Genomic DNA, 144,179 nt, shown 5'->3' on the forward strand with positions numbered 1-144,179 from the left:
TGCTTGCCCTACCTACCTCTATTATCCCTACCTACTTGTGTTGTCCCGTCTTCTGTAAATCTGGACCCGTTTACAATATGGGGCCACTTTGTTTTTTTTCTAGGGCCATTTTAAGTTCCCAGTCCCCTTCTGCTCTTATTTAACATACTGACTTCATATTTACCTCCATCTCCTCCAGTCTTTGCATTGTCCTCTCCTCTATTGATGCCCTAGAGAGCCTATTTTTTGTCCTGGCCCTGTGTAAACAAGTAATAAAGGGGTTGTCACATTAGGGACTGTTGGGTGCCTAACAGCTGAAACCCTTGCAATCACCAGGGAAACCACAATAATCTACAGTTTGCTACTGGGCTCCAAGACCAATATGGGGATTCTGATTTCCCCTCTGCAGGCATAGTAACATATATTAGGGAATTCCATATAATTGATAAGCACACACAAATGTTTAATTAAGTTAATTTACATGAATGTTTAATTAAGTAAAATATTTATATCCCGTGAACCAGTAACATTATTGTATTGACCAAATTCATAATGCGAAATTTCCTATCAACTCCAAAATGGTAAATGACTGAATCAATGAAGCCTACTTAAATGCATTGTGGATCACTTAATTTTTTATGCCAAAGCACATTGTGAACCATCATAAGGCACTCTTAATTACAGTGTAAGTGCAATCCATTCACTCAATTGAAGAAATCGATGACACTGATATGTTAAGAGAGCTAAATGTAATTGACTGACAATTTAACTTTTGGGGGCTGTTGAATTTCTTTTAGCTAATGTTTTATGCAAACTCAGCAAAGAGTACAAATGTGTTGTTCTTTATCATTCTGTACCCAGGACTGGCAGCTAACACAGTCTATCCATTCTAAATGACTTAGAGTTCATGCTGTGTGCAAAGGGTTACATACAGTCAGGTCCATAAATATTGGGACATGACACAATTCTAACATTTTTGGCTCTATACACCACCACAATGGATTTAAAATGAAACGAACAAGATGTGCTTTAACTGCAGACTGTCAGCTTAATTTGAGGGTATTTACATCCAAATCAGGTGAACGGTGTAGGAATTACAACAGTTTGCATATGTGCCTCCCACTTGTTAATAAGACAATTGGCTTCTCAGCTGTTCCATGGCCAGGTGTGTGTTATTCCCTCATTATCCCAATTACAATGAGCAGATAAAAGGTCCAGAGTTCATTTCAAGTGTGCTATTTGCATTTTGAATCTGTTGCTGTCAACTCTCAAGATGAGATCCAAAGAGCTGTCACTATCAGTGAAGCAAGCCATCATTAGGCTGAGAAAACACAACAAACCCATCAGAGAGATAGCAAAAACATTAGGCGTGGCCAAACAACTGTTTGGAACATTCTTAAAAAGAAGGAATGCACCGGTGAGCTCAGCAACACCAAAAGCCCCGGAAGACCACGGAAAACAACTGTGGTGGACCGAAGAATTCTTTCCCTGGTGAAGAAAACACCCTTCACAACAGTAGGCCAGATCAAGAACACTCTCCAGGAGGTAGGTGTATGTGTGTCAAAGTCAACAATCAAGAGAAGACTTCACCAGAGTGAATACAGAGGGTTCACCACAAGATGTAAACCATTGGTGAGCCTCAAAAACAGAAAGGCCAGATTAGAGTTTGCCAAACGACGTCTAAAAAAGCCTTCACAGTTCTGGAACAACATCCTATGGACATATGAGACCAAGAGCAACTTGTACCAGAGTAATAGGATAAGAAGAGTATGGAGAATGAAATTAACTGTTCATGATCCTAAGCATGCCACCTCATCAGTGAAGCATGGTGGTGGTAGTGTCATGACGTGGACATGTATGGCTGCCAATGGAACGGGTTCTCTTGTATTTATTGATGATGTGACTGCTGACAAAAGCAGCAGGAGGAATTCTGAAGTGTTTCGGGCAATATTATCTGCTCATATTCAGCCAAATGCTTCAGAACTCATTGGACGGTGCTTCACAGTGCAGATGGACTATGACCCAAAGCATACTGCAAAAGCAACCAAAGAGTTTTTTAAGGGAAAGAAGTGGAATGTTCTGCAATGGCCAAGTCAATCACCTGACCTGAATCCGATTGAGCATGCATTTCACTTGCTGAAGACAAAACTGAAGGGAAAATGCCCCAAGAACAAGCAGGAACTGAAGACAGTTGCAGTAGAGGCCTGGCAGAGCATCACCAGGGATGAAACCCAGCGTCTGGTGATGTCTATGCATTCCAGACTTCAGGCTGTCATTGACTGCAAAGGATTTGCAACCAAGTATTAACAAGTGAAAGTTTGATTTATGATTATTATTCTGTCCCATTACTTTTGGTCCCTTAAAAAGTGGGAGGCACATATGCAAACTGTTGTAATTCCTGCACCGTTCTCCTGATTTGGATGTAAATACCCTCAAATTAAAGCTGACAGTCTGCAGTTAAAGCACATCCTGTTAATTTCATTTCAAATCCATTGTGGTGGTGTATAGAGCCAAAAATGTTACAATTGTGTCGATGTCCCAATATTTATGGACCTGACTATATATACACATGAGGGTATATATGAGAATGTCTGCAATAGGTGGATGCAGGCGCGAAGTATAGAGATAAGGCTAGGTTCACTTCACTGTTTCGTTTTCCGTTCTTCTGATCTGTCAGAATACAAAATTATTTATTTTGAGCATCCATTTTAGTCATTTCCATCTGAAATTAATTATTTTTGGTGGAAGAAAAAGTCCTCCACGCAGGACCTTTAAACACCTTAAGCACCAGCCTATTTGGAACCAGCCTATCTTACACCAGTTTATTTTGGACCTCAATTGAGTAGAGGGTCGCATCTTTGCTGCAGCACTGTAAACAAATACAGGTGGTGAAGCTCTTTAGCTGACTGCAAGGTAGGGGGATTCAGAACCTATATCAGGTTGGAGACAGTGGAAGCAGAAAGAGCTGTGGCTGTATTACAATCCAGCCAGGCTGCTCTGAGAAAGGCCCAAGGCTTTTGGACAGGGCCTCTATTCCTGCTTTCCACTCTATGTGTGCGGTGTGGATAAGGGTCCAAGCAGAGTTGTAGGCCTATTGGAGGATCCCTTGGTGGGCCAGCATAATGTTCGGTAGAGAAGAGCAAATAGATTTGTACAAATCAAATTTGTTCAGAAATCTGCCTGCATTGACCAAGGGTCTGGCCCCATTGCTCAAGACCCCCAGGCGTGAGATTGACAGAGCCCGCCAAGATGTCTGCTCTGTCTTTTAAGCAGCGGGGCCATCACCTCGTTGTTCAAGTAGGCTGATTTATTAACTCAATTGATTTGTGCAAAATGATTCGCTCATATCTAATGCTGATTGCAACAAATCTAAATTAATTAAAAAATAATGTATAATATAAGAATGTAAAAGGCAAAACAAGATATGCTGCAAATGGATACAGAGCTGGATTAAGGATGATGAACCCCTTGGCAAAAATCTTGGGAGGGGGCACAGACCCCAGTTTTCACATACTGGAGAGGTTTCCACTAATATCTATGGGAATTGCAGATGCAGTGACTCCCTTAGGCTAATTTCAGGTGAGCGTGTCCACTACAGAAAACACACACTATGTGGGAGTGTGATTTCCCGCTATAGACACTGTTTTTTTCCCAGGACCACACATCATTATAATAATTTATAATGCTGTATGTCTCTGACCAACTTTGCATCTACAGAATTGTACTGATATAATGCTGTCAGAACAATTCTGTAGATACAGGGTCAGAGACACAAATTATTATAAATCATTATATCAAAAATTTTTATTTTAAAGGTATTTCAAGGATATATACTGTGGAGTTACATCACTCCAAATGAATAAATGTAAACATTTCTTTACATATTTGAAAAATAATATACATATATCCATATAAAAAATAAAAAAATAAAATAAAGTCGTAGATACAGGAACAGATAAAATATGACAAACATGGAAAGGGTAGGGAGGGGAAGAGGGAGGGGGGAATAATGTTGTGCGGTCCTGTGAAATGAGCACTGTCCATAATGGGAAATCACGCTCCACAGTTTTCCACAGTGGACACACTCATCTGAAATTAGCTTTAGACTTCAATAGAGCCAAGTTTTTCACCTCTTCTTGGCTAGATAGGATTGCCGTTCTCTGTTTTCCTAGGAACTGAGGATCCCAAATGATTTCCATCCTCAGAATATTGTAGCGTGGTTATAAATACTTAGTTATAGGTGCAGCATCTTGCTCCAAGTGTCGTGTACGTATGCGTGTGGTACTAACAGGCCATATTCATAGCCACCACTATATACAGTACAGACCAAAAGGTTGGACACACCTTCTCATTCAAAAAGTTTTCTTTATTTTCATGACTATGAAGGCATCAAAACTATGAATTAACACATGTTGAATTATATACATAACAAACAAGTGTGAAACAACTGAAAATATGTCATATTCTAGGTTCTTCAAAGTAGTCACCTTTTGCTTTGATTACTGCTTTGCACACTCTTGGCATTCTCTTGATGAGCTTCAAGAGGTAGTCCCCTGAAATGGTCTTCCAACAGTCTTGAAGGAGTTCCCAGAGATGCTTAGCACTTGTTGGCCCTTTTGCCTTCACTCTGCGGTCCAGCTCACCCCAAACCATCTCGATTGGGTTCAGGTCCGGTGACTGTGGAGGCCAGGTCATCTGGCGCAGCACCCCATCACTCTCCTTCATGGTCAAATAGCCCTTACTTTCAAAGTTTTCCCAATTTTTCGGCTGACTGACTGACCTTCATTTTTTAAAGTAATGATGGCCACTCGTTTTTCTTTACTTAGCTGCTTTTTTCTTGCCATAATACAAATTCTAACAGTCTATTCAGTAGGACTATCAGCTGTGTATCCACCTGACTTCTCCTCAATGCAACTGATGGTCCCAACCCCATTTATAAGGCAAGAAATCCCACTTATTAAACCTGACAGGGCACACCTGTGAAGTGAAAACCATTTCAGGGGACTACTTCTTGAAGCTCATCAAGAGAATGCCAAGAGTGTGCAAAGCAGTAATCAAAGCAAAAGGTGGCTACTTTGAAGAACCTAGAATATGACATATTTTCAGTTGTTTCACACTTGTTTGCTATGTATATAATTCCACATGTGTTAATTCATAGTTTTGATGCCTTCAGTGTGAATCTACAATTTTCATAGTCATGAAAATAAAGAAAACTCTTTGAATGAGAAGGTGTGTCCAAACTTTTGGTCCATTGTGGACCTCATGTATGTGTCTGGAGACTGCTGTGTCCCTCTTATTGGCTATGTCTCCAAGGTGTTCACCTATACGTCTTCATAATTCCCTTTTGGTTTTTCCTATATACATACATTTTACATTCGCATGTTAGCTTATAAATCACGCCACGACTGCGGCAAGTGATAAAATCACGGATTTCAAACGAACGTTGTAGGTTCGTACTCTCAAATCACAGATTGAGGTAGCAAAAACATTTTCACAAGATCCTGAATTCATCAATAAGGAAGCACAGTTACAGACATCTATAGAAAAATTCCAATATTTTTTACGGGAACGTAAACATAGACAGTTCAATAAGGATCTCCAAGAATTTAAAGACAAAAAGGCATACCTAGTTTTGAAAGATAAATCACCGATTTATCCAATACTGAGACTGACCAATCAGACAGTGAACGGGAATATACAGGCCCAAATCCAACCAGGAATAGAAATCCCTCTAGAAAAGATCGAGGAAGAGGTAGAGGTGGACGTGGCAGAGGACAACCGAATACACCACAGAGTACTTTTTTAGAACAGGGAGTGGATTACCATCTCAGGAATCGCAGAGTGGATTACCATCTCAGGAATCGCACCAACTCTCGAGACCGGACGGCCCAAAAGTGATTATTCTATCTAGTAGGGCTTTTTCTGCCGTTGAAATGATGGTTCTAAGCAAAGGCCTCTCCTTTGTCCCTATGCACAATTTTGATTTGTTCACATGAACAAAAGATCTGCAGCTGTTTGACCGCAAATTGCGTTGGCTTAAGTTATACAAAAATAACGACAGACGCAAGTGTAGGGAACTTGGAATCCCTACTGATCTATTGCCAGATGTCCAACTTCTGCATAGCTTGGCGGAGGGTACTACTAAAGTAGATGGTGAAGGCCCTTTCACCTCATTAAAAAACAAAAGAAGATGCCCCCTATGATAGACGTTTCTTGCTTAGATGTGTTTCTACAGCTAGTTCTAGATGACCTGACTGCATTATCTCCACCCTAGGCAGAGGCGCATAAAGGAGTTCAACATATGGCTTGGTAAATGGTGTCAAGAGCAAGGATTTGGCTTTGTTTCTCATGATAGCTCTACTTGGAATAGAAAGGAACTGTACAAAAAAGATGGTTTGAATCTTTCTCTCAAAGGAACAAATGTACTTAGTGAACAACTCCAAGAATTTGCGGAAGAGTATTTAAACTAGAAAGGGGGGGCAAAAGAGTGAAAATAAAAGAGTCCAATTGCCCCCCGAAACAATGCCAGTACAGGTCAGAAGCACAAAGGTTAAGAAATGATAAGCTCAGAGTCCTGTCTACAAATGCTCGCAGTTTAGGTAAAAAAATCAATGAACTTGGGTCAATAATGGCATCTGAGAATGTAGATTTAGTGGCTGTTACAGAGACATTGTTTAATGAAAGAAATGACTGGGACATAACCATACCAGGGTACTCTTTATACAGAAGAGACAGAGAAGGCAAGAAAGGAGGAGGAGTGGCCCTGTATGTGAAAGATAGCATTAAATCTAACCTAATACAAGTTGGTGAGGCCAACATAGAGTCAGTTTGGGTTACGTTGCAGTTTGCTAACCATGCAGTAACTTGTGTAAGTGTGATATTTAGACCACCTGGTCAAGTTAAAGAACTAGATGATCTACTAGTTGAAGAAATAGCTAAAATGACAATGAAAGGAGAAGTTATCATTATGGGAGATTTCAATCTTCCAGATATAAACTGGAAAACCAAAATAGCAAGTTCTACCAGGAGTACAGATATTCTAAATTCCCTACTGGGGTTATCTCTACAACAAGTGGTTGAGGAGCCAACCCGGAGGGAGGCCATTTTGGATTTGGTATTCACAAATGGGGATTTGGTATATGATGTCATTGTAGGCGAAACCTTGGGATCTAGTGATCACCAGTCAGTGTGGTTTAATATAAGAACTGTGAAAGAGTCCCACCACACAAAAACAAAAGTTTTAGATTTTAGAAAAACAGACTTTTCAAAAATGAAATTAGTCATAAATGAGTCCTTATCAGACTGGAACGGATTACATGGAGTCCAGGAGAAATGGGACTACTTAAAAGGTGCATTATTGAAGGCAACAGAAAATTGCATTAGACTTGTCAGTAAAAGCAAAAAAAAGGATAAGACCACTGTGGTACTCAGCAGAAGTGGCCCAAATCATTAAAAATAAAAAGCTAGCATTTTGTAATTATAAAAAAAACCAGAGCAATGAAGATAAGGAAATCTACAAGATTAGGCAGAAAGAGGCCAAGCAAGTTATAAGAACTTCTAAAGCGCAGGCAGAAGAAAAACTAGCTCAGTCTATGAAAAAAGGGGATAAGACATTCTTCAGATATATAAATGAAAAAAGGAAATTAAAACAAGGAATAACTAAATTAAAAACAAAGGACGGAAGGTATGTAGAAGAGAATAAAGGGCTAGCCGACTGCCTTAATGAATACTTCTGTTCAGTTTTTACAAAAGAAAAAGAAGGAGAAGGACCTCCACTAGAAAGGATGACTAATAAACATAGAAACATAGAAACATAGAATGTGTCGGCAGATAAGAACCATTTGGCCCATCTAGTCTGCCCAATATACTGAATACTATGGATAGCCCCCGGCCCTATCTTATATGAAGGATGGCCTTATGCCTATCCCATGCATGCTTAAACCCCTTCACTGTATTTGCAGCTACCACTTCTGCAGGAAGGCTATTCCATGCATCCACTACTCTCTCAGTAAAGTAATACTTCCTTATATTACTTTTAAACCTTTGCCCCTCTAATTTAAAACTGTGTCCTCTTGTGGTAGTTTTTCTTCTTTTAAATATGCTCTCTTCCTTTACCGAGTTGATTCCCTTTATGTATTTAAAAGTTTCTATCATATCCCCTTTGTCTCTTCTTTCTTCCAAGCTATACATATTAAGGTCCTTTAACCTTTCCTGGTAAGTTTTATCCTGCAATCCATGTACTAGTTTAGTAGCTCTTCTCTGAACTCTCTCTAGAGTTTGATGCATGTGTCTTTACAGAGGAAGATGTTCTAAGTTTGCTGTCTAAAGTGAAGACAAATAAGTCACAGGGGCCTGATGAGATACACCCAAAATTATTAAAAGAGCTTAGTGGTGAGCTGGCAAAACCGTTAACAGATTTATTTAACCAATCATTAGTAACAGGAGTCGTCCCGGAAGATTGGAAATTGGCAAATGTCGTGCCCATTCACAAGAAAGGTAGTAGGGAGGAATCGAGCAACTATAGACCAGTGAGTCTGACATCAATAGCAGGCAAATTAATGGAAACCCTATTAAAGGATAGGATTGTGGAACATCTAAAATTCCATGGATTGCAAGATGAAAAACAACATGGGTTTACTTCAGGGAGATCATGTCAAACAAATCTTATAGATTTTTTTGACTGGGTGACTAAAATAATAGACGGTGGAGGTGCAGTAGACATCGCATATCTAGATTTTAGTAAGGCTTTTGACACTGTCCCACATAGAAGACTTATCAATAAACTGCAGTCATTGAGCATGGACTCCCATATTGTTGAGTGGATTAGGCAGTGGCTGAGTGACAGACAGCAGAGGGTTGTAGTCAATGGAGAACATTCAAAACAAGGTCATGTTACCAGTGGGGTTCCACAGGGATCTGTACTGGGACCAATTTTGTTTATTATCTTCATAAGTGATATTGCAAAAGGCCTCGATGGTAAGGTTTGTCTTTTTGCTGATGACACAAAGATATGTAACAGGGTTGATGTTCCTGGAGGGAAACGCCAAATGGAAAAGGATTTAGGAAAACTAGAAGAATGGTCAGAACTCTGGCAACTGAAATTTAATGTGGATAAGTGCAAGATAATGCACCTGGGGCGTAAAAACCCAAGGGCAGAATATAGAATATTTGACACAGTCCTGAGCTCAGTATCTGAGGAAAGGGATTTAGGAGTAATTATTTCAGAAGACTTAAAGGTGGGAAGACAATGTAATAGGGCAGCACGAAATGCCAGCAGAATGCTTGGATGTATAGGAAGAGGTATAAGCAGTAGAAAGAGTGAAGTGCTTATGCCGCTGTACAGAACACTGGTGAGACCTCACTTGGAGTATTGTGCGCAGTACTGGAGGCCATATCTCCAGAAGGATATAGATACTCTAGAGAGAGTTCAGAGAAGAGCTACTAAACTAGTACATGGATTGCAGGATAAAACTTACCAGGAAAGGTTAAAGGACCTTAATATGTATAGCTTGGAAGAAAGAAGAGACAGAGGGGATATGATAGAAACTTTTAAATACATAAAGGGAATCAACTCGGTAAAGGAGGAGAGCATATTTAAAAGAAGAAAAACTACCACAAGAGGACACAGTTTTAAATTAGAGGAGCATAGGTTTAAAAGTAATATAAGGAAGTATTACTTTACTGAGAGAGTAGTGGATGCATGGAATAGCCTTCCTGCAGACGTGGTAGCTGCAAATACAGTGAAGGAGTTTAAGCGTGCATGGGATAGGCATAAGGCTATCCTTCATATAAGATAGGGCCAGGGACTATTAATAGGATTCAGATATATTGGGCAGACTAGATGGGCCAAATGGTTCTTATCTGCCGACACATTCTATGTTTCTATGTTTCTATCAAACTCCAAACTGTACAAAGGAGGAACGGGAAGCCATCAAGTCATTAAGGGACGACCCTACAATTATCATTAAGCCCTCAGACAAGCGGGGTAAGTAGTGTCTAAGAATCGATCGGATTATCAGACTATGTGCAATCAGATCCTTAAGGACAGAGGCAATTATGCTATCTTGACCTCTAATCCCACCGATTCATATCTGGCTGATTTAAGAAATATCCTTGTAGACGCAAAGAGCAAACGACTGATTTCTGATGATGAATATGAGTTCTTATACCCCAGGTTCCTGTCACAGAACCATGAACCAGACGTACAACAAGAGATAAGTGAAAATAAGAAGGCTTTATTGAAAATAAAGCAAAAGTCCAAACGGATGGTGAAACCGAGCAGAGTCTTTGCGAAGCCAGAGGTCAGGAACCAGAAGGGTAGTCAGACAAAGCCAGGATCAGGAACCAGCAGGGTAGTCAGACGAAGCCAGGATCAGGAACCAGCAGGGTAGTCAGACGAAGCCAGAATCAGGAACCAGCAGGGTAGTCAGACGAAGCCAGGATCAGGAACCAGAAGCAGCAGCAGTCTAGAAGCATGTGAACACAAGAGGACCAAGCAAGGAACTGAAGCCACAGACCTCCTATATATATGAGCTAGGCATCCAGCTCCTCCCAGGGGAAGGAGGAGCCGCAGGGTGGAAGGCTACAAGAAACCCAGAACCCAAGATGGCCGCCAGCACATGTCAAACGAAGGAGAGCAGCAAGCAGGTAAGACCATGACAGTACCTCCCCCTCAAGGGCCCCTCCTCCGCGGAGCACAAAACGGTTTCTGAGGGAAGCGTGCGTGGAAGGCTCGGAGCAAGGCAGGAGCATGGACATCTGCGGAGGGAACCCAGGAACGCTCCTCTGGACCATAACCACGCCAATGGACCAAAAACTGCAACCGACCGCGGACCAGGCGTGAGTCCAGGATATTGCTCACCTCATATTCCTCACGATTGCCCACTTGGACCGGACGAGGCCGAGGAACCGAGGAAGTGAAACGATTACACACCAGTGGCTTCAACAGGGAGACATGAAACACGTTGGAGATCCGCATGCCAGGAGGAAGCGCAAGGGCATAGGCTACCGGGTTTACCCTGCGAAGCACTCGGAAGGGACCAACAAAGCGAGGCGCCAGCTTGGGAGTGGGCACTCGAAGGTTGAGGTTGCGGGTGGACAACCATACACGGTCTCCGACCTGGTAGGAAGGAGCAGGCGCTCGTCTGCGATCAGCCTGGAGTCTCTGGCGCTGCGCAGAGACCTCAAGGGACTTCTGGATCTGTACCCAAGAAGCACGTAGGACGGAAAGGTGATCCTCCACAGCCGGAATATCCTGGGGAGAGAATACCTCCGGTAACACGGCAGGTTGGAACCCATAATTGGCCATGAAGGGAGACGTCCCAGAGGAAGAGTTCACCGCCGTGTTCCTGGCAAACTCAGCCCAAGGCAGGAGGTCAACCCAATTGTCTTGGTGATCGGAGACATAGCAACGAAGGAATTGCTCCAAGGCCTGATTGGATCGTTCTGCGGCCCCATTGGACTGAGGGTGGTAGGCCGAGGAGAAGGAGAGATGAATCCCCAACTGGGAGCAAAAGGCGCGCCAGAACCTGGACACAAACTGACTCCCCCGATCCGACACAATCTCCTTAGGCAAACCGTGCAACCGGAAGACCTCCCTGGCAAAAATCGTGGCCAACTCTTGTGCAGAGGGTAACTTCTTGAGAGGAACACAGTGGCACATTTTGGAAAACCGATCAACAATCATGAGAATGACCGTATGGCCTCGGGATGCAGGGAGGTCCACAATGAAATCCATCCCCAGGTGTGACCATGGGCGCTCCCCGGTGGCTATGGGTTGCAGAAGGCCCAACGGAAGGTGCCGAGGGGACTTACTCTGGGCACAAACGGAGCATGCCGCTACATATGCGGCGATGTCGGAACGTAGGGAAGGCCACCAGAACAGACGTGAAACAGCCCAGGACAGCTGATTCTTTCCAGGATGCCCCGCGGTCTTGGAGTTATGGTAGGTTCGCAACAACCGAGTGCGCAACTCCTCAGGCACAAAACATCTGCCGTTGGGTCTCCCAGAGGGAGCACCAGATTGAGCCGCCAAAATCTGCTCACCCAGGGGAGAGGTCAGGCTGGTGCGAATGGCGGCCAGGATCTGATCCGGAGGTATGACCGAAGTCGGAATCGACTCCTCCCTGGACAGCTCGGAGTACTGCCGTGATAAGGCATCCGCCCTGATGTTCTTGGAACCGGGTAGGTAGGAGACCACGTAATTAAAACGTGACAAGAACAGAGCCCATCTGGCCTGACGTGGTGTCAATCTCTTGGCCTCAGAAAGGTAGGTCAGATTCTTGTGGTCCGTCAGGATGAGAACCGGAACCACCGAACCCTCGAGCAAGTGCCTCCATTCTTTAAGGGCCTGCACGATGGCCAATAACTCCCTGTCACCAATCTGATAGTTGCACTCCGCGGAAGACAGTTTCCGGGAGTAAAACCCACAAGGAAGCAGAGGACCCTCTGGTGTTCTACGCTGAGACAGAAGGGCGCCTACTCCCGTCTCAGGCGCGTCCACCTCGAGGACAAAGGGCAACCCAGGGTTGGGATGCGACAGAATCGGAGCCGACACAAAGGCGGACTTTAGGGCCTCAAAAGCTCGGATGGCCTCGAGCGGCCAGACCTGGGAATTACTGCCCTTCCTGGTCAGATCCGTGAGAGGCTTGGCCAGCATGGAAAAGTCCCTGATGAACTTCCGATAATAATTGGCGAAGCCCAAAAAGCGCTGCAGGGAACGAAGACCACTGGGCTGGGGCCACTGTAAGACAGCCGAAACCTTCTCAGGATCCATGGAGAACCCCTCAGCGGAAATGATGTAACCTAAGAAGGTTACCTGGGATCGGTGAAATTCCCATTTCTCAAGCTTACCGAACAGCTTGTTCTCTCGTAACCGTTGCAACACTCGTCTGACATCCAGAATGTGGGCCTCCATGGATTCAGAATATACCAAGATGTCATCCAAATAGACTACCACACACTGCTGCAACAGGTCACGGAAAACATCGTTGATGAATTCCTGAAAGACTGCGGGCGCATTGCACAACCCAAAGGGCATAACCAAGGATTCGTAATGACCGGTCCTGGTGTTAAACGCGGTCTTCCACTCATCGCCCGCCTTGATCCTTACCAGGTTATATGCCGCCCTCAGGTCGAGTTTGGTAAAGACCGTGGCCCCTTTAAGGCGATCGAACAGCTCGGAAATCAAGGGTATCGGGTAAGCGTTCTTGATCGTGATGCGATTGAGACCCCTGTAATCGATGCAAGGCCTCAACTCACCGCCCTTCTTTTTCACAAAGAAAAATCCAGCCCCTGCCGGGGACGAAGACTTGCGAATGTGTCCGCGTGAAAGCGCCTCCCTCACGTACTCCTCCATGGCCTCATTCTCCGCTACCGACAGTGGATAGACTTTGCCACGAGGAGGAACGGCACCAGATTGTAACTCTATGGCACAATCGTATGGGCGGTGCGGAGGTAGGGCAACCGCGCACACCTTATCGAATACATCCCGGTACTCCTCGTATTCAGGAGGCAACAGAGAGTCCGAGGAAGTACACAGCAACTTGACAGACCCATGGATGCAACTAGCCCCACACTGCGGTGACCACGAGAGGATCTCGACCGATCTCCAATCGAAAGTCGGATTATGCTTCTGGAGCCAGGGGTACCCCAAGACCACCGAGTAGTGTGGAGACGAAATAACCTGGAGGCAGACCGACTCTCTGTGAACGGCACCAATGGCTATCCCCACTGGAAGGGTCTCATGAGTCACGTGTGGCGGCAGAAGGGGTCTGCCGTCTATCGCCTCAAGAGCCAGTGGGGAACCTCGAGCCTGCAGAGGAATGGAATTGGCGGCAGCGAACACACTATCAATGAACAAACCACCAGCACCAGAGTCCACCAACGCCTGGGTCGTCACCGAGCCCCCGACCCAGGAGAGGACAACAGTGATCAGTGGTTTGTCAACACGGGAAACCGGGGACGAGGAGACTCCACCCAAGATCTGCCCCCGACAGGATCTCAGGGTACGAGCGTTTCCCGGACGGTTCGGACATGCCAACCGAAAATGCCCACCGAGACCACAGTACATGCATCGGCCCTCGCGTCTCCGGAGTGCCCTCTCCCCCTCGGACAGGCGAGCAAACCCCAGCTGCATGGGTTCACCCCCAGACAAGTCATCCCCAGGAGGCGTGGGAGGAGAGGGAGGCACGGGTGGGACAGCAAACGTAGGCACCAATCTGTTAGAAGACCTCCGCAGGTTCTCCTTAAAGGAAGGTCTCTCCCTGAGTCTGGTGTCAATCAAAATCAGGAAAGAAATAAGAGACTCGAGCTCAACTGGTAGGTCCTTAGCTGCAACCTCATCCTTCAAGGCATCCGAGAGACCATGAGAGAAAGCAGCGACCAGAGCCTCATTATTCCAGCCCACCTCTGCTGCCAGGGTACGAAACTCAATGGCGTATTCAGCTACGGATCGTGAACCCTGTCTGATGGACATAAGGAGCTTCGCAGCAGAGGCAGCACGAGCCGGCACATCGAATACCTTCCGAAGAGAAGCAACAAAACCGGAAAACTCGGCAACCACCGGATTGTTGTTCTCCCATAAAGGGCTGGCCCAGGCCAAGGCCTTGTCCGAGAGCAGCGAGATCAAGAAGCCCACCTTTGATCTCTCAGTAGGAAAGGCATGTGGCAGCAACTCGAAATAAATGCCCACCTGGTTAAGGAAACCTCGGCACTGAGTTGGCTCTCCCCCAAAGCGCTGTGGAAGAGGGGCAGAACCGGTCATACCCCGAAACACCGCAGACGCAACAACAGGTGTCGGGGTAGACTCTGGCGCAACAACCGGAGCGGCAGTAGGAGCGAGCCCAGGAGCGACAACCGACCCATCGGCAACGGGAGCGAAATGAGCCGTGCGTTCAAGCAGGGTTTGCAACGCCACAGCGAACCGACCCAACAGGTGATCCTGCTGATCAAGTCTGGCAACCAGCGTGGGTAGCGAGGATGGCCCTGTACCGTCAGAATTCATGGCTTGGTCCTAATGTCACAGAACCATGAACCAGACGTACAACAAGAGATAAGTGAAAATAAGAAGGCTTTATTGAAAATAAAGCTCTAAAGCAAAAGTCCAAACGGATGGTGAAACCGAGCAGAGTCTTTGCGAAGCCAGAGGTCAGGAACCAGAAGGGTAGTCAGACAAAGCCAGGATCAGGAACCAGCAGGGTAGTCAGACGAAGCCAGGATCAGGAACCAGCAGGGTAGTCAGACGAAGCCAGAATCAGGAACCAGCAGGGTAGTCAGACGAAGCCAGGATCAGGAACCAGAAGCAGCAGCAGTCTAGAAGCATGTGAACACAGGAGGACCAAGCAAGGAACTGAAGCCACAGACCTCCTATATATATGAGCTAGGCATCCAGCTCCTCCCAGGGGAAGGAGGAGCCGCAGGGTGGAAGGCTACAAGAAACCCAGAACCCAAGATGGCCGCCAGCACATGTCAAACGAAGGAGAGCAGCAAGCAGGTAAGACCATGACAGTTCCCTACCACAGCAACATTCTACAGTTTGCCCAAGATACATAAAGGGACAAAACCGTTAAAGGGCAGACCTATAGTATCTGGAATTGGGAGTGTAGGTCAGAATTTAGGGGTATATATTGACAAAATCCTCATGCTTTTGTCACCTTACTCCCATTATACACAAGGGATACAACAGAGCTCCTTAAAAAGCTTGATGGTATCACTAGACGTAAATTCTTGGTTAGCCAGTATTGATGTAGAGGCTCTATACTCATAGATTCCCCATGAAGCGGGCCTTGTGGCAGTTCAACATTTCCTAAGCATGAGGGGCCAGCAGTATATCCAGCACAATAACTTTGTCCTTAAACTATTGCGGTTTCTGCTCACTCACAACTTTTTTCTATTTGATGGGAAGATTTACCACCAGCTCAGGGGCACAGCAATGGGCTGTTCTTGTGCGCCAATTTGCTCCTGGGCTGGTGGGAATCTACCATTGTATTTAATGATGTGGTGTCGTCGGGTACCGGGGACATTTTATTATGGGCCCGGTACATTGATGACATCTTTATCATTTGGAATAATTCCAAGGCTGCTTTTACAAAGATTGTGGACAGATTAAATTGCAACCCAATAGGTTTGAGGTTTACCCATGAGATTGAGCAGAGATCACTACAATTTTTGGACATCTGTATCTCTAGGGGTGAGTCCGACGAACTTAACACCACAATATACAGAAAACCCACATCCACAAACTCAGTACTCCATTGGGCCAGTGGACACCCTACATCACTGAAGAGGGGTATCCCTGGCGGACAATACCTATGTCTACGTCGTAACTGCTCTGACTACAATGAGTTCGTCAGGCAGGCTAAGGACCTCAGACAGAGGTTTCTCTCAAGAGGCTATCCGGACAAAGTGTTACGACAGGGCTATCAAAAAGCACTCGCAACACCCCGTGCCAATCTCCTGTCCCCCAAGGAGAAAGCAATTGGGGATCAGAAGATTCGCCTTATTGCAACGTTTGATAGGATGTCTAACAAGGTCAGGGAGGTCCTAAACAAACATTGGTCCATTCTTCTTATGGACCCGGACATTCGAGACACTGTACATGAGTATCCACAGATCACTTTTAGAAGAGGACAGAGCCTGAGGGACACTCTGGTCCACAGCCACCTCTCTGCAGCACCGGTGACTGGCACCTAGTTAGATCGCAGGCCACTGGGTTGCTTTAGGTGTGGCGGCTGTGTGGCCTGCAGTACGCTCAGACCTTGCAAGATATTTGAGAGTACGAACCTACAACGTTCGTTTGAAATCCATGATTTTATCACTTGCCGCACTCGTGGCGTGATTTATAAGCTAACATGCGAATGTAAAATGGAGTATATAGGAAAAACCAAAAGGGAATTATGAAGATGTGTAGGTGAATACCTTGGAGACATAGCCAATAAGAGGGACACAGCAGTCTCCAGACACATACATGAGGTCCACAATGGAAATCCGAAATGCCTAAGTGCTACCGGGATAGAGCTGGTTAGACAACCATTAAGAGAAGGTGACTGGGACCGTGGGACTAGATTAGGGCCACACAGGGCCAGTTCACAGGGAGAGGTTCCTGACGGGGTCGCCCTTTTAAGGACGAGTGCCCTGTGGTTAGGCTGCTACCCCTAATTAGCTATTAGGGCAAGCCTCAGACTATACCATAGGGTCAAATTAGGGTTGTTCTGACCCCGCCGCCTTCAGCAGCTGAGCGTCCGGTTTGGAGCCATTCACATCAGGACGCACCTTGCACCTTGGACGTTGACCACAGAGCGGTAGGAGTACGGTTTTCATTTCAGGTGCCACAAGCACTTCCCCCTTTTTTCATCATTTGTTCGGGTGCCGCCGTGCACATTGACCTGTAATACCGCCGCTCTTTTGATTTTATCAAATTTACATTTTGGGCCTATCTTTTAATTTCATTAGTAGAAGAATAGATGTGCCCTTCCCATCACTGCATGCTGGTCAAGGGAGCTTCAGGACTGAGTGTACAATAACAACTACTACACATCGGGCCACTCACACACACATGCGCTCCTGCTTCCCGATGGCTGCATAGGATCATTAAACAGATTATAAATATTTTCCCATCCTATAATCCCTATAATCTAGCCCTGAAAGAATAATTGAATCTATTTATCTGAATGAGGGTATGAACTGTTTCATCGATCAGTTTGTAGTAAATGACATGCTTACCATCTTTAATTATTAATTTTAAAACAACTGAGAAATATTCGGTAGATTTCCATGAATCGGTAATAACTATATAAGATATACAGTTTTCTCCTTTAAATAACACTGTTTATTTTAATGTCTTGTGCGTTTAAATGTACAAAAGATATTTAACATCATTTGGTCAATTAACACTACAGTCACATATATCCTCTATGTAGCTGTTTTTGACTCTCTTGAAGTAATGAATATAAGTCCGAAAAAAGTGATTCCATATTGGTAGACTCTGCACATTTCTGCACAGTCTTATGTAGTTCAGCTTGAAGAGGAAAGGGACGAATAGACCCCATCATAGTCTGAGTGAACCAGTGCCGAAATATCTTGTCACAGATGACCTAGAAGAAGGGAAATATATTATTCAACTATTTCAAACAAATGTAATCATTCATTTTCTAAGCTTTTCCTTCAGAACTTTCCAAATCCCATCTCACATGCACTCGATTGCTGAGATCACAAAACAGAGCAACCTTTGTTGTTTGTACTCTACCGGTTTGAATAAAATAGCGCCAGCCACATTATGTTGCCTATTACACAACACATATGAATTAACGGCCTCTGAAAATCCTTAAAGTTGTTATCCAAAGTTTAAAACATGACCCCCAATGCCCGGGTCCCTCATATAGATTATACTTACCCCGCTCCCTGGCACTCGCGTCACTCCTGATCTCCGCAAGTCCGCCTCTGCGTCACCCACAATGCTAGGGAGGCTCGTCCGGGTCGCGGCCCGCTATTGGCTGCTCCCCCATAGCCGGATGTTTTGATCCATACAACGGGGAGATGCAGCGGTGGCCGTGCGGGGATCAGGAGAGATGCTGTGCCAGGGAGCGGGGTAAGTATATTCTATATAAGGAGCCTGGCCATTGGGGAGCATGTTTTATAGTTTGTATAACCCCTTTAATAGCAAGCTCAACCAGTAGAGGATCCACGCCGTACATATACGGCACAGATGTCCGTGACTTAAGGACCAGCGCAGTACATGTACGGCACTGTGATCGGGCGGGTGCAGAGCTGCGCCCGCCCGATCCACGGCAGGAGTCCGGCAGTCACTAATAGCCAGACCCCTGCTGCATGCGCCGGCATCAGTAAAATCACCGATGCCAGCAAATTAACCCTTGATGTGCCGGGGTCAGCGCTGACTGCGGCACAGGCGATGTCCTCACAGGAATCGGTGCTGCCATTGGGTCCCCATGCTGCTGTGACGGGGACCTGATGGCATGGAAGGCAGCGCGATGCTTTCCTTAGGCATCGGGGCTGCCTTCCGGGGGAGAGCCTGTGGAATCCAGCACCCTGGATCTCACAGGCAGGAAGCTATATGAGTAATACACACTGTATTACACATACAGTCAATGCATTCCAATACAGAAGTATTGGAATGCATTGTAAAGGGAATCAGACCCCCAAAAGTGGGACAAAAAATGAAAGTAAAAAAATACATTTTCCCCCACCAAAAAATTACGTGTCAAGTACGTTTCCCCAAATAAAGTTAAAAAAAAATTGTAAAAAATAGGGAAAAAAAGAAAAGTAGACATATTAGGTATCGCCGCGTCCGTATGGACCGGCTCTATGAACATATCACATGACCTAACCCCTCAGATGAACACTGTAAAAAAACTAAAATAAAAACTGTGGTAAATAAACAATTTTTTTGTCACATTACATCACTAAAAGTACAACACCAAGCGATCAAAAAGGCGTATGCCCGCCAAAATAGTACCAATCTTACCGTCACCTCATCCTGCAAAAAATGAGCCCCTACCTAAGACAATCGCCCAAAAAATAAAAAAACTATGGCTCAGAATATGGAGACACTAAAACATATATATATATATATATATATATTTTTTTTTTTAATGCTGTTATTGTGTAAAACTTAAGTAAATAAAAAAAGTATACATATTAGGTATTGCCGCATCCGTAAAAACCTGCTCTATAAAAATATCACATGCCCTAATCCCTCAGATGAACACCGTAAAAAAAAAAAAAAATTGTGTAAAAAAAGCCATTTTTTGTCATCTTACATCACAAAAAGTGCAATACCAAGCGATCAAAAAGTCATACGCACCCCAAAATAGTGCCAATCAAACCATCATCTCATCCCGCAAAAATCATACCCTACCTAAGACGATCACCTAAAAACTGAAAAAACTATGGCTCTCAGACTATAGAGACACTAAAACATGATTTTTTTTGTTTCAAAAATGAAATCATTGTGTAAAACTTACATACATAAAAAAGTAGACATATTATGTATCGCCTCGTCTGTAATAACCTGCTCTATAAAAAATATCACATGACTTAATCCCTCAGGTGAATACCATTAAAAAAAGGTGTAAAAAAAGCAATTTTTTGTCATCTTACATCATAAAAATTGTAATAGCAAGCGATCGATAAGTCATATGCACCCTATAAAAAAAACAATCAAACCGTCATCTCATCCCGAAAAAAATGAGCCCTTACATAAGATAGTCGCCCAAAAAATAAATAAAACTGCAGCTTTCAGAATGTGGAGACACAAAAAAAATATATTTTTTCAAAAATGCTTTGTTATGTAAAACTGAAACAAACAACCAAAAAAAGTTATATAGTTATATAGTTATATTTGGTATTGTCGCATCCGTAACAACCTGCTCTATAAAAATACCTCATGACCTAACCTGTCAGATGAATGTTGTAAATAACAAAAAATAAAAACTGTGCCAAAACAGCTATTTCTTGTTACCTTGCGTCACAAAAAGTGTAATATAGAGCAACCAAAAATCATATGTACCCTAATATAGTACCAATAAACTGCCACCTTATCCCGTAGTTTCCAAAATGGGGTAACTTTTTGGGAGTTTCTACTCTAGGGGTGCATCAGGGGGCTTCATATGGGACATGGTGTCAAAAAAACTGTCCAGCAAAATCTGCCTTCCAAAAACCATATGGCGTTCCTTTCCTTCTGCGCAATACCGTGTGCCCGTACAGCAGTTTACGACCACATAGGGGGTGTTTATCTAAACTACAGAATCAGGGCCATAAATATAGAGTTTTATTTGGCTGTTAACCCTTGCTTTGTTAGTGGAAAAAATGGATTAAAATGGAAAATCTGCCAAAAAAGTGAAATTCTGAAATTTCATCTCTATTTTCCATGAATTCTTGTGGAACACTTAGGCCTCTTTCACACGGGCGTTGCGGGAAAAGGTGCGGGTGCGTTGTGGGAACATGCACGATTTTTCCGCGAGAGTGCAAAACATTGTAATGCGTTTTGCACGCGCGTGAGAAAAATCGGCATGTTTGGTACCCAAACCCGAACTTCTTCACAGAAGTTCGGGCTTGGGATCGGTGTTCTGTAGATTGTATTATTTTCCCTTATAAGATGGTTATAAGGGAAAATAATAGTATTCTGAATACAGAATGCATAGTAAAATAGGGCTGAAGGGGTTAAAAAAATAAATAAAATTTAACTCACCTTAATCCACTTGTTCGCGCAGCCCGGCATATCTTCTGTCTTCATCTTAGCTGTGTGCAGGAAAAGGACCTGTGGTGATGTCACTCCGGTCATCACATGGTCCGTCACATGATCTTTTACCATGGTGATGGATCATGTGATGATTGGAGTGACATCACCACAGGTCCTTTTCCTGCACACAGCTAAGATGAAGACAGAAGAGATGCCGGGCTGCGCGAATAAAAGTGGTTTAAGGTGAGTTAAAAAAAAAATTTTTTAACCCGTTCAGCCCCATTTTACTATGCATTCTGTATTCAGAATGCTATTATTTTCCCTTATAACCATGTTATAAGAGAAAATAATAATGATCGGGTCTCTGTCCCGATCGTCTCCTAGCAACCGTGCGTGAAAATCGCACCGCATCCGCACTTGCTTGTGGATGCTTGCGAATTTCACGCAGCACCATTCACTTCTATGGGGCCTGCGTTGCGTGAAAAACGCCCAAAATAGAGCTTGCTGCGATTTTCACGCAACGCACAAGTGATGTGTGAAAATCACCACTCATGTGAACAGCCCCATAGAAATGAATGGGTCCTGATTCAGTGTGGGTGCAATGCGTTCAACTCACGCATTGCACCCGCGAGGAAAACTCGCCCAAGGGGCCTTAAAGGGTTAACAAAGTTTGTAAAATCAGTTTTGTATACCTTGTATACCACCAACTAACCCCTACAATATTAACTCCTTCACTGCTTCCATATCCAGCCCACTACCACACATTAACCCCTACAATATCCGGCATTGCATTAACCCCTGCAATATTAATGCATTGCCCTGATCATTAACCACCAACGCATTTGCCACCAATACCTTGGGTTAACCTTTTTACCAACCTTGGGTAAACCCTTTTCACCAACCCTGCATTAACGCTTGCAGGACCACTCCTGCAACCCCTGATTGCATTTAACCCCTTGTTTTCCGTAGGGACAGTGTGTAGCCAGGTGGGTGGGAGCTGCTAAATAACGTGTTTGGGGTGTAATTGTGTAAGATATTGTATTGTGTTTAGTATAGTTAGGTGTATTGTAGTATTGTTTCATAGTACAGCGTATAGTCATTTATTGTAGTAGTCGCCGCCGTAGTAGTAATTCGCATGTAGTTCAGTTCAAAGTAAGGGCAACAAGGAAGTTAGTTAGTATTTATAGTATAAATAGGCAGTGTCATTAATAGACGACTCACGCCTATTTATGAATATTAATTATAATTATTAGCGCAAAATATTAATAATTAATATTTCCTTTTACAGTAGGCTAAAATTCTTTGAGAACTTGGCAACGGAACATAATCTTCCTAGGGATTCCTTCTTTCAGTATCTTCAGAGTCAGTCCCCCATAAAAGCATATTATGGTTCTCTGTCAAGGTTTGTATTCCCATTACCAATAATCTCAATAAAATACATTTACCGTATTTTTCGCCGTATAAGACGCACTTTTTCCCCCCCAAAAGTGGGGGGAAAATAGCAGTGTGTCTTATACGGCAAATGCTGCTGATTTTGCTGAGTTTTCAATGATATACCCGCCGCGATGCCGTGCGGCGGGTGTATCAGCTGTGAGGGAGGCGGGACTGGGGGCCAGCATCTGCTTTTTTAATGACAGCGGGGCCCGTGCAGTGACTGTATTCTACTACACGGGCCCCACTCACTGTATAATCCTATGTCTAATAGTTAATTGTAATTGTATGTAATCGCATAAGGAGCGCTGTGTATTACCGGTACTTACAACTACAAGCGCTCGCCGCTAGGTAGGTAGCAGAGAGGAGGGAGGAGGCAGGCCGGGAGGACGGGCGCTGGCAGCGTGAGTCATACGTCATGCGCCTGCGCCGCCCACTTTATAAATGAAGCAGGCGGCGTATGACTCACGCTGCCAGCGTCCGTCCTTCCGGCCTGCCTCTTCCCTCCTCTCTGCTACCTACCGAGCGGCGAGCGCTTGTAGTTGTAAGTACCGGTAATACACAGCGCTCCTTATGTGATTACATACAATTACAATTAACTATTAGACATAGGATTATACTGTCATTATAAAAGCAGATGCCGGCCCCCAGCGTGTATTGAGGGTCATTCACTACAGGGACACTTATGGAGGGGATCTGTGGATGACACATAGCATAAGATGCTATATATGTGTCATCCACAGATCCTCCCCATAACTGTGTCATACACAGATCCCCATAACAGTGCCATCCAGAGAGCCCAATAAGAGCTAACCACAGATCCCCCATAAGTGTCACCCACAGATCCCCCATAAGTGTCACCCACAGATCCCCCATAAGTGTCACCCACAGATCCCCCATATGTGTCACCCACAGATCCCCCATAACAGTGCGTCACCCACAGATCCCCCATAAGTGTCACCCACAGATCCCCCATAAGTGTCACCCACAGATCCCCCATAAGTGTCACCCACAGATCCCCCATAACAGTGCGTCACCCACAGATCCCCCATAACAGTGCCATCCACAGACCACAATTAGTTCAAAACCCACCAAAAGCACACCTTTTGGTTCAAAATTATTTTTTTCTTATTTTCCTCCTCAAAAACCTAGGTGCGTCTTATGGGCCAGTGCGTCTTATAGGGCGAAAAATACGGTACATTTGTTGGTGTAACGTGAAAAAAATGTGGAAAAGTTCAAGTGGTATGAATATTTTTTGAAGGCACTGTACGTGTAGATGGATGGTCAATTGACTCTTCACAGCAGCTGGGAGCTTAATAGCTAGGAATTGGAGGAAGGAGGCTACCTTCACACCGCAGGGTTATTTTTTTATAGTTTAGATAATAACTATTATTTACTTGAATTATTTATTTCATGTAAAGAATTTGAGGGGGAAATGTAGTTTGTGGATGGGCGTTTGCTCTATGGGCACTAATATACACCACTAGTTTCATTACAAGGCAAAATGAAAGGATGGAAAATAATAACTGATATCCCATGTTTTCTTTTTTTTCTTCTTCCTTTGGGCTCTCTCTTACTAAGAATATGTAGATTATCCACTAAATTTAGTTGTCTTTGTGATTATAATGAAGTGGCGGTCCCTCTAGTCAGATCCTGAACTAGTTAATAAAGCTAATTGTCTTTATGGGTAGTTGAAGTCCCCCATAATAACAACATCATGACTATTTTCCGCCTCATCTATCTCCCTTAGTAAGTTTATAACAAACTCCTATCAGTATTTTATTATTGTTTTGTCTCCATGTATTTATTACTACCCACAGTGACTCCACATGTTCATTACCCACTTGTTTAACTCCTTAATCTCCTGCTGCCTTTCTGGTGTGGCTCATGGTACAGGTAGTGTTTCTGAAAATACTACATTTGAGGTCCTTGCCCTGAGCTTGTGACCTAAGTCCCTGAAATTATTTTTAAGGACCCCATACCTACCTCTAACTTTGTCATTGGTGCTAATGTGGACCATGACCCAGACCCTCCTAGTAATCTATCAACCTAGTTTTCGATATGTTGAACTTGAGTGCCAGGGAGACAACATACAGTTTGACGATCCCATTCTTTGTGACAGATCTCCCTATCTCTACTCCTAATTATTGAGTCTCCCACTACCAGCACCTGTTTGGCCTGGCCTGCACTCCTGGTCCTCTTCTTACTAGAGCTGATATTCCCCTGACTGGCAGAGGAAGTGTCTTGCTGCAGCAATACTATCCCTGAACTGACATCCCCTTATCAGCCAACTTTTTGGGGTGTGTCATTAGAGGGCTAGCCTCCCTGGCACTATTCCCTCTACCCATCTTGCAACTGTTACCCAATTAGCTACCTCACCCGGTGACCGAACCTGAGAAATTCAACAGAATGTTGTCAACATATCTGGTCCACAGTGTAATAATGTGTGTCCAGATAGAATTAGCCTCAGTAAAGACCACTGTGTCCACCCACCCGCCCAGGATAAAATTTGCATATGTGGGTGGGGCCAGGGTTGCACCACAAATGAGGCGAGCGAGGTGAGGTGATCGTCTCAGGCAGCACCAGGTAGGGGAAAGAGGGGGGCAGCAGAAGGGCCATTGGCAATGAGAGCTTCCATTGTGGAAACACTCATCTCTACATATTTAACTGCATACCTGTACTCAGGACAGCTATACAGTTGAATGCTGCGACGGTGCATGGGAGCAATGTCTCCCTGTCCCATTGTTTCCTCTAATAGGCTTTAGTCCTAGCTCCTGTAACCTAACATAGGCCAGTGTCAACATTATCGCGCTGCCTAAGCCGGGCTGCATAGAGCTCAGGGCACAGACTAGAAGAGGTATGTGTCTTTCACTGTATCCAATAATTATTGAAGGGGAACTATCGGCATGGTAATAGTGTTTTAATTGGGATTATCTGTTTCTGCAGTATAGTATTGGGAAGCACAGTGGGCATAGTATTAGAGGTGGCAGGATGGGGTGGGGAGGAGGATGGAAAAGTAGTTGTCAAACTCTGCAGAGACAATAGATGGCTCAAATAAATCATCATAGTGGTCTGGTCTGAATGGAGAAGATAAAGAAAGAGAACATCTACATCAGAGAAGACATCACTGTATGTAAGAGGTTGGTGGCGCTGTATCACCCTGTATGTTTTGTAGCTCTACAGGGAGTGCAGAATTATTAGGCAAATTAGTATTTTGACCACATCATCCTCTTTATGCATGTTGTCTTACTCCAAGCTGTATAGGCTCGAAAGCCTACTACCAATTAAGCATATTAGGTGATGTGCATCTCTGTAATGAGAAGGGGTGTGGTCTAATGACATCAACACCCTATATCAGGTGTGCATAATTATTAGGCAACTTCCTTTCCTTTGGCAAAATGGGTCAAAAGAAGGACTTGACAGGCTCAGAAAAGTCAAAAATAGTGAGATATCTTGCAGAGGGATGCAGCACTCTTAAAATTGCAAAGCTTCTGAAGCGTGATCATCGAACAATCAAGCGTTTTATTCAAAATAGTCAACAGGGTCGCAAGAAGCGTGTCCATGAACTGAGAAAAGTCAAGCGTGCAGCTGCCAAGATGCCACTTGCCACCAGTTTGGCCATATTTCAGAGCTGCAACATCACTGGAGTGCCCAAAAGCACAAGGTGTGCAATACTCAGAGACATGGCCAAGGTAAGAAAGGCTGAAAGACGACCACCACTGAACAAGACACACAAGCTGAAATGTCAAGACTGGGCCAAGAAATATCTCAAGACTGATTTTTCTAAGGTTTTATGGACTGATAAAATGAGAGTGAGTCTTGATGGGCCAGATGGATGGGCCCGTGGCTGGATTGGTAAAGGGCAGAGAGCTACAGTCCGACTCAGACACCAGCAAGGTGGAGGTGGAGTACTGGTTTGGGCTGGTATCATCAAAGATGAGCTTGTGGGGCCTTTTCGGGTTGAGGATGGAGTCAAGCTCCTACTGCCAGTCCTACTGCCAGTTTCTGGAAGACACCTTCTTCAAGCAGTGGTACAGGAAGAAGTCTGCATCCTTCAAGAAAAACATGATTTTCATGCAGGACAATGCTCCATCACACGCGTCCAAGTACTCCACATCGTGGCTGGCAAGAAAGGGTATAAAAGAAGAAAATCTAATGACATGGCCTCCTTGTTCACCTGATTTGAACCCCATTGAGAACCTGTGGTCCATCATCAAATGTGAGATTTACAAGGAGGGAAAACAGTACACCTCTCTGAACAGTGTCTGGGAGGCTGTGGTTGCTGCTGCACGCAATGTTGATGGTGAACAGATCAAAACACACAGAATCCATGGATGGCAGGCTTTTGAGTGTCCTTGCAAAGAAAGGTGGCTATATTGGTCACTGATTTGTTTTTGTTTTGTTTTTGAATGTCAGAAATGTATATTTGTGAATGTTGAGATGTTATATTGGTTTCACTGGTAAAAATAAATAATTGAAATGGGTATATATTTGTTTTTTGTTAAGTTGCCTAATAATTATGCACAGTAATAGTCACCTGCACACACAGATATCCCCCTAAAATAGCTAAAACTAAAAACAAACTAAAAACTACTTCCAAAAATATTCAGCTTTGATATTAATGAGTTTTTTGGGTTCATTGAGAACATGGTTGTTGTTCAATAATAAAATTAATCCTCAAAAATACAGCTTGCCTAATAATTCTGCACTCCCTGTATATGTAATCTTTTCCAAGTATGTCTTTAAACTGGCATTGTGTGGGGGAGCGCCAGTTCAGTTTTCACCTCAGGCAGCAGAAAGGCTAGGTGCACCCCTGGGTGGGGCATCTATTTTGTTTTTAGGCAGGGCATTATAGTATAGAGACAGATACTAGCGAAAGTTTTCTCTTCTTATAGATAGGCTCCATTCACCTTCTATTATTTATTTCCCACAATAGAGGGATTTCATTAGCATTTATAATAGGTTACATTTTATGGTGGTGGTTCTGTTACTGAATTAATTTCTCACTGCCAATCCTATAAGTCTCACAGACAGTTGAGTTGCTGGATCTGTGATTTACAATGTTGTTTTTTTTAGCCTATGCCAAGTTCATCAGAGTGTATTCCCTAATAATGCCAAAGTATTAATAAAGCTCCCCTAATGAGCTACCTTCTGTAATCACAAATACAATCCTGGATCCAAAAGATATCATCAGTGTTACGGATCATGAAAAAAAAAATATATACTGTAATCTTTATTAGCTCAAGAGACACACTGAATTATACAAGTTGATGTTAAACCATGTTAAAAATATAAGAAAAGGTTAAACAACTAACAGATTTTAATTTTGAGAAATGCCAAGTTGAAGTGATCATTGATATTATGCTGGTAAAGTGAAACAATGCAGGCCATAGTGCCAAAAGCCTTATATGTCCTGACCTCTGAGCCAAATACCAGTGATATGGCTCTTAACCCAGCGTCAGCTGCCAGTCTTGTAGCTCTGACCCTGTTGCCAAGTTTCAGTGATGCTATGAGATCCCTGCTTGCACTGGTCCACCATAGTCTCCACAGCTGACAACAGCTGAGGAGCCATATACAGGGAGCCTGAAAGCAATATGCATTTCCTAAGCTATTGGCTGCTTTTTGCTATGTTAAAGCTTGAGTGTCTGACATGCATGTATAATGTGACTGTATCATAAGGAAGAGATACTATATGGTTGTGTTAACTACGGAAAGAATTTACAGAAGAGTTCATTTTTTTCATGTTCATGCTGTCTTATACTAATCACTTAAATGAAGCATGTCACATCAAATATGCTGCCTGATCTTTAGACACAATGTGATAGAGCATGAAGTTTATAAAGTTTTATAAGGAACGATTCAGTATAACTTGGAATTTTTTAATTTAAAGGGATTCTGTCACCTCGTTTTAGCTTATAGAGCTGCGGACATGCACGGCTAGATCGGGGCCGGTGCAAGGATTTTTGTCAACACAAGCGAATCTACATTTTGGCGCCCCCCCCCCCATCATTTCACATTTCTGCCCCTCATGATTCATGTCCATTTCTTGCCCCCCCATCATTTCACATTTCTGCCCCTCATGATTCATGTCCATTTCTTGTCCACCCCCCCCCCCATCATTTCACATTTTTGCCCCTCATGATTCATGTCCATTTCTTGCCCCCCTCATCATTTCACATTTCTGCACCTCGTGATTCATGTCCATTTCTTGCCCCTCCCATCATTTCACATTTCTGCCCCTCATGATTCATGTCCATTTCTTGCCTCCCCCATCCTTCACATTTCTGCCCCTCATGATTCATGTCCATTTCTTGCCTCCCCCCATCATTTACATTTCTGCCCCTCATGATTCATGTCTATTTCTTGCCCCCCCCCATCATTTCACATTTCTGCCCCTCATGATTCATGTCCATTTCTTGCCTCCCCCTATCATTCACATTTTGCCCCTCATGATTCATGTCCATTTCTTGCCTCCCCCCATCATTTACATTTCTGCCCCTCATGATTCATGTCCATTTCTTGCCTCCCCCCATCATTCACATTTCTGCCCCTCAGTGCCATCCTCTCCCCCTGTGCCCTAATGTGCCAGTATCAAGTGCCTCTCTCCTCCTCCCTCCATGTGCCAGTATCATGGCGCCAATAGCCCCCCCTCTCCCTGGCAGTAAAGTAACAGTCCGGTATTTAAAAAAAAAAACAAAACACTTTTATACTTACCTCCATGTCAGCGATGCGATGCAGGCGTCTTCCTGCCTGTGTTCCCACCAGCCTCTAGTGTTGAAGATTTGGTGCTCGTGTTCTTATTTAGCCTGTCTTTCAGAAAAGTTTCTCCTGGGATTCAAACTCACGACCTTTCACATCAGAGGCAAGGCATTTACCCACACAGCTATGAGAGCTGTATAGCCACCAGTTACTTAAAAAAAATATATATATAAGACTTCTACTGTAGATAACTTTGATACCTAGTGTACATCCATACACATGGCAGCTGCCCCAGTACACTGTGTATGGATGTAGCAGAGCTAGGTGTGTTGGGGCAGCTTTCATGTGTACTAACCTTCTTGGAGCCCAGCCAAGCCCCCCTGTGAAGGAGCCCAGCACCGCCTGCGTCCTCCGAATCTCCTCCTTGCTCACAGTTAGATCTCTGTAATCTCGCATGGTGTTCCTTCTCTGTGCTGGCATCAGCCTCAGGGAAGGAACTGCGCATCGCGAGATTACGACGATCTAACTGTGAGCAAGGAGGAGATTCGGAGGACGCAGGCGGTGCTGGGCTCCAAGAAGGTTAGTACAGCCCCTTGGGCTCCTTACCAGGCTCATTTACATATCTATAAAATCATTTTTTAAACACAATAAAAGGACACAGCGCTATGGGACAGGTATATTGCGGACATGCTAGCTGTGATCTAGCTGTGAATGTCGCATCTCTATAGGCTAAAACGAGGTGATAGAATCACTTTAAATGCTTGCTTCACTCTAGGCTTGAAGTAGTTATTCCAGAACCCCGAACATTTTGAACAAGGGCAAGAATGATCTAAAATATAGATGAGCAAATCGATTTGTATTATCAGCAGGACTTCCTGCAGGTGAAAAATTTCCCACCTGCCGCTAGATTGACACGGCCAAACATTTAGACCGAATCTGACAATTTCCTTCCTGTGCCGCTGCTCCAATTAGCAGACCGAGGATAGAGGCTCGGCTTTGGCTTGGCAGCAGCAACTGTGCAGGTTCCACTGGTAGCAGCGCCTACAGGTAAAGAACTGCTAATGAGATAATTTGATTTGTTATAATCCATTTGCTCATTTCTAATTTAAAATATTAAAAACAAAAAAAATCAAGTTTACGCAGCTGCTGAAACCCCCTCCCCCCCTATTTCCACCCCACCACTGCATCTCAGGTGGTCCCAGTGGTCTTTGTTTCCGCTGCTGCAGGGATGACAACAACGACTACTCCATGTGATCACTGCAACCAATCACTGGTCTCACCAGGGATAATTGCCATGTCATAGTTACAATGCCAGTCTGAATACGGCAATGATGTGAAGAACTACCTCACATGATCGCTGATGTGACTGGCGGCAGTGATCACATGGAGTAATCGGTGAGGTTATCATAGCACCAGAAACTGAGAACCTGGGACTTCCTACCAGACTGGTGGTACTGAAACAGAAGGGGATTCAGGGGGTAAGTAAGGCTTAGTTTTTATAAAAAATTTTGAGGGTCTTGGAAAAACTCTGTAAAGGATTAAAAAAAAATTATATGGCGATGCTAGGGAGGCTCGTCGCCGTCGTAGCTTTCTATTGGCTGCTTCCCCCCGTCGCCGGATGTTTTGATACATGCGACAGGGAGATGCAGCGGCGGCAGTGCGGGGATGAAGAGCGACACAGGTGCCGGGAAGCAGGGTAAGTATAATCTATATTAGGGGCCTGGGCATTGGGAAGGAGGTCATTATAGGGGTTGGATAACCCTTTTAAAACTACATGTTTAAGTACCTTCCTTTCCCACCCTAATTGGATGTGCAGATCAAAGATATGCCCTGTATAAAAACAGCGATTAACCTTCAGCTGTTAATAAACTACAAGAAAGTACCAACTGTCTGCAAATCAAAATGTTACATTTTGTCCGTGCTGTTTACATAAGTGGCAATAACAGCTACAAAAGTAGGCTTAAAAAGTCAAGATTATTGGATTTTGCTTTAAAAAAAACAAAAAAATTTTTTTGTAGACTTGTCTTTTTTTCCCTTTTTTCAGTGCACTTCTGGGGTTGCAGTTGCTTGATGAGAGGTCCTCCAGATCATGTGAGTAAAAAGGAAGAATAAGCTGAAAATGACACTGGAGAGCAGCCTTTTTTGCATTGCTATAGTTAAAATAATGGAGAATATTACTCCAGATATTTATATTTTTCTAATTTATGGGATACCTCCTTTAACAGAGAATATATCTTTTTTATTACACAAATTCAAATTCTTTTAGGTCATAAATCGTCCATAGAGAAGAGCAGCTACAAAAACAGCCTATGTCTCTGGAGGACCCAGCACATCTGTATGATAGCATGTAGTGCCTCAGTTTGCCTTGTGATGGAGCCGCAGGGGTATGGGGTACTTGCTGCTAAGTTACATTGCTGGAGGCTCCAGCAGTGGCATACACTGTGATCAGCTTATTTTTCAACTGTTTCTATGTATGGTTACCTTGATAAATACAGAACATTCTACTTCTGCGACTTTCTGCAGGACATGCCCTGGGAAAACCCATGATTATGAGATTTTTCCATGCAATGTTTTTGCTATGAACTTCCCAATGTGTTACCTTTGTATATATTCTTCAGCCACATATAATTAAGTGGATTGCTGTTGTTGCTTTACGTATCCATTTTCAAATTATAGCCTGTAGTGTAGCAATGGTTGAGGAAGCTTTATTTTCAGCTAAATATAAAGTGCCTTGTATGAAATATCACCGCAGGCAGCTAATGGTGGCTAATAGCTGAGCCATTTCTATACATCTGGGCTGATTTCCAAATAGTTTCAGAAAAACTGATTTTAATATGATATTAACCAGAGCCTGGAGGCCAAAAGTACAGCGAATGTGTGCTTAGGAAGTCTTAACATAATCCATAAACAGCATGGATTGAATAGAAGTGATGAGTGGGCAGCGTATCGACCTGATGCTCTGTTTCTCTACAAGAGGGCAAGATGCAGTAATATAAAGCTTTGTGATAAAGTAGTATGCAGTATATGCCATATGTGTGTGGTCATTATATACTGTATATACAGTTGAAACCAGAAGTTTACATACACTATATAAAAAGACACATGCATGTTTTTCTCAATATCTGACATGAAATCAGAATAAACCTTTCCTGTTTTTGGTCATTTTGAATTACCATAATTATTATTATTTGCCAAATGCCAGAATAATGAGAGAGATAATGTTTTAAGGCATTTTATTACTTTCTGCAATGTCAAAAGTTTACATACCGTACAGACCAAAAGTTTGGACACACCTTCTCATTCAAAGAGTTTTCTTTATTTTCATGACTATGAAGGCATCAAAACTATGAATTAATACATGTGGAATTATATACATAACAAACAAGTGTGAAACAACTGAAAATATGTCATATTCTAGGTTCTTCAAAGTAGCCACCTTTTGCTTTGATTACTGCTTTGCACACTCTTGATGAGCTTCAAGAGGTAGTCCCCTGAAATGGTCTTCCAACAGTCTTGAAGGAGTTCCCAGAGATGCTTAGCACTTGTTGGCCCTTTTGCCTTCACTCTGCGGTCCAGCTCACCCCAAACCATCTCGATTGGGTTCAGGTCCAGTGACTGTGGAGGCCAGGTCATCTGGCGCAGCACCCCATCACTCTCCTTCATGGTCAAATACCCCTTACTTTCAAAGTTTTCCCAATTTTTTGGCTGACTGACTGACCTTCATTTCTTAAAGTAATGATGGCCACTCGTTTTTCTTTACTTAGCTGATTTTTTCTTGCCATAATACAAATTCTAACAGTCTATTCAGTAGGACTATCAGATGTGTATCCACCTGACTTCTCCTCAACGCAACTGATGGTCCCAACCCTATTATTTATAAGTTAAGAAATCCCACTTATTAAACCTGACAGGGCACACCTGTGAAGTGAAAACCATTTCAGGGGACTACCTCTTGAAGCTCATCAAGAGAATGCCAAGAGTGTGCAAAGCAGTAATCAAAGCAAAAGGTGGCTACTTTGAAGAACCTAGAAAATGACATAGTTTCAGTTGTTTCACACTTGTTTGTTATGTATATAATTCCACATGTGTGGATGCCATAGTTTTGATGCCTTCAGTGTGAATCTACAATTTTCATAGTCATGAAAATAAAGAAAACTCTTTGAATGAGAAGGTGTGTCCAAACTTTTGGTCTGTACTGTACATTTCATTACTATTTGGTACCATTGCCCTTAAACTGTATGACTTGGGTCAAACGTTTTGTATATCCTACCACAGGCTTCTCACAATAGTTGGTCGGAATTTCGGCCCATTCCTCCTGACAAAACTGGTGTAACTGAGCCATGTTTGTTGGTCTCCCTGCTCGCACCTGCCTTTTCAGCTTTGCCCATACATTTTTAATAGGATTGAGATCAGGGCTTTGTGATGGCCACTCCAAAACATTGACTTTGTTATCCTTAAGCCACTTTGTAACCAGTTTGGCAGTATGCTTCGGGTCATTGTCCATTTGGAAGATCCAAGCTTTAACTTCCTGGCTAATATCTTGAGATGTTGCTTCTGTATTTCCACATAATCTTCTTTCCTCATGATGCCATCTATTTTGTGAAGTGCACTAGTCCCTCCTGCAGCAAAACAACCCCACAACATGATGCTGCCACCCTCGTGGTTCACAGTTGGGTTGGTGTTCTTAAGCTTCCAAGCTTCTCCCTTTTTCCTCCAAACAAAACGATGGTCATTATGGCCAAAAAGTTCAATTTTAGTTTTGTCAGACCACAGGACATGTCTCCAAAAATGTAGGTCTTTGTTCCTGTGTGCATTTGCAAACATAAATCTGTCTGTTTTTTGTTTCTTTTGGAGTAATGGCTTCTTCCTGGCAGAGTGGCCTGTCAGCCCATGTTGATACAATACTCGTTTCACTGTGGATATTGATACAATCTTACCAGCTTCCGCCATCATCTTCACAAGGTCTTTTGCTTTTGTTCTTGGGTTGATATGCACATGTCGAACTAAAGCACGTTCATCTCTGGGACACAGAACCCGTCTCCTTCCTGAGCGGTATGATGGCTGGACATTCCCATCTTGTTTGTACTTGCATATAATTGTTTATTCAGATAAACGAGACACCTTCAGGTATCTTGAAATTGCACCCAAGGTTGAGCCAGACTTGTGCAAGTCCACAATTCTCTTCCTGATATCTTGGCTGATTTCTTTAGACTTTCCCATGATGCTACACAAAGAAGCAATGTGTTTCAGGTGTGCATTTAAATACATTCACAGGTGTGTCTCTAATTAACTGGGATGTTGCCAACAAACCTAACAGAAGCTTCCAAACACATGACATCATCATATGGGCAGTCCAGAAATGTTTAAAGGCATAGTAATCTTAGTGTATGTAAACTTTTGACATTGCAGAAAGTAATAAAAATGCCTTAAAACCTTCTCTCTCTCATTATTCTGGCATTTGGCAAATAATAATAATTATGGTAATCCTAATTGACCAAAAACAGGAAAAGTTTATTCTGATTTCATGTCAGATATTGAGAAAAACATGCATATGTGTCTTTTTATATAGTGTATGTAAACTTCTGGTTTCAACTGTGTGTATATATATATATATATATATCCCAAAAAACGAGGCGGCAGTTCAGAATAGCGTGAAAGGGTGAAGACCCCAAACTTTAATCCCCCAGTAACATTTCGGCCTACTCAATGAGGCCTTTGTCAAGCTATACAACAGTGTAATCACAGGGTATATATACCCAAAAACAGGTGCAATCAAATCACATGATACAAATTAGTAAAACCACATGATGCAAAAAGTGCTCAATCACGTGACATCACAATCAATTACAATAAATACATTTGGTCACAAAAATACATAAAAAACATCAATAGTTGAATAAAGTAGTTGAGTAAGGTGTAAAACAAAAGTGCTGTAAGTATACATTAATCCTCTCATATCCCAATTATGGATTCAAAGGCCTGTATAAAAATGTAAATGTGCAAAAGAGCTTGGTCCAAGTAATGAAAGGGTTAAAAGCCATAATCTATAACAAAAATGATACAGCCGTATCCCATTAATATATTAAAATAGCATCGCATACCATTGGTGGTTCAGTGTAGCCGCGAGTATCTGCCGTCTCCATCCGCACTGTGCGCATGCGCCGAGCCCGACAGTCAGTCCCGTTCTCCCCAGCTCCGGCTGCGTAACCACGTTCACACGCTCACCCGATCTGCGGCGTAGTGACGTGGAACGCAACGCTCATATCGCAAGGAGAGGAGGGAGCGGACCATGTGACTCAGCGGCATCCAACCAGCAACAGAGGGGACGTCCAGTGCCATAGTGACACAGAATGTATATATACACACTCCAAATCAGACATCAGTGGGAGCATCTAGATGATCGCATATAGCGAACATGAATCCAATCATATCAAACATATCCATGAACTTCAGGAAAGCATGGGGGCACGTCTTGTGTTATTAGGGGCAACCATCATGGTGTCCCTGCTTAACACATGGACCAGACTGTTGACCTCCAGGCCACCAGTGGGCAATTAGAGGTCCAATACCGTGTCCCCCATAATCCCCACATTCAAATCAACTCCTACAGGTGGCAGAGGTGGGATTAACCCTTCCCTCTATACTACAGTGTATCATGGTGTCACTTAAGAGGGGAGCAATCAAGCTCCATCCACTCTTATTATATTTATGAAGACTGTCAAAGTATATACTATGATCAGCCCCACGGACATTCGATCACCACCACTGTAGACATCAAAACGTCATCTGCTCATCCAAAATTATCATCATACGAAGTACAGCACACTCCCAGATGTGACCACTGATGTCCACAATTTCTTCTTATGGTAAATAAGGCCATATTCGCGGAAACAAGGAACCACTTCCGGCTTCGCTAGCTAAAAGAAGACAAAGGGCCTTTAGTATACCCAAGAGTTCTATAAAAGATAGAAGAAGAAAAAAATCAGGTCAGCATGTCAAAGGTTAACACTGTTGCATATTTCCAATAACAGGCTGAACAAATCAGATCCCCCACACTCTCGGAGTCGACTGCACCTCCTAACTACGTAAATCCCATCTACATTCCGTATTCAAGCCATCTGGCTTAAGTGTGCGCAACCGGTGGATCCATACTATTTTGCGCTGTTTTAATAATAACTCTCTATTACCTCCTCTTTTAAGAAGGGGAATATGATCGATAATCCTAAATTTGAGATCCTTCTCCCTGTGCCCAACATCCGCAAAATGCTTGGACACAGGGAGATCCTTCCTTTTCTGTTGTATCGCGTACCTGTGTTAGTTAAACCTGGTCTTTACATCCAAAGTGGTCTCTCCAACATAGAGGAGACCACACGGACACAGCAGTAGATATATAACAAATGCACTGTTGCATGTCAAAAAGTGGTGGATCTCGAACTGGGTCTTCAACGTGGGATGTATAAATTTGTCTCCTTTCAACATATAGCTGCAATTGACGCAGCTTAAACATGGATAACATCCATTTCTTTTAGGACCTATATATGTCTGAATAAATGTTTTATCACCAGCCACATCCGCTCTAACCAATTAATTACCCCTGCTATTTGGTAACTACCTTCTGTATATGTGGAAATGAACGGTACCCTATCAGGGATATGTTTGTTAATTACCTCAGAGTGGTTAGACCCCAAAGTGTCCAGATGTCTCTGGACCAACTTTTTGGGGTAACCTCTACGGGTAAATTTATCAGACATCTCTGACAATCTAAGATCACATACTTCTGGATCCCTTACAATTCGCTGAACATGGAGGAATTGGCTAGGTGGCAACGATTTGATCATGGAGCGCAGGTGACAACTCTCATATCTTAATAGTTTGTTGCAATCAGTTAGTTTAGTAAAAAGATCAGTCATTAACTTATTCTCCTGAATCTTTACCATGGTGTCCAGAAATTGAACCTGCTCGGTGGAGTAAGTAAGGGTAAACTGAATCTCAGGGTCCATCCCATTGAGAAAATGGTGAAACTCAGCCAACTCTTCCTCAGTGCCATTCCAAATGACAAACACATCATCTATGTATCTGCACACAATCAGACTGTGCTGCTGCGGTATTTGCAAGTATATATATATATATATATATATATATACACAGTACAGACCAAAAGTTTGGACACACCTTCTCATTCAAAGAGTTTTCTTTATTTTCATGACTATGAAAATTGTAGATTCACATTGAAGGCATCAAAACTATGAATTAACACATGTGGAATTATATACATAACAAACAAGTGTGAAACAACTGAAAATATGTCATATTCTAGGTTCTTCAAAGTAGCCACCTTTTGTTTGATTACTGCTTAGCACACTCTTGGCATTCTCTTGATGAGCTTCAAGAGGTAGTCCCCTAAAATGGTTTTCACTTCACAGGTGTGCCCTGTCAGGTTTAATAAGTGGGATTTCTTGCCTTAAAAATGGGGTTGGGACCATCAGTTGCATTGAGGAGAAGTCAGGTGGATACACAGCTGATAGTCCTACTGAATAGACTGTTAGAATTGGTATTATGGCAAGAAAAAAAGCAGCTAAGTAAAGAAAAACGAGTGGCCATCATTACTTTAAGAAATGAAGGTTAGTCAGTCAGCCGAAAAATTGGGAAAACTTTGAAAGTAAGGGGTATTTGACCATGAAGGAGAGTGATGGGGTGCTGCGCCAGATGACCTGGCCTCCACAGTCACCGGACCTGAACCCAATCGAGATGGTTTGGTGTGAGCTGGACCGCAGAGTGAAGGCAAAAGGGCCAACAAGTGCTAAGCATCTCTGGGAACTCCTTCAAGACTGTTGGAAGACCATTTCAGGGGACTACCTCTTGAAGCTCATCAAGAGAATGCCAAGAGTGTGCAAAGCAGTAATCAAAGCAAAAGGTGGCTACTTTGAAGAACCTAGAATATGACATATTTTCAGTTGTTTCACACTTGTTTGTTATGTATATAATTCCACATGTGTTTATTCATAGTTTTGATGCCTTCATAGTCATGAAAATAAAGAAAACTCTTTGAATGAGAAGGTGTGTCCAAACTTTTGGTCTGTACTGTATATATATATATATATATATACACTCACCTAAAGAATTATTAGGAACACCATACGAATACGGTGTTGGACCCCCTTTTGCCTTCAGAACTGCCTTAATTCTACGTGGCATTGATTCAACAAGGTGCTGATAGCATTCTTTAGAAATGTTGGCCCATATTGATAGGATAGCATCTTGCAGTTGATGGAGATTTGAGGGATGCACATCCAGGGCACGAAGCTCCCGTTCCACCACATCCCAAAGATGCTCTATTGGGTTGAGATCTGGTGACTGTGGGGGCCATTTTAGTACAGTGAACTCATTGTCATGTTCAAGAAACCAATTTGAAATGATTCGAGCTTTGTGACATGGTGCATTATCCTGCTGGAAATAGCCATCAGAGGATGGGTACATGGTGGTCATGAAGGGATGGACATGGTCAGAAACAATGCTCAGGTAGCCCGTGGCATTTAAACGATGCCCAATTGGCACTAAAGGGCCTAAAGTGTGCCCAGAAAACATCCCCCACACCATTACACCATCACCACCAGCCTGCACATTGGTAACAAGGCATGATGGATACATGCTCTCATTCTGTTTACGCCAAATTTGGACTCTACCATTTGAATGTCTCAACAGAAATCGAGACTCATCAGACCAGGCAACATTTTTCCTTTCTTCAACAGGCCAATTTTGGTGAGCTCGTGCAAATTGTAGCCTCTCTTTCCTATTTGTAGTGGAGATGAGTGGTACCCGGTGGGGTCTTCTGCTGTTGTAGCCCATCCGCCTCAAGGTTGTGCGTGTTGTGGCTTCACAAATGCTTTGCTGCATACCTCGGTTGTAATGAGTGGTTATTTCAGTCAACGTTGCTCTTCTATCAGCTTGAATCAGTCGGCCCATTCTCCTCTGACCTCTAGCATCCACAAGGCATTTTTGCCCACAGGACTGCCGCATACTGGATGTTTTTCCCTTTTCACACCATTCTTTGTAAACCCTAGAAATGGTTGTGCGTGAAAATCCCAGTAACTGAGCAGATTGTGAAATACTCAGACCGGCCCGTCTGGCACCAACAACCATGCCAAGCTCAAAATTGCTTAAATCACCTTTCTTTCCCATTCTGACATTCAGTTTGGAGTTCAGGAGATTGTCTTGACCAGGACCACCCCCCTAAATTCATTGAAGCAACTGCCATGTGATTGGTTGACTAGATAATCGCATTAATGAGAAATAGAACAGGTGTTCCTAATAATTCTTTAGGTGAGTGTATATATATATATATATTGTAGAAAGGCGCAAAGGTCCCTCATTGACGGAAGGTATGTGTCACAGAGATTCCTGGCCTCGGTGATGTAAGAGCCGGTAATTTCATGTCAGTGGCAGCTAGTGCTAGCTGACATGGTTTTGCTATTTAGTATGGCTGTAAAGCCGATCCGGGCCAGCTCTTACTGGGAGCAGCCAAAGTGCAGGGTGGGTGGCTGCTTCCCACGTTCCAGGCCGGGTCTTGGTTTGGGCTATAAAACACAAGCAGCACTGTCAGGTGGTGGGAATTTACTCCTCTCTGACAGTGAAGCTCTGTCATTCTCTGTGTTGGGACCTGGGAGTTTGGCCCTGGGTAAAGGCCTGCTACCTTGTTGGCGTGAGAGCAGGTGGTTTCTGCTATGTCCAAGGACTTCTGCATTTCTGCATGGTGTGAACAAACACCAGACTCAAGGTCACTGTTTTCCTTGAAACTGACTTTTTGTTTTGCTTATCCTTATGTGTGAATAAACACCGAACTGTTTAAAGGGGTTATCCGAGTTATGGGAAAAAAAATAAAACCTAACAAAATTAATCAGGATATACATATACATTAGTCAAGCTTGATTTTTTGAAAAAAGAACGATTCTTACACCTTTTCCAGGTTCTGTTATTGCTGTGTTTACATGCAGCAGTAACAACAATGACTCATCTCTCCCTCATGAATATTTGTGGGAGGGGTTGATCTGTTATATTTGTGGGAGGGGTTGAGCTATTAGCCGCAGTTAGAAAGTTGGAGGTAGCCGCGGCACAAGTGAGGATCGCGCATGCGCGATCAACTCACAGCCGCACGGACTGTAATGCAGAGAGGTGGGGGCGTGGCCAAGGCTGATGACGTTCCGTTGACATGGCTTAGTCACTCCGACAAGCAGAGAGCTCCATGTCAACGGAACGTCACAGCTGATGACGTGGGCGGTCACATGACTGTTTAGTGTAGCAGAGAAACGGCACAAGATAGGTACAGTATGTGATTTAGGAAAACTAAGGTATAGGAGAAATAAAGCCATAAAGATAAGGTTAAGTTAACTCGGATAACCCCTTTAAGTTAAAGACGTTGTCGTTGCCTCTTTACTGCGTCCGCAAGCCTGTCTACCAGAGCAAATTCCCACAACATATATATATATATATACAGTGTATATACGTGTCAAAAGTATGAATTTGTGTTTTTATTGTAAAACTTAGGCCTAAATACTTTTTGTGGTCTGACTTTTAAGGATACAATAAAAACTAAAGATGTAAAGAAAACCATACTGTTAGAAAGTATTATTGCTCTAGTAACACAATGGCCACCAGTGCTCTCACTAACAAAGGTGAATGAATTTTATATATATAGTACTGTGATTCCCAGAACTTGAAGGCTATTTTAAATGACACATGGAGAGCTGCAAAGAGTCTACCGTGATGATATAAAGGATAGATTTATAATAGCTTTTAACCATGGGTACATTGATTGAAAAGATAATTCAGGTGTTAGTGTGGCTTCACATCACATTTTATGTCTCTGTTTGACATACACATCAGGAAAAAAAAAAGGTACAAAAACGCAGCACACCACGTTCTTGTATCCTGCACAGTCTGGTAAAAAAAAGTATACTTTTTTTTTTTTTTTTATAGTAAAAAAAATGTATACTTTTTTTTTTACAGTGGAACTCTATGGGGAACGGATGCCACTGTATGGCATCAGTCTGAGGCATGCTTTTAACGTACACGTTTTTTGTATACATTAAACGGAAAGGGAAAAACGTAATGTGAACCCACCCTATTGGACAGGAATTTTTAGCCAAATCTGTATCCAACCCTTTTCAAGATTGTAACGGTCAAGACAGCGTTAGTAAATGACAGTGACAGCAATATACAGTATATGGGTAAATACATGGTAGCCAATGACAAAAAAACGCCTGTATAAAAACACACTGCACTACTGGAATTTTCTTTGTTAAAGAACAGTGAGAAATGCCATATGAAGTGTCTTTTGAACTGTAAAATTGAGAATTGTCATTTTGATTGATTTGAGTAAAACGAATCCCAAAAGCTTTGGATTTGATGTTTTTGGGAAATTTGTAACAAATTTGATTAGTTTAGAATCCATTTCTTCATCTGTACCTTATTATTTGTACTTAAAGGGTTTTTTTATGGGTCAGGGCCGATTCTTGATTATAAGCTGCTCTTTATTTATAGACTACATATGAGTGGAGCATAGGAGCATTTCCTTGCTCCGATGCTCCCTTGTCACGCTGCATCGCACAGAGCTAGGATCTGATTGTTTTGTGCTGGTGACGTACCGGGCATAGTTGGCAGCATTGGAGAACACCCCTCTGTGACGGTAAGATCACCAGGCTCACTGCTAGGTAGAAGTCTCTGCTTAGCATAGTGATGAGAAGCCCAGTATGTAACAGGCACAAAACAAACAGATCCTTGCTCTGTGCAATGCAGCGTGACAAGGGGGAGCATCAGAGCAAGGAAATGCTCCTATGCTCCACTTAATGTAGTCTATAAATAAAGAGCAGCTTATAACCATAAATTGGTCCTGAACCCGGAAAACCCCTTTAAGGATGGTAAATGCACAACTATCAGGGGTGTAGTTAAACAGGTGTCAATTATTCTGGGTTTACCCAATACAGTGGTATGCTGCATGTAAACCTAACTAAAACAACTCTGCTAGCATTAGTTTTTAGTGGGATTGTGATTTTTCTAAAAACATAAAGGGGTCTTAATAAGCAGACCTCTACATCCAGCACCAGTCTAAATGTAAGACAGCTTCCTTGCTGACTTACATATAGACCATTTTCTACGCCTAAAACAGGCTAGAAAATGATGAATGAGATGGGCCTGCTGGCGGGGAAAAGTCACAGATTGCGGCAATCTGTGCCAGAAATACAGCTAATATAGGCGTATTTCTGGATTATAAATGTTCCCAGAACTGTTTTACTATTGAAAAAGGCAAGCGGCACATTACATGAAATAACATGCTGTTTGTTTATTCCCATTAATGGAAGCCCAGCATTATTAATCCTTGCCTGCGGACACCTTTCATGTTTTGCAGATGAACTGAGAGTAGAGTAAGAGTACAGCCACATGTGCAGGTTTTATATGTAGTTTTTGAATCAAACTCAAGTGAGTGTGCATCATAAAAGGAGAATAAGTATTAAGGAAAGATACTACTTCTCTTTTTTTTTTTATCCACTCCTGGTTTTGGCTTCAAAAACTTTATAAAAAGTCCTGCACATAGCCACACCCTATGGGTGTTGCAGCTTTGGCAATAATATGATATAGGTGGTTCTTTTTATTCTCAGAACTATGGCTCTGTATGTGATTGATCCTACCTTGGGACATAAATATACACACAGGACATATACTTCCTACTGGCCATCATGTAACATCTGGCCATGGTGATTTTTGCTAAAAAACTAAACAAAAACACACCAACAAAAAATGAAAAAAGATGTAGTATTAAATCACACTTTTGGCAGTAAGAGACCAGATAAACTATTCACCACTCCTTAAACTAACTCCTGTCTCCTCTGATGACCCTCATCTAAAATGAAGTGAGATAGGAGGAGATGGCCCCATTTTTTTTTATCATAAAGGTTTGTTTCCAGAACTAAGATTTAGCTTTCCTTTGAGAAACAAGAGTTATTTTCTCTTTTTAAAGCTTCACATTTCAGCCAAATGACAACTTCAATGAAAACGACCCTTAAATCTGTAGTGAATCATTATTGGGAAGATGTGCAAGGTCAAGTAATACAAAAGACATCTGTACTTTACTTGTGAACCACTTACTTGTAGATTACTGTTCTCTCTTTGTGCTCCACACATGAAAGTCTTTAAATCACAAGTTGAAAAACAGTCAAAGAAATTGCAGTCTTTATCAGATGTACATTTCTGCTCCAGTATGTTCCGCATTTTGGGTTCAAAAAATACCATATCCATATCAATGGCCACCACCTGCAACCAATAACATAAATGAAAGACTTAGTCATTTTTATTCTTCATGACAACCTTTACATGTCACATTCCTTGGTCTACGATATGAAAGAATCATTGATTTTGAACTTTACTAGGTGAGGTGAATAGTAGGTCTGTTTTTTACATTTCATGTGCACTGAGAAAGAAGGTATAATATAACCATTTATACAACAGAGAATATGATGTCCATTGAATGTCTGTCAGCCATGAACAGGATCAAATTCTGCTGAGTGCTTTTTGCTGGAAACTGTAGATTAAAGAACCTTCCACTTTCTAAATTACCCTTGAGAGAGACCTATTGGACAATACAACTATCAATATAGATGACTCTATATCAGAATCTGTATTACTGTATATTGCAAGTCTTACTTTTCTCAAAAGAGATGTCACTTGGTATCTAATGGTCACGGCACCATTCTCTGTTGAGCTTTTGGCATGCAAAACCGTTGAACCGGTTTCATGAGTAATCATTGAAACCCAGTTCCTTCTAGAGTAAAACATATTTAGGACGTCTACGGAAAACTTCTCGAAAAATTGTTTACTAGAGCGATGGTCCTCCCAAAGTAGCTTGCCAGCATGCACAGTATATTAGCACATCATGAAATGTAAAGTCTTCACAAAGAGGTTTCACTGCATGATAAATTTCTCCCTCCAGACCCTTTTTTACAAAGGCAACATAGTGTAATGTTTGGTCCAGCCCTGGCCATTAGAAGCTTGAGTTCTTATTTGGAACTGTTTTGCTTGTGACCATATTGCAATTAGTATAGTGTAGAGTATTCTGTATGTAAACCGATGTTACGTGCAGCTTAGGGTCATAAACTGGGCCAAGCTTCGCTTTCCAAGATGAGCAGCTGAAATTCCAGAATGATGACAACATCTCAAGTGAGAAGATTTTACTGATTATACAAGCTAACTTTCAGCTTTATCTACTGTGTATGTGTACACAATGATTCCAATATTTTTATGTGTCACTGACTTAACCTATATGTAACTTTTTCCATTCTTTCTTGTGCATATTTACGTATAAATAGTTTATTGGAGTAGTTTATAATGTAGCAGACAAGTGCCTGACTTATAAAGGACATGCAATGTTTTGTACCCCAAAAATACAGTTGGGACGCTAATGACACCTTGACCTGACATACAATGTTTAAGGGGATTTCTAAGACTGAAATGTCGCGAACTGGTTTTAATGTGAAATTCCTTCGATTTTGTGCTGGGGCTCTGCTAGAAAGTGTTCGGTCCTATACCAAACTTTTGAATAGGGCCCACCTCACTGAAGCCTTTGCTCACTCCTAGAGTAGACATTTCTGCAGGGTCCGCACATAAACCTAGAATAGGCTATATGCAGGAGCTGTCAGCTGTGACTGGTTCTTAAAGCTGCCGTACACATTCAATAGCTGTCGGCTGAACGATCATTCTCCAAATCTATCTCTCCCGACTCCCCATACACATATACATTTGGTTCAGCCAAAAATGTCTATGTATTCAACGGGAAGAGAGGCAAAAGCCACAGCCAGACATCTCCCTCGCAAAACAAAAAAAGGATTGCTTGAAAATATTAACTTCAATGCATTCTCGGTGGGTTCGGCTGACAATACATGTTGCCTGCTCCCACCCCATATTTCTGCCTGACATCCTGTGCATGTGTCCCGCCTGATCCTCTTAGCTCATCCCTAGCAGTCGCACACAAAGTCCTGATACATGATAGCTTCAGGACCTTGTAGGCATGGCTCTGAAGTGGCTTCGGAGCCTGTGGACACACTGGATTATGGGCCTGGTTGCTACTGCTGCAGCCCCTCTAGTTAGATCACTGAGTTTGTGATATTTTTTATTATTTCCCTGGTGTATTTTGTATCTAAGCACCCAGGTGCGGTGTGTTCCACAACAGCTTCATTTATCTCTTCAGCTGCAATCCCCAGGCAGGTGATCAGGTAAATTGAGAATTCTGTACAACCATAAGAAAAACTGTGAAGCCCTCAAATACCTCCTAGGCCAACTATTTATTGCTTTATATACCATAAAGGTTATTATTTATGGATTCTTATGGGTGACTGGCCATATTAAAGATATTTTCAAAGGTATAACATTAATGGTCAATCATTAGGATAGGCCTTCAATGTGTGATCTAACCCCTGAAACCCAGACAAATCAGGAGAACATAGGGGCCCTTGGTAATTGCTAGAGTGCCTCTGCCTCCTCTTTTATAGAATGGTTGGAGCACACAAGTGCATCTTTGAGAACAGAGTGGTAATACAGGGGTGCCACTGGCACTGAATGCTACCCCATGAGCAACATACCAGGAAGTATATTCAGGAGACCTGATTGCTTACTATGGGCACTAAGCACCTCTCCTCCTTGTATTCACCCAAACCAGTAGGTACAGATGTAGCAAGCATTATTTTGACACCAGCTGCACCAGGATGTTCACTTTAACAGGAATTGTTGTATTACTGTAATGTGTTTTTGTTGAGTTAAAGGGGTTGTTCATTCCTTGGAAAGATCCTTCAGCGTCGCCGGACCTGGAAAGGAATCATTCCTGGTAAGTATCATTCCCTCAGCAGGTCCAGCCACAGATCTGGTCACTCTGGGGGATTTGCCCTTGAGGCCCTCACGAGTGAACAACCCCTTTAAGCCAGTCAAAATAATGGTGGCTACAGCTGTATATACTTATTAAACAAATGGCACATTAGGAGTGACCACTGAATAACCAAATATAGTCAAAGGACCACTGGACCAGGGATTAGAATAGATGGCTGGCCCTATGTGTAAGCAGTATATAAAGTAAGCTATTGCAGCCTAGATCTTTTAATATCTTAAAGCCACTGATCTTTAAAGACTTATAAAACGCTGCAGTCAGATTTTCATTTTGGCTGTAGGATGTTTTATGATCTGTCATAGGAAGATGATAAAGTATTGATCACAGGGCTGATAGCTAGGAGCCCCAGCAATTCAGAGAACAGGGTCCTTCTGCTATCCATATTGATATTACGGTACTTCACATTATTTTATACAGCACTGACACAATTTCAAAACTGAGAATTTGAATAGACACTGAAGATAGATGCTGCACTATTCTAGGCTAACACCATTTTTCACGGACCAGAATAATGTTTCCATTAGGCAATTAGAATTGGTTTCTTTCTGTTTGCTATGGAGTTGCTTTGATTATACTCAAAGTGAGACAAATGCAGGACGCGAAGCCAAGGACGATCTGGAATGTGTAACAAGCAATACGTTAATTATGTTAATTGAAGCAAGGCTTCAATAATCCAGCTTTCTCTCCATCAAATAGAATCTTTTAAGCTCAATCCTTACTGGGACCATTACGAAGAAATATTCTGAAAGCTGTTTAACACATAAACGAGCTTTAACTAGCATTAGCAGTCCTCTTCATTTTCCTCAGCATGATTTGAAGTGTTACCAAAGTATCATGCGGGAAATTCATATGAATCTTTCTTTTTTTCCCAGTCAGTCTATTATGGCTAAGGAGTGAAACTAAACTCGTGCAAGTTCTGTCAATAAAAAACTGATATGGTTTCCTCAGTTTTGCTTCAGTTCTATTCAGTGGCCCAGGTTTAGAATCATTCTAAAAAAGTGGCAACTGGGTTTCTAGAATTTTTTCTGACTGGTTTGTAAAAGGGGGTTGGACTTAATGGGAAGGAGCGTGGCTTCACTAGGAATGGAGTATGGCCTACGATGCACCATTTTGTTCGAAAATTGCGTCACAATTGTAATGGAAAATTCTAACTCAAAGTTAGCCAAGGAATAGTTGGTGTAGAGTAAAGCCTATATTACACTGCACAATGTTCGGGCATTGAGAATGTCGATGGATGATATCACATCCATTAGCACTCATTTGTGCTGATTACACAGGTCAACACAAACTGAATGTGGGAGGAATGATTACTACCACAATTAATTATCGGCAGCACCTCCCTGTGTAATCAGAGAGATATGCTGCTGATAATCGGGCATCTTTCATCCCAATGAAAAATGTCTATCAGCCGACAAACGAGAGTTGACTGATTTGCTGCTCGATTATATAGACCAATCATTAGGAACAAGCATTCATATGAATTTTTGTTCCCAATAATTGGCTCGAAAATCATGCGTTCTAATAGGGCTCTTAGACAAAAGTGTCTAGTCATGCCCCACATTTGTCACACAGCCTAAGCCACTGTGATAAATTTGTTGCAAGTCCAGACAGCCTGTCTAAAGGGTATATTAGACACCCCGATCACACAGACGATTGTCGGGAGGGAAGAGTTCCCTTCCGGCAATCGCCTGCTCGCAGAAATCTCCTCAGCAACACGGGGAGGAGAGATCGCTAGGCCATCGCTCCTCCCCATTCTGTACAATAGTTTGCCGGCGGCATATCGTGATTAGACAGCATGTTATGCCGCCATCAAATCCTGATCTTTCAGCATGCTGAAAGATCTGGACTGCCGGATGAACAAGGGTTAATATTGGCGGCAATATTAGACTGGCAGATGATCGCTAACTAGCAATCATCAGGCAGAAAATCTGCCCGTCTAATATAACCTTAAGTTTATACCATCTACAAGATTAGTAAATCTGCCCCAGTGTTTTCTGTGATTCTGTTCTTGTGTTTTCCACACGGCTTTCATTCTTTCGTCACATGTGTGGAAAAAAAACTGAAGAATAACCCACTGCATCTCCTAGCAACCTCAGTGAAAAGCTCAGTCCTTCAGGAGGTTCAGTTTTATTTCACCGACCTGCGTGAAAAACACAAAGCAACGTATGTCTTACATTTGGTTGCATTTTTCACCCAAAAACATGAATTTCTATTAAAAATGCATCAGCCCTTGTACTCTGTGGGCCAGATTTATCATTCCTCTGACAGCTCACTCCACTTTCACATATGGCTAAAGTCAGTTTTAGCCAAGTCAGATTTATGATCGGCCCTTTAAGACTGTAATAAATGTGGTTTGACGGTAGTAGTTTATCCGTCAGTAAGCAGCTTTACAAAAGTCGCACACCTTTACGAAAAAGTCGCACGTCTTTACGAAAAAGTCGCATGTTCTATTAAAAAGTCTCATAAGCATGGTCCTCACTGGAGTGAAATTGCGATTTTTTTTGCGACTTTTTTGCGACTTTTTAAATAGTCCCAATGGTAAATCTGTCTAGAGATTCATTTACATAAGAAAACACGCCCACTTTCAGAAAACTGGCGAGCATAGTGCAGAGCAGAAAAAAGTCACAAATTTTTGCGCAGTTTTAGTGATTGCGCAAAAATTTGCAACTTTTTCACTTCATTATTCTGACTTGAGCTAATGATAAATCTGGCCCTGTGTGTCTTGTATTCAAGTTATTGCTACCAAGTCATTGCCATCTTTTAGTTTTGTAAAGTAATTAATAAAATGTCTAGTTATTTAAAATTGTGCCCAGTTGTCAATTTAGTTATATCATTAGGGAGGAATACCAGGAATAGCACAATGTAGAACTGTAAGGAAAGATTCTTCACTTTTGCAATGTCATGGGGAATAAAACTATTTACTAAACAGCCATGTCAAGATGGCAACAGGTCCTTTTTAAAGGGAACCTGTCACCATGAAAATGCTATCAATCTGCCGACATCATGTTATAGAGCTGGGCTATATATAGTTTTGAGGGGAAAAAATTCAGGATAAGTTGTAACATAACAATTGAAATCCTTGCTCTTTCTATGCTTAGGAGTCCATGGGTGGTCTCACTCATTAACTGTTAGCCTTCCCTGTATAAGACTGCATACAGAGATAGCTGTCAATCACTGAATTAAGACCACCCACTGGACTCCTAAGCATAGAAAGAGTAAAGATTTCAATCGATAAGTTACAACTTATGCTGAATCTTTTCCCACACAATTATACATCAATCTGCTCAGCTCATCCAGCTCTATAACATCTGTAGGCTGCCTGGAGAGCAAACTGCATGTTTCATGTAAAAAGTTATGCCATGATTGACGTAAAAATGAAAATCAGACATCATATGTTACATGACCATCTCTTTCTAACAAAACTAGGGCCACACCTGTACCTCACATGGATCCAGAGATTTCTCCATTCATTGCTCCAGTTGCTCTGCTAGATTTATTTCAGCCTGGCAGCTCACGGGCGTGTCCTTTCTACAATAGCTCTCTCCCTGTAACTGCCACGGCTTCCACCAGAACATATGGCTGATAGCAGCAGAAGATTACTGTGCACATGCGACCACCTCAGTTGGACGAGTAATGAGCAAAAGAATAAACAGCAAGTGGCGCTATACGGATAGATTTCATTGAATAACTCAGTGGCTATACTAAAACATTAATTGCATGCAACTAATCTGAACTCTTTTATGTCTTTTTTAACAGTACATTTTATAGATGCTGAAATGACACATGGCAACGGTCTTGGAAACATTTAGATAATAATTAGATTATGTTATTTGACATAACAGATATTTTCAAAAAGATAAGAAAATCATCTGGAATCAAATTCATACTGGGCCCGATACCCACTCCGTAATTATACTTGTACTATATAGGCTGCAGTAGTTCTCAGTAGTGGCACTCAGGGCTGACTCCAAGTATATTTGGTCAGATGACTGGGACAATTTGGAGACCATACCTTTCATAACATTGAAAAGTGTGGGGCACTTTAATCTAGATTGCTGTGGGATTTGCATTTGCTTTGTTATACCTGATGCTGACTCTGACCCAGGTGGCATCTACAGTATGTCGGCTCCTGGTGAAATTGAAAATGCAATGTGTAAACTGGATATCACAGAACACCATGAAGCTGCTTTATTGCCCACAAGAGCTGCATTAATAGCTGAATGATATCCATGTTATACCTAATACTTGGACCGCAACATCATTGTATATACAGTATTTGGCATGACTGTTGGAAGCAGAGAATACACTCAATAATTTTTTTTTATTAAAAACAAGTCTCGGCGTTCAGGTTAGAATGGATTCCGTTACCACGGACCATAACAGAATTCCGTCATAATAGAAGTCTATGGCCAGCAAATCGCAAGTTCGCTCAACTTGTCACCTCTCCTGACTTGTCTTTTTTAGTAAATACTTTAGTATTCTGAAATAAAAATTCTGGATCACATTTTATTAGAATTTTGTGTTGTGCCTTTCCACTGTTATTCTGACTAGAAATATTTGAATTTAACTGGGGGTGTTACAGCTGTGGGTGTTTCCATAAACTCTGACACCATCCAATCATTTAGGCTGTCTGGGGACAAGCCCCTGACAAGGGGAATGGTAGTACCCAGTTCTTAATTTATTCAAAAATATTCAACAGGAAAAACAGAAGCAATGCAGAGTGCTATGAACAGATGCCCCAGAATTGTTGTTTCATGGGGAACCCAAGTATTCACAAAAACAGACATGTCAGGAGAGTTGTCAGGTCCTCCGTAAAGAATGAAATCTTTAATCGAAGGAACTAATCCTGAGTTACAGCCCGTATTACAGTCCAGAGCTGCTTTCACAAATCTGAAGGTTGGAAAATGTCAACAAGATTGTAATAGACACATTCCTAACAGCTAAGCTGCCCATATTGCAGAATGCTAGTTCTATGTAGGCAGTGAGCCTGCAAAGAATGCTGGGAGATTTCTGCTATAAAACCGGAACTGTGAATGCAGCTCTGAACTATATTATGGGCTGTAATTCAGAATGAGCGCAAGATAAGCAAGAGCATGTTCACACCACTACTAGTCATTTCTGCTGTTCTGCCAGATTCAGCACAAAATGGAGCCAAACCGGCCCCACTGACTATAATGTGAGTAATTTGGTTCCCTTCTTGAGTATGCTTTTTTTTTGTGGAAAAAAGGTCCTGCATGCAGGACTTTTTTGCAGGCTCTTTTTGGCAGAATCTGCCAAGACGGCCACAAACGGAGCGTGCAATACAGGTGTGAACATGCCCTAATGCAATATATTTACAAAGTCAACAACATTTCATGTAGCTAATATATATGTATACATTTTAAAAAATGTGGTTAAAGTTGAGTATACATTTTACCACGTACACAGTTTATTGCAGTTTGTTTCTTGCACATTTCAACTAATTTATTGTTTCTCAGGAATTCCAGAGAAATGTAGTACAGCCAGGAGTGGACTGGAAACTTAACCCCTTAGGGACACAGCCTTATTTCACCTTAAGGACCAGGCCATTTTTTGCAAATCTGACCAGTGTCACTTTAAGTGGTGATAACTTTAAAACGCTTTGACTTATCCAGGCCATTCTGAGATAGTTTTTTCGTCACATATTGTACTTCATGACACTGGTAAAATGAAGTAAAAAAAATTTTTTTTTGCATAAAAAAATACCTAATTTACCAAAAATTTGGAAAAATTTGCAAATTTCAAAGTTTCAGTTTCTCTACTTCTGTAATACATAGTAATACACCTAAAAATTGTGATGACTTTACATTCCCCATATGTCTACATTATGTTTGAATTATTTTGGGAATGATATTTTATTTTTTGGGGATGTTACAAGGCTTAGAAGTTTAGAAGCAAATCTTGAAATTTTTCTGAAATTTACAAAAACCCAAATTTTTAGGGACCACTACAGTTCTGAAGTCACTTTGCGAGGCTTACATAATAGAAACCACCCAAAAATGACCCCATTCTATAAACTACACCCCTCAAGGTATTTAAAACTGATTTACAAACTTCGTTTAGGGCTCTTTCACACCTGCGTTATTGTCTTCCGGCATAGAGTTCCGTCGTCGGGGCTCTATGCCGGAAGAATCCTGATCAGGATTATCCTAATGCATTCTGAATGGAGAGAAATCCGTTCAGGATGCATCAGGATGTCTTCAGTTCCGGAACGGAACGTTTTTTGGCCGGAGAAAATACCGCAGCATGCTGCGCTTTTTGCTCCGGCCAAAAATCCGGAACACTTGCCGCAAGGCCGGATCCGGAATTAATGCCCATTGGAAGGCATTGATCCGGATCCGGCCTAAAGCTAAACGTCGTTTCGGCGCATTGCCGGAGCCGACATTTAGCTTTTTCTGAATGGTTACCATGGCTGCCAGGACGCTAAAGTCCTGGCAGCCATGGTAAGTGTAGCGGGGAGCGGGGGAGCAGTGTACTTACCGTCCGTGCGGCTCCCCGGGCGCTCCAGAGTGACGTCAGGGCGCCCCAAGCGCATGGATCATGTGATCGCATTGGACACGTCATCCATGCGCATGGGGCGCTCTGACGTCACTCTGGAGCGCCCCGGGAGCCGCACGGACTGTAAGTATACCGCTCCCCCGCTCCCCGCTCCTACTATGGCAACCAGGACTTTAATAGCGTCCTGGGTGCCATAGTAACACTGAAAGCATTTGGAAGACGGTTCCGTCTTCAAATGCTTTCAGTACACTTGCGTTTTTCCGGATCCGGCGGGCACCTCCGGCAACGGAAGTGCATGCCGGGTCCCAACAACGCAAGTGTGAAAGAGGCCTAACTCTTTAGGTGTTGCACAAGAGTTATTGGCAAATGGGGATGAAATTTGAGAATTTCATTTTTTTGCCTAATTTTCCATTTTAACCCATTTTTTCCCACTAACAAAGCAAGGGTTAACAGCCAAACAAGACTGTATCTTTATTGCCCTGACTCTGCCGTTTACAGAAACACCCCATATGTGGCCGTAAACTACTGTACGGCCACACAGCGGGGCGTAGAGTGAAAGGTGCACCGTTTGGTTTTTGGAAGGCAGGTTTTGCTGGACTGGTTTTTTGACACCATGTCCCATTTGAATCCCCCCTTATGCACCCCTAGAGTAGAAACTCCATAAAAGTGACCCTATCTAAGAAACTACACCCCTCAAGGTATTCAAAACTGATTTTACAAACTTTGTTAACCCTTTAGGTGTTGCACAAGATTTAATGGAAAATAGAGATACAATTTCAAAATTTCACTTTTTGGGCAGATTTTCCATTTTAATATTTTTTTTCCAGTTACAAAGCAAGGGTTAACAGCCAAACAAAACTCATTATTTATGGCCCTGATTCTGTAGTTTACAGAAACACCCCATATGTGGTCGTAAACTGCTGTACGGGCACACGGCAGGGCGCAGAAGGAAAGGAATGCCATACGGTTTTTGGAAGGCAGATTTTGCTGGACTGGTTTTTTTGATACCATGTCCCATTTGAACCCCCCCTGATGCACCCCTAGAGTAGAAACTCAAAAAAAGTGACCCCATTTTAGAAACTACGGGATAGGGTGGCAGTTTTGTTGGTACTAGTTTAGGGTACATATGATTTTTGGTTGCTCTATATTACACTTTTTTTGCAGCAAGGTAACAAGAAATAGCTTTTTTGGCACCGTTTTATTTTTTTTGTTATTTACAACATTCATCTGATAGGTTAGATCATGTGGTAATTTTATAGAGCAGGTTGTCACGGACGCAGCGATACCTAATATGTATAAAAATTTTTTTATTTATGTAAGTTTTACACAATGATTTCATTTTTAAAACAAAAAAAAGTTTTAGTGTCTCCAAAGTCTAAGAGCCATAGTTTTTTAAGTTTTTGGGCGATTATCTTAAGTAGGGTCTCATTTTTTTGCGGGATGAGATGAAGGTTTGATTGGCACTATTTTGGGGTGCATATGACTTTTTGATCGCTTGCTATTACACTTTTTGTGACGTAAGATGACAAAAAATGGCTTTTTTTACACCGTTTTTATTTATATTTTTTTACGGTGGTCATCTGAGGGGTTAGGTCATGTGATATTTTTATAGAGCCGGTCGATACGGACGCGGCGATACCTAATATGTATACTTTTTTTTATTTATGTAAGTTTTACAAAATGATTTCATTTTTGAAACAAAAAAAATCATATTTTTTTCAATTTTTGGGCGATTATCTGGTAGGATATGATTTTTGCGGGATGAGATGACGGTTTTATTGTTACAATTTTGTCGTACATGCAACTTTTTTGATTACTTTTATTACCTTTTTTGGGAAGTAAGGTGGGCAAAATTTCAATTTCATCATATTTTTTTTTCTTTTATGGCGTTCACCGTTCGGGTAAAGTAACATGACCGTTTTATAGATCAGGTCGTTACGGACGCGGCGATACCAAACATGTGTAGGGAATTTTATTTTTTTCATTTTTAATCAGTGATAAATGTATTTTTTGATTTTTACTTTTTTTTCACTTTTTTTCACTTTTTTTCACTTTTTTTTTGACCCAGACCCACTTGGCTCTTGAAGATCCAGTGGGTCTGATGTCTGTATAATACAGTACAGTACACTATATAGTGTTTTGTACTGTATTTTACTTACACTTTGTCTGAACAGATCTATGCCTTTAGCACAGATCTGTTCAGCACCATGGACAGCAGGATGCCTGAGAAGGCATCCTGTTGCCATTGGAACCTTCCCCGTCTGCTCAGTAGTGGCCAGAACTGCGCAGACGGGGAAGGGTAAGGAGGGGGGCTGTCTGGGGGCTCTAGGGGCTCTCTCCCTCTCCATCGGGGGGCACAGCAGCCCCCGATGGGAGAGGGAGGGAGCTCCCTGAGCTGTTAACCTTTTCCATACAGCGGTCCGTATGGACCGCGGTATGGAAAGGGTTAAACGGCTGACATCGCATCACAGATGTCAGCCGTTTATACCAGAGTGTCAGCAATGTGCTGACACTCTGGTATAACCACTGGCCACCAACGATTATTCAAGAGGAGGCGGGCGGGGGACCGCCTGCCGCACCGCCTGCCTACCGCACCACCCACACCGCCTTCAACCCCCCCCTGCACCGCCCGCCGCCATAAAATCATTCAGGGGTGCAGGGGGGTGAAACATATATATTTTAGGAATACTAAAGTTTCTGATCCCCGCGGTAAAGCACAGCAAACCGCAGGTCTGAATTGACCTGCGGTTTGTTGCGATCGCCGACATGGGGGGGTCACGAGACCCCCCCGCGCATTTAGCCGAGGTGCCTGCTCAATGATTTGAGCAGGCACCGGCTTCCGATCACCGCCCGCTGCATGGCGGTGATCAGAAATACACAGGGCGTACACGTACGCCCTGTGTCCTTAAGTACCAGGTCATAAGGGCGTACCTGTATGCCCTATGTCCTGAAGAGGGGCCTTTGAAAAAAAAATAAAAGTGTTTTGGACCCATGTTGTAGGCGGGTCCAAAATGACAGAAGGTGGAGCAACAGAAGGAGGCAGGGCCAGCAATACTGTAGTGTAGAACAAAACACCGCCCCAGCAGAACCAGATACCACAGTGAAGCATAAAATACTGTCCCAGCAGCACCAAATTCCACAGTGCGCCTAAAACTACTGCCTTAGCAGATCCAGACACCACAGTGCAGCACAAAATACTGCCACTTCCGCCACAACAGGAAACTTTATCATTATCCTGAGATCGGCAATACAGTTGTATTCGGGAGGGCATCTACCATCGCTGGCCAGATGTATAAGTACCTGATGCTCTTACATCAATTATTGCTGAGAGCATCAGATCTTTATGTACCTGGCTGGAGGACAAGAGGAGGTCTTGGACGGCCCTCTGGGCATTGGCCCACTGGGAATTTTCCCTGTAGAGTCTAAGGGCAGTCCACCCATGAGTAAAGCCTGGTTTCCTGCACCTTTTTTTCCCTGTAAGTGATCTACTGCAGTTTCTTCTATACTGTTTCTACAAACTTATACCATATATTATTTTTTGGTCTTAACTTTGGTCTAAAGACAGGAGAAAAATATGTATTGGAGTAGCAGCTTTAATTTATGACCTCTGTATTTATTAGCTGTGATAGATGGAGGGTGAATAACATGTCCTTGTGTTCTTTCATACAGTACAATGAAAAAATTATTTTATAAAGTATATGAACTTAGGAAAGTACAAGTTGCAAAGAAACTATTCTGCATATCAAGCTTTTTACAGCTGGTTATAAAGAACAAGTTAAAACTTGGACGGAACCCAAACTAAACATCTGATCCCCAGCTGGAATTGCTTAGTCTCATGGTAGATTCATCACATAAAATTAGGTTCAGAGTGATCTACACATTTTACAGGTTTTAACAGGCTGTTATCAGGACTAAACATCTTTGTAAAGTCTTTACCCCACTTACCATCTAAATACACTACTGTTTATTGTATTATAATGATATTTAGGGATTAGAGCCTTTTTACACAGTACATAAAAAGCAATAAAGATTGTAACCTTACACCACTCGAAAAAAGTGAGTGTTCGTTACCTACTGAACCTTTTTTTAACTTAGTAACTGTAAAAGAAGAGATATTTACAGCAAGGAACATAAAAACTATTTGTAATAGCAAAGCAAGTAATATTCAAGGGGTTTAACAGGATTTTTATATTGAAGGCCTATCCTCAGGATAGCACATCAATATGAGGTTAGCAGAGGTCCAACCCGATCAGCTGTTTGAGGAAGTTGTGGTGCTCACCGGAGCTCCAGTGAGTGCCACGGCTTCCTCACAGCTTACCAAGCACAGTGACATGGTGGCAGCAGGAGCTAGTGAAGATGGGAGTGGTGGAGGTGGCAACAAGGGTGGTAGTATTCCTCACTGTGGCTAATGCCTCTCCTTCTTGAGCTCCCTGGGCCACATGTGCTATGAGTGGATGGTGCACCCTTTATTCCCACTCTGGACTCTTTATTCACACTCTGGACCCTTGGGATCTCCTGCCTGATGGTGGTTGGGATACCCTAGATGGTGGGTTATAGAGCGGGTGTATAGATGGAGGGCTGGTGGATGATGGATGAAGTCAATGACCAGGCCCGTTTGGTTGCAATAAACAAAGTCTCTCTTTATTGGATAGATGATTGGATTTGCAGTACATATAGCAGCAATCGGTACAGTTCTAAGGTATATCACTGAGTAGGCTTTTCCCAATGAACTTTTTTTTTTTTTTAAATACCCTGTATTTTTCGCCCCTGGGTCTTATGGGGCGAATACTAATGAAGCGCTTCCATTTTGGAGGATCGGAGTAGTACCGGAGGATCGGGAAGTGGTGAAGGATCTGTACTCACCGCTTCCTGGTCCTCCACTCGACTGTCTGCTGTAAAGGGCTGCGCACCATGTGACAGCTGACAGCCGAGAACCAGGAAGAAGAGAGAGAGAGAGCGCTGGTGGTGAGGAGCGGGGGCATCCAGGTGCAGGAGAGGTAAGTTATTTATTTTTATTTTATTTGCGCTGATGGGGGGGCATGATGGCTGACACGGGGGCATGACGGCTGACATGGGCGGCTAATCTGAGGCATTGGGGGTCTGATCTGAGGTCTGATTAACATTAGGGGTCGGATTGCTGGTCTGACCTGAGGTGCAATCGAAAATATTTTTTTCTTATTATCCTCCTCTAAAACCTAGGTGCGTTATATGGGCTGGTGCGTCTTAGAGGGCGAAAAATACGGTCCTCAAACCAGCAATTGTCTGAAGCAGAGAGAAGATACCAGGACCACACAGAGGAGAAGCCAGCTGCTGCAGACGGGACCAGGGCCAGGTTAGCTGCGAGGGGGGGGGGGGGCACCAAAATGTAGCTTCGCTTGTGTTGGCAAAAATCCTTGCACCGGCCCTGGGAGAGATGATCGGTTTCATGTTAGATAACGGAATGGAAGTAACTCCTTCTTTCCAGGACCAGAAATCGTAAGGTGATATAAAAGTAAAAAGGTCCCTTTACACAGGACTATTGTCAGGTAGTGTATGGGTTACCGAAAACTGTCCCATGCAAAAGTGCTACAGACTTCCCAATAAACAAAAAAATACTCGTTCGGCTACTTTCACACTAGAGTTTTAGTTTTCCGGGCTCAATACCGGAAAAAACACTTCAGTTTTGTCCCCATTTATTGTCAATGGGGACAAAACTGAACTGAACAGAACATAATGCTCCAAAATGCATTCCGTTCCGTTCTCATACTGGAGAGCAAACCGCAACATGTTGTAGTTTGCTTTTCGTCCTAGGATGTGGAGCAAGACGGATCCGGCATGACCCCCAATGCAAGTCAATGGGGACGGACCCGTTTTTGTCTGACACAATCCGACACAATAGAAAACAGATCCGTCCCCCATTGACTTTCAATGGAGTACATGACGGATCCGTCTTGGGTATGTTACAGATAATACAACCGGATCTGTTCATAACGGATGCAGATGGTTGTATTATCAGTAACGTAAGCGTTTTTGCTGAACCCTGCCGGATCCAGTAAAAACGCTAGTGTGAAAGTAGCCTTCATTGGGTAAAATATTCACTTAGGCTGAGACAAAAATCATTGGTTCTGTTCAGAAGAGCACGCGGTTTAAATAGCGACCCGCTGCTCAGAATTAATAAATCTCTATGGGCACTAGTGATAGCAGTTGTGATTACTCATCCCCATACAGGTGAGGTGATTTATGCTTGTAACAGTTCTTTTTAGGACCACATGCCTTTAAAAGGCCAAATCTGTGCAAAGATGTGGATTCATTGTCCTTTTCTGTCAGGTAGTCACACGTTGTGATGGCAAAGGCAAAAAAACACTCCCTTTTTGAACGTGGTCGGGTTGTTTAACTGCATAAGCAGGGTGTCTGCTAAGGTGGGACGCAGTAAGACAGTCATTTGGAATTTCTGAAATGATCCTGAGGGTTATGGAACAAAAAAGTCAAGTGGAAGACCCAAAAAAATTTCATCAGCACGGAGCCGGAGGATCCAATTGGCTGTCCGTCAAGACACTGGACGATCCTCGACACAAATTAAGGCCCTTACTGGTGCTGACTGCAGGCCCATAACCATCAGATGGCATCTGAGACTGAAGGGCTTCAAAAACAAAAAACGTCTTCAAAGACCTCGTCTCCTTGAACGCCACAGAACTGCTCGTTTGGACAACGCTACAGTACACAATGCCCGCAGGACAAGGGACTTCTTCCAGGAGAATAACATCACTTTTTTGGCCCATCCTGCGTGTTCCCCTAATCTAAATCCAATTGAGAACCTTTGGGGTTGGATGGCAAGGGAAGTTTACAAAAATGGACAACAGTTCCAGACAGTAGATGGCCTTCATGCGGCCGTCTTCACCACTTGGAGAAATGTTCCCACTCACCTCATGGAAACGCTTGCATCAAGCATGCCGAAACAAATTTTTGAAGTGATAAACAATAACGGCAGAGCTACTCATTACTGAGTTCGTGTTTGGGAGTTGGATTTCTGTTTTGGGGGGGTTTAGTTTTTTTTTGGAGGTGTGGTCCTAAACTTTTGATCTGCTGAAAAACAGCCTGTTTCAGTTTATTCGTTGTTTTCATTAAATTGAATGCTCAAATTTTTTTTTGTCTCACTCCCATTTCTTCTTGTTGCATGTTGAAGCTCTACTTGGAACCTTGTTAAGGTCCAGCCATGCTAAATATGATTTTTTGCCATTTTTCAAGTGGTCTTAAACTTTTGATCAGGACTGTATAACACGAGCGCAGCATTCAATTGCACGCAGTAATCTAGATAATGTGCTATACAACATTTTTCTTTCAGTCTGGTTATGAATGAGGAAAGCTTCTACTACAATTGAACTGCCCCCTTATTACCACCGTTATTACTTATATTGATATTTGCAGCAGTATGGCCTCGACACATAAAGAGTCAAGTCCAGAAGCAGCTGCTTGTGTGTAAGATTGAGTTGGGCTGATTTTCTGAGCCACGAGGCACCTTGCAAGAAACATTACGCTGACTAAGGAAATACAACCATTTATCTCTGCCAAAAGTTACAGTGCTAGCTATTTAGTTTGGAGGCTGCATTGTAAAGAATGTGTATTTTTTTCACTAATGTATGAATAATATCCATTCATCTCAAATAAAGATGAATACGAAAAACCCCATTGCAGGCACAGAGGTCACCTAGTCTCCACTGCAGGAGAATTTCTGTCTACAGATGGTGGCTATAAAATACAATGTCTCATTGTGCCCACAACAGAGTAAATCTTTTACTGAGCGCATATTCAAGGAGCCTAAATGTGCGTTGTTGCTGCCCGTATATGGAGGAAATGTATTCTACTGTTGTCTTTATGGTCACTGATTCTAGGTTCACACTATGCCAGCTTTCAGCAGTGGTATTTGTCCAGTCGGTATTTTATTCTGGAAACTGTCCGGATCACCATCAGATCCTATTATAGTCAATAGGGATACGGCAGTGCCTAGCCATGCCCACCAATGGATACAGTGAACTTCTCTAACGGATTTCATAAAAAAGAAATCTATTATCATTTTTTCTTAGAAAGATGACAGAAGCACCTTTCAGGCTTGCAGTCCATTCAGTATCTTGCTTTGTCACTGGATCCTAGAAGAACAAAAAACTTTACTTTTCTAAACATTTTCCTTTTTTCTTCTACTGAAAACAAGGCCTCAGAATAGTCTGTGTGAACTAATTCACAATGTACTGATCTTCAAGCCAAGCTGAGCAGGCAAGTCGATATCTGGATCTCTGATTAACAAATGTTCATATCAATAATAATCTAGACCACCCACAGTCTACATTGGAAAGATGGATGAATTCAACAGGGATCATTTAACGTCGCTACATATAGTCATTGTTTAGTAAGAAAAAGATCAATGTGGATTTTATTTACTGCAAGCCAAGACAAATTGATGAGGTGGCCATGGTTTAGATTCATAAGTCTGAGCTCCGGGGAGAAGATTATTAGGTTTAGTGTTTGTACTGCCTTTCTCTTAATAACATACTATTGTCAGGTTACCAAGAAGTAAGGAACAGATGGAAGAGAATTTAGGATCAGACCACAGAAGTTTTTTTTTTTTGCAGTCTATTATTATGGAGACACCTAGTCATGTAGAGAAATTCCATTAAGTGCTTATTCAAGTCAGTGAATGACAAACGTATGCGGCCCATGTTCTTCACGGACAGCATGCATATCAATTCTCAGCTCAACTGTTGGCCATGCATGGAGAGCTTTGCAATGGACTACATATCTCTGTCTGCATAACTGGCAGCACATGACTGAGAACTTACATTATACAGTACTATTGACTATAAAAGTTACCATTACCATCTGCCATCTTGTGTTCTCAGAAACTTGTATAGACAAGTCCCATTACCTAAACTGTGATGCACTATAGTTATTTTTTCTTGATACATAGCAGCATGAAGCATACATAGTAAGAAGGGATCCATGATTATGGCATTGCTCATTAAGGGATTACCGTTTGTCAGGTTATTTCTTCTATTATGTACATAAACAGCGTTTTACAATAATTCAACTCTACAGCTTCAATGAAAATATTAAGCTAAACAAACATCCTATCTAAATACAAGAAAGCTGTATAAAAGTACAATTCTTGACTAGAGTTGAAGATTTTGCCAACACTCACTAATGATCTTTTCTCCTCCTTTATGGCAAGAGAACAAAAACAAACACATACTTTGAGGATGATTCTTAGGATTAGCAATGCAAACACAGTCATTTTATCCAAGAAGACTGGAGAAATCCAATTGAAGGGTGTGGATCAAGAACCAAGAAAAGAAATGATAGACTTTTAATCTTACGTAGTCATGACTGTGATAGCCAACAAGAATATAGCACTGGCACATTGACTTAAGAGTTCATTGTGACTATTAAATTGGTTCAGCTACAGTAACATGCATATATTCATTCACAGAGAAGAGTGAATGTCAATCATTAATTCAGTTTAATGCCTCTTAAAAGGGACACACAACATTGCTTCTCTTTACGCTGGGAATGTTTTATTACCAGTTATCTAATATACAAAGCTGAGTGTATGTATGTGTGTGTGTGTGTATGTATGTATGTCCGCTAAAGGAATCCACACCGTCGCATTTACAATCACGAAATTTGGCACACATGTACATTAGGTGTCCGGAAAGGTTTTAGATCGGGTCTCAGCTCTCTAGGACGTACCGTTCCTGAGATATTCCCAAAAAATGCATTAGCCAATAGAATCCTGGTCACATGACTCTTATCAGCCAATAGAAGCTCGTAAGCCCTTAGCCTCCACATACACACAGTTTTACACCAGGTTTCCATAACAACCCAGCCATTTTTCTTCACTGCTGTAGGTCAGCTTTAAAGGAAATCTGTCACCAGGATAATCGCTATTGAAGTAAAGCCATGGCCTAATAGCACTTAGTACCTTATTTCCAGATGTGCCTTTGTTCCAGCAATAGATGCTTTCTATCCTCTGAAAATCCAGTTTATTAGGTATGCAAATGACCTAGTAAGGTGTCCAGAAGGGCGTCACTCTTGCAGGAAGGAGCCCAGCCACCCACCCCTCCTACATCACATTCAAGCCATAACTCTGCCCCCCTTTTCCCTGCTCCCAGCATGAGGGTGGGCTTGGGCACTAGCAGGAGGCACGCTTGGGCTCCTTCCTGCAAGAGTGGCGCCCCTCTGGGCACCTTACTGCCTCATTTGCATACCAAATAAACTGGATTTTCAGAAGATAGAAAACATCTATTGTTGAAACAAAGGCACATCTAAAAAAAAGGTAATAAGTGCTACTAGGCCATGGCTTTACTTTAATAGCGATTATCCTGCTGACAGATTTCCTTTAAAGGGGCAGTGCGCTGTGGATGACACTGTTAAGGGAGCGGAGTGTTGTGGAGGTCACAATTCAGGGACAGGTAGGGTGACCATTCAGGCCACCCTCAAAAGAAGGACCTAAAAACCCCACCCCCAGGTCCTGCTAAGACACACCCTGGTTAGGCCACGCCGCCTCCCACTCCGCAGTCGACGGGGATTGAAAAAATGAAGGTAAAAATCAACTTCTGTCAGCTGCAGGGGTGGGAGGGAGGTTGACTTTCTCCCTGCAGCTCACGCTCAGACAGCACAGTGCTGCTGTCTGAGAGTGAACTGTTCAAAAGGACATCCCTGTGTCCGTCCAGGCCCTGCGCCAGACAGAGGACAGGGATTTTGAAAGCCGGACTGCCCTGCCTAAAACCGGACCTCTGGCCACCCTAGGGGCAGGTTCCTGTGGAGGTCACAATTAAGGGGACGGCCTGCTATGGAGGTCAGTGTTAAGGGGTAGATTGCTGTAGAGGCCACTGTTAAGGGGGCGTGGTGTTGAGGAAATCACTGTTAAGGAGAGGGGGTACTGTGGAGGTCACTAATAAAGGGGAAGCCATTGTGGAGGTCACTGTTAAAAGGGCAGGTCGCTGTGTAGGTCACTGTTAAAGGGGCAGATCGCTGTGGAGGTCTCTGTTAAGGGGACAGGGAACATTGAAGGTCACAGTTAAGGGGACGGTTCGCTATGGAGGTCAGTGTTAAGGGGCAGGGTGCTGTAGAGGTCACTGTTAAGGGGGTGGGGAGTTGTGGAGGTCACATTTTAAGGGAACAGAGCTCTGTGGAGATCACTGTTAAGGGGGCGGGTTGTTGTGTACATCACTGTTAAGGAGGCGGGGTACTGTGGAGGTCACTAATAAAGGGGCGGCCGCTGTGGAGGTCACTGTTAAAAGGGAGGGCACTGTGGATGTTACTGTTAACCGGGCAGGCCGCTGTGGAGGTTAATGTTAAAGGGGCGGGCACTGTGGAGGTCACTGTTAAAGGGGCAGTGGGGTATTGTGAGGTCACTGTTAAAGGGAGTCTGTCACCAAAATATGATGTTATACACCACTTACATGGCTCTCTAGAACACCTATCCATGATTCTAATGGTACCTTTGTAATTTTCTTCTGAGTTTCACCCGCAGGAAAAACGCAGTTTAATCCATATGCAAATGAGGGCTCGCAAGTGCCCGGGGCGGAGTTCTGTGTGTAGGAATCCAGGCTGCTCTGCCTTCTTTTTACATTACTCCTCCCCAGCCTCTTCCTTGGCCTGCCCTGCAAGTCCCTTGCGTCATCCACAGGACCGGCCGATATCCCGCGCGTGCGCAGTGCACCGCCGGTGCGAGCATGCGCACTGTGATGCCAATTGTGGGCACGGCATCGCTACATGTAGTGCGCATGCGACGGCCTCCAGTCCTCCTGTTTGCTTCTGGTCCGCCCCCTAGTCACTGGTTTCATGCCTGTGCTGGCGCATGCGCACTACATGTAGCGATGCCGTGCCCACAATTGGCATCACAGTACGCATGCTCGCACCGGCGGTGCACTGCGCACGCGCGGGATATCGGCCGGTCCTGTGAATGACGCAAGGGACTTGCAGGGCAGGCCAAGGAAGAGGCTGGGGAGGAGTAATGTAAAAAGTAATGTGAACCCTTGGATTTAATAATTGGTTGAACCTCCTTTGGCAGCAATAACTTCAACCAGATGTTTCCTGTAGTTGCAGATCAGACGTGCACAACGGTCAGGAGTAATTCTTGACCATTCCTCTTTACAGGACTGTTTCAGTTCAGCAATATTCTTGGGATGTCTGGTGTGAATCGCTTTCTTGAGGTCATGCCACAGCATCTCAATTGGGTTGAGGTCAGGACTCTGACTGGGCCACTCCAGAAGGCGTATTTCCTTCTGTTTTAAGCCATTGTTGTTGATTTACTTCTATGCTTTGGGTTGTTGTCCTGTTGCAACACCCATCTTCTGTTGAGCTTCAGCTGGTGGAAAGATGGCCTTAAGTTCTCCTGCAAAATGTCTCGATAAACTTGGGAAGTCATTTTTCCTTCTATGATAGCAATCCGTCCAGGCCCTGACGCAGCAAAGCAGCCCCAAACCATGATGCCCCCACCACCATACTTCACAGATAGGATGAGGTTTTGATGTTGGTGTGCTGTGCCCCTTTTTCTCCACACATAGTGTTGTGTGTTTCTTCCAAACAACTCAACTTTGGTTTCATCTGTCCACAGAATATTTTGCCAGTACTGCTGTGGAACATCCAGGTGCTCTTGTGCAAACTGTAAACGTGCAGCAATTTTTTTTTTGGACAGCAGTGGCTATCTCTGTGGTATCCTCCCATGAAATCCATTCTTGTTTAGTGTTTTACGTATCGTAGATTCGCTAACAGGGATGTTGGCATATGCCAGAGACTTTTGTAAGTCTTTAGCTGACACTCTAGGATTCTTCTTTACCTCATTGAGCAGTCTGCGCTGTGCTCTTGCAGTCATCTTTACAGGACGGCCACTCCTAGGGAGAGTAGCAGCAGTGCTGAACTTTCTCCATTTATAGACAATTTGTCTTACCGTGGACTGATGAACAGCAAGGCTTTTGGAGATACTTTTCTAACCCTTTCCAGCTTTATGCAAGTCAACAATTCTTAATCGTAGGTCTTCTGAGAGCTCTTTTGTGCGAGGCATCATTCACATCAGGCAATGCTTCTTGTGAAAAGCAAACCCAGAACTGGTGTGTGTTTTTTATAGGGCAGGGCAGCTGTAACCAACACCTCCAATCTTATCTCATTGATTGGACTCCAGTTGGCTGACACCTCACTCCAATTAGCTCTTGGAGATGTCATTAGTCTAGGGCAGGGGTACTCAACTGGCGGACCGCGGTCCAAATACGGACCGCGGCCGCCAGTTGTCCGGACCCCGGCCATCCTTCAGAGCGCTCCTCCTCCTGCACACTGTACCGTGCAGGAGGAGGAGTTTACCGGCGCACTTTCTCCTTCCCAGGGGCACAGTGAGAGAGACGGCTCACTCCACATGCAGGCACCAGCGCTTTCATCCGGCACCTGCACGTGGAGGGAGCTTTCTCCCTTAGTGCGCTCACAGGTCCCTCCTCCCCTGCAGCAGCGGCAGCAGTGGGTGGCCAGACGTCCGGTTTTAGGCCTCCCTGTGGCTGACTGAGGGGAAGAGAAGCACCCCGGCTGCCCCCAGCTTACCTTCCATTCAGAAAGTTCTTTCCTCTCCTCCCCCGTGTTTTTTTTCCCAGCCGATGGTGGGGGCATGGCTTCACTGGCATGGGGGCGTGGCTTTGTGGTTTGGGTCATTGTGGGAGTGGTTTGGGCCGTTGTGGGAGTGGTTTGGGCCGGTCCGGCTTTCTAGGGTGAAGCCAGTGGCCACCCTAGGCAGCACGTAAGGGAGCTTCAAGCTCCAAAGGACACTTACGTGCTGCTGGAGAGGGGAGGGACATCACCACTGCCACCAATGAAATAAAATCACATTTGGGAAGGAAGGGGGGCGTGGAGAGGGCTACAGAGAGGCGGGAACACGTCACTGACTGCAGGAAAGGACTCCAGTCAGTGTCGTGTTTCCATCTCTCCTGGGCCATCTTCTTTCAAATTAAAGGTAACCTGATTAAATAAAGTGATAAAGCCCCATCAAACCATGATAGTTTTGTTCCGCATCCAATTCCCATTATTGGGGCATTGGATGCGGACCACTTAATTTCAATGGAGCGGAAAAAGATGCAGACAGCACACAGTGTGCTGTCTGCATCTCTTGTGGCCCCATTGTAATTAAGGGGTCCGCATCCAATCCCCCAATAATGGGAATTGGAGGCGGAATAAAACTATCATATGTCTGTTCTATGGCTTGGGTTGCCACCCGGCCAGTAGTTCACCAGCAAGGCTGGTATTTTAGTTCCCTTGCCGGTGCCAGAATTTTCCTGTAAGGACTGTTAGGCTCCTTTCACACTTGCGGCAGGACGGATCCGACAGGCTGTTCACCCTGTCAGATCCGTCCTGCCGCTATTTCGCCGGACTGCCACTCCCCATTGACTATAGCGGGAGTGGAGCTACAGCGCAGCATGGCAGTGCACGGCGTGAGGCCGCCAGACGAAAAAGTCGGACATGTAGTACTTTTAGTCTGGCGGACTCTCACCGTGCTGCGCCGTAGCTCTGCCCTCATCCCCATTATAGTCGATGGGCACAGAGCAGCGGCACGGCGAAGTAGTGGCAAGATGGATCTGACAGGGTGAGCAGCCTGTCGGATCCGTCCTGCTGCAAGTGTGAAAGTACCCTTACTAATGAGCGCTTCCATCATGGAACGCCCATTAGTACAGCCTTTACCTCCACCGCTACTTGTGCTGACTAGAAGCTCAGGACAGGACCTACAAGACGTCATCACGTTGGAGCACCGGTCCTGAGCTTGCAGTCAGCAGCGAATGTTCACCGCAGCCAGGTGAATGCAAATTTTTTAATTTTTTTGCAAAAGCAGAGAAGGGGGGCACTAATGGTGGCATTACTCTTACTGGGGGCACTAATGGGAACATTATTCTTACTGGGGGCATTATTCTTACTGGCAACTAATGTGGCCATTACTAATTCTGGGACTTACCCGGGGCGCTCCACTATAACTTCAGAGCGCCCCAAGCGCATGGATCACATGATCGCATGGCATCTTTACTGTTGGCGTTCAGCTCGGACCTTCACCTGACTGCAGACCCAGGTATGTGGACCTTTAATAAAACTAGTTGAGTACCCCTGGTCTAGGGGTTCACATACTTTTTCCACCTGCACTGTGAATGTTTACATGGTGTGTTCAATAAAAACATGGTAACATTTAATTCTTTGTGTGTTATTAGTTTAAGCAGACTGTGATTGTCTATTGCTGTGACTTAGATGAAGATCAGATCACATTTTATGACCAATTTGTGCAGAAATCCATATAATTCCAAAGGGTTCACATACTTTTTCTTGCAACTGCATCAATGAGCCCTATGCGCCATGACCTTGTCAGCTGTTTACTCCTTGTCCTTCCTTGGACCACTTTTAGTTGGTACTAAATAATAGATGTATACTTGGAACACCCCACAAGACCTGCTGTTTTGGAGATGCTCTGACCGAGTCATCTAGTCATCACAGTTTGGCTCTTGTCCATGTTGCTTGCCGTTCTTCCTGCTGCCAACACAACAGCTTAAAGAACTAGCGGTTCACCTGCTGCCAAGGGTGTTAACAGTATTTATCTACTTACATGCATCTAATCAGCCATAAAATTAAAACATTGTTACATTCATTAAAATGTAATAATGGCATCTGTCGAGGGGTGGAACATATAAAGGTGCTGCCACATGTGCAGGTTTTTAATGCAGTTTTTGGAGCATTTTTTTTTTATCCGTTTCTAGTTTTGGCTTCACAAACTGCATGAAAAAACCTGCACATGTGGCAGCACCTTTATATGTTCCACCCCTCGACAGATGCCATTATTACATTTTAATGAATGTAACAATGTTTTAATTTTATGGCTGATTAGATGCATGTAAGTAGATAAATACTGTTAACACCCTTGATCTGCTATATTCCCACTTTGACACTTGGGGCTGAAACAAGAGCACAATTCTTGTTCATCTAGACAAGATATATTTTTTAAATTATAGAAACTTTTAAAAGAACCGTAAAAAAAAAAAAGTTTATATATTTGTGGCTGTACGAACAACACAACAATTGCTCTTCATCTTTCATTAAAGGGTTTCTCCAGGAATTAAGAAAATAAAAATACCTAAATATTACTTTGTTATAAATATATTCCCAAATACTTTCATTAGTTATAATGGTTTGTTTTGCCTGGGGAGCAATCATTAGGAGAAATAAAATGGCCGCCGTCCTGTTAATACACACAAAACCTGTCCTAATCACACAGTAGGACAAGTTATTTCAGAACACTGAGGTAAAGAGCTTGTCCTGCTGTGTGATTAGGACAGGCTCTGTGTGTACTAATAGGACGGCGGCCACTTTGTTTTTCCTACTCATTGCTCCCTAGACAAAAGAAGCCATTATAACTAATGAAAGGTATTTGGGAATATATTTATAACAAAGTAATACTTAAAGGGATTCTGTCATGACATTTGAGGCCTATAACCTAAACATATGGCCAGGTCCCTACTAATAACCTGAATCCGAAACTGTCCTTATTAAATGTGCCTGTGGCTCTATTAGCACATAAAACAGGTTTTTATAACCTGTCATTCACCTACCTAAGGTGCCCAAGGGGACGTCGCTTCATACAGGGTGCTCGGCTGCAGCCATCTCCGTCTGGTGCCCAGCGCCGCCTTCCCACTAGAAATCGCAGCCCTCCCTTTCTATAGAGCCGCCTTCCTCACCTCAGCGCCGCCTCCCTCACCTCAGCACCGCCTCCGAAATCGTCCGCTCCCTCAGCCAGATCCCGCGCGTGCGCACTAGGTATAACCTGATGCGCCCGTGCGGACTCCTGGCAGCGGCCTCGTTGAGCGAAGTGCGCATGCGCCGTCTGGCGCACTTCGCTCAAACCTGCCTTGACCGCCCTATTGCAGCCATCCTCTCACAGCCTCATGGGATCTGGCTGAGGGAGCGGACGATTTCGGAGGCGGTGCTGAGGTAAGGGAGGCGGCGCTGAGGTGAGGAAGGCAGCTCTATAGAAAGGGAGGGCGGCTATTTCTAGTGGGAAGGCGGGCTGGCCACGAGACCGAGATGGCTGCAGCCGGGCACCCTGTATGAAGCGACGTCCCCTTGGGCACCTTAGGTAGGTGAATGACAGGTTATAAAAACCTGTTTTATGTGCTAATAGAGCCACAGGCACATTTAATAAGGACAGTTTCGGATTCAGGTTATTAGTAGGGACCTGGCCATATGTTTAGGTTATAGGCCTCAAATGTCATGACAGAATCCCTTTAAGTATTTTCATTTTCTTACTTCCCGGGAACCCTTTTAAGGTTGAGGTCACATGTGGGTGATTAGCTGCAGATTTGCTCTTGCGGATTTATGTGCGTCAAATCTGCAGCATTGTACAGTACCAGAAAAGTGGATGAGAATTTCTAAATTTAACCAGTGCATTTCTCTTGCATATTTCTCCCTTCTAAATGGAGAGAGTGAAATCTGCTGGATTTCTGCAGCAAAAAACACATATAATACATGCCGTTTTGTTACTTTTTTGTGCATTTTTTGCTGCAGAAACGCAGCAAAAATTGCAAAGGATTTTTCCGCTGGATTTTATCATGTGTGACCCCAGATTTCAAAGGGCAATGATTTTTTGCTGTTTCAATTACTGTTTCCAAAGTTACTCTTTTCTCCTTGTCAAGCTCTTCAAACTAAGAGAAATATATCAATACTTCTTTTCATGTGAAATATTTAATATAATTATGTAATAGGTTTTTCTAAGCCAGATAGTAAGTGTTTTCCCCTCTTAATTTGCTTGGCTATTACTGCAAATATATTACTCAATATTGCTGAGACTATAAGATGTGAAGTTCCGAACAATGTACACATACTAAAAATACTTCACTTAAAAGGGAATATTTCTTTTCCCAATCTTCAGTGCAGCACCCTTGTCCATTCCCCCATTGTCCATATACATTTGGACTACTTTTGGCATCTGATTAAAGGAACAGGTACTTTGGTAAGTTGCCTCTTAATGCATACATTTTATGTGGAGATTTGGCAGTTCCATCACTTTCATGAGAGCAAAACATCACATATGGATCTGTCAGAAGACAATTTGGCACAGTATGATAGCTTACATTATGAACCAAACACAGAAAATTTGAACAGAGCCAAAGACTATTCTAAATACTTTAAAAGGCGGTAAAGCAGAGACCCTCCACGTTTCTATTTATTTTTATTTTTTTACAGAAATGGCAATGTTTTCTAATTTCTGGAAACTGGAAAAAGCTAAGTTTATATATATATACAGTACAGACCAAAAGTTTGGACACACCTTCTCATTCAAAGAGTTTTCTTTATTTTCATGACTATGAAGGCATCAAAACTATGAATTAACACATGTGGAATTATATACATAACAAACAAGTGTGAAACAACTGAAAATATGTCATATTCTAGGTTCTTCAAAGTAGTCACCTTTTGCTTTGATTACTGCTTTGCACACTCTTGGCATTCTCTTGATGAGCTTCAAGACTTCCAACAGAAATGGACTTCCAACAGTCTTGAAGGAGTTCCCAGAGATGCTTAGCACTTGTTGGCCCTTTTGCCTTCACTCTGCGGTCCAGCTCACTCCAAACCATCTCGATTGGGTTCAGGTCCGGTGACTGTGGAGGCCAGGTCATCTGGCGCAGCACCCCATCACTCTCCTTCATGGTCAAATAGCCCTTACTTTCAAAGTTTTCCCAATTTTTCGGCTGACTGACTGACCTTCATTTCTTAAAGTAATGATGGCCACTCGTTTTTCTTTACTTAGCTGCTTTTTTCTTGCCATAATACAAATTCTAACAGTCTATTCAGTAGTACTATCAGCTGTGTATCCACCTGACTTCTCCTCAACGCAACTGATGGTCCCAACCCCATTTATAAGGCAAAAAATCCCACTTATTAAACCTGGCAGGGCACACCTGTGAAGTGAAAACCATTTCAGGGGACTACCTCTTGAAGCTCATCAAGAGAATGCCAAGAGTGTGCAAAGCAGTAATCAAAGCAAAAGGTGGCTACTTTGAAGAACCTAGAATATGACATATTTTCAGTTGTTTCACACTTGTTTATGTATATAATTCCACATGAGTTAATTCATAGTTTTGATGCCTTCAGTGTGAATCTACAATTTTCATAGTCATGAAAATAAAGAAAACTCTTTGAATGAGAAGGTGTGTCCAAACTTTTGGTCTGTACTGTATATATATATATATATATATATATATATACACACACACACAGTCAGGTCCATAAATATTAGGACATCGGCACAATTTTAAAAATTTTGGCTCTATACACCACCACAATGGATTTGAAATGAAACGAACAAGATGTGCTTTAACTGCAAACTGTCAGCATTAATTTGAGGGTATGTTCATCCAAATCAGGTGAACGGTGTAGAAATTACAACAGTTTGCATATGTGCCTCCTACTTGTTAAGGGACCAAAAGTAATGGGACAATTGGCTTCTCAGCTGTTCTATGGCCAGGTGTGTGTTATTCCCTCATTATCATAATTACAATGAGCAGATAAAAGGTCCAGAGTTCATTTCAAGTATGCTATTTGCATTTGGAATCTGTTGCTGTCAACTCTCAAGATGAGTGAAGCAAGCCATCATTAGGCTGAAAAAACAAAACAAACCCATCAGAGAGATAGCAAAAACATTAGGCGTGGCCAAAACAACGGTTTGGAACATTCTTAAAAAGAAGGAATGAATCGGGAGCTCAGCAACACCGGAAGACCACGGAAAACAACTTTGGTGGATGACCGAAGACCGGGGTAAGAAGTCGACTCCCCTGGAACGTGCACCCATTTTTTCTGATAGTAGTCAGTGCCGGCATTTTTCATATATATATATATATATATATATATATATATATATAAAACTTTGAATAACATTCTTTTTAAAGCCTAATTTTAGTCAAAAGCTTAGATATGGGATATGAGATATTATGCTGAGCTGACCACCAGGTTGTGAACCACGCCAAAAAAACATTCCTGACTCTGTGTGACAGGAGTCGTTATATAGGCATTTACATATTTGAGATAGAAGTAGGCTTTACCTCTTTGTCTGACATGGCATTGAGGGTGATTTTCACACATCACAAAAAGAAAGACACATCATGCTTACTTCCCTTCAAAATCGGAAGATGTTCAGCAGCGCCATGAGATCAGAACTGGCAGAAACCAGTGGGATCCAGGCACACCCATCCACTGTTTGGAGTAGTCTGGCCAGAAGTGGTCTTCATGGAAGAATAGTGGCCAAAAAGCCATACCTTCAATGTGGAAACAAAGTCAAGCAAGCATGATAACATAGAAACTGGGGTGCAGAAAAATGACAACAGGTGCTTTGGACTGATAAGTCAAAATCTGAAATATTTGGAGGTAACAGGAGGGAGTTTGTTTGCTGAAAGGTTAGACAGCGGTACATTAATGAGGTTCATTGAAAGTTTTGGCAAAGCATTTCATCACAGGGAGTTGGGGATCTGTTCAGGAGTAATCATGCCCTCAATGCTATGAAATACAGCCAGATACTTATCCATTATGCTGTACCATCAGGGAGGCGTCTGGCTCCAGCAGCCTTTGTAGTGCAGAGGTACAAAGACCCTAAACATACAGTCAATGTAATTAAGAACTATCTTCTGTGTAGAGAAGAACAAGACAAGAACAAATCCTGGAAGTAATGATATGGCCCCCACAAAGCCCTGGTCTCAACATCATGGAGTCTGTCTAGGACAACATGAAGAAACAAAAGGTTTTGAGCAAGCCTACATCCACAGAACATCTGTGGCTAGTTTCCCACGATGTTTGGAACCTCCTCCCTGCCGAGTTCCTTAAAAAAATGTTGTGTGCAAATGTGCTTAGAAGAATTGATGCTGTTTTGAAGGCAAAGGGTGGTCACACCAAATATTGATTTGATTTAGATTTCTCTTTCGTTCAACTTCACATTTTGTTAATTGATAAAAATAAACAATGAACACATATTTTTAAAGCATTATTACTTTGCAGCATTTTTCCACACCTGTCTTGACAGTACTGTATATTTTACGACATACCTATACATTTGTCAAAAACTAATTCCTGCCACATTGTGAAATTGCAACCTAGCACGTTACACTCATGGGTGCCTTCGTGCAATTTTGCATCAGAGTGTGATGTTTTTGTTTAGCCATAGGATCCAAGCAGAGCATCGGAGTACAACACCACCCAGAAATAATAGTTCATATATGCAGAGTTAATACATGCCACTTACTGTATATCTATATGCACCAATCATATTCATACTTCATTATTAGGAGAAAAAAAAACTCTGTCCCAAAAGTCACAAGCAGACGGAACTTATCTAAATGATGACTACATAAAAGTTGCTGAATTATACCCCTGGGTTACTGAAAGGCTGTATAGGGTTAAGTGCCTTTTACTGTGGCCGATAATCTAGAATCTATGAATACTGTATGTGTTTGGCCAATGATTAGTCGGACCGGCTGCAGGGAACTGTTGCTAACAGTCGCCCCCCTTTCAGTTTGCATCAACCCATTAAAGTTTCCATTTTTTCCATTGCCCCCTCCCACTTTTCCTCTACAGAGACCCATGAAGTAAACATTTTCATCCTGCTCCCCAAATTATGCAGTTAGCAAAATTTCATCCTGGTATCATTTGAAAGCTAAGATTATAATGCCAGAATCACAGCTCAAGCCTATAAATTCTAGTTGTGTCAATCATTTCACATATGTATTACATACATATGACCTTTGCATTGAAATGGGTTAAGCTAGTAAGCATTTTCTTAAAATTATTCACTGTATATGTTGATGTGAGGCAGGGGTTTTTCAGCAGGGAGGAAAAAGATATGTCATTACAAGAGAGTAAACTTACAGTGAGGTCGCTTCTAATAGCAAAGTTCTCCGGTTTGACATCACAAAGGTGGAGCCGATGAGAGAACTCGTTGTCAAACTGATGGACCATATCTAAGAAACTGATGGCAATATCAAGGACAGCGTTCATCTTTTCCTCACCTGTTTTGCACTGACCAACAACTTCTTCCAAGGAAAACAGATTTTGTTTCCAAGAGTGTCCAGCACTAAGAAACTCTACTGCATAAAAGTGTCCACAGGTCCCAACTATATGTAGGACATGTCTACTAAAATCTTGGAGCAAATTAAAGAGTAGATATTCTTCTTGTTGGTATAAAGACCACATACTTGCAAGTTCCACTTTCCAGTTCTGACTATGTTTTCTTTCAGGCCACAGAGGTAGTAAGGTGCTGTTTGGTAAATCCAAACCCAGAGTATTTTTAATTTCCACAGCTACCATCACAAGAAGTTCTGTGTCTGTAAGAGACTGAGCATCAGATTCATCCAAGAACAGAGGTGCTTGGAATTTGGAAAAGGCATCATTTTTGGATTTCAGGATGACTGGGGTGCCTTGCCAGTCAGCTTGCAGAACTTTTTTACCCCGTTGGTAGTAAAGACAGTGCTTATACACCAGCTTTTCAGTCACACAAAGATCTTCACACAGGTCTCCGGTCACAGCTCTGTTGTTGTAATCATAACACTACATGAGGAAGATGAAAAAAATTAGAAAACATGAATATTAAACATAGTTATATATATATAGTTATATCTTCTACTGTCAGGCTATAGATATAATTTCAGATTACAAACAAGTAAATATATTAGGGGGAATTTATAATAGACCAGCATTGTACCCCGGTCTATAACGTCCCCGTGTGCTGCCCGAGGCTGTGCCTAATTTATGATGAGTTTCACTTTGGCAGTCAGTGCGCCAAAAATTAAACATAGTGTTTGAGACGTTTTACCCCAGAAAACTGACATGGGGTGAATGATAAATTCCCCCCTCTGGGATAGCACACTCTGACACAGGGACAGACTGGCTATAGACTAGGGATGTCCCGATACCGATACCAGTATCGGTATCGGGACCGATACCGGGCATTTGCACGAGTACATGTACTCGTGCAAATGTCCCGATACCACTGCCGATACCTGTGCGCCGCTTCTATGTGTCTGTGTCCGTCCGCGGCCCCTGCACCTCGCACAGCTAACAGCTTCACAGGCAGCAGCAGGCAGTGTAATTGGAGCCTAGAGTGGAAGCTAGGCCCGCCCCTCCCCGCCCTCCAACCAATCAGAGACTCACAGCACAGGGAGCGTAGTGCAGGGACTCAGAGAATCGTCTGACAGTTTATTAGTTAAAAGAATCGAATGAGTCACAGACTGTGTCACCGAGTCCCTGCCAGGCTTCCTGCTCAGCGGCTCCCTGTAAGTCCGTCTGGGGGAAGGCATTATTAGCATAGCATGTAGTGGAGCTGTGTGTGTACAGGGTGCATGTAGCAGAGCAGGAAGCCTGGCAGGGACTCGGTGACAGTCTCTGACTCATTAGATTCTTTTAACTAATAAACTCTCAGACGATTCTCTGAGTCCCTGCAATAACTATACATTGTAATTACATCAGTCTGCTCCACTGCATTCACTGCAGCAGAGCTGTGTTTGCCAGGAGCGAGTCCCTCTAAAGGCGATAGTGTCTGTCTTCTATGGCCCTGGTCCCTCCCTTCCTGCCTGCAAGCTGCACATTGATCTCTAAAAGCAGGCATTAGGGCAAGAAGAAATATACATTACTGTATGATGGCCACAAGACTATTATACTGAGGAGGGGGGCTTCAAAAATTGTTGTCCTGACTCCTTACAGTAGCGTCTCCTTGTGGCTGCCCCATACAGTATAATGTCTCCTTGTGGCTGCCCCCATACAGTATAACGTCTCCTTGTGGCTGCCCCTATACAGTATAACGTCTCCTTGTAGCTGCCCCCCATACAGTATTACGTCTCCTTGTAGCTGCCCCCATACAGTATAACGTCTTCTTGTGGCTGCCCCCCATACAGTATAATGTCTCCTTGTGGCTGCCCCATACAGTATAACCTCTCCTTTTAGCTGCCCCCATACAGTATAACGTCTCCTTGTGGCTGCCCCCATACAGTATAACGTCTCCTTGTAGCTGCCCCCATACAGTATAACGTCTCCTTGTGGCTGCCCCCATACAGTATAACGTCTCCTTGTGGCCGCCCCCATACAGTATAACATCTCCTTGTGGCTGCCCCCCATACAGTGTAACGTCTCCTTGTGGCTGCCCCCATACAGTATAACGTCTTCTTGTGGCTGCCCCCATACAGTATAACGTCTCCTTGTGGCTGCCCCCATACAGTATAACGTCTCCTTGTGGCTGCCCCCATACAGTATAACGTCTCCTTGTGGCCGCCCCATACAGTGTAACGTCTCCTTGTGGCTGCCCCCATACAGTATAACGTCTCCTTGTGGCCGCCCCCATACAGTATAACATCTCCTTGTGGCTGCCCCCCATACAGTGTAACGTCTCCTTGTGGCTGCCCCCATACAGTATAACGTCTCCTTGTGGCTGCCCCCATACAGTATAACGTCTCCTTGTGGCTGCCCCCATACAGTATAACGTCTCCTTGTGGCTGCCCCCATACAGTATAACGTCTCCTTGTGGCCGCCCCATACAGTGTAACGTCTCCTTGTGGCTGACCCCATACAGTATAACGTCTCCTTGTGGCTGACCCCATACAGTGTAACGTCTCCTTGTGGCCGCCCCATACAGTGTAACGTCTCCTTGTGGCCGCCCCATACAGTGTAACGTCTCCTTGTGGCCGCCCCATACAGTGTAACGTCTCCTTGTGGCCGCCCCATACAGTGTAACGTCTCCTTGTGGCCGCCCCATACAGTGTAACATCACCTTGTGGCCGCCCCATACAGTATATAACGTCTCCTTGTGGCTGCCCCCATACAGTGTAACGTCTCCTTGTGGCCTCCCCATACAGTGTAACGTCTCCTTGTGGCTGCCCCCATACAGTATAACGTCTCCTTGTGGCTGCCCCCATACAGTATAACGTCTCCTTGTGACTGCCCCCATACAGTATAACGTCTCCTTGTGGCTGCCCCCATACAGTATAACATCTCCTTCTGGCTGCCCCCATACAGTATAACGTCTCTTTGTGGCCCCCATACAGTATAATATCTCCTTGTGGCTGCCCCCATACAGTATAACCTCTCCTTGTGGCTGCCCCATACAGTATAACGTCTCCTTGTGGCTGCCCCCCATACAGTATAACGTCTCCTTGTGGCTGCCCCCATACAGTGTAACGTCTCCTTGTGGCTGTCCCCATACAGTATAACGTCTCCTTGTGGCTGCCCCCCATACAGTATAACGTCTCCTTGTGGTTGCCCCCCATACAGTATAACGTCTCCTTGTGGCTGCCCCCATACAGTATAACGTCTCCTTGTTGCTGCCCCCCATACAGTATAACGTCTCCTTGTGGCTGCCCCCCATACAATATAACGTCTCCTTGTGGTTGCCCCCCATACAGTATAACGTCTCCTTGTGGCTGCCCCCATACAGTGTAACGTCTCCTTGTGGCTGCCCTCCATACAGTGTAACGTCTCCTTGTGGCTGCCCCCCATACAGTATAACATCTCCTTGTGGCTGCCCCCATACAGTATAACGTCTCCTTGTGGCTGCCCCATACAGTATAACTTCTCTTTGTGGCTGCCCCCCATACAGTGTAACGTCTCCTTGTAGCTGCCCCCATACAGTATAACGTCTCCTTGTGGCTGCCCTCCATACAGTGTAACGTCTCCTTGTGGCTGCCCCCCATACAGTATAACGTCTCCTTGTGGCTGCCCCATACAGTATAACGTCTATTTGTGGCCCCCATACAGTATAATGTCTCCTTGGAATGTTATAGTTCACCACTATGGCACTCTGTGAGCATTTTTAATACTGGGGTACAACAGGGGCATTTTTAATACTGGGATCGCTACGGGAAAATTACTGGAGGTACTTGGGACATTTTTCATACTGAGGGAACTATAGGGGGCATTACTGAGGCACTTTTCAAACTGGGTGCACTATAAAGTGCATTATTGGCAGCACTATGAGGGAATTTTTAATACTGGAAGCACAATTGTGAGGCATTATAATTGCTGGAGGCACAGCGTGATTAATACTGGGGTCACTATAGGGGCATTTTAGGCATTATTATTACAGAGGGCACTATAGTGTGCATTATTATTGCTGTAGCACTATAGGGAGAATTTTTCTTATTACTAGGGGCATTATGGAGCCATTATTATTACTAGGGGCATAATAGGGGCATTATTATTGCAGGAGGCACATTAGGGGGAATTATTAGTACTGGGGTTATTTATTCTACATTATAGTATTTAGGAGATTGAGGAGCACAGCGGGCACAGTATTGGTGGTATCAACAGGATGGGAAGTTTCTATTGAGAAGGGGGGAAGAGGATGAAAAAGTGAGGAACCTAAGCTGTCTGCAAACTCTGAAGATGTCGCTGAAAGAAGTCTCCATGGTGGTTTTTTGACAAATGGAGAAGATAAGGAAAGATAACTTGTACATCAGAGGAAACATCACTGGATGTAAGAGGTATTTAGTGCTGTATTCTCCCATATGTTTAGAAGCACTGAAAGGCCAGGCATCATGCTGAAAGTAGGGCTGGGTTGAGGCTGTGGCCAGCACACACATTTGTTTTATTTTTTATTTGTTTTTGCTAGTTGCATTGAAGCAATAAAAAGGTTGCACAGGAGGTACACATAGCAGTTTTTTTTTTTTTACAGATTTAATGCCTCTTTAGTTTGTCATACACTAGTTTGGGACAAATAATCAGTAGGTGGCAGGGCACAAAAATGAGAGTTCAGTAAAAGGATTGCAAAAAACAAGTGGCAAGACTACATAAAAGCATAATACACCTACTGAACAAAATGAAAGACCGGTAAAATAGCAACAGTCATTATCCAGTAAAAGTACGTAGCCCACTGATGCAGAGATGCGGTACTTATTACAGCACATATGTCAGCTTATCATTCCTGGCAGTGCAATAGTTACTTAAGCAATCAAACTAAAAGCTAAGTGTAACTTTGAGATTCAGAAACTGTTTTAAAGTTGTCAATAAAGGTCATTGCTTTAACAATATTCAATCATAAAAAATGCAATAAAGTAAGATATACTCTGATAATTAGTGGCAGCAAAGCTAATTCTAAAACTGAACACTAATGGGTGGGATCAATACATGGAAGCACTGGCTTCATTTACAGTATTTCATTATTTTCATCAGAAACTGATGAAGATGAACTTTCACTTCATGTTAACTTAAAGGGATTGGCCCATCTCACACATTGGTTGCCTATCGCTAGCATATGCCACTAATGTCAGGAAGGTTTGGTTCCCACCTCTCGGACCCGCCTCTATATCTAGAACGGGGCTCCCAAAGCGAAGAAGAGTGCACAAAGCGTGTATGGCGCGCTCTCTATTCACTTCTATGGGGGTTCCGAAAAGAGCCAATCGAGCGCGCTTAGCTATTTCCAGAACTCCGATAGAAGGGACTAGAAAGCATGGCCACCTCTTTATTTACCTTTATGGGAGTTCCAGAAAAAGCCAAGCTGGCTCCCAGCAATATTTGTCACTCCCTGCCCTTGTGCAGTGCGCCCTCGTTCACTTTGGGGGCCCTGTTCTAGAAATAGGTGTGGGTCCCAGAGTTGGGACCCGCACCTATCTGACAATGGTGGCATATTCTAGTGATATGGCACCAATGTGTTAGATGAGCCAACCCCTTTTTGTTTCTAGGTGATTGTTTTCTAGGTATTGCCTAAATATATTTAAGGTCTCCTTGTGTGTACTAAGGATACATATAAAATTACGCTACAAACCCTGTTAAAGGTACTTGAACACCTTACCATCATGCCTATAGAAGCTTGATAGACATCACATTCCAAAAACCATGGGTGTTAATATGAAATTGGCCCCCTTTTGTGGCAATAACACAAGTTTTGGAGAATTTACCCCAAATGTGTTCAGTGGGGTTGAAGTCAGGGGTCTGTTTAGGCCTCTCAAGTTCCTGAACGGCCTTGTCTCATTTAAAGGGTTTGGCCACTTTCTAGTTATTGTTGACCCATATGTTTGTAAGATGATTATATGTCACTTACTAATATAATCTTTGTTGAAATTGTGTAGTATTTTATATATTTCATAAGGTATGCTCTCTTGTTTACACAGTTTTTGTGCTGTCCACACAGAGGTTCTGTCCATAAAATGGCTGCTGATGGAGGGTCATGTGACCAGGTAAATCGCCTCCATGTAATGTCTTCTCTGTTCAAAGACAATGCCCCTGCACTAAAGTCCTAACACAGATGTATTTGAATAGCGGATGCATCACATGGAGGTGATTTGCCTGGTCACATGACCGTCAATCAGCAGCCATTTTATGGATAAGATCTCTGTGTGGACAGCACAAAAGACTTTGTAAACAAGGCAGCAATAGCTTATGAAATATAGAAAATGGTTCTGAATTTCAACAAACGCTATATTACTAAGTGCCATATAATGATCTTACAAAAATTTTGTCAACAATAACCTGAAGGTGGCCAACCCTTGGAAGTTTAACCCCTGTTTAAGCAGTCCCCTATTAACCTCCCCACGATGCAATTGTGTGGTGCCAAGTGGTTGTCATGGCAGCTGGGGATCTAGTAAAGGCGTCCAGACATGCCATCTTAGTCCTCACATTACAGCATGCCAGAGACAAGACTTAATGGGATGGTGCTACAGGCACGATACAATAAAATAGAGAAGTATTGTGGCATATTGGACAAACAATCACATTGTCAAGTCCGCTAGTGGGACTTAAAAAAAGTAAGTAAAAATATAAAAATAAAATAAAATATATCAATAGTTCAGAACACCCCCTTTACCTTTATCATGTAAAATATCTAAATGTAAAAAAAAATTATTGGTATCACAATAACCGTAAATAAACCTCCGACCAGGAGTACCTCTGAAGGAAAATCACCTCCATGTAATGTCTTCTCTGTTCAAACACAATGCACCTGCACTAAAGTCCTAACAGAACAAGTGCAGATCAGTGTTGATCAAGCATGCTCGGCACATCGCGGTGTTTGGCCGAATATCGCGTCTGCTCGAGTCAGTGTATTTAAATCTAATTTAGCCTCTATTTCTGAAAAGTTTCTGGCAGGATTCAAATTCACAACCTTCTACATTACAGCCAAGAATGTTAACTACTACACTATAGACTGCATAGCCAGTTACTTAAAAAAAAAAATATCCTGAGATATTCCCAAAAAATGCATTAGCCAATAGAAGCCTAGTCACATGACCCTTATCAGCCAATAGAAGCTCGCAGGTTCTTAGTCTCCACATACATACACATACAACCAGGTTTCTATAACAACCGAGCCATTTTTCTTCACTGTTGCAGGTCAGCTTTAAAGGGGAAGGGCGCTGTGGATGACACTGTTAAGGGAGCGGAGTGCTGTGGAGGTCACAGTTCAGGGACAGGTAGGGTGGCCATTCAGGCCACCCCCAAAAGACGGACTACAAGACACCGCCCCTGGTCCCACTAAGCCACGCCCCTCCCGCTCTGCAGCCGACAGGGATTAAAAAATTAAAGCTAAAAATCAACTTCTATCAGCTGCAGGGGTGGGAGGGAGGGTGACTTTCTCCCTGCAGCTCACGCTCAGACAGCACAGTGCTGTTCAAAAGGACATCCCTGTGTCTGCGCCAGACGGAAGACATGGAGTCTGAAAGCCGGACTGTCCACCCTAAAACTGGACCTCTGGCCACCCTAGAGGCAGGCTGCTGTGGAGGTCACAGTGTTAAGGGACAGATTGCTGTAGAGGCCACTGTTAAGGGGGCAGGGTGTTTTGGAAATCACTGTTAATGAGACGGGGTACTGTGGAGGTCACTAATAAAGGGGTGGCTGCTGTGGAGGTCACTGTTAAGGGGGCAGGATGCTGTGGAGGTCACTGTTAAGGGCTGGTAAGGGGTCAGGGAATAGTGGAGGTCACAGTTAAGGGGACGGTCCGCTATGGAGGTCAGTGTTAAGGGACAGGGTGCTGTAGAGGTCACTGTTAAGGGGGCGGGGTGTTGTGGAGGTCACATTTTAAGGTATTGGAGCTCTGTGGATGTCACTGTTAAGGGGGCAGGATATAGTGAAAATGACTGTTAAGGAGACGGGTACTGTGAAGGTCACTAATAAAGAGGCGGCCGCTGTGGAGGTCACTGTTAAAGGGGCGGGCACTGTGTCAGTCACTGTTAAGTGAGGAGAGGACTGTGGAGTCCACTATTAAAGGGGCAGCGGGGTACTGTGAGGTCACTGTTAAGGCAGCGGGGTACTGTGAGGTCACTGTTAAGGCAGCAGGGTACAGTGGAGATCACTCTTAAGGGAGCGGGGTACAGTGGAGATCACTGTTAAAGGGGAAGTCACTGTGGAGGTCTCTGTTAAGGGTGCCGGGAATGGTGGAGGTCACAGTTAAGGGGACTATAACCTATGGTCAGTGTTAAGGGGCAGGTGCTGTAGAGAAGATCACTGTTAAGGGGGTGGGCCCCTGTGGAGGTCCCTGTCAAGGGGGTGGGGTGCTGTGGAACTCACTGTTAAAGGGGCAGGCTGCTGTGAAGGTCAAAGTTAAGGGAGTGGGCTGCTGTGGAGGTCCCATTTTATCCCCTTAGGGACCCATGACGTATCGGGACGGCATGATTCCCGAGTCCTTAAGGACCCACCGGTACGTCATGTGTTGTTCCGATCACCGCCGTCCGGCGGGCGGTGATCGGAACAAGGTGCCTGCTCAAATCATTGAGCAGGCACCTCGGCTAAATGCGCAGGGGGGGTCCAGTGACCCCCCCCCGTGTCTGTGTTTGCCGCAAACCGCAGGTCAATTCAGACCTGCGGTTTGCGGCTTTTACCTGGTGCGGCGGCGGTGGTCGGCGGTGCCTTTGGGTCCCCATGGGGCTGTGGGGGGGACCCGATGGCATGGAAGGCAGAGTGATGCCTAAGGAAGGCATTGCGCTGCCTTCTGGTGAAGAGCCTGTGAGATCCAGCCCCCTGGATCTCACAGGCCGGAAGCTGTATAAGTAATACACACTGTATTACTCATACAGCCAATGCCTTCCAATACAGAAGTATTGGAATGCATTGTAAAGGATTAGACCCCCAAAAGTTCAAGTCCCAAAGTGGAACAAAAAATAAAGTGAAAAAAAAAAGTTGAAAAAATAAAGTTTTCCCCCCCAAAAATTAAAAGTTTCAAGTAAAAATAAACAAAAACGTAATTTCCCCCAAATAAAGTTTAAAAAAATTGGTAAAAAATAGGGGGGGAGGGGGAAGTATACATATTAGGTATCGCCGCGTCCGTATCGACCGGATCTATAAACCTATTACATGACCTAACCCCTCAGATGAACACCGTAAAAAATAAAAAATAAAAACTGTGCTAAATAAACAATTTTTTGTCACCTTACATCACATAAAGTACAACAGCAAGCGATCAAAAAGGCGTTTGCCCCCCAAAATAGTACCAATCTAACCGTCACCTCATCCTGCAAAAAATTAGCCCCTACCTGAGACAATCGCCCAAAAAATAAAAAAAACTATGGCTCAGAATATGGAGACACTAAAACATCATTTTTTTTGTTTTAAAAAAAAGGTGTTATTGTGTAAAACTTACATAAATAAAAAAAAAGTATACATATTTGGTATCGCCGCGTTCGTATCGACCGGCTCTATAAAAATATCACATGACCTAACCCCTCAGATGAAGACCGTAAAAAATTTCAAATAAAAACTGTGCTAAATAAACCATTTTTTGTCACCTTACATCACAAAAAGTGTAATAGCAAGCGATCAAAAAGTCACACACACACCAAAATAGTGCCAATAAAACCGTCATCTCATCCCGCAAAAATCATACCCTACCCAAGGTAATCGCCCAAAAACGTAAAAAATGATGGCTCTCAGACTATGGAAACACTAAAACATGATTTTTTTTGCTTCAAAAAAGAAATCATTGTGTTAAACTTACATAAATAAAAAAAAGTATACATATTAGGTATCGCCGCATCCGTGACAACTTGGTCTATAAAAATATCACATGATCTAACCTGTCAAATGAATGTTGTAAATAACAAAAAATAAAAACGGTGCCAAAACAGCTATTTCTTGTTATCTTGCCTCACAAAAAGTGTACCGTATACGCCGGCGTATATAAGACGACTGGGCGTATAAGACGACCCCCAACTTTTCCATTTAAAATATAGGGTTTGGGCTATACTCGCCGTATAAGACTACCCCTGAATGCCCAGCCCTCCCTGTCTTCAAGACGATCTTCTCCAGTCCAGGGAACTGACTGGGATCTGTGGATGGCACTGTTATGGGGAGGGGGATCAGTGGATGACACTGCTATGGGGAGGGGGATCAGTGGATGACACTGCTATGGGGGGATCTATGGATGACACTATATAGCATCTTCTGCTATATGTGTCATCCACAGATCCACCCCATGACAGTGTCATCCACAAATCCCCCTCCCCATAACAGTGCCATCCACAGATCCCCCTCCAAATAGTGCCATCCACAGATCCCCCCTAAACAGTGTCATCCACAGATCCCCCCCATGACAGTGCCATCCACAGATCCCCCTCCCCATAACAGTGTCATCCACAGATCCCCCCAATGACAGTGCCATCCACAGATCCCCCTCCCATAACAGTGCCATCCACAGACCCCCCTCCAAATAGTGACATCCACAGATCCCCCCCTAAACACTGCCATCCACAGATCTCCCTCCCCATAACAGTGCCATCCACAGATCCCCCCCCATGACAGTGCCATCCACAGATCCCCCTCCCCGACGCTCAGAGGAGTATACATTTATTAACTGTAATCTGTAACTTTAACTTTAAATGAGCGCTCATGTCTTTACTAGGGTACCTTACTCTCAGCTATGGTAATAGGCAGTGCGGGCGGCGCTCACTCACTGATGTCACGCGCCTGCGCCACCTAGTGGGAGGAGCAGGCACGTGACGTCAGTGAGTGAGCGCCGCCCGCACTGACTGTTACCGGAGCTGAGAGTAAGGTACCCTAGTAAAGAGATGAGCGCTCATTTAAAGTTAAAGTTACAGATTACAGTTAATAAATGTATACTCCTGTGAGCGGCGGGGCCCTGTATATTCTAACCCCCAGGCAAGCGTCCCCATCACCATGGGAACGCCTGGGGGTTAGAATATACCATCGGATCTGAGTATACCCGGCGTATAAGACGACCCCCGACTTTTGAAAATAATTTTTAGTGTTAGAAAGTCGTCTTATACGCCGGCATATACGGTAATATAGAGCAACCAAAAATCATATGTACCCCCTAAACTAGTACCAATATAACAATACACCCTATCCCGTAGTTTCTAAAATGGGGCCACTTTTTTGGAGTTTCTACTCTAGGGGTGCATCAGGGGGGCTTCAAATGGGACATATTGTCAAAAAAAACAGTCCAGCAAAATCTGACTTCCAAAAACCGTATGGCATTCCTTTCCTTCTGCGCCCTGCCGTGTGCCCGTACAGCTGTTTACGACCACATATGGGGTGTTTCTGTAAACTACAGAATCAGGGCCATAAATATTGAGTTTGGTTTGGCTGTTAACCCTTGCTTTGTAACTGGAAAAAAATTATTAAAATGGAAAATCTGCCAAAAAAGGGAAATTTTGAAATTGTATCTCTATTTTCCATTAATTCTTGTGGAACACCTAAAGGGTTAACAACGTTTGTAAAATCAGTTTTGAATACCTTGAGGGGTATAGTTTCTTAGATGGGGTCACTTTTATGGAGTTTCTACTCTAGGGGTGCATCAGGCGGGCTTCAAATGGGACATGGTGTTAAAAAAAACAGTCCAGCAAAATCTGCCTTCCAAAAACCGTATAGCATTCCTTTCCTTCTGCGCCCTGCCGTGTGCCCGTACAGTAGTTTATGACCACATATGGGGTGTTTCTGTAAACTACAGAATCAGGGCCATAAATATTGAGTTTGGTTTGGCTGTTAACCCTTGCTTTGTAACTGGAAAAAAATTATTTAAATGGAAAATCTGCCAAAAAAGGGAAATTTTGAAATTGTATCTCTATTTTCCATTAATTCTTGTGGAACACTTAAAGGGTTAACAAAGTTTGTAAAATCAGTTTTGAATACCTTGAGGGGTTTAGTTTATAGAATGGGGTCATTTTTGGGTGGTTTCTATTATGTAAGCTTCGCAAAGTGACTTCAGACCTGAACTGGTCCCTAAAAATTGGGTTTTTGAAAATTTCAGAAAAATTTCAAGATTTGCTTCTAAACTTCTAAGCCTTGTAACATCCCCAAAAAATAAAATATCATTCCCAAAATGATCCAAACATGAAGTAGACATATGGGGAATGTAAAGTAATAACTATTTTTGGAGGTATTACTATGTATTATAGAAGTAGAGAAATTGAAACTTGGAAATTTGCAATTGTTCACAAATTAGATGAAATACACCCGTGCAAAGCCGGGTCCTTCAGCTAGTACTTTATATAGTGTACTTACTACTGAATAATGGATATACTTTATATAGTGTACTTACCTTCTCCCCACTGCTCTGTCTCAGCTATGGGGTACACAGCTGTCTTCACTGGACTTCACATCCCCATCTGTTAACTTCCATATGGACGGAGGTCAGATGCACCACTGAAGCCAATGACTGGTGTCAGCAGTGATGTGTCCTCAAGCAGCACGTGACCCAGCAGGGACATGCCGCATGGGGACACATCACCTCTGAGGCCAATTATTGTCTGCAGTGGCTTACATTAGTCCATCCGGAAGTTTACATACAGGGACGGGAAGTCAAATGACTCTGAAACAGGGCTCCCTGTTTGCAATGACCATGGCTGAAACATCTGAACTCAATAATGACGAGGGGGGTCCACATATCTTTGTATACTTTATATAGTGTACTTTTCATTTTCTTTCTCAGTGGCCATTTTTAAGAGGCAAGAATCAAATAATTTGGCACAAAAATATATAGAGACAGATACTGTGTATTAATGTACAAAAAGGATAATAGATGTATCGAGGAGAATATTCCATAAGCATGGCTTCTGCTGAGTTGTACTATTACTGCTGTGGAGGAGGCCTTGAGCATGTAAACACTTTTCCTGTAGTCTGTTTGTAAATGATTTGGATCACTGATCAAGAGTATAGGATATCATTTTGTTGCACCTTTTATTGCCATGAGCCAGTGACAACCTACTGCAATATTCAGATAAACAACAGTGTAAGCTAATGGCATGTGAATATGATGGCGAGTGGTCAGGCATGTGTGACTGGTTGTGTGTCGTCTTATGGCATTCTGTGGTTATTAAGCACTATAAGGGCTCATGCACACGACCGTATGTATTTTGCGGTCCGCAAAAAATTCGGATAACGTACGTGTGCATTCCGTATTTTGCGGAACGGAACAGCTGATCCCTAATAGAACAGTACTATCCTTGTCCGTAATGCAGACAATAATAGGACATGTTCTATTTTTTTGTGGAACAGAAACACAGTCATGCGGAAACGGAATGAACACGGAGTACCTTCAGTTTTTTTTGCGGACCCATTGAAATGAATGGTTCCGTATATGGTCCGCAAAGAACCCCGGAACGGACACAGAAAGAATATAGGTTCGTGTGCATGAGCCCTAAGTCAATGACCTCATTCAGCTAATAAGAAGATTCTCACTTAATACCACATCTTACAGTTAATCGGCTATTTTTATATATCCATTACCGAACAATTCTTAAAACTATAGATCCAGTTACTATAGTAATAATTTACTCTTTATGATTTCGTAAAATCATTTACTTAGCACAGATGTGGTGACAGCAAAAATGTACACAATGAGAGTTTATAAGAGGCTACTTTCACATCTGCGTTGTGCTGTCCGTTTTTGAGAACCGGCACAGGGTCTCAAAACCGCCGCACAATGCTTCAGTTCTGTCCCCATTCATTGTCAATGGGGACAAAACTGAACCAACTGGAACGGAGTGCACCAGACTGCATTCCGTTCCTGTTTGTTGCGTTCCCATGCCGGACACAAAACTGCTGCAAGCAGCGATTTTGGTGCGGCATGGGAAACTGAAGCAGACGGATCTGGCATCATAAACCATGTAAGTCAATGGTGCCGGATACATTTTTTTTTTGGACACGGATCTGGAACCATTCACTTACATGATTTTTGGTGCCGGATCAGGCTTCTGCAGTTACCCATGCCACACACAAAAACGCTGCTTGCAGCGATTTTGTGTCCTGCATGAGAACGCAACAAGCCGGAACAGTTTCTTCATTACCGATATAATACAACAGGATCCGTTCTGAACAGATGCAGCCGGTTGTATTATTATAGCAGAAGCGTTTTGCTGTGGTTTTGAGATCCCATGCCGGATCTTAAAGCCGGACAGCAAAAAACGCTGATGTGAATGTAGCCTTACTAAGGATACAAGTTTAACAAGTTTTCTAAGAACTATGTTATGAGTTGTCCAACTTGTTTGATCTGCGTTCTCCTTTAAAGCACAACATGGATTAATGCCATTTTCAGGCTATGAGTATTGTTTTGTCAAAATATCATCTCGGCTAAGGAATTTGTTTAAGTCTAATTGATTACAGGTGCTTCTTACCTGAAAAAATATGATGTGTGAAGCCCTGTTTTTTGTAGAAAACCAAGATTTGGTATTTTTCTTTATTATTCTTTATTTAGGACTCTTTTGAGCACTGCCACATTTATGTAACACTGTAGTTGAAGTAAGTAGACTATGTTCATGTCTGATACATGTAACACGGCATAGCTGGCCATGTACAGTAGCTTAATGTTGGCTGACTCCAACAATTGTGGCGCGCTCCATGGGCAGTCAATTGTAACGTGGCAAGCAGGCCACTAGGTCAAACAGTAATTGTTTTGATTCTTAAATAAAGAAGCACCAGATATTTTGTGGTCACCTATTCCTGGTTCCACTATAGAAATGACTCGTCCCTTCTATCAACCTGAGCAAGCTGGATCTGATTATCCTGCCCAATAACAATACAATTTTATCATGTAGCTTATCTTATACAACATGGCGCTCTTCATCTAGGCTGCAACCTATTGGTACAAAACCACAAAAAACCCAAGTGACCAAACATTTTTCCAAAGAAACTGTTCTTAAAGGGGTTTCCAGGAGTTTGATATTGAATGGTTATCCCCAAAACATGTCATCAAAATCTGATTGGTATGGCTGTGACTCCCAACACCCCCACCAATCAGCTGTTTGAAAAGACCACAGCCACAGTGTAGTGCAGGGGTAGGCAACCTCCGGCACTCCAGCTGTGGTGAAACTACAACTCCCATCATGCATACTTGCTCTGCTCTTCTAAGAACTCACATAGAAATGAATGGAGCATGCTGGGAATTAAAGTTTCACAACAGCTGGAGTGCCGAAGGTTGCTGATTCCTGGTGTAGTGGCTGTGCTTGGTACTGCAGCCCAGACCCATTCACTTGAAATAGGCCATGTGACCCATGAATGTGACATGTCTAGAAAGAGACAGCGGCCCTCACAAGAGCACCGTGACCTCTTCAAACAGCTAATTGGTGTGGGTGGTGGGAGCCTGATCCCGACCAATCAGATATTGATGACCTATCCTGAGGACAGGCCTTCAATGCTGAACTGCCGAAGACCTCTTTGACACTTAATTCTTTCTGAGAGTTGAATTCATTGGCTGTATGGGTAATCACCAGGATAAAAGGAGATATAAATATTAGTCTTGTTTACCGACTTTAGATTTTTTTTTTGTTACAGGTATGAAAACTAAAGGAGAAAGCTTTGCCAGCAGTCACTTAAAAATCAGACTTTTGCTGATTCTGATGTGATATTCCAATGTTCTAATGTGTATGAGGTCCATGAACTGTCCCATGATGTCTCCTGAGACTGGACAGGTTGGATTTTCCCCTGCTTTACCTTTTATTTCCCTCAAGTTTTGTAGCACAAGAGATGTTTAGCATCTTTTACCTTCTTCCCTCTATTAAAATAACATGTCCTATAGAAACATTCCATGTGCTTTTCTGCAAGGCATTATCAAGAATGAGGGAGGATAAATAGAAATAAATTAGGACTGTAAATCAAGCTCATTGTGAAGGGATATTTGTTACCTACAGGATATTATATGTCCATGGATATGTGATGACAAAGACCGCAGTATGCATGATACAAAACACAGTAAAGAGTATGCAGAGCGTAATATACATTATGTCTACAGTGCCCACATAACATCTGTGATATCAGACATGGGGCACAATATCTCGATTGTGGTATGGTATGACATATGTCTAACCTCTTATGTTACACCTTTGTAGTACGTGAATGACAAGGTGCGATTTCTGTTCCCCAGACCTGTAATTAAACTCAAAATGAGAAAAACATAAAACAAAAAGCTAGCACCTGAAGTCTGCGGCCTCTCTGACCTTAGTGAGCAGTATCCATTACTTAAGCATTAGCTCAACAGCCGTGGGCTATACCTTTTCCTGTTTATGGTACAACTGAAAGGCTGAAGAGAAGGAACCTGAATTTAAGTTGTAGAGCAGAAAACAAACATGATTTCAATTGTGTCACTTTAGGAATAAGCTAAAAATTCTAATAGCCATTTGTTTGGTGTATATTTAAAGTTTCGGTTCACTTTGAATCTACTTTTTGATTATATTAAGAGGGTTTTCCTCTTTGGACAGCCGCTTACTATAATTTCAGTACAAATATACCAGAGGTAATGTAAGGTGGTTCCCTGATCAAGTCAGGCTTTTTCACTGGAGGTCACATTGTTGGACCATCTATTGTGTAATGCTTCATACCCACTGCCACATTCTCTTCGTGTCCCCTGCCATGTTCTCTTCATGTCCCCTGTCATGTTCTCTTCAAACGCCCTGCCACGTCCGGTCATATTCTCTTCGTGCCCCCTGCCACATTCTCTTCATGTCCCTGTCACAATCTCTTTATACCCCCCTGTCATGTTGTTTTCACATCTCCTGCCACAATCTCTTCATGCCCCCTGCCACATTCTCTTCATGCCCCCTGCCACGTTCACTTCATGCCCCTTGCCACGTTCACTTAATGCCCCCTGCCACGTTCACTTCATGCCCCTGTCACATTCTCTTCAGATTTACTTCCACGTTCTCTTCATGCCCCCTGTCACATTCTCCTCATGCCCCCTGCCACATTCTCTTCATGTTTGATGCCATGTTCTCTTCATACCCACTGCCACATTCACTTCATGCCCCCTGCCACATTCACTTCATGCCCCTGTCACATTCTCTTCATGTTTCCTGCCACATTCTCTTCATGCCCCGTCACATTCTCTTCATGCTCCCTACCAGATTCACTTCATGTTCGCTGCTATGTTCTCTTCATACCTGCTGCCACATTCTCTTCATGCCCCGCCTTAATGCCCCCTGCCGTGTTCTCTTTATGTTTCCTGCCACATTCTCTTCATGTCCCCTGCCACATTCTCCTCATGCCCCCTGCCACGTTCACTTCATGCCCCCTGCCACATTCGCTTCATGCCCCTGGTCACATTGTCTTCATGTTTCCTGCCACGTTCTCTTCATGCCCCGTCACATTGTCTTCATGTTTCCTGCCACGTTCTCTTCATGCCCTGTCACATTCTCTTCATGTTTCCTGCCGCGTTCTCTTCATGCCCCCTGGCACATTTACTTCATAATCCCTGCCATTTTCTCTTCATACCTTCTGCCACATTCTCTTCATGCCCCGCCTTAATGCCCCCTGCCGTGTTCTCTTTATGTTTCCTGCCACATTCTCTTCATGTCCCCTGCCACATTCTCCTCATGCCCCCTGCCACGTTCACTTCATGCCCCCTGCCACATTCGCTTCATGCCCCTGGTCACATTGTCTTCATGTTTCCTGCCACGTTCTCTTCATGCCCCGTCACATTGTCTTCATGTTTCCTGCCACGTTCTCTTCATGCCCTGTCACATTCTCTTCATGTTTCCTGCCGCGTTCTCTTCATGCCCCCTGCCACATTTACTTCATAATCCCTGCCATTTTCTCTTCATACCTTCTGCCACATTCTCTTCATGCCCCCTGCCATGTTCTCTTCATGTCCCCTGTCACATTCTCTTCATGCCACCTGCCACATTCTCTTCATGCTCCCTGCCATGTTATTTTCATGCCCCCTACCATGTTCGTTTCATTCCCCTGCCACATTGTCTTTATGTCCCCTTCTCTGTTCTCTTCATGTCTCCTGCCGCGTTCTCTTCATGCCCCCTGCCATGTACCCTTCATGCCCCCTGCCATGTTCCCTTCATGCCCCCTGCCATGTTCCCTTCATGCCCCCTGCCATGTTCCCTTCATGCCCCCTGCCATGTTCCCTTCATGCCCTCTGCCACGTTCTCTCCACGCCCCGTCATTTTCTCTTTGTGCCCCCTGCCAGATTCTCTTCATGTCCTCTGCCACGTTTTCTTCATGCCCCCTCCGGCAGAGGACATGAAAAGCCTGAACATGAGCCCTAATGTGCAGTCTGTTTGTTTCCCGGCTGCCCCGCGTGATATAAATCCCAGATGAAGAGTGGATTTCTGATATTAGCATAATCTTTTTCCTTCTATCGTCCATAATACAGTCTATTAAGTAGCTTCAAGGTGAACCTACACTTTAAACTTTGAAAACCACTTTCTAAAATTCTCTTCATATTTCCTTGTATTTCATACCACAATTAATTTCTTGTAATTAAAATGTCATTTCTATTGTGCACATATAAGAATTTTAATTATGTTTTTTATGTGAAAGTCTAATTATGGTTTGGATTATATTTGAAAGTATAATTTGGGGGGATAAAGAGCAATGTACAAGGTGTATATTAAAAGTAAATCTTGCAACATCACTTTAGGTCGAGTAATACAGTAATAAAACAACCTTGCTCCTCAGTGTTTTCTACCCCTCCCCCTTCTGTACTTTCCATTGCCTTCCATTTCCATTCCTCCCCCTGCTCAGTAGCCAATGACTACTTGTATTGGTGCCTATTCCAGTGAGGCTCTGTTCATATCATTAGTATTTGTCAGACCTATATATCTGTATATCAATAAGGGATGCACAGATACAATATATACTGTAATACAATCATAGATTTCTTATGTCAAAATAATGTCCTTATTGCATATGTTTGGTAATTCTAAAGTCACTAAGGCAATCTAATCTGCAAGGCAGAATATGGTGGAACAGGAGGAGATGACCAGATTCATATCATTCTGTGAGTATAAAGTGTAAGGGCTCATGCACACGACCGTATGTATTTTGCGGTCCCCAAAACACGGATTCGCAAAAAAAAAAAATGACATCCGTATTGCATCTGTTTTTTTTGTGGATCCATTGTAACAATGCCTGTCCTTGTCCGCAAAACAGACAAGAATAGGACATGTTCTATTTTTTTGCGGAACGGACATGTGGACATATGGAAACGAAATGCACATGGAGCCATTTTTTTTTTTTTTTTGCAGATTCATTGAAGTGAATGGTTCCACATACGGACCTGTAAAAAATCGTTTGTGTGCATGAGCCATTATACATTGACCTACACCTCTGGTCTCCCTATGCTAAGGAGTCCAGTGGGCTGTCCTACGCTGTGACAGCTATCTCAGTATGCACATAGAGGAAGTGTTAATCACTGAGTAGGAACGCCCACTGGACTCTTAGGCCCCTTTCACACGGGCGAGAATTCCGGACGGGTGCAATGCGTGAGGTGAACACATTGCACCCGCACTGAATCCGGACCCATTCATTTCAATGGGGCTGTGCACATGAGCGGTGATTTTCACGAATCACTTGTGCGTTGCGTGAAAATCGCAGCATGCTCTATATTGTGCGTTTTTCAGGCAATGTAGGCCCCATAGAAGTGAATGGGGCTGAATTAAAATCGCAAGCATCTGCAAGCAAGGGCGGATGCAGTGCCATTTTCACGCATGGTTGCTAGGTGACGATCGGGACGGGGACCCGATCTTTATTATTTTCCCCTATAACATGGTTATAAGGGAAAATAATATCATTCTTAATACAGAATGCTAAGTAAATTAGGGATGGAGGGGTTAAAAAATAAATAAAAATTAAACTCACCTCATCCACTTGTTCACGCAGCACGACTTGTCTTCTTTCTTTTTCTTTGAGGGCCTGGGAGGAAAAGGACCTTTGGTGACGTCACTGCGCTCATCATAGTCATCATGGACCATGATGGACCATGTGATGAGTGCAGTGACGTCACCACAGGTCCTTTTCCTCCCAGGTCCTCAAAGAAGAAGAAAGAAGACAAGCTGGGCTGCGCGAACAAGTGGATGAGATGTGTTTAATTTTTTATTTATTTTTTTAACCCCTCCATCCCTAATTTACTTAGCATTCTGTATTAAGAATGCTATTATTTTCCCTTATAACCATGTTATAAGGGAAAATAATAAAATTTACACAACACCAATCCCAAATCCGAACTTCTGTGAAGAAGTCCGGGTTCGGGTCTGGGTACCAAACATGCCAATTTATCTCATGCGCGTGCAAAACGCATTAAAACGCTTTTCATTTGAGTGGAAAAATCGCGCATTTTCCCGCAACGCACCAGCATCTTTTCTCGCAACGCCCGTGTGAACCCAGCCTTAAGCCCATAATGAGCAGAGATCTAAATGAATTTTCCTAAAGATCTACAGATCAATATCCTCAGTTCCAACTGTTCTATTTCATGTTGCCTGTAGACTCGACAGCATTTTCAATGTGACAGGTTCAGCTCAGTGTAGGCTACTGCTCTTTTCAAAAGTACAGAAAAAGTATACATTTTTTGCAATATAAATCAATAGTAGACAAATGTGGTGTGGAAATAGCCTAATATATACAGTTGTGGTGGTCACCAGTAGTAATTCTGTATTACACAAATATATGACACTGTTTGGTCATTACATAAGCCGTGGGGAAAGGTGCTAAAGATAGGGGTAAAACAGTAGAGAAAATAACTACCGGTACACGTATGTATGTATAGGGCTAGAGATTGTGCACTATTACCACAAATGTAATGTCTACGTGGATTTAGGCTTTAAATGAACCGTTGCATTTCTACCTGCTGGCAGTTCCTGAAGGGAAATCAGCCTGGTCACAGCTAACAAGAAGAATGTGCAGATACTAAACTGACAGCCTGTGCTGAATTAGGTAAATGTGCTACAAATGATTTCTTCCCATTTAGCTAACATACTCCTAACTATTCTATTGCTCTCTTAGCCTTCTGCAGTAACATCACAAATTATAAACCAATATTACACCCTACACATTTTGTCTTATTTTACTGAAGTCAATGGCTCAGATTTATTAACGTGTCTGCACCAAAAATCTGTCTAAAATGTGGTGCAAATTGATGCAGTGCATCTTAAGGGAGATTTATCAAAACTGGTGTATAGGAAAACTGGTTAAGATGCCTATAGAAACCAATTAGATCCCACCTTTCATTTTTGACAGCTTCTTTAGAAAATGAAAGGTAGTATCTGATTGGTTGCTATAGACAACTAAGTCAGTTCTACTTTACAAAAGTTTTAATAAATCTCCCCCCTTGGGTTTATACACTTTTCCCCCGACATGCTTGAGAAGGGATGGGGCTTTACAGGAAAGGACAGGATCTAATATGCACCACATGGCTCCACAATTCTGGCATACAAATCTGTTCCAAAGTAAGTCAATAGCCAACCAATAATTGGTATAGAGACAGAGAAATAAGTCTATCCCAGATTTATGATCCAGAGTGAGCCACTTTGATAAATCTGGTCTAGACAACCAGTCTAAGCTTACACCATCTTTAGTATTAGTAAATCGGGGCCAATGTGGTGGGACAATGTGCCGTTAGCATCCCTGTAAAATTGTGCAGGTTTCTTCCACCAAAAACTGTTAATACTAGTCATGTATGGGATGTAGTGTAGAAATCATGTAGACTTACGACTACTAACGATAAGGTACTTAGCTGATCAACTGGATGAGTATCACAAGTGGTCGGAGGAGGGGGGAGGGGGTAATCCGCTTCACTGACTGCTTCAGGTCGGGTACAATGCTGGTCGTGTTGTTTGCATAAAGAGCAATAGAAGTCCCTCAACTGACCCTGACTTCTCATTCCTCACCTATCAGACAGTGACTGTGGGAAAGTAATGTCATAGTTTGTTCTCCTAATTTATAGAAGTTGTCTTTTTTTATTTTAATGATCCCTTTTTGCATTTGAATAGCAATTAGATTTTCCGTGAAAGCACAAAGCCTATTTGTTCCGGCTATGGAGTTCTATTGTTGGCTATGCATTCGGTCCACCAGTGCTAACACGCTTGTCTCAATGTGACTAGTGCATTCAGCTAGTGTAGAACCCATGAAGAATCTGCTTTAATAGGTGAAATAAACACTCAAGATAAAAGTATACCCATATATGATCTACACATTATGTTACAAAATGCTAATGATGTCCACAAAGCATAGGGAACACTAACCTGGACGACATGGACCAGGGTAGCAGCCATAGCTGGTCATGTTCTAAAGTTCCACAGAAAAGAAAAAAGAAACTTCAAAGACTTAACTTTTAATAATACGATTGAAAGGATCATAACGTGGCCCTCCCTAATACATCTCTAAAAAACGGATTCCTGCCTAGGGAGTGGAATAGCCGCCTTGACATCAGCAATTCCACTCTCTTCAAAGCTGTCCCTATCTCACCCTAATCCATAAATCGTTAATCACATTAATAAAAGTTACGTTTTTGAGGGTTATTTTTTCTTTTCTGTGATTTCTTTGGCTATATTCCCCTTAGCTATTGTACATTTTTTCCTGATGACGGACCAGGTCCTGTGATTAGCGTGTTCTGAACTTGCGACTGAAGGTGGTCATGGTGGAGTTAATAAAAGCACTGATTATTTGCTATAGGCAAGAGAACTGTTAAAATATGCATAATTATAAAATGGCATTGCCTACTGATAAAATGTCTTGCAACCTGTGTTTTTAAAGGACATCTGTCGGCAGGTTTGTACCTATAAAACTGGCTGACCTGTTACATGTGAGCTTAGCAGCTGAAGACATCTGTGTTGGTCCCATGTTCATATGTGGCCTCATTGCTGAGAAAAATGATGTTTTAATATATGCATATGAGCCTCTAGGAGCAAAGGGGGCGTTGTCGTTACACCTAGAGGCTCTGCTCTCTCTGCAACTGCCACGCTCTTTCTACTTTGATTGACAGGGCCAGGCGTGATGATATTTTCATGGCCAACTATAATGGTAGTTGATTTATGAAGCCTTGTGAACATATTGAAGTGTAAACCTACAACAATCCAGCTAAGGCTACATGCACAAGACCCTATGTATTTTGCAGTCTGCAAACTGCGGATCTGCAAAATACGGATACTGGCCGGGTGCATCCCACACTTTATTTGGTCCCTATTATAGGAATGACTATTCTTGTCCAAAACAGACAAGAGAAAGACATGTTCTACGATTTGTGGACTAGCTGCACGGATGCGGACAGAACATGGATGACCTCCGTGTACTGTCTGCATGTTTTGCAGCTCCATAGAAATAAATTAGCCCACATGCAATCCGCAAAAAATGCAGAGCGAACGTGGACCAAAAATATGGACGTGTGCATGAGTCTTAAAGGGCTTCTCCAGGAATAAAAAAAATGAAAATACTTAAATATTATTTTATAATAAATGTATTCACAATTTCACAAATACCTTTCATTACTTAGAACAGTGGTTCTCAACCTTTCTAAAGCCGTGACCCCTTAATACAGTTCCTCATGTTGTGGTGACCCCCAACCATTACATTTTTTTCCTTGCTACGTCATAACTAATTTTGCTACTGTTATGATGACCCACCAAAAACACGCACAGACACCAATACACCAAATGTTAATTCAAATACACAAGTATTCATTCATAACCACAGAACTTTAGCATAAATACAAAATATTTGTAAACCAAATAAATAACTTTAAAATAAATAATAAACAACAAATACCCCCTAAAAAATAAATCAGTGGTGCGCACAGTACCCCTCAAATAAATAACTCAGTGGTGCTCACAGTACCCCCCCCCCCCCCCCAAAAAAAAATAAAAAATAAATCAGTGGTGCTCAGGGTACCCCTCAAATAAATAAATCAGTGGTGCTTCAAGTCCCCCCCAAATAAATAAATCAGAAGTGCTCAGGGTCCCCCAAATAAATAAATCAGCGGGGCTTCAGGTCTCCCCCAAATAAATAAATCAGTGGTGCATCAGGTTTCCCCCAAATAAATAAATCAGAAGTGCTCAGGGTCCCCCAAATAAATAAATCAGCGGTGCTTCAGGTCCCCCCCCCAAATAAATAAATCAATGGTGCTCAGGGTCCCCCAAATAAATAAATCAGCGGTGCTTCATGTCCCCCCAAATAAATTAAGCCTTGCTCAGCCAAATAATTAAAATAAAATTAGCCAGGCTCAGCCAGGCTCAATTAAATCATTGGTGGCAGTGGTGCTCAGCGGCGGTGTCATTAACGAAAAAACTCGGACCTCAGCAGACAGGCGGCCCGACTTAACCGTCTAGACGTCAGGCTCCTTCAAGCACAGGCAGTGATAGGACATCACTTCCTGTGTGCGAGGATAAGGGGCCGCTGCCGTTGTGCGGGCGACCCACAATAGGAAGCCTCAGGCGACCCCCGGAAAGGGCCGATCGACCCCCAAAGGGGTCGCGACCCCTAGGTTGAGAACCGCTGACTTAGAAGGACTTGTTTTGTCTAGGGAACAATCATTAGGAGAAATAAAATGGCCACCATCCTATCAGTACACACAACACCTGTCCTAATCACACAGGAGGACAAGTTACTTCACCACAATGAGCCATAGTGCTGTCTCATCCTCCTCTCTGCTCTGCTTATCAGGAATCATGATCCTGAATATAGGTAAATCTCTGTGGGAATGGAGATGATGAGGAGACATGAAGTACAGAGAGGGGGGTGATGTGTGGCTAATGAGCAGCAGCACTTGTTTACAGTCTCCATTACCACAGCTATACATTACCAAAGTCTGTCCTGTCCGTCCTCTCTGTACTTAATGTCTCCTCATGAACTAAATTCCCCCGAGATTCAGCTGAGGTTCTTATCATCTGTATTCAGTATCATAATCACTGACAAGTAGAAAGTGCGGATGCGGTGCGATTTTCACGCACGGTTGCTAGGAGACGATCGGAATGGAGACCCGATCATTATTATTTTCCCTTATAACATGGTTATAAGGGAAAATAATAGCATTCTGAATACAGAATGCATAGTAAAATAGCGCTGGAGGGGTTAAAAAAATAAAAATAAAAATTTAACTCACCTTAATCCACTTGCTTGCGCAGCCCAGCATCTCTTCTGTCTTCTTTCTTTGCTGTGTGCAGTAACAGGACCTGTGGTGATGTCACTCCGGTCATCACATGGTCCATCACATGATCCATCACCATGGTAAAAGATCATGTGACGGACCATGTGATGACTGGAGTGACGTCACCACAGGTCCTTTTCCTGCACACAGCTAAGATGAAGACAGAAGAGATGCCGGGCTGCGCGAGCAAGTGGATTAAGGTGAGTTAAATTATTATTATTATTTTTTTAACCCCTCCAGCGCTATTTTACTATGCATTCTGTATTCAGAATGCTATTATTTTCCCTTATAACCATGTTATAAGGGAAAATAATACAATCTACAGAACACACGATCCCAAGCCCGAACTTCTGTGAAGAAGTTCGGGTTTGGGTACCAAAAATGCTGATTTTTCTCATGCACGTGCAAAACGCATTACAATGTTTTGCACTCGCGCGGAAAAATCGCGCATGTTCCCGCAACGCACCCGCACCTTTTCCCGCAACGCCCATGTGAACTCAGCCTAACTTGTCCTCATGTGTGCTCAGGGCAGGTTTTGTGTGAACTAATGGGACAGCGGCCATTTTGTTTTACCTGATGATTGCTCCCTAGACAAAACGAGCCATTATAAATAATGAAAGGTATTTGAGAATATATTTATAATAAAGTAATATTTATATATTTCCATTTTTTTCATTCCCGGAGAACCCCTTTAAGCTGCAGTTACTTGTCATTGCTGTGCTCTAATGAAGCAGAGGCACCCGGGCAGCCATCACCGAATATAATAAATAGCATCACCCATGGGGTAGTGAGTAGTGATCTCCATAAACCTCAATACACTTTAACAGTAAATCTACCAGTGTCTGACCTTGTACAGATATCCCAGCATGTAGAGAACCATCTGGTCCTAATTCAGGTAATATTCATGAGCTGCAATCAACTTCTATAAAGAGCTTTGGGAAGCTGTATTTCCTCTAAACACGTCAAATATGTCTATTCCTATATGCTTCCAAAAATGTGTAGCTAAGCGAAACATCCCTGCTCCAACAGAGGAGCATGAAAAGAGTCTGCAAGTGAAATCAATTCTGGGCAACCGTCACTTTACCTATGACCCCTGCATACTGAAGTTGAAGGGCCAAACAGAATGAAGTTCTTCATAAGTAAAACAATTAAGACTGTCATTTTTTGAACGTCAAGAATAATATATTAAATAAAAATAAAAAAATAAAACGTTTAACCCTACAATTGTCTATTTTTAACCTTTATTTTACTCTATCAGCAATTATCTACCCCACTTTATTATATATAAAATTCTCCAACTGTGTCCTAGGGGCTCTATAGTGCCATCTAGTGTTCATTTTGTGCAAGTGCTCTGTCTTAACTAAACAAGACTTTATAGTTATCTGTATTAATACAAGGAAACACAGCTATAACTTGTGGTTTTTAGAAAATAACATCAAAAAGATAATACAAACAAACAAGTGTAATGTCCACCTGACATATGCAGTGTCTTATTTATGTGAGAACACACATGGATTGGAAACACAGCACAATGACATCCTGCCCAGGCTTGTTAATGGCAGGTTCTGGGGAAACATTGAATAAGTGTAAAATCTGCCCAATACCTAGTAATTTTAACAATTACTAGTAATAACTAAATAACTGACTGAGATATGTCACTATATATATGGATAGATAGATGATAGATACTGGATAGATATAGACAGATATAAAACAGTTACACACAAGATAGATAGACAGATAATATTGATTGATAGATGTAGACATATAAAATAGCTATAGACAGATAAGATAGGTAGATAGATAGATAGATAGATAGATAGATAGATGTATAGATAGATAGATAGATAGATAGATAGATAGTGGATAGATAGATAGATAGATAGATAGTGGATAGATAGTGGATATATAGATAGATAGATAGATAGATAGATGTATAGATAGATAGATAGTGGATAGATAGATAGATAGATAGATACTAGATAGATAGATAGATAGATAGATAGATAGATAGAGGATGGATAGATACTAGATAGATAGAGACTGTGTTACTTATTGCTAGTAATTGTTAGTTATACACTGCTTTGTTGGTAACACTGGCATTGATATTGGCAGGATACATTCAGCCATTACAAACCTCATTACATCAATCAGAGAAGACACTGTCTCTTGGTAAAGTAGAATATGGGGATAACTTAATACATATACAATATATAAGTTGAGGGATTTGGGGGGAAGTTGAGCCAATATCAGAGTCTCCAAAGGGTTTGCAGCAAGTTCCTCTATATCAGGCATTAAAAGGACTTCCTATAGGTAAGCATCAGGTGTGGGCACCAGTGTGTTACCTACCAGTCCTGCCAGGATCTTCTTACTCTCCTCATCAGTGCAGCGACCTGAAAACAGGCTCCTGTGGAGGAACAGAAAAGTGCTCCCGAGAATCCAGCAAGAAGCCCAGAAGAGCAGGAGCAGGAAAGTGTTCTTCTTGCAGATCTTTATTCTCAGCCATTTGCCAGGGAATATTCTCATGGTAGGATCAGTCAGAGTGTGCCATCTTTGGAGGATAAGAAGGCTGGCAGGGAGGACTGTAGAGTGCATGAATAGAGGAGGCTGAGGGAGTCCTGCATGGACCTCAGGACCCCTGTGACCACCTCCTTGTGCTGGTGCTCCTTGCAGTAGAGCTGAGATGTGCTGCTGAAGTGAAGCCACGTAGTTCCGCCTTCTTCTGTGTGCTGTCAAGCAGAAATCCAACTTAACAAGCAGCCTGTGAGGTGGACTCAGGAGAAGATGACAGACCTGCTTGGAGATGATGGATCTGGCTGTGAGTCAGTGCCCACAGATACCAGTGAGCTGCTATGTTCCTCTGGTGTGTGCCAACATACAGCTGCTGGATGGGCACCCTCATAAAAGCTGGTATGGATGCTTATGAGCAGTTTTTCTCCTGTGGGTAGCTTTATTAGTGCTAGTCTACACATGCTAGATTGTCTACAAGCTCAAATCTGGGAACTAATATTTGTGTAGAGATTAAATTACATACATATTTCTTCCCAGCAGAAGTAAGGATGCCAAAAGCCTCCTAGAGATGGGAGTAATTTATAAATAAGTAATATGTGTGGCGATAATATAGTATGATTCCGTGTTTTCACCAAATGTACATTCTAAGTAAGTGCATACGCAGGGAAAAACTGTTGGACATACAGTATATGTCAGATTTATCGCTGGCTTGTAGGCAGCTGTATGCCATACGGTAACATATGGCTGCCATTGACTCCCAATGCAAAAAAAAAAAGACATGCTGTACAGTATAGGGGTGCGTTCACATGACAGTATGTATTTTGTGGTCCGTGGATCCGCAAAATGCAAATGACGTCCATGTTGTATCCTTTTTTTTTTTAATTTGTGATGGATCATGTGATGGACCATGTGATGAACGCAGTGACATCATCAAAGGTCCTATTCCTCACAGATCAAGACAGAAGAGATGCCGGCTGCGCGAACAAGTGGATTAAGGTGAGTTAAATTATTATTATTATTTTTTTAACCCCTCCAGCCCAATTTTACTTAGCATTCTGTATTCAGAATGCAATTATTTTACCTTAAAACCATGTTATAAGGGAAAAATAATACAATCTACAGAGCCTTGAGCCCAAACCTGAACTTCTGTGAAGAAGTTCGGGTCTGGGTACCACAGTCAGTTTTTTATCACGCGCGTGCAAAACACATTGCACCCGCGCGATAAAAACTTGTTTCCGCCAAATACTTATGGGGGTGCCAAATACCTTCTTCCACCAAATACTGATTGAGGACTGCGATATACCTGTTTCCGCCAAATACTGATTGAGGAGTGCCATATACCTTCTTCCACTAAATACTGATTGAGGGGTGCTATTGCTATATACCTTCTTCCACCAAATACTGAATGAGGGGTGCAATATACCTTTTTCCGCCAAATACTGATTGAGGGGTATCCTATACCTTCTTCCACTAAATACTGATTGAGGGGTGCTATATACCTGTTTCCGCAAAATACTGATTAAGGGGTGCCATTTACCTTCTTACACTAAATACTGATTGAGGGGTGTAATTGCTAAATACCTTCTTCCACCAAATACTGATTGAGGGGTGCAATACATCTGCTTCCAGAAGATACTGATTGAGGGGTGCTATATACCTGTTTACGCAAAATACTGATTAAGGGGTGCCATATACCTTCTTTCACTAAATACTGATTGAGGGGTGCTATTGCTAAATACCTTCTTCCACTAAATACCGATTGAGGGGTGCAATACACCTTTTTCTGCCAAATACTGATTTAGGGGAGCCATATACCTTCTTCCACTAAATACTGATTGAGAATTGCTATTGCTATATAACTTCTTCCACCAAATACTGATTGAGGGGTGCAATACACCTGCTTATACAAAATACGTATTGAGGGGTGCCATACACCTGTTTTCGCCAAATACTGATTAAGGGGTGGTGTATACCTGTTTCCGCCAAATACTGATTGAGGGGTGCCATATACCTTCTTCCAACAAATACTGATTGAGGGCTGCAATATATTTTCTTCCACAAATACTGCTGTTCTCTATGGACTTAGGCAGAGGGTCATTTAGAAAATTACAGGCAGAGGAAGAGGCAGACTGTTTCACAGGGATGGTAGGGGTCGGGCAGGTGCACCAGGCACTGATTGAGGGGTGCTATATACTTGTTTCCGCCAAATACTGATTGAGGGGTGCCATATACCTTCTTCCACCAAATACTGATTGAGGGGTGCCATATATCTGTTTCCACCAAATACTGATTGAGGGGTGCTATATACCTGTTTCCACCAAATACTGATTGAGGGGTGCCATATACCTGTTTCTGCCAAATACTGATTGAGGGGTGCCATATACCTTCTTCCACTAAATACTGATTGAGGGGTGGTATTGCTATATACCTTCTTCCACCAAATACTGATTGAGGGGTGCAATACACCTGCTCCACAAAATACTGATTGAGGGGTGCCATATACCTGTTTCCGCCAAATACAAAATGAGGGCTGCGATATACCAGCTGCTGCTGATGCCAACCTGTCTTCTTAGTTTGTATATATAGATTCCTGGAGGTGTATAAACTCCTATTTAAATGTGCCTGTTTTCCATCTACAGGTCACATTTAGGTGCACCTGTGAAGCCTGGGCTATATCAGCAAGTCTTGAGTGGGACTCACAGACTCCTCCCTCCTCCCACTGCAAGCATGGCCACATGCTGGAGGTAACTGGTGAGTTGTTTGCGAGTCGGCCCTATGCTCCTGTAATTTGCCCACTGGCTCCTGGTATTGCCCATATGGCTCAGGTAGGAGAGTGTAGGGTCCCGGGCTACTTGAGAAACCTTGTTGTGGTGTCCGGGCTTAAGACATGTTCTACACCGTAGGACATGTTGACTAATCTCTCAATTTTAAAATCAGTTTGAGAATTAGTGAGACTGCAGAGTGCACCTATGTTTGTTATTGTTTTGTTATATTAATTATCACATCCGCACTTGTTACCTTGTGTAGGATGTCTATTGTGGTACTTGTGGTTCGCCGCGGGCATCCTCCATTGTATGCATTTTGCTGGGGATTGCCATTAGCAACGGGCCACAAGTGCAGGATTTGCTCCCCTATATATATGCACAACTGCATGTGGGTTTGAGCAGCTCCTGCTGATGCCAACCTGTCTTCTTAGTTTGTAGATATACCATCTTCCACAAATACTGCTGTTCTCTATGGACTTAGGCAGAGGGTTGTAACGGATCTCCTAGCACCCCGACCGGGTACCTCCGTTGATTAGATGCTCCTAGTGCTTTCCGAGGACTCCAAGCACTCCACTTGACACCGTACGCACTGCAGACCCCACGAACCGCCGAAGCTTGGTTGAGGTCTCACCGTCTCCTACCCACCCTGGACCTACGACAAGGCTCCAGGCTCCAGTGGGTGAACCTCTCCTAAAACCAGAGGGCAGGAACAGCTCTTAAAAGAGCTAGTAGTTATAGCCAGGGGAGTATAGCAAATCTCCCAGCGTATAGCAATCCCCAGCGCCGATCAGTTACCCAAACATTAGCCTCAACATGATAAAGGGTAAAACAGGAACTCTTTATTGAGGGCTACCCGCCCGTATTTATGCAGGTCCCCATCTGGTGTACACGCCACTGGGGGACCAGAAGGAGGACTGTGACACAGGACAGACACGTAGCACTCAGGATACAACACATCCCCACAATGCATCATGGTTTCCTCGTCTCTGCCCTGGAGGCACCCGAAGAGCAATTCAATTATCTCTCAGGACAAAGAGAAATCACCAATACACATGTGGGAACAACAGGACAGGAATCCCCACCCAAACACACAATGTCACACCCTCCCAGCCAACACAGACATTTAACATATTCCCAGATAGCTCAAGTCTGAGTGCATATCATTAGGTAAATGGCACTCAGAATTCACAAATACAATAAAATTAGCTATCTGGGTACCCTCACATAACAAAATACAATTGCAAAGACAGATTTAAGCTGTGCGGCCGGTCTGTCTGCTCCTTTAAAGTTAGTATGGGCCATAATCCTAAGGCAAGAGGCTGGTAGCCAGGCCCCTCCGAAACCCAATGGCAAGGTTGGTTTCGCCACAAGGGTCATTTAGAAAATTACAGGCAGACTGTTCCACAGGGATGGTAGGGGTCGGGCAGGTGCACCAGGCACTGATTGAGGGGTGCTATATACTTGTTTCCGCCAAATACTGATTGAGGGGTGCCATATACCTTCTTCCACCAAATACTGATTGAGGGGTGCCATATATCTGTTTCCACCAAATACTGATTGAGGGGTGCCATATATCTGTTTCCACCAAATACTGATTGAGGGGTGGTATTGCTATATACATTCTTCCACCAAATGCCGATTGAGGGGTGCAATACACCTTTTTCTGCCAAATACTGTTTTAGGGGAGCCATATACCTTCTTCCACCAAATACTGATTGAGGGGTGCAATACACCTGCTTCCACAAAATACTGATTGAGGGGTGCCATACACCTGTTTCCGCCAAATATTGATTGAGGGGTGCTATATACCTGTTTCTGCCAAATACTCATTGAAGGGTGCCATATACCTGTTTCCGCCAAATACTGAATGAGGGCTGTGATATACCTTATTCCACAAATACTGCTGTTCTCTATGGACTTAGGCAGAGGGTCATTTAGAAAATTACAGGCAGACTGTTCCACAGGGATTGTAGGGGTCGGGCAGGTGCACCAGGCACTGATTGAGGGGTGCTATATACTTGTTTCCGCCAAATACTGATTGAGGGGTGCCATATACCTTCTTCCACTAAATACTGATTGAGGGGTGCAATACATCTGCTTCCACAAAATACTGATTGAGGGGTGTCATATACATGTTTCCGCCAAATACTGATTGAGGGGTGCCATATACCTTCTTCCACCAAATACTGATTGAGGGCTGCAATACACCTGCTTCCACAAAATACTGATTGAGGGGTGCCATATATCTGTTTCCACCAAATACTGATTGAGGGGTGCTATATACCTGTTTCCACCAAATACTGATTGAGGGGTGGTATTGCTATATACCTTCTTCCACTAAATACTGATTGAGGGGTGCAATACACCTGCTTCCACAAAATACTGATTGAGGGGTGCCATATATCTGTTTCCACCAAATACTGATTGAGGGGTGCTATATACCTGTTTCCACCAAATACTGATTGAGGGGTGGTATTGCTATATACCTTCTTCCACTAAATACTGATTGAGGGGTGCAATACACCTGCTTCCACAAAATACTGATTGAGGGGTGCCATATACCTTCTTCCACCAAATACTGATTGAGGGCTGCAATACACCTGCTTCCACAAAATACTGATTGAGGGGTGCCATATATCTGTTTCCACCAAATACTGATTGAGGGGTGCTATATACCTGTTTCCACCAAATACTGATTGAGGGGTGGTATTGCTATATACCTTCTTCCACTAAATACTGATTGAGGGGTGCAATACACCTGCTTCCACAAAATACTGATTGAGGGGTGCCATATATCTGTTTCCGCCAAATATTGATTGAGGGGTGCTATATACCTGTTTCCGCCAAATACTGATTGAGGGGTGCCATATACCTGTTTCCACCAAATACTGAATGAGGGCTGCGATATACCTTCTTCCACAAATACTGCTGTTCTCTATGGACTTAGGCAGAGTGTCATTTAGAAAATGACAGGCAGAGGAAGAGGCAGACTGTTCCACAGGGATGGTAGGGGTCAGGCAGGTGTACCAGGCACTGATTGAGGGGTGCTATATATTTGTTTCCGCCAAATACTGATTGAGGGGTGCCATATACCTTCTTCCACTAAATACTGATTGAGGGGTGCTAGTGCTATATACCTTCTTCCACCAAATACTGATTGAGGGGTGCCATATACCTTCTTCCACTAAATACTGATTGAGGGGTGCTAGTGCTATATACCTTCTTCCACCAAATACTGATTGAGGGGTGCCATATACCTTCTTCCACTAAATACTGATTGAGGGGTGCTAGTGCTATATACCTTCTTCCACCAAATACTGATTGAGGGGTGCTATATACCAGTTTCCACCAAATACTGATTGAGGGGTGCCATATACCTGTTTCCGTAAAATACTGATTGAGGGGTGCTATATACCTGTTTCCACCAAATACTGATTCAGGGGTGCCATATACCTTCTTCCACCAAATACTGATTGAGGGCTGTGATACACCTGCTTCCACCAAATACTGATTGAGGGGTGCCATATACCTGCTTCCACCAAATACTGATTGAGGGGTGCCATATACCTGCTTCTGCAAAATACTGATTGAGGGGTGCTATATACCTGTTTCCACCAAATACTGATTGAGGGGTGCCATATACCTTCTTCCACTAAATACTGATTGAGGGGTGCTATTGCTATATACCTTCTTCCACCAAATACCGATTGAGGGGTGCAATACACCTGTTTATGCCAAATACTGATTGAGGGCTGCGATATACCTTCTTCCACAAATACTGTTGTTTTCTACAGACTTAGGCAGAGGGTCATTTAGAAAATTACAGGCAGAGGAAGAGGCAGATTGTTTCACAGGGATGGTAGGGGTCGGGCAGGTGCACCAGGCTCACTCAGCCGTCCGCTTCTGCACCCTCCTCATCCTCTGTATCTACACTCTCCTCACTCTCTGCTGTGTGCACCCCCAAAGACAACACCACCACCACCATAGCCCCTACACTCGAGTCATGGAAATTATTTTCCCATCCATTCCCAGACCTTACCGATGCGCAGCCATTTTTGGCATCGGATGAGGAAGAGGAGGTAGCAACGCCCACCACCCAGCGGTCTGACAACAGTACCCTCAAACTTTTACTGCCCACTGGGTGAACCTTCTGATGGCCGTCAAGCATGTAACCCGTGCACCCGTGTGGATTTGGTGTTACCGCCACGGATTGCATGCAGGCCTGCCTCTTCTTCTCATCCTCCTACTCCATGTTTCCTTTTCCACTGCTACCGCCTCTTCCAACTGCATTCCCCAAGCTCCCCAAAACCTATTCGACGTGCCAGGTGAGACGTTGCCATGCTGTGTTGCGGCTGTTGTGCCTGGAAGCCAAGATCCACACCGGTCCTGCACTCCTTTCAGCTCTGCGGTCACAGGGTGATCAGTGGTTAACCCCGCTCAATTTGACAGTTGGTAAAGTGGTGTGCGACAGCGGTGCCTATCTGCTGAGCGAGCTGAAACAGAGCAAAATGAGACACGTGCCGTGCATGGCGCACGTCCTGAACTTAGTCGTGCAGCGATTTGTTGCCAAATACCCCGGGGTCTAGGACATCTTGCGGCAGGCCAGGAAAATCTCTGGCCATTATAGATGTTACTCAGCCATGGCTCGCCTTGCTGACGTTCAGCGGCGACACCACTTGCCCGTCAGACATCTGATTTGTGACTGCCCGATGCGCTGGAACTCCACCTTGTTTATGCTTGATAGGCTGCTCCAGCAGAAATGTGCCGTTAACGACTACCTGTACGAACTCTGCAGCAGGACAGGTTCTGGGGAGTTTGTTTTTCACCGCCCCAGTGGATTCTCATGCGCGATGCATGCAGACTTCTGCGGACATTTGATGAAATCACCAAACCGGTCAGTCGCAGCCAGGGCGCCATCAGTGACATCGTACCTTACGCCTTCTTTCTGGAGCGTGCATTGCGTCAGGTCATTGATCAAGTCGTCGCAGAGCAAGAGCTGGACGATGAGGAAGTCGATATGCTGAATGAATTCCCAGGGGGGCTACTCTATCTGAGACAAGTCAGCAGGAGTCTGAAGAGGAGTCAGAGGAGAATGTGCCTGGGGGGAGGAGAAGGAGGAAGAGCAAGAAGGGCAGGCTTTAATCTTTTCTGGGATCCCTGGTGTTGTCCGTGGATGGGGGGAGGAGACCGAGGACGACATTCTCCTGGGCAATGAGCAGGAGCCAGGGCGCTCCACCGCTTCAAAAGTAATGCAAATGGGGGCCTTCATGCTTCAGTGTTTGAAGATGGACCCCCGTATAAAAAAGATAAAGGGAACGGACCAGTACTGGGTAGCAACGTACTTAGACCCCCGGTACAAACACAAAATGGCTGACATGTTACCAGCATCACAGAGGGCTGTCAGAATGCAGCATTTTCAGGCATTGCTGCGAGAGATGCTGCATTCTGCTGTTGCGGGTGCTGGCAGAGGAATTTCCACCCACATAGAAACAGTTGCGGATACCAATCCTACCGCGCATGCAACAAGAGAGGTCGATTTGAAGATGTGTTGGTCACTTCGGATATGAGATCATTCTTGCAGCCAACCCATCGACAGCCGCCCTCTGGATCCAGCTTCAGGGAATGCCTAGACCGACAGGTGTCCGACTACATCGGGTTAACGGCCGATGTGGTCTTTCTGAGAAGCAAGGAATTCCTGGACTAGTGGGTGTGCAGACTTGACCTGTGGCCAGAGCTAGCACAATTTGCCATGGAACTGTTGGCTTGCCCCTTTGTCGAGTGTCCTGTCCAAAAGGACATTCAGCGCAGCAGGGGGGATCGTGACTGATAAGCACACTCGCCTAGCTCACGACAGTGCGGACTACCTCACATTTCTAAAAATGAATTCACCACCTGTGACGACCACATTTAATTGAATTTCCTCATGCTAGCCCACACATCTGCCACCACCCAGAACAAAGAATGGTCCCTGTCTTATGTAAATGCAGCGGCATAAAAGGCCTTTTCTGTCTGGTGAATGCCTAATGTTCGGGGCCTGTATTCCACTAGCTTGCAGTAAAATTGGTATCCAATGACCGTCTAATATACCTCCAGCCACATAATCACTTGATCGTTTCTGTACGGTGAATGCCTAATTGTTGGGGCCTCGGAGGAATTCATCACCTGTGACGACCACGTGTTATCGAATTTCACCTATTATGATTTGGGGTTTATCCAACAGGGGGGATTTCGTTAACCATGTTTTTAATCCAATTTTATATTTTTAGTTCTTTTAAACATATGTATTTGACATGTATTTGTACTGGCCTGCAGTAAAATTGATATCCAATGACCATCTAATATACCTCCAGCCACATAATCACTTGATCTTTTCCATGTTATGGGACTGTTTGTGCACTTCTAGTAAGTATTTGGTGGCTGCAAATATGACTTGAAGGTTTTTAAGGGTTCGCCTGCCATTAAAGTGAATGGGGTACGCTGCGAACTTGCGGTTCGCGAACATTTGATCACGTTCGCACGATCGCATTCGCGAATCGTCCCGGCCTATGTTCGTCCATCACTACTGCAGATGCACTGAAACTGAAAGCTGAAGAGCAAAATCCACTTCAAATGATTAATAAAGACCAACTGAAAAAAAATTATTTTGTAGCCCAAAGTAATGCAATGCAAAAAAAATGTTCTCCAAAGGTGTCCATAAATTTTAAGCTATTTTAGCAGCAAATGTCCTAGAGTAAAACAAATTTTAAGTCTCTGCAACAAATCTACCGCATGTGAACATGTCCTTACACTCCTGACTGTATATACTGGCACATTAGCAGAACACTTAGGCCCCTTGCAGACGAGCGTGAGCGGATTAGGTCCGGATGCATTGCGGATGCATGCAGTGAAAAATGCGCTATTTCGCAAGCAAGTCCATTCAGTTTTGTTTGCGATCACGTTCAGTTGTTCAGTTTTTATTGTGCGGGTGCAGTGCGATTTAATGCATTTTGCACGAGCGTGATAAAAAACGGAATGTTTACAATCAACTTCTGTTAGCAACCATCCGTGAAAAATGCATCACATCCGCACTTGCTTGCAGATGTCATGCGATTTTCACGCAGCCCCATTCTCTTCTATGGGGCCAGCGTTGCTTGAAAATCGCAGAATATAGAACATGCTGCGATTTTCACGCAACGCACAAGTGATGCATGAAAACCAACGCTCATGTACACAGACCCATTGAAATTAATGGGTCCAGATTCCATGCGGACGCAATGCGTTCGCATCACGCATTGCACCCGCTCGGAAAACTCGCTCGTGTGCAAGGGGTCTTAAATGCATAATTGACATTGGGGGCCCAGTTCGGGGAACCCTGTGTTTTTGCTGTGTGAAGTGACATTTTATTGAGCAAGAATTTATTTGCTTTTATGTCCTGTAAAGTCCTTTTTGTACAGCCTGTGGCATTTGCTCTATTTTCTCTTTATAGGCAATTTTCATTTTATTGTTTCCTGGCTGTTTCTGTTCCATTTGTTGCATTTTCCTATTCTACTTGTAAACAGGCTACGTCTATCTCCCTTGTGTATCCTCGCATGTTGTTTTAGCATACTAACTTATTGTTTATGTCATTGATCATGCTGTGCTACTTTCTCCGGTACAATGGCAGAGACCATGACAGAACCAGGCGAACCCCATTATGGTGTCTGTCATGTGATGCATTTGTCCTTTCTCTCATTTTGTTCCTATGATGCAACAGAAAACAGAAATGCTGATGCAGATATGAACAGAGCGTAAGGCTGGGTTCAGACCTGAGCGTCTTTGATATGCGCGTTTAACGCGCGTTTTTGACGCGCGTTTTGTGCAATAGTAAGCGCGCGTTTGACGCGCGTTTGTGTGATTGACTGCAATGTCCTATGGCCACAAACGCGCGTCAAAACGCCCCAAAGAAGCTCAAGTACTTGTTTGAGCGTAGGGCGTTTTACAGCGCGTTTTTCAGCGCTGTAAAACGCTCAAGTGAGAACCAGGGCCATAGGGGAGCATTGGTTTTAATGTGTTGAGCGTTTTACAGCGCGTTTGAACGCGCTGTAAAACGCTCAAGTGTGAACCCAGCCTTAGCGATGATCTAGCAGTGTAATACTGCTGCCGACTGCCAGATGTATCGGGCAATCCAAATCTTTTGACATGTTAAAAAAGTATTGTTTGCAGGCGTCAGTTTGTGGTGTCTAATAATGATCTGTCGTCGGCAAACCACTGTACAGCATGGGGACGAGCAATGACATAGCGATCACTCCTCCTCATGCTGTGGAGGAGATCACTGCATATAATAGCAATGGTCTCCTCCACTTGCAAGCAGGTAAGTGCCTCCCACATAGGGCTGTGTAATATAGCCATTATAACCAAGATTGCTATTTCATATTTATCCGCTAGTAGTGACACATGGTTACCTTAAGGCTGTATCACACAGCCCGATGTGGCAGACGATTGTCCCTGGCCACCCAGCAATCGTCTACTCGCTAGCAGAGGAGAGCACTGCTATTACATGCAGTGATCTTCTCCGCAGCATGGGAGCAGAGATCGCTATGCCATCACTCCTCCACATGCTGTATAGTGGTTTGCCAGTTCAAATAGTTATTAGACACCTGCCGCCTGCAAACGACAACATTTTTTAACATGTCAAAAGATTTGGATTGCCAGATGATTGAGCATTTGCTCTTTCATCAGGCAATCGGCGGCAGTATTACCCTGCAAGATGATCGCTAACGAGCGTTCATGTGAATGTTTGTTAGCGATTATCTGCCAAAAAAATCGGGCAGTGTAATACAGGCTTTAGTCTTGACCTATTTTTTGCAAATGATCTGATATTCGCTCATATGGAATGATCATTCTATTATATTACATGCAGTCTACATGCTTACTGATGAAAAGCAAGTCATCTGGCATACTATAGCACAGTGCAATTTCCTCTCTGGGAGGGATCTGCAGCACTACTAAGACTGTTTTTCTTTATTGAGAATATAATTCTAGTTCTACACTGATGACTGGAGAGAAGAGAGACTGGAAGAAATGCATCCCATTACAAATTTCTGCAGCATGTTGGCTATTTGAAAAGTTGGGTGGCACCCCTATAAGCGTGGCTGAATAGAATTTAGAAAAAGTTCACACAAGACAAACTTTTCCAGATATTGCATTTTATTATATTTAGAGCAATAGTCTGCATCTGTGCAGAGTGTGTCCAGCGTTGTGATGGAGTCTAATGTATTTATATGTTCTGTAGGCTCAAAAATGTCATCGTGCCTGGCCCTGTCAATTAAAGTGCAGAGGGAGCAGCAGTTGCAGAGAGAGCAGAGCTTCTAGGTATAACAGCAACTCCCTCATTGTTCCTAGAGGGTAATTTGCATATATTAAAACATCATTTTTCTCAGCAATGCGAGGACATATGAACATGGGACAAACACAGATGCATCCAGCTGCCAAGTACACATGTAAGGCTACTTTCACACTGGCGCTTTGGTTTCTGTTTGGGGGATCCGTCATGGGCTCTCACAAGCGGTCCAAAACGGATCAGTTTTGCCCTAATGCATTCTGAATGGAAAAGGATCTGCTCAGAATGCATCAGTTTGCCTCCGATCAGTCTCCATTCCGCCCTGGAGGCGGAAACCAAAACAGTGCCTGCAGCGTTTTGCTGTCCGCCTGACGAAGCAGAGCCAAACGGATCCGTTCTGGCACACAATGTAAGGCCGCATGCACATGACCGTGTTGTGTTTTGCGGTCCGCAAAACACGGATGGCGTCCGTGCGGGTTCCGCAATTTGCGGAAGGGCACAGACAGCCTTCAATATAAATGCCTATTCTTGTCTGCAAAGCGCGGACAAGAATAGGACATGTTATATTTTTTTAGCGGGGCCACGGAACGGAGCAACGGATGCGGACAGCACACGGAGTGCTGTCCGCATCTTTTGCGGCCCCATTGAAGTTAATGGGTCCGCATCCGAGCCGCCATTGACTTTCAATGGTGTTCATGACGGATCCGTCATGGCTATAGAATACATAATACAACCGGATCCGTTCATGACGGATGCATGCGGTTGTATTATTGTAACGGAAGCGTTTTTGCAGATCCATGACAGAAAGTAGCCTAACAGGTCAGCCAATTTCATAGGTAAAAATACACTGCTCAAAAAAATAAAGGGAACACAAACATAACACATCCTAGATCTGAGTTAATTAAATATTCTTCTGAAATACTTTGTTCTTTACATAGTTGAATGTGCTGACAACAAAATCACACAAAAATAAAAAAATGGAAATCTAATTTTTCAACCCATGGAGGTCTGGATTTGGAGTCACACTCAAAATTAAAGTGGAAAAACACACTACAGGCTGATCCAACTTTGATGTAATGTCCTTAAAACAAGTCAAAATGAGGCTCAGTAATGTGTGTGGCCTCCACGTGCCTGTATGACCTCCCTACAACGCCTGTGCATGCTCCTGATGAGGTGGCGGACGGTCTCCTGAGGGATCTCCTCCCAGACCTGGACTAAAGCATCTGCCAACTCCTGGACAGTCTGTGGTGCAACGTGACGTTGGTGGATAGAGCGAGACATGATGTCCCAGATGTGCTCAATTGGATTCAGGTTTGGGGAACAGGCGGGCCAGTCCATAGCATCAATGCCTTCATCTTGCAGGAACTGCTGACACACTCCAGCCACATGAGGTCCAGCATTGTCTTGCATTAGGAGGAACCCAGGGCCAACCGCACCAGCATATGGTCTCACAAGGGGTCTGAGGATCTCATCTCGGTACCTAATGGCAGTCAGGCTACCTCTGGCGAGCACATGGAGGGCTGTGCGGCCCTCCAAAGAAATGCCACCCCACACCATTACTGACCCAATGCCAAACCGGTCATGCTGGAGGATGTTGCAGGCAGCAGAACGTTCTCCACGGCGTCTCCAGACTCTGTCACGTCTATCACATGTGCTCAGTGTGAACCTGCTTTCATCTGTGAAGAGCACAGGGCGCCAGTGGCGAATTTGCCAATCTTGGTGTTCTCTGGCAAATGCCAAACGTCCTGCACGGTGTTGGGCTGTAAGCACAACCCCCACCTGTGGATGTCGGCCCTCATATCACCCTCATGGAGTCTGTTTCTGACCGTTTGAGCAGACACATGCACATTTGTGGCCTGCTGGAGGTCATTTTGCAGGGCTCTGGCAGTGCTCCTCCTGTTCCTCCTTGCACAAAGGCGGAAGTAGCGGTCCTGCTGCTGGGTTGTTGCCCTCCTACGGACTCCTCCACGTCTCCTGATGTACTGGCCTGTCTCCTGGTAGCGCCTCCATGCTCTGGACACTACGCTGACAGACACAGCAAACCTTCTTGCCACAGCTCGCATTGATGTGCCATCCTGGATAAGCTGCACTACCTGAGCCACTTGTGGGGGTTGTAGACTCCGTCTCATGCTACCACTAGAGTGAAAGCACAGCCAGCATTCAAAAGTGACCAAAACATCAGCCAGGAAGCATGGGAACTGAGAAGTGGTCTGTGGTCACCACCTGCAGAACCACTCTTTTATTGGGGGTGTCTTGCTAATTGCCTATAATTTCCACCTGTTGTCTATCCCATTTGCACAACAGCATGTGAAATTGATTGTCACTCAGTGTTGCTTCCTAAGTGGACAGTTTGATTTCACAGAAGTGTGATTGACTTGGAGTTACATTGTGTTGTTTAAGTGTTCCCTTTATTTTTTTTGAGCAGTGTATATTGACAGATGTCCTTTAAAGACCAGAAACATGTTTCCCCCTCTGTGTTCCAGTGATCACATTTTTTTTCTTCAATTTTGCTATATGAGACCTTATATTTTAACATTATTTTGTGGTATTTATGTGTATGGCGTTCACCGTGTGGTATAAGTAATATGATAACTTTATTCTGTGGATCAGTATAGTTATGATGATGCCAAATTTATATCGTTTTTACTATCTTTACTACTTGCACAATAAAAATACTTGTCTTTACAAAATAATCAGTTTTTGGGTCGCTGCATTCCAAAACCCAGAACATTTTTAGTTTTTCTGACGATATAACCGTGTGGGCTAATATATTAGATTCCTTTCTAATCATTTACTACTTTAGCGTATAACGGGCATCTCTAGAGATGTGGTCCTCATATTGTGTGGTAAAGATCAGTGGCGTGCCTAAGTTGTTTGGCACCCGGAGCGGATCCTTTCTCTGGCACCCCCCAATACTTAAAAAAATTATACTCCCTCACAGTAGTATTGCCCTCATTGTACAACCTTCACAGTAGTTTTGTACAGATATGTGCCCTTCATTGTGCCTCTCTCACAGTAGTTATGCCCTCTCTGTGCCCCTATCACAGTGGTAATGCCCTATATGTGCCCCCAAAACAGTTATGGCCCTTCACATTAGTAATGCACCCTGCTTCGCTATTCAGTGCTGGAGAGATGGAGTGCGGGGAGCTGAGCGGTCAGTGAGTGACAGGACAAAAGCTCCCTGGCGCTCTAGCAATGAGCACTTCCATCTGCATTGATGGAAGCGCTCATTACTTCTAGGCTCTGGCACCCCCTGAGAGTGGGCACCTGGGGCAGACCCTCCCCCCCTTGGCACACCAGTGGTAAAGATATAATATGGACAGGGCGAACAGTGCAAAAAGGAAACCTTATTGATGTTTGTGTGTAGGGTACAAGTGTTTGGTGTGACTTATTTGATGCCGTGATCCAGACGCTGGTAAATGTCTAGGTCAAGACGTCAGTACATGGCCTAATATAATGCAGAGGGGTGATTAGATGGCAAGGACTCATCTTCTCACTCATTTCCTGGATAAAAAAGACCCCCATATGTGACACTGCAAGTATGCTTTCTGATTGATGGAGGAGAGGGGGATAGGTAACATGCACAGAAGTACATGTTAATTTCCCCCTGGGGTCATGAGAGAGGAAGTTTTTTACTCCTCTCTGCAACCTGTCAGCCCCACTTCCCTCCTCCAGGCTGGCGAAGATGACAGCCAGCAAAAAGGGGGAGTGACGATTTAACTATGTATATCTGGGGCTCTGTAGAGGATATTGAAAGCTGATAATCTAAGCTTTAAAACACAATGTGGATCACAACATTGGCTGCTATAGGTAGGGAGATGCAGCTTTTAGAAATTGGGTCAGGAGTGAAAACAGCTGAAAAACTTGTTTTCGATTTCAGCTGCTATCACTTCCAAGCTGTTTTTTAAAGGATTTGTCTCCAGATGTAAAGGAGATTGACAGCTTTCAAACAAGACCAGGCCCATGTTTAAAGGGTTAAACAGTCCTCTCCACCTCACCCAGCTGAAATGTATTAGATCGTTAACTGTTGAGCATGACTAAATAACATAATAACTATGCATTACACACAATGCTAAAATCAGTGTGTCTGTCCATACTGCTTGGTGCTCAGAGAGACAGCAGTATGATGTAGCTGACAGGTTCTCTTTAAAGATTAATACACATGCATGAACACTCTGTGCCGGTAAGAATACCTGCCAGAAATGAGATTGTCTATGATGAGCTATTAAAACTTCTGATAATCATAAGCACTCAGCATTGTACAAAAAGTTTTTACACATGGGATCCTTCTTGATCATTTAAAAAATAGATTTATTTCTCATTGATCTGCGCTGTAATAATGTAGTGATTCTAGGAGAGCCCAAGTTCAGCTGCCTACTTCTTTAGGCCTCTTTCACACTTGCGTTGTTGGGATCCGGCATGCACTTCCGTTGCCGGAGGTGCCTGCCGGATCCGTAACAACGCAAGTGTACTGAAAGCATTTGAAGACGGAACCGTCTTCCAAATGCGTTCAGTGTTACTATGGCACCCAGGACGCTATTAAAGTCCTGGTTGCCATAGTAGGAGAGGGGAGCGGGGGAGCGGTATACTTACAGTCCGTGCGGCTCCCCGGGCGCTCCAGAATGACGTCAGAGCGCCCCATGCGCATGGATGACGTGATCCATGTGATCACGTGATCCATGCGCTTGGGGCGCCCTGACGTCACTCTGGAGCGCCCGGGGAGCCGCACGGACGGTAAGTATACTGCTCCCCTGCTCCCCGCTACACTTACCATGGCTGTCAGGACTTTAGCGTCCCGGTAGCCATGGTAACTATTCAGAAAAAGCTAAACGTCGGGTCCGGCAATGCGCCGAAACGACGTTTAGCTTAAGGCCGGATCCGGATCAATGCCTTTCAATGGGCATTGATCCCGGATCCGGCCTTGCGGCAAGTCTTCAGGATTTTTGGCCGGAGCAAAAAGCGCAGCATGCTGCGGTATTTTCTCCGGCCAAAAAACGTTCCGTACCGGAACTGAAGACATCCTGATGCATCCTGAACGGATTACTCTCCATTCAGAATGCATTAGGATAATCCTGATCAGTATTCTTCCGGCATAGAGTCCCGACGACGGAACTCTATGCCGGAAGACAATAACGCAAGTGTGAAAGAGCCCTAAGTAAAAAGGCAAAATACATAAATAAAGTATATTAGAAAAAATCTTTTTAGGACATTTCCAACACAGTTGTTTAAATGTGTAGTTAGGCTACTTTCACACTTGCGGCAGAGTGTTCCGGCAAGCAGTTCCGGATGTAGACGGATCACAAATGCATTGCAGGAACAGATCCATCTCTCCGTTTGTCATATTGTTTCATACCGTTTCAATTTTTTTCACATTTTTACCAGTCTGCGCATGCGCAGACCGGAAGGACGGATCCAGCATTCAGGGTTTTTTTTATTCCGGATCCGGCACTAATACATTTCAATGTAAATTAATGCCGGATCCGGCATTCCGGCAACTGATCCAGAAGTGACTGAACTGAAGACATCCTGACGCATCCTGAACGGATTGCTCTCTATTCAGAATGCATGGGGATGAAACTGATCAGTTCTTTTCTGTTATTGAGCCCCTATTGCGGAACTCCGTGCCGGAAAAGAAAAACGCTGGTGTGAAAGTACCCTTAGGCCCCTTTCACACGGGCGATGATTCCGCGCGGATGCGATGCGTGAGTTGAACACATTGCACCCGCACTGAATCATGACCCATTCATTTCTATGGGGCTGTGCACACGAGCGGTGATTTTCACGCATCACTTGTGCGTTGCGTGAAAATCGCAGCATGCTCCTCTTTGTGCGTTTTTCACGTAACGCAGGCCCCATAGAAATGAATGGGGTTGCGTGAAAATCGCAAGCATCCGCAAGCAAGTGCGCATGCGGTGCGATTTTCACACACGGTTGCTAGGAGACGATCGGGATGGAGACCCGATCATTATTTTCCCTTATAACATGGTTATAAGGGAAAATAATAGCATTCTGAATACAGAATGCATAGTACAATAGTGCTGGAGGGGTTAAAAAAATAAAATAAATTTAACTCACCTTAATCCACTTGATCGCGCAGCCCAGCTTCTCTTCTGTCTTCTTTGCTGTGTGCAGGAAAAGGACCTGTGGTGACGTCACTCCGGTCAGCACATGATCCATCACATGATCTTTTACCATGGTGATGGACCATGTGATGACCGGAGTGATGTCACCACAGGTCCTTTTCCTGCAATCAGCAAAGAAGGAGACAGAAGAGAAGCCGGGCTGCGCGATCAAGTGGACTAAGGTGAGTTTAATTATTTTTTTATTTTTTTTAACCCCTCCAGCCCTAATTTACTATGCATTCTGTATTTAGAATGCTATTATTTTCCCTTATAACCATGTTATAAGGGAAAATAATACAATCTACAGAACACTGATCCTAAGCCCGAACTTCTTCACAGAAGTTCGGGTTTGGGTACCAAACATGCGCGATTTTTCTCACGCGAGTGCAAAACGCATTACAATGTTTTGCACTCGCGCGGAAAAATCGCGCATGTTCCCGCATCGCAATCGCAATGCCCGTGTGAAAGAGGCTTTACTATTTTAAGGCTCCATTCACACGTCCGCAATTTCGTTCTGCATTTTGCGAAACGGAATTGCGGACCCATTCATTCCTATGGGGCAGCATGATGTCTTGCCCGGACACGGAATTGCGGATCCGCACTTCCGGGTCCGCACAAAAATAGAACATGTCCTATTCTTGTCCGCAATTGCGGACAAGAACAGGCATATTCTATTAGTGCCGGCAATGTGCGGTCCGCAAAATGCGGAACGCACATTGTTGCTTTCCGTGTTTTGCGGATCCGCGGCTCCGTGTATCTGCAAAACACGTTGCGGCCGTGTGAATGGAACCTAAGTTTAGTTTCAATAAAAACATGGCCATACATGTCCTTACTCCCTAAGACCGCATTTACATGGGAATATTTTAGCCCATTTATGGTTTTGGCTGAATAATGCCCAGGATACAGCAGTGTGAAAGTGTCCTTATAGTGTTAATTAATACTTATAAAAGTTATTTTCATTATCACATTTTTTTTATGTATGTCATTTTGAGGCATAACAACAGAACATTCGAACATTGGCATATACACTCACCTAAAGAATTATTAGGAACACCATACTAATACGGTGTTGGACCCCCTTTTGCCTTCAGAACTGCCTTAATTCTACGTGGCATTGATTCAACAAGGTGCTGATAGCATTCTTTAGAAATGTTGGCCCATATTGATAGGATAGCATCTTGCAGTTGATGGAGATTTGAGGGATGCACATCCAGGGCACGAAGCTCCCGTTCCACCACATCCCAAAGATGCTCTATTGGGTTGAGATCTGGTGACTGTGGGGGCCATTTTAGTACAGTGAACTCATTGTCATGTTCAAGAAAGCAATTTGAAATGATTCGAGCTTTGTGACATGGTGCATTATCCTGCTGGAAATAGCCATCAGAGGATGGATACATGTTCTCATTCTGTTTACGCCAAATTCGGACTCTACCATTTGAATGTCTCAACAGAAATCGAGACTCATCAGACCAGGCAACATTTTTCCAGTCTTCAACAGTCCAATTTTGGTGAGCTCGTGCAAATTGTAGCCTCTTTTTCCTATTTGTAGTGGAGATGAGTGGTACCCGGTGGGGTCTTCTGCTGTTGTAACCCATCCGCCTCAAGGTTGTGCGTGTTGTGGCTTCACAAATGCTTTGCTGCATACCTCGGTTGTAACGAGTGGTTATTTCAGTCAACGTTGCTCTTCTATCAGCTTGAATCAGTCGGCCCATTCTCCTCTGACCTCTAGCATCCACAAGGCATTTTTGCCTACAGAACTGCTGCATACTGGATGTTTTTCCCTTTTCACACCATTCTTTGTAAACCCTAGAAATGGTTGTGCGTGAAAATCCCAGTAACTGAGCAGATTGTGAAATACTCAGACCGGCCCGTCTGGCACCAACAACCATGCCACATTCAAAATTGCTTAAATCACCTTTCTTTCCCATTCTGACATTCAGTTTGGAGTTCAGGAGATTGTCTTGACCAGGACCACACCCCTAAATGCATTGAAGCAACTGCCATGTGATTGGTTGACTAGATAATTGCATTAATGAGAAATAGAACAGGTGTTCCTAATAATTCTTTAGGTGAGTGTATATGCATCTCTACATGACACACACAGACCAAAAGAAAAATAATATTCAATGCATTCACCTCCTAACCTAATCCCCAATTTTCCACAGAGCTCTAATACAGTGAAAATACAAAGATGATGCCGTTAGTATACATAAGGAAAAAAATAAGAAAAGAAATCTTTAAAAAAATAAAAAGTATCAATAAATGTGAGTTACGTAGCCATATCAAAGAATGCAGTGAGATCAACTTGTTTCTAAGAACATCAGATTTTAATTTAGTGGTTGTGCTCAGATCAGAGTCACTATGAGAAACTAGGCTGTTGGAGGTGGAGGGACTGTTTACTAGAGAAGCTTTTTAAATGAGGTTACGTCCTGATCAAACGTAACCTGAAATCTGATCGACACATATGGGAATTGTTTTCCTTGCTATGGACTTTTGGGTCTACTTGATTATTTCTTTCAAAACTATGATGAATTGCTCAAAATGACCAAAAGCCGGTTCTATGGTATCCTCCTGGGCTGAACTGAGTCACTATGATCATTGTGATTTCATTTGCAATACTGGTTATTGCTATTCAAATAAAAGTATATTTAAAAATATTTGGTGTGGAATTTTCACCTTAAATACTTATTTGTATATTCACATTATCTTCACATAATTTGATGCCCCAATGGAGCTCACAATCTAATTTCCCTTTGCTAAGGCACTTTTACAATTGGGGATGAACATTCACATGAAAGCTTGTCCCCAATAATTTCCCCGTGTAAAGGTGCCACCAATCACCAGCCGAATGAGCAAACACTAGTCCGTCCCGTAAAAACAATCCCTCAGAGAGCTAAGTGGATGGAAAAATAAAAATGTTATGAATGTTAGTATGTGGCAATGCAAAATAATAACTTTTTTTTACCCAAAAAATTATTTCAAGCTAAAAAATTAGTAAAACATGAAAACTATATAAATGTTGCATCACTAAACCGTATCGACCCACAGCATACAGTTATCAAATTATATATACCGCATGGAGTACCCCATAAAAAATAAAATTAAAAACACTGATAGAATTGCAATTTTTACCCACCTCATGTCCCAAAAAATTGTATAAAAAGTGATCAAAAAAGTAATATGTACCCCAAAATGGTACCTAAAAAACTACAGCGTCTTCCGCAAAAAACAAGCCCTCACACAGCTCAGTCAACTAAAAAATAAAAAAGTTATGGATTCTAAAAACTATTTAGGCAAATTCCATGTTAAAAAATCCATATGTTTAGAGTTGAAACGATTACTCGATTGAATCGAGTAATTTGACATAAAAAAATCCTGTCGTTTGTGTCATGTGCAGCGTGCGGAGAAGAAGACAGGGGAGTTGTGGAGCATCGGAGGGGATGATGGCACAGAGGACTCATGGCATTGACAGATGGCACAAAGGACTCATGGCACATAGAGCTGATGGTACAGAGGATTGATAGCATTCACTGGGGGACTGATGGCACACAGGATTAATGGCATGGGGGGGTGATGGCACTGGGGTACTGATGGCACAGAGGACTGATGGCATGGGGGGAACTGATGGCACATAGACCTGATGGCGCATAGAGCTGATGGCACAGAGGATTGATGGCACTGGGGGGGGTGATGGCACTGGGGGGAGCTGATGGCACAGAGGATTGCTGGCATGGATGGAGCTGATGGCACTGGGGGACTGATGGCACAGAGGACTGATGGCATGGGGGGTGATGGCATTGGGGGGAGCTGATGGCATTGAGGGATTAATGGCACTAGGGGGTGATGGCATGGGGGGAGCTGATGGCACATAAAGCTGATGGCACAGAGGATTGATGGCACTAGGGAGGTGATGGCACTGGGGGAAGCTGATGGCACAGAGGACTGATGGCACTGAGGGGGGGCTGATGACATGGGGGGAGCTGATGGCACAGTGGAGCTGATGGCAACCGGTGGGGTTGAGCTGATGGCATGGGGGAGCTGATGGCACTGAGGGGAGCTGATGGCACACAGGACTGATGGCACGGGGGTCTGATGGCATTTTATAAAGGAAAATGTTCTTTTTTATTAGTTTTTTCTTATTAGAGTACTCGATTAATCGATAGATTACTTAATTACTAAAATAATCGATAGCTGCAGACATACATATGTTGCTCCTTCCCTTCTGAACGCTGCCATGTCCCAAAACAGCAGATTATAATCACAAATGGGTTGTCTCCGTATCTAGGAAAAACGCATAATAAGTTGTGGTTGCATTTTATCCTGTTACCCCTTGTGAAAATGAAAAAATTGGGGCTAAAGTAACATTTTATTGAAAAAATTTAAATCTTTCATTTTCACTGTCAAGTGTTTCTATATTCTTTAAAACTTTTGTTGAGTCTATAGACTCGCCACACTCCTCAATAAATGCTTTGATGGGTGTATCTTCCAAAGTGGGGTCACATTTCCTTTCTAGGGCTCTTGTATTGGAAAATGGAAAAAAGTTTGTGGGTTAAAGTTTAAAAAATGAAACAAGACAATTCCGCCAAGGTTATGGGGGTTTCAAAATCACGGCGTTCACTGTCCGCTAAAAATTACATGACATCCTTATTCTGCAGCTCCAATACCAAACTTGTATAGTTTTTATTTAGTTTTATTACTTAAAAAAAAAAAACTGAAAAAAATCTAAAATTTTCTTTGCATCACCAATTTCTTATAGCCATAACTTTTTTTTATTTCAGTTTACAGAGCTGTATGAGGGCTTGTTTTTGCAGAATGAACTGTAGTTTTTATTGGTACCATTTTTTGTGATATGTACGACTTTTTGTTATTCAATTATTTTGGGGGGAGCAAGGTGACAAAAATATGGTGAATCGTGTGTTTTTCATTTTTTTTTGTTACGTCGTTGACCGTGCAGGAAATTCGTTTAAATATATTAATAATTCAGACATTTTTGGACACGGCGATACCTAATATTTTTATTTTATACTGTTTATATATTTTTAGATGTAAAATTGGTAAACGGGTACGTTAAAATTAATATTTCAGTTTTTTTTAAACTTTTTTTAACTTTTTATTACTAGCCCCCTTAGGGGGCTAGAATCTGGGATCTTTTGATCCCTTATCCCATTCACCCTGATAGAGATCTATTAGGGTGAATGGGGTTTTGACGTGCTCCTGATGAGCTGTACCTCATGCACAGCTCAGCAGGGAGGTTACTATGACAGGCCTGGAAAGCCTCAGCAGGCCTCAGACTGTTATGGTAACCAATCGGAGCCTGGTGATTTCACTGCAGGAGCTCTGATCGGACGGCACAGGGAGCCGCATTCCTCTGCCTTACCTCACAGATGCCGCAAACGCTTTTGAACGTGGCATCTGAGGGATTAAATTATGGGGTTCGGCATGATTTCTGTTCCCTATCATTGCGGCTGAGTGCCAGCTGTGTTATACAGCCAGCACCTGACACACATGGAACAGGCTCATCCCAGCTGCCCGCTCCATACAATTGTGGGTGCTTAATACTGTACATGTACAGCATCATGCGTTAAAACAATACCTTGATGGCAAAAATCTGTTTCGCCGTCCGGGTAAAGGCAGAATTTTCTTCTGTATGTAAATTAGAACTTTAGTGCACTGAGCCGTAGCACTTCAATGCACTTCAGCTCCTTCATTTTTCACTACTGCATCAATACAGGTGTTTAGTAAAAATGACCTGCCTAATGAGCTGACAGAACCTCTTTACTCCCACTTTAAAACATTTTGGGTAACAACTAGCCTATGATCTATAAAATATACCTTGTCACCCTGTCCTATGCACATTCAAATGTACCAATTTTTATGGTATTGAACTGGAATATTCAACAAACTTAAGGGCTGTGGCAACACTTTGGGGCAGAGACATCTCGTTTTACGGCATAATAAAGTAGTGCATGACATACATGTGATATAATTTGCGACTTTTACACTTTAAGCTCCACAGGCTTTTAATCAATACAATATATAGCTGGACACTGCTCTCCCTTAATTCATTTGAGGCCTGTTAGCACAAGGAGAGGTCTCATATAGAGTATATTCCCATCCAAAAGAGGCCACCTTGCCATGGTGGATGAGCAAACAATGATTTTGATCAAAACAGAAGTACCTCATATTCATTTTTTATATAGTGAAAATAGCATTAGTTTATATATTCTAGCAGAGTGCTGTTGCAATATGTTTGCTTTTACTTTTGCATTTTCAGCTATGGCAACATGCACCTGCCCATTTACTTCATTTTGTAGGATACAATAAAAATAAAGGGAACACTAAAATACCACATCCTAGATCTTAATGGATGAAATATTCCAGTTGCAAATCTTTATTCATTACATAATGGAAAGCTTTGAGAACAATAAAATATAAAAATAATCAATGTAAATCAAAATTAATGGAGGTCTGGATTTGGAATGACACTCAAAATCAAAGTGGAAAATCAAATTTCAGGCTGATCCTACTTCAGTGGAAATGCCTCAAGACAAGAAAATTAAGCACAGTAGTGTGTGTGGCCTCCACATGCCTCTATCACCTCCCTACAATGCCTGGGGATGCTCCTGATGAGATGGAGGATGTTTTCCTAAGGGATGTCCTCCCAGACCTGCATTAAAGCATTAGTCAACTCCTGGACAATCTGTGGTGCAACTTGGCGTTGGTGGATGGAACGAGACATGATGTCCCAGATGTGCTCGATTGGATTCAGGTCTGGGGAATGGGCAGGCCAGTCCACAGCATCAATGCCTTCATCATGCCAGAACTGCTGACACACTTCAGCCACATGAGGCCTAGCTTTGTGATGCATCAGAAGGAATCCAAGGCCCACTGCACCTGCATATGGTCTCACAATGGGTCTGAGGAGCTCATCCCGGTACCTAATGGCAGTCAGGGTACCTCTGGCTAGCAGAAGGAGGGCTGTGCGGATCTCCAAAGAAATGCCTCCCCACACTATTACTAAACCACTGTCAAACCGGTCATGTTGCAGGCAGCAGAATGTTCTCCACGGTGTCTCCAGACATGTGCTCAGTGCAAACCTGCTCTCATCCGTGAAGAGCACAGGGCGCTAATGTCGAATCTGCCAATCTTGGTGTTCTTACAGACCAACACCGACTTGTGGAAGTCAGGCCTTATACCACCCTCATGGAGCCTGTTGCTGACAGTTTGAGCAGACACATGGGTATTAGTGGCCTGCTGGAGGTCATTTTGCAGGGCTCTGGCACTGCTCCTTCCTGTTCCGCAAAGGAAGAGGTAGCAGTCCTACTGCTGGGTTGTTGCCCTCCTACTGCCCCCTCCACGTTTCCTGGTGTACTGGCCTGTCTCCTGGTATCTGCTCCATGCTCTGGACACTGTGCTGACAGACACAGATAACCTTCTTGCCACAGCTCGTATTGATGTGCCATCCTGGGTGAGCTGCACTACCTGAGCAACTGGGGGTTGTAGACACCGCCTCATGCTACCTCTAGGGGTGAGAGCAATGACAAAATACAAAAGTGACCAAAACAACAGCCATAAAGGATGAGAACAGAGAAATGGTCTGTGGTCACCACCTGCAGAACCACTTCTTTATAGGGGTTGTCTTGCTAATTGCCTATCATTTCTACCTGTTGATTCAATTTGCGCAACAGCAGGAGAAATTGATTCACAATCAGTGTTGCTTCATAACAGAAAAATATTTCACTAATAGGAATTTACAAAACTAAGTCATAACCACCGTCCTCTATACATACTAAAAGACAGAAAGTAAGGAAATCATCGCATGGCCTCAGCAGGACGTCTTCAGTAAGCAGATGTTTTTCATAATTAGCTTAAAATATGTTCACTTGGATATTTGATAAATGACTTATGTACAACGATTATCTAAAGAACAGATGGAGTTCAGTATTTTTGGAAACTCTGACAACATCCGGAAGGATGATGTTGCTATAGCCTATGATCGGTTCCAATATGTTAGGGAACGTTGGAAGAATTTAAGTTGGAGGAAGAAAGTTGTTTCCTTACTATTCCCTGAAGATTGTTAAGCAAACATTTCTATCAGAATTTCTTTACTTACCCATTTACCATTTTTATGAATAACATGCATACATATTGTCTATATGTTGTAGTTGTCTTATTTTTTATGTGAAGGGGCTTACACTTATTACTGTAATACCAAAGGACATTGCAAGTCTGATGATGTATTGGTTTGGTAGAGATAGTATTTCTGTGTGAGAGGATATTTCCAGTGTTCGCCTATATGATTGTGAGACATGTTTAACCCCTTCACGCATTTTCACGTACATGTACATGAGGGAGTGTGGCTTCTTACTGATAGCCGGGCCCCTGCTGCATCCACCGGCATCGCTTTATGCGGTGATGCCGGAGGATTAACACTTTCACATGCCGCAGTCAGCGCTGACTGCGGCATGTGCAGGGTTTACATAGTGAGGGGGCTCCCTCTGATTCCATCGGCCCCCCGCGCTGCGCTGACACTGGGCCGATGTTTGCCATGGCAGCCCTGATGCCTTCCACAGGCATCTGAGCCTGCCAGCTACGGAAGCCCAGAAGATCCAGCCTGAGGGCTGGGTCTCCTAGGCAACTGTCAGTGTCTTAGGGCTCATTCACACAAACGTTTTTGCGTTCCGTATACGGGCCGTTTTTTGCGTTCCTTATACGGACGGTCCATATACGGAACCATTCATTTCAATGGTTCCACAAAAAAAGGGAATGAACTCTGCATGCATTCTGTTTCCGTATTTCCATTCCGTTGAAAGATAGAACATATCCTATTATTGCCTGGAAATCCTGTTTCGTGGCTCCATTCAAGTCAATGGGTCCCCAAAAAACCCGGAACATATACGGAATGTACTCAGTCTTCCGTATCCGTTCCATTTTTGCTAAACCATCAGTTTTTTCTATGTAATTACTGTATACTGTATATACCATACGGAAAAATGGAACGGAACCGGAAACACTAGTGAAAAAAAAAACTGAAAAATGGATCTGGGAAAAACTGCCCGCAAAACATTAAAAAAAACATACGGTCGTGTGAACGAGCCCTTACTGTGTAAGACGCTGAAAGTTCAATTTACTACAATACATAATGTATTGTACTGAATTGAAACAGGGTTCATACTCTGAAAAGGTGAAGTCCCATAGTGGGACAAATATAAAAAGAAAAAAAAAGTGTTTTTTTTTTATAAACATTTTTTAGTTTCATATGCCCCCCAGAATAGTGCCAAACTAACCGCAACCTCATCCCGCAAAAAATTAGCCCCCTACCTAAGACAATTGCCCAAAAAATAAAAAAAACTATGGCTCTCAGACTATGTAGAAAGTAAAACCTGATTTTTTTTGTTTCAAAAGTGCTTTTATTCTGTTAAATGTAAAAAAAATAACCTACCCCCTCAGGTACCACATAACCTAACCCCTCAGGTAAACAGCGTAAAAAAGATAACCTACCTAAGAAAATCGCCCAAAAAAACCCCAAAAAAAACTATTCTCAGACTATGGAGACACTAAAACATGATTTTTTTGTTAAAAAAAATGCTGTTAATGTGTAAAACATAAATAAATAATAAAAAGTACACATATTGGGTATCACCGCATCTGTAGGAACCTACTGTATAAAAATATCACATGAACGAACCCCTCAGGTGAATATCGCAAATAAAAAAATAAAAAACGGTGTAAAAAAAGCCATTTTTTGTCACCTTACATCACAAAAAGTTTAATACCAAGCGATCAAAAAGTCATAAGCACCCCAAAATCATACCAATCAAACCATCATCTCATACCGCAAAAAATGAGATTTTACCTAAGTCAATTGCCCTAAAAAAAAAAACAAAAAAAAACTGTGGCTCTCAGGATATGGAGACACTAAAACATGATTATAATTTTTTTTAAAATACTTTATTATGTAAAACTGAAACAAACAACCCAAAAAATTAGTCATATTTGGTATTGTCGCGTCTGTAACAAGCTGCTCTATAAAAATACCACATCATCTAACCTGTCAAATGAACATTGTAAATAACAAAAAATAAAAACGGTGCCAAAACAGCTATTTTTTACCTTGCTGCACAAAAAGTGTAATATAGAGCAACCAAAAATCATATGTACCCTAAAATAGTACCAACAAAACTGCCACCTTATCCCGTAGTTTCCAAAATGGGGTCATTTTTTGGAGTTTCTACTCTAGGGGTTCATCAGGGGGTCTTCAAATGTGACATGGCAACTTAAAATTATCCCAGTGAAATCTGCCTTCCAAAAACCATATGGCATCCTTTTCTTCTGCACCCTGCCGTGTGCCCGTACAGCAGTTTATGACCACATATGGGGTGTTTCTGTAAACTACAGAATCAGGGTAATAAATATTGAGTTTTGTTTGGCTGTTATCCTTTGCTTTGTTAGCGGGAAAAAAAATGGATTAAAATGAAATCTGCCAAAAAAGTAAAATTCTGGAATTTCATCTATATTTTCCTTTAATTCTTGTGAAACACCTAAAGGGTTAACAAAGTTTGTAAAATCAGTTTTGAATACCTTGAGGGGTGTATTTTCCAAAATGGGTCACTTTTTTGGAGTTTCTACTCTAGGGGTGCATCAGGGGATCTTCAATTTAAAATTATCCCAGTGAAATCTGCCTTACAAAAACCATATGGCGTTCCTTTCTTCTGCGCCCTGCCGTGTGACCGTTCAGCAGTTTACGACCACATATGGGATGTTTCTGTAAACTACAGAATTAGGGCAATAAATATTGAGTTTTGTTTGGCTGTTAACCCTTGCTTTCTTACTGAATAAAATGGAATAAAATGGAAAATCTGCCAATAAAAAGAGAATTTCAAAAATGTCAACTACATTCTCCTTTAATTCTTGTAGAATACCTAAAGGGTTACCAAAGTTTTTAAAATCAGTTTTGAATACCTTGAGGGGTGTAGTTTCTAAAATTGGGCCATTTATGGGTGGTTTCTATTATGTAAGCCTCATAAAGTGACTTCAAAAGTGGGTTTTGGAAATTTTCAGAAAAATTTCAAGATTTGCTTCTAAATTTCTAAGCCTTCTAACATCCCAAAAAAAGAAAATGTAATTTACAAAATTATTCAAACATGAAGTAGACATATGGGAAATGTAAAGTAATAACTATTTTAGGAGATATCACTATCTGTTTTGAAAGCAGAGACATTTAAATTTTGAAAATAATTTTTCAAAATTTCTGGTAATTTCAGTATTTTTTTATATATAAAAATGAAATATTTTGACTCAAATTTACCACTGTCATGAAGTACAATATGTGATGAGAAAACAGTCTCAGAATGGCTTGGATAAGTAAAAGCGTTTTAAAGTTGTTATCACCACATAAGGTGAAAAATGGCAGGGTCCTGAAGGGGTTAAGGCATGAACACATGTTTGGGGATATGGTGGAGTGGAAGAAGAACATATGCCAGAGCAGGTGTTGGAGGCATATGGGAGCCAGTTAGTTGGGATAGTACTGTATATTAAATACTTCAGTCCATTGGGCAGAGACAAGGGGACAATACCACCACATGTGGGCTGCCATACTATTCTCCTGGTACTGTACACAGACTGATAGTTGAGGATAGAATGTGAAAGTTTAGGAGTTGAAGTTTCCTGCTTTGTTTGGCATGATTAATACAATAAGATCCCATGGCTTTCCAATACAAGGCATCTTTCCAGCTATCCTGGATAAATGGACCATTTAAATCCTTTTCCTATTTCAGAATAAAGTTCAGTTTGTCACAAGAGAGTGGCAAAGAGAGTGTTGTATGCAGGTGAGAGATCTTTGGCTCGAGATTTGGTAATTCTAAAACAATTCTTTAAAGCAATGTGATGTGAGATTGTGTGGGTCAGTGAGATCTTGGACTATCTGTAGGTATCGATAAAATACTGCATTGGAAAGTGAATATTCATTATGCAATGATTCAGGCTGTACAATTGTTTAATTAGAGAATAGTTAACCTAAGATATTAATGCCACACCTTCTGTGATATTTAAAAAGGTCACCATGAAATGCAGTGCAGTGCAATCTTCAGGCCGCATGTTCTAGAGCAGGAGGAGCTGGGCAGAATGATACATAGTTTTGTGAGAAAAGATTCAGCAAAACTTACAATTAATATATTTACATGTAGTAAAGAAAGGATGTGCATCATGTGTAGGGCGATAATCGAAGAACAGAAAAGAATCTACACAGGCTGCTTACATTTTGGTGTTGTGTTCAGGGCACAACACCTCTCCAGGCATATCAAATCAGAAATGTGAGGTCTGCTGCCGCATGTCGTAGGCTTGAGTCCCGGGCTCCAGTCTGAGTATCACAGAACAGTAAATGTCAAAAAGTACATGGTGCTGCAGGAATGCTTTCAGTAGTGTATTATTATTAATACCAGACAACAACTACTTGTCATTTATAAATTTAAGCCTCTGCATTTTCAGAATTCAGCTATACACTGGGACCATCTTTTCAGTGACTGACAGATATGCCTGTAAACTGAGAGAATGCGATCAGTCAGTGATAAAACAGCCCCATGTACAACTTAGCTAAAAAAGAACAGAGATTTAAATGAACTTATTAAAGGGGTTGTATCATCTCACACAATGGGGGCATATTGCTAGGATATGCCCCCATTGTTTAATAGGTGTGGATCCCACTTCTGGGACCTGTACCCATCTCATAAACAGAGCCTTTAAAGTCACGGAGGGCGCACCGCACTTGTGCGGCCACCACTCCCATTCATTTCTATGGGGTCAACGGCAATAGCCGAGCCAGTGCTCGGCTATTTTCGGCAGCCCCATAGAAATGAATGGAGGGCGAATGTGCATACGCAGTGCACCCTACGTGACTTTCAAGGCTCTGTTTATGAGTTAGGTTGGGCAATATGCCTAGCAATATGTCCCCATTGTATGAGATGATACAACCCCTTTAAGTTTTACTGAATCTTTTCCCATATCAACTTGCTCCAAAAATAGTGATTTTTTAGTTATCTTAAAACATAACTTTTACTCATGAAATTAAAATAAATAGGCCCAAAATAAGCATGATAAAATTGTGAGAGCGGCAGTATAACAGGTCAATGTGCACGGCGGCACCCAAACAAATAGATGAAAAAATTGGAAAAAGGTACTCGGCGGCACCTAAAATGAAACCCGTACTCCTACCGCTCTGTCGTCAACGTCCAGGGTGCAGGATGCGTCCTGATGACACCGAAGTGAATGGCTCCGGACGCTCAGCTGCTAGAGACGGCGGGGTCAAAGGCAACCCTAATTTGACCCTATAGAGTGGTCTAAGGCTCACCCTAATAACTAATTAGGGGTAGCAGCCTAACCACAGGGCACTCGTCCTTAAAAGGGCAACCCCGTCCGGAACCTCTTCCTGTGACCTGGCCCTGTGTGGCCCTAATCTAGTCCCGCTCCCTACATGCACGTTTCATAGAAATCATCAGGGGAAATTTAACTAGGACTTTTTGAACAAAGACGATCGGGTGATACCAGGTATAACACACCCGTATGATCGTCTGTAAACTATGTGGACTGCTGGAGGGAGTACTAGATAACGCTCCTCAACCATAGTACGGGTATCTCAGTAGCCGCGGGCAAAAGGTCGCACCCGTGCTATGTCATTAAGGGACGACCCTACAATAATCATCAAGCACTCAGATAAGGGGGGTAATGTAGTGGCTATGAATCAATTGGATTATCAGACTATGTGTAATCAGATCCTTAAGGACAGAGGAAATTATGCTATCTTGACCTCTAATCCCACCAATTCATATCTGGCGGAATTAAGAATGATCCTTGTAGACACAAAGAGTAAACGATTGATCAGTGATGCTGAATATGAATTCTTATACCCTAGGTTCCCTACCACAGCAACATTTTACAGTTTACCTAAAATACATAAAGGGACAAAACCGTTGAAGGGCAGACCCATAGTATCTGGAATTGGAAGTGTAGGTCAGAACTTAGGGGTATATATTGATAAAATCATCATGCCCTTCGTCTCCTCACTCCCATCATACACAAGGGATACAACAGATCTCCTGAAAAGGCTTGATGGTATTACTGTAGACGCAAATTCTTGGTTAGCCAGTATTGATGTAGAGGCCTTATATTCATCAATTCCCCATGAAGCAGGCCTTGATGGCAAGATTTACCACCAGCTCAGTGGCACAGCAATGGGCTGTTCTTGTGCTCCATCCTATGCCAATTTGCTCCTGGGCTGGTTGGAATCTACCATTGTATTTAATGATGCGGTGTCGTCGAGTACCGGGGACATTTTAATATGGGCCCGGTACATCGATGACATCTTCATCATTTGGAATAATTCTAAGGTAGCCTTTACAGAGTTTGTGGACAGACTGAACTGTAACTCAATAGGTCTGAGGTTCACCCATGAGATTAAACAGAGGTCACTACCATTTCTGGACATCGGTATCTCTAGGGAAGAGTCCGACTAACTCAATACCACAATATACAGAAAACCTACGTCCACAAACTTAGTACTCCATTGGGCCAGCGGACACCCTACATCATTGAAGAGGGGTATTCCTGGCGGACAATATCTTCGTCTACGTCGTAACTGCTCTGACCACAAAGAGTTTGTCAGGCAGGCCAAGGACCTCAGACAGAGGTTTCTCTCAAGAGGCTATCCGGACAAAGTGCTGCGACAAGGCTATCAAAAAGCCTTGGCAACACCCCGCGCCAATCTTCTGTCCCCCAAGGAGAAAACAATTGGGGATCAGAAGATTCGCCTCATTGCGACGTTTGACAGGATGTCTAAGAAGGTCAGGGAGGTCCTACATAAACATTGGTCCATTCTTCTTATGGACCCAGACATCCGAGACACTGTACACGAGTATCCACAGATTACTTTTAGAAGAGGACAGAGCCTGAGGGATACTCTAGTCCGCAGCCACCTCCCTACAGCACCAGCGACTGGCACTTGGCTAGATCGCAGGCCATTGGGTTGCTTTAGGTGTGGCGGCTGTGTGTCCTGCGGCACGCTCAGACCTTGCAAGACATTTGAGAGTAGGAACTTACAACGTTCTTTTGAAATCCGTGACTTCATTAATTGCCGCAGTCGTGGCGTAATCTATAAGCTAACATGTGAATGTAAAATGTAGTATATAGGAAAAACTAAAAGGGAATTACGAAGATGCATAGGTGAACACCTTGGAGACATAGCCAATAAGAGAGATACAGCAGTCTCCAGGCATATACATGAGGTTCACAATGGGAATCCCAAATGCCTAAGTGCCACCGGAATAGAGCTAGTGAGACAACCAATAAGAGGAGGTGACTGGGACCGTACACTCCTGCAGCACGAGACCCGATGGATCTTTCGGCTGCGTACGGTATCACCTATCGGTTTGAACGAACAGCTTAATTTCAGCTGTTTCGTTTGAAACCTCAAAGCCATCCCTATAGTAATAACGGAGGTAGCACCGGATGTCCCACTTTATTCCTTAATATCGAGGCACCTAAATGTACGGATTGCTAATTAACCACCTCCCGTCTGCCCATTGACTATAAACGTCCAGGAGGTGGATCTCTATTTCTGATAGCACGTTTTAAAACGTCCTGCAGCTTTCCCTCCTGTGCTCTGCCCCTGTACATAGAAACTCCATGACTAAGCTCCCTCCTGACAGCCAAGAACATGGAGCTTTACCCTGAGACCTTTTTTGCTGTTTTCCAGGCTTTTGATCGCTCTGACAAGCAGTAAGAGCGATCACAAATGCATCTACCATCTCCCTCTTATTACTGCCAGTCAGAGAGGGAGATCGGTATTTAAAGTAGGCATTGCGATTGTAATGTTAAACTGTAAGCCCTGGAGACTGATCAGCATGGTCTCCAGGGCATGTGAGCGCTGTAATTTCCAGTTACAGCGCCCTGAAATGCTTCTACCGTCTCCCTCTCTGTAGCGCTGGCAGGAGAGGGAGATCGGTACATTCACACTCCAGCAGCGATCCCCCAGCAGCTGTTTACACTGGAGACAAATCAGCAGCATGTGTTGTGAGCGCTGTAATCTGCAGTTACAGCGCTCAGAGAGGCTTGTACTGTCTCCCTCTCATTAGTGCTAGCAGGAGAGAGAGATCGGAACATTTACACTCACCCAGCAGCTGTTTTCACTGGAGTCTAATCAGCACGATCTCCAGGACATGTGACTGTCTGAGCCGGAGAGTGCAGGAGCTGTGAGGTCTTTCAGAGACCTCGATCAGCCCTGCACTGAGGCTGTACAGCTCTGTATTCTGCTGCACAGCCTCTCTGGGGGTGCTACTATGTCAGCCCCAGTTATAGGAGAAATCAACAGTGAAAAGAAAAAAAAAAAAGTGAAGTTAAATGTCCCCCAGAGGTCTTGTATGACCTTATGGGGGACGCAAAGTGTAAAATAAAAAAAATAAAAATAAAATGTAAAAAAAAAATAAAAAAATTAAGTTTTCACATGTAAAAAAAAAAATTCCCCAAGTAAGGAATAAAAAAATAATAAAAAAATAGAAAAAATAAAATAAAATAGACATATTTGGTATTGCCGCGTCCATGACGGTCGGCTCTATAAATATATCACATAATAGACCCAGTCCAATAATCACCATAAAAAATAAAAATAAATAACTGTCAAAAAAAGCCATTTTTGTCACCTTACATCACAAAAAGGGCAACACCAAGTGATCAAAAAGGCGTATGTCCCACAAAATGGTACCAATAAAACCATCACCTCATCCCGCAAAAAATGAGCCCCTACATACAAAAATCTCTCAAAAAATAAAAAAACTATAGCTCTTAGAACATGGAGACACTAAAACATCATTTTTTGGGTTTAAAAAATGCTATAATTGTGTTAAAGTGAAATAAATTAAAAAAAAGTATACATATTAGGTATTGCCGCGTCCGTAAAAACCAGCTCTATAAAAATATCACATGAACTAAACCCTCGGGTAAACACCGTAAAAATAAAAAAATAAAAACTGTGTCAAAACAAGCAATTTTTGTCACCTTACATCACAAAAAGTGCAACACCAAGTGATCAAAAATGCGTATGTCCCACAAAATGGTACCAATAAAACCGTCACCTCATCCCGCAAAAAATGAGCCCCTACATAAGAAAATCTCTCAAAAAATAAAAAAAACTATAGCTCTCAGAACATGGACACATTAAAACATAATTTTTTTGTTTCAAAAAGGCTATTATTGGGTAAAACTTTAATAAATAAGAAAAAGTATACATATTAGGTATCGCCACGTCCGTAACAATCTGCTCTATAAAAATGTCACTTGACTGAACCCCTCAAGTGAACACTTTAAAAATAAATAAATAAACCTGTGCTAAAACAACAAATTTTTTGGTCACCTTGCCCCATAAAGTGTTATAATTAATGATCAAAAAATCATATGTACCCAAAAATAGTACCAATAAAACTGGCACCTTATTACCTAGTTTCCAAAATGGGGTCACTTTTTGGCAGTTTCTACTGTAAGGGTGCATCAGGGGGGCTTCAAATGGGACATGGCATCTAAAAGCCATGTGGAGTTCCTTTTCTTCTGCGCCCTGCCATGTGCCCATACAGCAGTTTATGAACACATGTGGGGTGTTTCTGTAAACTGCAGAATCTGGGTAATAAATATTGAGTTTTGTTTGGCTGTTAACCATCGATGTGTTAAAGAAGAAATTGGATTAAAATGGAAAATCTTCCAAAAAAGTGAAATTTAAAAATTTGATCTCCATTTTCCTTTAATTCTTGTGGAACGCCTAAAGGGTTAACAAAGTTTGTAAAATCGGTTTCAAGTAACTTGAGGGGTGTAGTTTCTACAATGGGGTCATTTATGGGGGTATCCACTATGTAGGCCCCACAAAGTGACTTCAGACCTGAACTGGTCCTTAAAAAGTGGGTTTTGGCAATTTTCTTAAAAATGTGAAGAATTGCTTCTAAACTTCTAAGCCTTCTAACGTCCTAAAAAAATAAAATGACATTTCCAAAATGATGCCAACATAAAGTAGACATATGGGGAATGTTAAGTAATAAATATTTTATGAGGTATCACTTTCTGTTTAAAAAGCAGAGGAATTGAAATTTTGAAAATTGCAAATTTTTCAAAATTTTTGGTAAATTTGGGATTTTTTCATAAAGGTGAAATATATTGACTCAAATTTATGACTATCATGAAGTACAATGTGTCACGAGAAAACAATCTCTGAATGACTTGGATAAGTAAAGGCGTTCCAAAGTTATTACCACATAAAGTGATAGAGATAGAGATAGGTCAGTTTTGCAAAATTAGGCCTAGTCAGGAAGGGGGTAAATGGCCCAGATGGCAAGTGGTTAATACATCCCTTATTCACACTATATGTGCGTATATACTACCATCTCTTTTTAGAATTGATACTACAATGTTCAATTATAATTCATATTTTAACGTGATATGATACTGTACCCCACTTTCAGTATGACCTTCTATAGGATCTGATTCTATAACCCCGGATCTACGGTATATATATATATATATATATATATATATATATATATACACAGTACAGACCAAAAGTTTGGACACACCTTCTCATTCAAAGAGTTTTCTTTTTTTTCATGACTATGAAAAGTGTAGATTCACACTGAAGGCATCAAAACTATGAATTAACACATGTGGAATTATATACATAACAAACAAGTGTGAAACAACTGAAAATATGTCATATTCTAGGTTCTTCAAAGTAGCCACCTTTTGCTTTGATTACTGCTTTGCACACTCTTGGCATTCTCTTGATGAGCTTCAAGAGGTAGACCCCTGAAATGGTTTTCACTTCACAGGTGTGCCCTGTCAGGTTTAATAAGTGGGATTTCTTGCCTTATAAATGGGGTTGGGACCATCAGTTGCGTTGAGGAGAAGACAGGTTGATACACAGCTGATAATCCTACTGAATAGACTGTTAGAATTTGAATTATGGCAAGAAAAAGGCAGCTAAGTAAAGAAAAACGAGTGGCCATCATTACTTTAAGAAATGAAGGTCAGTCAGTCAGCCAAAAAATTGGGAAAACTTTGAAAGTAAGGGCTATTTGACCATGAAGGAGAGTGATGGGGTGCTGCGCCAGATGACCTGGCCTCCACAGTCACCGGACCTGAACCCAATCGAGATGGTTTTGGGTGAGCTGGACCGCAGAGTGAAGGCAAAAGGGCCAACAAGTGCTAAGCATCTCTGGGAACTCCTTCAAGACTGTTGGAAGACCATTTCAGGTGACTACCTCTTGAAGCTCATCAAGAGAATGCCAAGAGTGTGCAAAGCAGTAATCAAAGCAAAAGGTAGCTACTTTGAAGAACCTAGAATATGACATATTTTCAGTTGTTTCACACTTGTTTGTTATGTATATAATTCCACATGTGTTAATTCATAGTTTTGAAGCCTTCATAGTCATGAAAATAAAGAAAACTCTTTGAATGAGAAGGTGTGTCCAAACTTTTGGTCTGTACTGTATATATATATATACACACACACAAAAACGCCGTAAATGTCTCTTGATCTAATATGGTCTATATTAAAAGACTATCTTGCGACTGATTGCTACGGACGCGCCCTGGATTCCTGGCCACCAGTGTCAGCTGATCGCCTTGTCAATACAGGGCGTTCGGACGCGCTTACGTCATCGAGCTTGAGCGGCGTCCTTAGAGATCCCTGCCGAGCGGTCGGGCCAGTGCGCATGAGTATCATGCTAGTGTGCATGCGCGAAGGTCTTCATTTCGTCACACTCCTTGAGGAGATGACGCGGCACGCCGGACAGGTGATTGCCTTACCTGGCATTTAAAAACTGGCGCTAAACATAGCGCGGGTGCGACCTATTGCCCGTGGCTACTGAGATGCCCGTACTATGGTTGAGGAGCGTTATCTAGTACTCCCAGCAGTCCACATAGTTTACAGACGATCATACGGGTGTGTTATACCTGGTATCACCCGATCGTCTTTGTTCAAAAAGTCCTAGTTAAATTTCCCCTGATGATTTCTATGAAACGTGCATGTAGGGAGCGGGACTAGATTAGGGCCACACAGGGCCAGGTCACAGGAAGAGGTTCCGGACGAGTGCCCTGTGGTTAGGCTGCTACCCCTAATAAGTTATTAGGGTAAGCCTTAGACCACTCTATAGGGTCAAATTAGGGTTGCCTTTGACCCCGCCGTCTCTAGCAGCCGAGCGTCCGGTTTGGAGCCATTCACTTCGGTGTCATCAGGACGCATCCTGCACCCTGGACGTTGACGACAGAGCGGTAGGAGTACGGGTTTCATTTTAGGTGCCGCCGAGTACCTTTTTACAATTTTTTCATCTATTGTTTGGGTGCCGCCGTGCACATTGACCTGTTATACCGCCGCTCTCACAATTTTATCATGCTTATTTTGGGCCTATTTATTTTAATTCCATTAGTAAAAGTTATGTTTTAAGATAACTAATAAATCACTATTTTTGGAGCCATTGTAAAGGATACATAGTGACGCCTATCTAGAGGATTAATGTCCATTTTTGTCAGACATATATATCAACCTGCTCAGCTCCTCCTGCTCTATAACCTGCTGCTGCCTGCAGATTGCACTGCATTTCATGGTGACAGGTTCTCTTTATAGGGCTCTAAAGGTGTTGTCTCACTTCAGAAAATGATATTTATTATGTAGAGAAAGTTAATACAAGACACTTACTAATGTACAATGCTTGTCCATATTGCTTCCTTTGCTGGCTGGATTAATTTTTCCATAAGTCTTTTTGTTGTACTCCTCTAAATTCCATCAAAAACTGCCCTGTGTGAAACTGGATTACACTGACATGCAGCAAGAATGTCACCTCTCAATGGGACTTCTTTTGTATTGCAATAATTTATTTCAATAGGGGAGTTTGGAATTTAATATGTAGTAGAAAAGGGAAGGTTATGACTCCTAAAACCCTGACCAATCACCAGAAACGGGGACCACCATTCCCTATGTTTGGGAGGAGATGTATGGGCTGCAGGGCATACATAAAGGGGGGTTAGGGGCTATAATTTCTACCTATCTGTGCCCTTATACATCCTGAATGCCTCCTTTCCCTGGCTCTCTGGTTTGCCGTTCTCCTCCAGCTCTTTTACATGTGTCTGTATGTAATGCTCTCAGCCATCTGCTGGTGAAATTAGACCATTACATCCATCAAATGGAAAGGGAGATGAAAGCCCCAACTTAGCTACTGGCTGGAGTTTGAAGAGCATGTCCATAGCTCTATAGCTACAGTGGGAGAAGAAAGGGAGCTCAGAAGACAGAGAAGTGTTTTTTTACAAGTTTGTCAGGGTGTATTTGTGTGTGACAGTGTGCAGGTGTGTGCCACAGTAACCACAACTGTATGAATGTATGCATGTGTCACAGTATGTAGATGTATGTGTATGTACACTCACCTAAAGAATTATTAGGAACACCATACTAATACGGTGTTGGACCCTCTTTTGCCTTCAGAACTGCCTTAATTCTACGTGGCATTGATTCAACAAGGTGCTGATAGCATTCTTTAGAAATGTTGGCCCATATTGATAGGATAGCATCTTGCAGTTGATGGAGATTTGAGGGATGCACATCCAGGGCACGAAGCTCCCGTTCCACCACATCCCAAAGATGCTCTATTGGGTTGAGATCTGGTGACTGTGGGGGCCATTTTAGTACAGTGAACTCATTGTCATGTTCAAGAAACCAATTTGAAATGATTCGAGCTTTGTGATATGGTGCATTATCCTGCTGGAAGTAGCCATCAGAGGATGGATACATGTTCTTATTCTGTTTACGCCAAATTCGGACTCTACCATTTGAATGTCTCAACAGAAATCGAGACTCATCAGACCAGGCAACATTTTTCCAGTCCAATTTTGGTGAGCCCGTGCAAATTGTAGCCTCTTTTTCCTATTTGTAGTGGAGATGAGTGGTACCCGGTGGGGTCTTCTGCTGTTGTAGCCCATCCGCCTCAAGGTTGTGTGTGTTGTGGTTTCACAAATGCTTTGCTGCATACCTCGGTTGTAACGAGTGGTTATTTCAGTCAACGTTGCTCTTCTATCAGCTTGAATCAGTCGGCCCATTCTTCTCTGACCTCTAGCATCCACAAGCCATTTTTGCCCACAGGACTGCCGCATACTGGATGTTTTTCCCTTTTCACACCGTTCTTTGTAAACCCTAGAAATGGTTGTGCGTGAAAATCCCAGTAACTGAGCAGATTGTGAAATACTCAGACCGGCCCATCTGGCACCAACAACCATGCCACGCTCAAAATTGCTTAAATCACCTTTCTTTCCCATTCTGACATTCAGTTTGGAGTTCAGGAGATTGTCTTGACCAGGACCACACCCCTAAATGCATTGAAGCAACTGCCATGTGATTGGTTGACTAGATAATTGCATTAATGAGAAATAGAACAGGTGTTCCTAATAATTCTTTAGGTGAGTGTACATGCCTCCCAAGTGTCCCTCTTTTGGAGGGACAGTCCCTCTTTTTGACCCAAGTCCCTCTGTCCCTCTTTCATCATTAAATGTCCCTCTTTTTGACCTGGAGAATTAATGAATAAATGTGCATTAATACATTTATTAAATTGCTCCTTACTCAACTATCAGTATGGTTTTTACCTGTGTTTTAGAACATAACTTCATTATATGGTGCAATTTGGACCTGAAAATATCTATAATCCGATAATTTTTATGCTAATATTTAAATGGATATTGACGCACAAGAAAAAAAATTATCCCTGGGGCTCTACATGCTATAAAAAAAATGAAGGAACTTACACTCACCTAACCCAGTGGTCGGCAAGCCGCGGCTCGCGAGCCACATGCGGCTCTTTTTATCCTTGAATGCGGCTCTTTGGTGCGGGCTGGCGGGTGCGCAGCCATATCGCGCCGCTCAAGCTTGCAAAATGTCCGTCATGCGCCTCCTGCCCCGTCTGTCTGCTCCTTCCACTTTATGAATAAAGCAGGCAGGCGGGGCAGGAGGCGCATGACGGAGGGTGAGATGTCACGCTGCGCACAGCAGCAGAAGGGCGGGCAGCGGCGGACTTTCTGCAGAACACCGGCCATGTGAGGAGTGGTGAAGAGGCCGTCGCTCAGGTCCAGGAGGAGCGAAATGTCCTGCAGCAGAAAGGTAGGAGCTGCCCCCGGTGTGTGCACAGTGCCAGGCACTGCACCGGCCCCGCCGCAAGTGTCCCTGCCTCCTCCCTTCCCCCCACTAATACATTACTTTACTTACTGGAGGGCACTTATGGGGGATATCTGTGGAGGGCACTTATGGGGGATATCTGTGGAGGGCACTTATATAGCATCTTATGCTATATATGTGTCATCCACAGATATCCCCCATAAGTGCGTCATCCACAGATATCCCCCATAAGTGCGCCCTCCACAGATATCCCC

The 144,179-nt window shown here is 43.1% G+C and overlaps 1 protein-coding gene across 1 annotated transcript; it reads right to left on the reverse strand.

Moving 5' to 3' along the window:
- Positions 1 to 17,834: 17,834 nt before the first annotated feature.
- On the reverse strand, positions 17,835 to 102,707 carry DIPK1C (divergent protein kinase domain 1C). The gene is made up of 4 exons (XM_040432447.1): positions 102,400 to 102,707; positions 74,637 to 75,314; positions 43,445 to 43,609; positions 17,835 to 18,071 (listed from the first exon to the last, which is right to left on the reverse strand). Exons 1-4 carry the CDS (start codon positions 102,643 to 102,645, stop codon positions 17,877 to 17,879), a joined length of 1,284 nt encoding a protein of 427 aa, XP_040288381.1. The 5' UTR covers positions 102,646 to 102,707; the 3' UTR covers positions 17,835 to 17,876.
- Positions 102,708 to 144,179: the final 41,472 nt, after the last annotated feature.

This window comes from Bufo bufo, chromosome 5 (genome assembly GCF_905171765.1).
Source record: "Bufo bufo chromosome 5, aBufBuf1.1, whole genome shotgun sequence".
Lineage (NCBI taxonomy): Eukaryota > Metazoa > Chordata > Amphibia > Anura > Bufonidae > Bufo > Bufo bufo.

Excerpts from the sequence above, each read along its gene's own strand:
- DIPK1C (XM_040432447.1), bottom strand. The coding sequence starts at position 102,645 with ATGCACTCTACAGTCCTCCCTGCCAGCCTTCTTATCCTCCAAAGATGG. Across the intron at positions 43,610-74,636 it reads CTATTAGAAGCGACCTCACT|GTGGTGGCCATTGATATGGA; the intron begins GTAAGTTTACTC and ends TATTGGTTGCAG. Across the intron at positions 18,072-43,444 it reads GAGAGAACAGTAATCTACAA|GTCATCTGTGACAAGATATT; the intron begins GTAAGTGGTTCA and ends CCCTTCTTCTAG.